We start from the raw sequence: 105,272 nt of genomic DNA, 5'->3' as shown, positions 1-105,272 counted from the left end.
AGAACACCCTGACCTTTATTGCCAGACAACAGAAAGGAAATCTCTCATGTGAAAGGTACCCTCCCTGTACCAGGAGGTAAAACAACACCCTTATCACCAGAGATAGGGAATTCAGAGCCAAGAAGGCTGTCTAAACAAACTCAGTTACTTTCACTAATTTTCTACCCCCGCCCAAAACCTGTTGAGGATTCCTTATTAACTGATTCTCCCAAACGTAAGTTTTCTTTGTCCCGTCAATTTCTACCAAATTGATTGTTTCTTTGTTTAAAAAGCATAAAAACTGGGATGTCTGGCTGCCTCAGTTGGAAGATTGTGCTACTCTTGATCTCAGGGTCATGAGTTTGAGCCCCACATTGGGTGTAGCAATTACTTAAATAAACAAACCTTAAAAGAAGAAAGTATGAAAACCGCCTGCCTTGGTCATTCTTTTGAGGTCTCAATTTTATTATAGGTCCTCCATGGACGCATAATTAAACTTCATTTTTTTCTTCCTGTTACTCTATATTATGTCAATTTAATTCTTAGGCCAGCTAGAAGAAGCTTGAAGGGTAGAATAAAATTATTGCTCCCCTACACATGTTTACTATGAAAAGGAAATTCTGTGGTTCAGAAAAACCTCAAGACCGTCCAGGAAAGAAAGTGACTAAAACAGAAGCCATTGTTTATATGTCTTGAGGGTTTGGCCCTGTCTTCCCAAGAGCAAAGAAGATTCTCAGTGAATATATTTTCTAACCTGTATTAATCCATAAATCATTAACATTGGTGAGGAGGGGTTTAAATCTTGCCTCTGTCCAGACTCACTGTGCCACCTTAGTTCTCCAGGTTTGTTTACTTTTGTAGAATTATATTTAATTTAACAGATGTTTCTGGAGCACTTATGTCTTAAGAAGTTATACGTTGAAACCTGAAAGCACTAAGAAAAGATAGGATTCATTTTATTAACACAGAACATAAATATTTTTCGTTAATTTGCCTTCCCCATCTCAATCATGGTCTCGAGTGTTCCAACTACTTATTTCTTATACTCATTCATTCATGCTATATCAGTTTAGAATCTTTTGTTTGCAAGCAATAGAAAACTTACCTTCAACAGGCTTATGCAGAAAAGAAAATGTATTAGTTCATGTAACTGAATGGTATAGGGGATAGGGCTGGCATTTTTTTAAATTTTTAAAATTATTTTAAAGATTGTATTTATTTATTTATTTAGAGAGCAAGTGAGCATGACCAAGGGGAGGGGCAGAGGGAGAGGGAGAGAGAGAGAGTCTCAAGCAGACTCCACGCTGAGCACAGAGCCCAATGCCATGACTCTAAGATCACGATCTAAGCCAAAACCAAGAGTCAGATGCTCAGCCAGGTGAGCCACACAGGCGTCCCTGTGCTGGCTTTAAGTACAACAGGAGTTCAAATGATGTCCCCAAACCTACTTCCTTTTTCTCTCTCGCTCTCTTCATCTCTCAATTCATTTCCTTTGGGTTGTTACCATTCTTTTTTTTTTTAAGATTTTATTTATTTATTTGACAGAGAAAGACAGAGAGCACAAGCAGAGGGAGCAGGAGAGTGAGAAGAGATGTGGGGCTCGTTCCTAGGACCGTGGGATCATGACCTGTTCCAAAGGCAGACGTTTAATGGCTGAGCCACCCAGGGATCCCCGGGTTGTTACCATTCTTTAGACGAGTTCCCTCTGTAGTCATGAGATGGCTGTTGTAACCCCAGACTTCCATCCTCTAGAAAAAGTGAGAATGCCTTCCCTGGATGTCTCAGAAAAGTCTTACTGCATCTGAGTTGTTCTGCCTGAGTCACGTGCCCACCCCTGAACCAATTACTGTGGCTTAAGGATTATGAGGCTCTGAGTAGCCAGAACTGAATAATGTGATCACCTTGGGAGCTGGAGGTAGAGGAACTTCATTAGAGGCACATAAACTGAAAAAGGGGAGTAGTCTCTTCCATCCCTCACCAAGGGAAATCTGGGACGATTACTAGAAGGGTTGGTAGGTGCTAGACAACAAAACAACTCAGTGGAATATGCATAGGTTTACTATACAGAGGGCTTAGATGGGCTTCTCTGGAAAGAGATTTTGAGATGAATAACTGAGTGCAGGAGGTTTACTGAGAAATCCTCTTGGGAAATACACCAGGAAGGAAGGAAAACAAAATGGGAAAGAGGGAAACACTGACCCATGATGACAATGGAACCAGGAATTCAGCCTATCTCACATGGAGCTCTGAAGCTGGAGCGGTCCTTGAGAGTATCCCGAATTAATGAAAGGATGCCAAGTCTTTGTATTTCCACCTTAGCTAGTCATTGGCTGTGGGTCACCCACTGGGAAAGTGCATAACCTTCGTGAGGCAGATCCCTGAAGCAAAGACAATCCCAGTGAGTTACAGAGATGTCACCTGTCAGGAATCAATACCCCCAGTAACTTGGGGATAGATGCGTTGCTCTGAACAGGGGATCTCAGTGGATTACCGTGGTATCCCCTACAAATGCTCTCTACCATTGCTGTAGCCTTAGCAAGGTTGCTCCATAAGAACTTTTCCTAATTCACCTACCCACTCATTCTCTTCTACCTGCCTAGCCAAAATGGTGTTAACCTCTCCTGTCTTCCCCCGGCACTGTTATCCACCATCTCCGTGCAAATCTATACTGCTGGCTCATTACGGAAGAGATTTTTATTTATTTACTTACTTATTTTAAACTTTTTTTAAAAAAAGATTTTATTTATTCATTTATTTGACACACACAGAGAGAGAGAGAGAGTGTACAAGCAGGGGGAGTGTCAGGCAGAGGGAGAAGGAGAAGCAGGCTCCCCACTGAGCAGGGAGCCCGACACAGGGCTCGATCCCAGGACCCCGAGATCATGACCTGAGTTGAAGGCAGACACTTAACCGACTGAGCCACCCAGGAACCCCTAAACTATTTTTTTTTAAAGTAATCTCTCTGCCCAACACAGGGCTCGAACTCACAATCCCTGAGATGAAGAGTTGCATGCTCTACTGACTGAGCCATCCAGGCATCCCTAGAGAAGAGATTTTTAAAATAAATCTATTTTATGATTCTCTCAACTTGAGAGTTGAGGAAGGTGGGCAACTGGCAGCCTGTGCATTAGGATTCCCTCAGAGCATTGTTGAGCTTGTGTGGCATTAAGGAAGGATACAATGAGAGTCGCAGTGAATTTATTTAGAAGTAGATACTGAGCATGTTTTCTATTTGAAATGTACTTTTTTGGGGGGGAGAGGGATTAGAGATTACTTGGTACCGGTCAAGAGAACTGGAACCCTAAATGTTTTTATTCCGATTATTAATTAACCTTTGACTTTAAACAAGAAAAAGACATTGAACCAACTGTGATTAAGCTATATTAAGAGAGATAGTTTCCACTCCTGAGATGACAGCCTTGGTAGAGATGAACCAGCAGGGAGGTGACCACTGGATGGGGGCATTGGTGGTTAGGAATGCGGACTAGCAAGGAGAAGGAAGGATGTGAAAGGCGTGATCCTGGTCCGCAGCTGGAGTTGCTGAGATTGTTGTACTATACCCACCCAGTTCAGGTGATGGCCTGAGACCAATCCTATTTCTCTGGCTTGTTCTAAAAAGAGTGCTGGTGAGTATAGATGAGTCATGTTCCAGAAAGAGCACTATCCCATTATCCATCACCAGATCACAACTCCCAAGTCAGAGAATGCTGAAACATGAGACGATGAGCGTGTCCTGCCCTGGAACAGGGGGTGAAAAGGTGGTGGTGCTGGGCGACTGGCATCTTTACCTTCTTGGTCCTTTGCACTTAATTCATAACTTCATTTTTCTTCTTTAAATGTCTTGGTATAAAAGGGCTAAAATCCCATTGTTCCTTGTGGTTATGATAAGGACAATTAGAATTGGCTGCATTTACTACTTTCAGCAAGCTCAGAAGGCACTTTGACACACTCATTATTTAGGGTACTGGCCAGTATAGGGACAAGTGCTAAATGAAGGCAAGGAGGGAAGCAAAACAGGAGGTAGAACATAGGGAACAATTCAGGTAACGAGGAACCTCTTTCCCACTGAGAATACCAAAGCACAAGGTAAAAAACAGTCAAGGGGTCTACACAAAAGTGAACATTAACATAATTTAAAGAGTATTTTAGTACAAAGAGTACACTTGTCGAAAGTGATTCTGAGAAATTATGATGCTGGTTTGCAGGCAAAAATCTAACTGGAACCACAGAACTGCCTTTCTTCCAGAGGGATGGGTTGCACTCCAACCTAGCCTGCCATGGGACCCCCTCCTCTCACAAGAGGACTGCAACATCCCATCAGCTTCAAGGTCCCAGAAAATGCCTATAAACAGCAGGTACCCCAAATCCAGATTTCCTGGCACCAAGCAGGCCAAGTAGTCCATCACCAACAAGGTTCCTCATAGGCTTGCTCCATAAGAAGGGACCCTGCCAAGGGAAGCCAGGCTCACCCTTCAGGTCCAACAAGGGTTCCTTCTCGCTAAGGCTCAATTAGCTGCTACTGACCCAACCCACCACCTGCAGAAACCAACACCGAGCCACAGTATGGCACCATTTCTCAAGGAGACCAACCAGCCACTTGGGCAAAATGATTACTTTGGATCTCTTCCACATGGGGTGGGTGTGACTATGGGGCAGCAATTCATTCTTTCCAGGACTGAGTCATACTCTAATTATGAGTTTGCCTTTCCTATCCACAGGTTCCCCCAGCAGGACTACCATTCAAGAGTTTACAAAACTGTCATCCATTGACAAGGTATCCCATACAGTGTTGCCTAAAACCAACGGATTGTGTTACTGCAAAGGGGCTGCACGTGACCATGAGAACCAGTGGTTTCATTATATGCTCCGTCGCTCAGAAGCAGACGGCTTGATGAAATGGGCCCATTAAGGGCCCAGCTAACTTTTTAGCTCTTTGTGTACGTGCTGCCAAAGCGCGCACAACTTTTTAGCTTTTAGATCATACCGCGTGGAATTGGGGTGATTTGGCGAGAGGGGGCCCTTGTTAGTCCCATGAAGAGCCACTATTCTTGTCACCATGAGTTACCCTGGGTGAGATAAGAAGAGCAGCCCACCTGAGGCCAATGTAAATTGCTGACCAACTGGGGTACCTGGCTGACTCAGTTGGTGGAGTGTGCAACCTTTGACCTCCGGGTTGTAAATTCAAGGCCCATGTTTTGTGTAGNATTAAAAAAAAAAAAAAAAAAAAAAAAAAGTAAATAAAAAATCCTTAAATTGCTGACCTACTGTATAATGAACAAATAAAATGGTTATTAGTTTAGACTATTGTGTTTTGCAATGGTTTGTTACGTGGCAATAGATTATTGACACAAATGAGGCCAAAAATATCTGAAATGGTACATAGATGGATCTGATACAGCGGAAGAAAATACATGCTATGTTCTATCACATTCCAAAGAGAGCTCCAGGCCCTTCCCTAAACGCTCACCAAGAGGCAGCAAAACTGGGTCTAGAACTACAACCCAAACACTTCCTCCAGCTGAAACAAGAAGACTAAAAGGGAGATTTTGACTAGTTATTATCACTCAGGGACTACTGTAGATTTTCTCTTCCACTGGAGAAGGCAAAGCCAAAGTGAGAGGAGGACCTCTGAGAGCTGAGTTAGGAGCGTCTTAAAGACGTATCACACTCTAGCTGCTTGCTTGAACTGTGCTACTTGAGGATTTCAGGGGAGACAGAATTTCAGGGAGAGCGGGTCACATGTCCTTGGAGTTTGGAGACCAGAATCAGCACAGACACTGCTGCCTGCCTTTTGCCAGAGGGATTCTGTACACAGGAAGCTTGCTGGAGCAGCAATGACAGGGCAGCCTATCTGTTACTCAGCATGGCAAGCATATGTGTGTTTCCTATGATCGAGTGATGGTCACAGAAAACAAAAAAGCTTGAGCCTCTTGCTTGTGCCCTGCCAAAGGCCCTGCCGATGGGTACGGGGATCCTAGCAGTAAGAAGCTGTGGGCATTCCACAAGGGCAGTCTGTAGCAAAGAACTATGCCACAAGGAGGGTGTTGAAGAATCACACTCGCCTCATTGAGAGCCAGCATTTGGATGCCAGTCACCTAGAAGACATGGACAACCAAGAGAGGACTTTTAGCAACATCAGGAAGTAAAAGAGACCAGGGGTTGGGGGGAGAGAGGGCCGGCAGGGGAAAGAGCATCATATGTGTCCTAGGATGTGCATCCAATCTTCCCAGTGGGAGCCTGAGAAGAACCCCCAAAAGCAACCCGCAGAGAAAGAGCCAATTTTAGGCATCTGCTGTGTCCGGAGACAACAAAACCATCTTAGGACTATAACCTGTAAAGCAGGAAATGATCTACCTCCATTCCCACCCTCTTCATCCTTGGAGGAGAAGAAACTGTGGTTAGAAAAAATGGGGAGGGAGAGGTGGAACCGTAAGGAACAGAAAGAGGATTATACTTGCTTCTTTGACTTTAAGCCCCTCACTGGTGGCAGAACCCAACTCGGAGAGAGGACAAGAAATAACTATAAACCAAGTTCTGAGTTTTGATTATTTTATCAGGCTGCTGGTTCCCCATCAACACCTCCCAACACCTCCTACCCCTCCACACCCTTTTTTCGGAAATCATGGAATTTTTAGCTAGGTATGAGACTGCTGAGAATAAGAATACATTTCTCAGTCTCCCTTGCAGGTAAATACATTAACGTGAATAAGTTCTGGCTAACGGGTTTTGAACATAAATGATGTTAACCACTTCTGGGTTGTACCCCTAAAGGAAGTGGGTACATCTTCCCCTTCCTGATGACTGGAATGTGCTGTGGTACTGAGCCATTCTGGACCAAATATGCTAGGACAGTACTCTAGGGATGGTGGAGCAAGAAGACAGAAGACAAACTCCAGCTCACTCTGTGGAACAGAGCTGCTGTTATCAGTCCGCTTTGCCCATCTAATAAGTGAAAGTCTCAGGGGCATACTACGATGCACATTTATTTCTCACTCAGGGCCTTGGGCAGTTCTGTTGGGTATGAAACCCTCAACTCAAAACAGGTTTTTTAGCAGTGTTTTAACATGGCGGTGCCAGCTATGTGGGGTGGATGACAGGAGTGGAAGGCCCCCCTTCTGACCACATCCAGCTTCCAAAATGAGTGGCTCTGAACACCAGAGCTGCTCTGCTGGTGGGTGTGGGTCCAGTTCAGCTCCACTCTAGTGTCTCTTTCTCATTTGCATCTTTCAGGACGGTGCAAGTTCCTTCCCATCACGGCAGGTGGGACGCGGTTTGCAGTTTTTCCCACACCTGCAGACACAGCATCTTGAGCCCTGATCCATCAGAGACATGAGCAGCAGTAGGGGCTGTTCCTCCTCAGAGGTCTGAGTTTCAGCTCCACACAGCTCCTCTTCTAGATCTCTAAATTTTAATAATCCTAACCCCTTCCCTTGGTCCCCCTAGCTCTGGGCATAGTAGCTGCTATGCCACTAGAGCACAATGGCTATATCTGCCACATATTGAGTCCTCTTCTTGCATTTTCAGTTATCTAATTATCATTTCTTTGTATTAAATTCTGTTACAGCAATCAGGTGGTTTGTTTCCCTCCATTCCACTGACTGATTCAATGGACTAAATCCTATGCCTGTGAGACTACCCTCAAGAATTTGCTCTTTGACATATTTCATGATAGTCTGCTCCCACTACCTGCCACTCCTCTCTGCACTTATTTTCGTTATAGAATTTACTCTGCTTAACTGTCATCATTGTTTTTTTTTCTCATCCATCGCCATGCCAGGCCAATAGCTCCTTGAGGACAGAGCACATGTCCCTTTCCTCAGTACCTGGCACACAGGAAACTCTCAACAACACACGTTTGAATGAATGAATAAATTCATTTATCCAGTAAGGAAAATAAAACAGGAACGGAAGCAGTTAATAGTATGCGATTTGGAAGGCTCACGCTGCGCCAAAATGAAAGAGAAAGTTAAATGGTGATGTGAGAAACAGGAGGGCTGTGGCTTCCAGCAACGAGCCCAGCTCCGAGAACCCAGCGAGCTCTCAATAAAAAACGCGAATCGACAACAGGATGAAAGGGCAGCTGAGACTTTGCAAAGAATATTCGGTAACCGGGAGAACGAGGAGTAGAAAAGGGTTAGAGGACTCCCGGGGACGCCAAATCGGCCGTTCGGGCTCTAGAGGGATGATCCAGCCTTAGGCGACGCCCCTCTGTTCTCAACCAGTCCTGCCCAACCCTTTCCCGGGTTTCAGTTCTGGTTCCTCCGCCCACTCCTTCTCCGCCCCGCGCCTCTAGAAGGAAACAGGTAAAACACGGAGAACTGGGTCTTACTTCAGGAGCCGTTCTGGGCATGCGTCAATCCCCGCCCCCGCGCAGGCGCAATAACTTCCGCTGTAGCTGGTACCGCCCATTTTCGCTTTGCGGGAGCGTTTGCTCTCAGGCCAGCTCACGCTGCCCTAATTGACCACTTTTCCTGTGGGCCCCCTCCCCGCCTTCTAGTTACTGTGGGGTTGTGTGTAGGGGGAGCGGGGGAGAGGGGAAGTCTCGCGGAATCGCCTTCGGCCGTCTCCGGCGGCGCCATCTTTGTGCCTGGCGAGCGACGGCGCCCGACGGGAGTCCCGAAGTCCGCGGTTCGCTTGCCAAGCTCTAGCCGAGACCGGATCCAGGAAATACGAGGCGGGCCTCGGTGGGAGGGACGAACTGAGGGAAGGGAGGGAAGGAAAGGGGGCGGCGGCGGCGGCGGTAGCGGCGGCGGCTCCTCTCACCGGATCCGGTCCCCGCGCGGCGCGCACCCGAGGGGGGTCGGGCGGGGAAGCGGCGCCGGCCCGGACCCCCTCGCGGGAGCAAGCGGCAGGCGAGAAGGTGAGGCAGCGGCAGCCAAGGAGCAGCGGCTGCCGGGTGAGTGCCCCCGAGGAGGGCCCGGCACCTGCCCGAGCCTGAGCGTCGGGGGTGGCCCCGGGGTCGTCTCGGTGACCCAGCGCCCGGGCGGTGGGTGTGCGCGCGACCGCGGGGGTCCTGGGGTTCGGCTTGGCCTCGGGTTGCGGCGGACACTAGGAACTGCGGGGCTGCCGGAGGTCTGCGCAGGGCCTGGCGCGCCCGCCCCAGACGCCCCGGGAGGCCGAGGAGAGAGGGAGTGGCCGGGGGCCTCGGTTGGCTCTCGCCCCCCGAACCGGCGCGGGGGGAGGTGGGTGGGAATGATGTCCTTCCTCGCCGCACCCTGGATATTGCGGAGAGTGAACCTCGGTGGACGGGCTTCAAGCCCCAGCAAGGCGTTTGGGGATGAGGACTAACCAGCATCAAGGTTGGGTCTGTTGAGGGTGTTGAGAGATGTGGGGGAAGGTTAGTAGTAATAGTAGTTGTTCTGTACGGGGTTTGTAAATGGGTGGCAGGTGTGGAGTAAGGCGAAAACATTGTCTCCGTTCTTTTAACAAAGATCACACAAGCAGTCCTCTGAGGTCCAGTGACAGATTAGAGTTATTCCCAGTTGGAGTTGTGTAGTTTAGTACTGTATGCCAGCTCATTAAAGTGCATAAAAACAAGATTTGGGGGGATGGGAGGGGAGGACAAGGTACTATAAAGTAGGGTGCATATAAAGTCAAAAGCTCATAGTGTTGATAGAAAGCATTTTTGTCCTTACTGAAACGTAATTTATTTAAATTGCTTAAGGACACTTGTCACCTTTGGTCTAGACAGGGTTTGTCAATTCCATGTGTTCTTCAGTGACATTTGTCAATCCGACAATAATTTCGGCATCTGATGTATTTATTTCTGGTTTGTAAAAGAACAAAAATGAATGGGAAAGAAGAACAATTTGACAAACGTAGCTTTTGCTCACTTTTTCATTTTGGAAGAATGAAGGGATTTGTTTTTTTTCTTAGCCTTGTGAATGTTTTGCAGTCGTGTATCAGAACATTTTAAGAAGGAAGAAATATTTCGATCAAGAATAGGTTTTTGAGACGAGAGTTTAGTTTTTCACGGTGTTTTAAAGGGCATCATCGCGCATGGTAAATTTTGTGATGGTGTCAGGAGTGCAAGCAAATACACATACATATTTTAAGGCATTTTGTCATATGAAGTTTTTCAGCTTTAGCCTCCCCCCCCCCAGTTTTGCCCGTGACTGGTTTAATCAAAGGAAAGACTTTAGTGAAGATAAATATTAAATATATGACTTTTATCTTTACATTGGACAGAACCTGTGTTCTGTCAATCTGAATTTTCTTCCACGTGTGGATTTGACACAACCTCCTCAATTATATAGATTTTTCATTAGTAGGTTTTGTACAGTTTGTGTTGGAGTGAAGGGAGGTAACATTGGGTGTGTTCAGGCACTGGTTTTGGTGGGTTATGTACGTTTACATTTAATCCTCATAGCTACCCTGTGCAGGTAATTTTATTCCTGCTGTACAGATAACCACACTAACCTCCAGTATTCCTAAGTAATTTTCCTGAGGAGGTTATATAGCTGGTAAATTGCAGAGCTAGAACCCAAACTCATGTGTGTCTGATTTTAAAATATGTGCTTTTTCTACTATATTCTGCATAAGTGTGTGTGCTGCTAAAAATTTCATGAAAATGGAAATTTTTGTTACAAAGAAACCTTTCCGTTCTTTTGGTAATCTTGAAAGATTTTGGTGTTCTTGGTTGAAGATAATCTTAAGGTTTTTATTTTTTTTCTTTCTTTCTCATGTGTTCATTTTCTAGCCAGAGGTAACATTTTAACAGAAGTCTGCTGATTAGTAAGGATTCCTAGTAGCTGGTAGTGACCTATGTGAAATTCAGATGTTTTCAGTAACTTTGCCTCCAGTTTCAGCATGCCCAGGGTAATTCAAAGATCAAGTATTTTGTTTATTTTGGTCCTGAATAGTTTTTCAAATTATATTACTAAAATAAAATACCAGCTATTTCTAGGGGTCTGAATTTGCTTTATCATAGCTTGGAGGTCTATACACATACCCACCCACCTACTCACCCACCCACCTACTTTCTCCAACAAGTGGAGTACTTGATAACAGACACTGTTTTTCTTCTCTTTAATTTAGTACAGAGGTTTTGGATCCACTTTGTCGTTTGCAGAAAATACGGCAGCTGTTCTGGGATCCAGCATAATCTTCTGTGGGGCTGGGGAGTGAAAGATCTTCCAGGTTCCCAGGCAGTGTTGGATATATCAGTGAAACAACAGGAACATCTTGCCCGTTTGTGGCTGATAGTCACTTTTGTCCCCCAATGGTCTTTGCTCTTGCATCTTTGATGTGCTGCTGAGCTTGCCTCCTGGCCATTATTTCTGCTCAGGAGAGAGTTCAACTGGAAGAGTAGCAGCTTAAATAATAGGGAAAAAAACGGATGCTAAGTGTCTGGCACTCATCCTCCAGCTGGTCATTTGGTTAGTTTTACCTGTTGAATTACTTATCCCTGGCTGGGAGTTCGGGAAATGTTACTATGGAATTTGGGATTTACTGCGCCATCTTTTAAGATGTAAATTGTTNGGAGGAGCCTGATGGGGCTCAATCCCATAACGCCGGGATCACGCCCTGAGCCGAAGGCAGATGCTTAACCACTGTGCCACCCAGGCGCCCCTAAGTAGCCATCTCTTACAGAAACATGGACATTAAAGGCTGGATGTAAAAGATGCCCTGTGCTCCTCAGGATGCATTTGTGTATGTATGAGTTTGGAGCTTTGCTTGAAATACTACCTTGGAGTCCTGACAGGCAGTGTTTGGTCTCAGTGAGCAAGTTTTTCATTATAGTTATACTCCCAAGAAAGAGTTAAATATCCTTCCTTATTTGTGAAGGTAATTACTCAGGATATTTGGGCTATTGGGGTGAAAAAATTGACAAATGATAATGCAACTGAGTGCTCATTCTGTAAATAGAAAATTTGGGCTATTGGGGTGAAAAAATTGACAAATGATAATGCAACTGAGTGCTCATTCTGTAAATAGAAAAACCTTTCTGAAATGATTTATATTGCCACTGTGTAAAGAAAAGGCACCAGAAAATTATCTCACATGTATTTACATGTATATTTTCATATCTTCCACATAATAAACCTCAATATATTACCATGGCCACAAATACTTGTTTGTTTAAAAGTGAAATGGACTTGAGGAAATACTGGAAACTGTCAAGATGAATTAATCCTAAATATTTAAGAACAGTTGTTATTGTTTAATTTGCTGGTAGTTCTGTTAACTTATTTGGCCTTCCACCATCCCACTTCCTGCTTCAAATTTCCTTAGGTTCCTACCTGTCTGTCTTGTACTAGTTGTTCCAGCTAGTACTTGGAGCCCTAATTTCCATTATTTCTAATTGACACTGAAGTCTTTGGCAGAGTGGGTGCTGATGGCGGGGCGTGGGGGTGGGGGGGGAGCAAAACTCCACTTAAGTCCATTCCTGTTCTCCGAGTCCCTGTGCTCTAGGAGATCAAGAAGGATCCGGACAAGACCTCTTAACCCACTCCTTTCTTTGTTGAAAAGGAGAATGAGAGTAGCCAGAATGAGAGAGACAGCGTCAAGATCCTTGCCATGGTTTCTTTTTCTTTTCCTCCCCTCTCCTAAATATTCAGGAGGAAAGTCTGTAAAAGCTCATCTGCTCCAGGAGCAGGTCCTGCTCCCTTGTCCTCTTCTGCAGCCCACCCTGACCCCACACTTTCCCTTGTTCGTTTCAGCTGCCATCCTGCCCCTCATCCTTCTCTCCCAAGCAGGTCTTGCCTTCCTTATCCCAGGATCTCCTCCCACTGCAGCTCTGCCTTTTTGTCCTAGCTCGGAAGCCTCATGCAGTGCCAACTGCCGTCTTTCCTGCCTTTTCTCCTGCTCTGCCTCTATCATGGAAGCCTAGGCCCGTGGTCTTAGGGGAGGGAATATTTCTACTCGAGGGCTGAGTGGGGCAGGGGTACGTGAGTTTTCCCATAGAAATGTTGCCCGTGCAGGTTTGGTATTTTATTATACTTCTGTAACCTTATGGGTGTTTTAGCTTTTGTGGACTCATTTGGAATCCTGCCACACAGACTTTTGTTTGCTGGGAAGGCAAGTTCTGAGATTCAAATAGATGGTTTAAAAAAATCAGTGTGGGCTCCAGAAGTTGTTGGGGGTTGCATGCTTTTTGTTAATTACTCAGTGGGATGGTATGGAGCACACCTTTAGGCTGTCCAAAATTCGATGTTATGTGGATCAGGTGGCTCTTCTGGGAGATAAACTGATAGCCTTTTTAGATTGTCAGTGAAGGATTTCTGAATTTAGGCACATGTTTTGAAATGTAGTTGTTCATTCCATCCCAGGTTAATATTTGTTCTTAAAGCAGTTGTTACAGTGTTGTGGAAAGAACAGAGTTTTGCTTTGTCATAAAAAGAATTTCTCGTTCCCACTATTTTTTGTTGCTGTTTTGAAACTTTTCGAGGGTATTTGGACTAGCAGTTATTTTATCCTGGTTTACTTAATGGTAAAGAGACAATGTGTTCGTTTTTATGTTGAAGATTTTAAAATAAAGTTTTATTAGTCTGTTGTTGAAGCTGCATGCCTTTACCACTGTTTGTAGTGTTCAAACAAGTGAGGGATTTCAAGCAAAATATATTTTAAATTTGTTCTCTGTAGATGTGTTCAGTCTTTGCTTGGTGGAAAGACAGATTCCTAATAAAAGGCAAGATGGATCTCTCTCTCTCTCTCTCTCTCTTTTTTTCCAAACCACTCTTGTTTTAAAAATGGAATAAACACCCTTTATTTATTTTAAGAGTTTGCCAGATTATTTAATAACACACAGTGCAGTGGTTAAAAACATTTCTCGGGGTAAAATGCTTAAATGTTCAAATCTTACTTTTGACACTAGCTCTGTGATCTTGGGCAAGTTGCTTAATCACTGACCTGTTTCCTCATTTTTGAAATTGGGGTAGTGTAATACTTACCTCACAGGATTTTTGTGAGGATTAAATGAGCCAGAGGATGTATAGTATATTTTTAGAACACAACTAGTGATGGTAAATACTCAAGAAGAGTTAGTTCTTTTATTACGTTCTCATCATTATTGTTACTGCTGCTATTACTACATTCTGAGATGACACCCCTTCTGTTGCGGGTGTGTATGTGTATGTGTTGAGAGACTGTGACTGAAAGATAACATTTGTTTATTTGATAGTAATTTTTCATGCAAAGCTTATGAGGGGCCAGGGAGAGCAGTATATTAACTGCTGGATAAATCCAAAATTGGCTATCGTGCAGGAAATGCATAAAATATTAAGCTAATTTTTTTTTCGGTGACACCATTCCTATTATGTTCAGTATAAGAAACTGTGCCACTTTGATATATGAGCAAAACTGGATTATGTGAGTAACTGGTGTCTTTTATTAAAATTTGTGTAATTATCTTGGCGTCTATAAGGCCAAATTCTGTGTAGAGGGAGCCTCAATTTTTAAATGGTCCATTTATTAAGACTTCTTTTTGGAATTCACCACCATTTTCCCATAGAAATAATGTCACATATGGCCTACAGATTCCCAGGCCAGTCCCACATACCTGAATTTGAAGACCAATGGTGCTATAAAAACTGACTTGTATGTACAACAGTGTCTCAACAAGAATATATAATAGGTGCCTCAGGTACTGCAAGATTATGAACACAGTCTTGAAGATGGGATGGGGGAGTCACATTACTTCACAGTCCTAGCAAGGACTTCCAGGTCTTGGGTAGAGGGCTTGCTTCTCTAATGGACGCTGAGGACAGGGTGAGTAGTGGGACCTGGTCTCTAGAAGGCAGAAGTTTTTTCCTGGTGTGGCTCCTCAAAAGGCTGGGTAGTATGGTGGTTGCCCTCAATTCTCTGTTCCATCACTTACAGAACTTCTCATCTATAAAATATAGATACTAGTACTGTACTGCCTACCTTATAGGTTCTTGGGAGGGTTCAATGTGTTAATATATATAAGGCATTTAAAATGCAGCTAGCCCATAGGCAAGTGCTTAAGTAACATTATACACATATTTATAATTGTTATTGTTTTAGGACGTCTAGAATACCCCCCCCCCGGAACGCCTGGATGGCTTATTTGGTTAAGCCCCGCAGTCCCCCATCAGGCTCCCTGGTCAGCGGGCAGTTTGCTTGTCCCTCTCCCTCTGCCGCTCCCCACTGTTCGTGCTCTCTCTCTCTCTCTGCTCCTCTCGAATGAGTAAAATCTGAAAGACAGGCAGAAAGAAAGAAAGAAAAGAAAAGAGAGTTCTGTGATAGCGGAAAGAATGCTACGGGGATGGAGTGGAGTGTAAAGCATTTTTATATTTTATTTTATTTTTTATTTATTTATTTTTTAAAGATTTTATTTATTTATTCATTCAACAGAGATAGAGACAGCCAGCGAGAGAGGAGGGAACACAAGCAGGGGGAGTGGGAGAGGAAGAAGCAGGCTCATAGCGGAAGAGCCTGATGTGGGGCTCGATCCCATAATGCCGGGATCACGCCCTGAGCCGAAGGCAGATGCTTGACCGCTGTGCCACCCAGGCGCCCCAGTATTTTTATATTTTAAAAATATGTTTCACAGGACTAAGTGGGTTTTTTTTTTAAAAAAGATTTTATTTATTTATTCAACAGAGATAGAGACAGCCAGCGAGAGAGGGAACACAAGCAGGGGGAGTGGGAGAGGAAGAGAAGAAGCAGGCTCATAGCAGAGGAGCCTGATGTGGGGCTCGATCCCATAACGCCAGGATCACGCCCTGAGCTGAAGGCAGACGCTTAACCACTGTGCCACCCAGGTGCCCCTAAATGGGTTGTTTTATGTAGTGTACACTTTTGATGGAGTTAACTTCAGAATGACAAGTCATTTTTCCTTTTAAAGATGTTGAAGTTGGGGTGCTTGTGTGGCTCAGTCGGTTAAGTGTCTGCCTTCAGTTCAGGTCATGATGTCAGAGTCCTGGGATCAAGCCCCGCATCAGGCTCCCAGCTCAGCTGGGAGCTGCTTCTCTCTCTCCCTCTGTCCCTCTTACCTGCTCATGCTCACACGTGCTCGCTCGCTCTCTCTCTCTCAAATAAGACCTTAAAAAATAAATAAAAATGTTAAAGTTACATAGAAAGCACACTTTCTTCATATTAGATGGAGAAGCTAACTGGAATGAATTGGTGAAATTAATTTTTTTGAACTTACTGATTTAATTAAGTTAGTATAATAATTGTCACTAATTGAGCAATATTTATTTATTTATTTATGTATTTTTTACTACGTACTGATTTCAGGTTGTGGTCATGATTGGTTTTTTTGGTCTTTTTCAGGGGTACCATATGCTATAGGTGGCATTGTCATTCTAAATTACCACACAAGCTTTAAGTTTGATGTCAGAGTCGTCATTTAGTGTAAACAGAAAGTTATCTGTTAGGTTGCACATCATGAGCTTTACTTTTAGAAAGTCTTATCTTTTCTGCTCCAGAAGTAGCTTTTGGCTGTTAGTCATGGATGGCAAAGAAATTATTTTTGAGTTGGTAACATTTGGATGAAAACGTTTGAATTGAAAATAGCATGTATTGAGGGACACTGTCAGTAGACAAATTCTCTTGCTGGGTGGGAATCCTCTAGAACTTAAAGAAAATTGGGAAAGTGATGAACTTAATTAAATAACTGTTTTTACTTATGGAGAGCTGCTTATGACTTTGGACAAATGAGCCTATTCAGAGGACCTTGGTTTCGTTATAAAATTAGGAGATTTGACTAGATATGTGAACCTATTAGTTCACTTCTTAGATTTGAAAGACCCTCTTATTTAATAAAAATGTAAGATCAAGTGGCTTGTGTTAGAGCTTTATGAATCAATACTAGTCACTAAATCTAGATATTTAACCAGTTTACCTTTTTGGGTTTGAATAGTTTCAAACCAATTTTACTGTGAGTTTGAGAGTTTCTTGTTGGTTTGGCACTTCTATGAATATTTTTTTTTGGGAGTTAGCATGTTGTCTAATACTGACTTTTTAAGTTTTTGTTAGTTATTTGATTTCTGTGATTTGACCTGAACCAGTCAAGCTTTTTTGCTCTCTTATCCCCTAACAACTTTTGAAAAACAAGTACTCCTTCATACTTAAACAATTTATTAAAAGTTTATTGAATATGCAGAAAGCATATATCAGTAGTAAACAGCTCAGTTAATTTTCACCAGCTGAGCACACTTTTGTACCAGCACGCAGATCAAGAAAGTGAACATTATTAGCCACTTAAAAGCCCCTTTGTGTGCCCTTCTGATCATTTACTACCCTACTCATCCCCTCACCATTTCCGACTTTTTTTTTTTTGATAACTGGAAATTTGTACCTCTTCATGTCCTTCACCATTTCCCTGACGTTTATCGTCACATAGTTTTGCCTACTTTTGTGCTTTATGTAAATGGAATCCTCGTGTGCTCTTAGGGGACATTATGAATGTGAGATTTATGTATATACTGTGTATAGTTGTAGACTGTTTCTTCTCATTAGGGTATATTCCTTGGTGTGGCTATATCACTATTATTCTGTTGTTGATGGATATGTAGATAGGTCTCAGTTTTTGGAGAATGTCTTTGTGACCTTGGAGTAGGCAAAGATTTCTTAAACAAGACTTTTTCAATAGTAAGTATTTCTTTTGGAGTTGCCACTGGAGAAAGAAGAGAGAACTGGTTTATTTTAATATGGACATCTGAAACATTTTTTTAAATGTTAATAAATAGTAAAATCTTTGAATCTCAGGGAAAGTGTCAGTATTTACAACTAAATTTTCTAGGTGACTGAGGTTTGTGCTTTTATAACTATTTTGGGCTGAGTTCCTTCAAGAATGTGTCATGTACTTCGTTGACTATTTTGACTTGCTGATTTGTAGAAGTTCTTTATTATGTGCTAGAAATGAGCCCTTGCTGGTTGCATGAGCATGTATTTTTTCATATTCAATGTGTTTTTTGATAAACCAAAATTCTTTAATATCATCTGATTTAGAAGTGTTTTCTTTTGTATTTAAAATAGATATCAGGTTTAGTTTAAAATATCCTTCCCTATCTCAAGGTCTTGAAGATACTCTCTTTCATCTTCCAGAAGCTTTATTATTTTGGCTTTCACGTATGGGTCTAGCACGTACCTGAAATTGACTTTTGTGCATTGTGTGAGAAAGGGGACAATATTGTTGTTTTCTACATGGCTAGTTAATTGTCCTAGCACAGTCTTTTTCCTACTTTTTTCAGAAATCAAATATTCCTATGTTTGTGGTTCTGTTTCATAGCTGTCTATTCTGTTCCATTGCTCACTGCACTGATACCACACTGTGTTCGTCACTAAGACTTGATCGTAAGTCTTGCTGGTCAGTAGAACAGGTTCTTCCACTTGCTTGTCCTTTCAGAGCATCTTGGGTATTCTTGGCCCTTTGTACGTTTATAATGCGTTTTAATATCATTATGTCACTTTCCACACACCACATGTACACACACACACAACCTGTTGGAATTTTGATTGGATTTCTGTGAAATCTATAGAGCAATTGATAATTGACATCTTTATCATTTTATTTTCTAATTCATGATCATGATCTGCTCCGTTTACTTAGGTCCTCTTCAATTTCTCTCAATATTGTTTATAATTTTCTTCAGAGAAACGTTCTAACATTTAAGATTTTTATTCCTAGATATTTGGTATTTTTTGATATTGTAGTTTTTAAAGAGATCATTTTGTTTATCAAAATACAATTGACTTTTTTATATCGACCTTATATATAACAGTTGTGCTAAATGCTTATTACTTTAGTAATTTATCTTCAGGCTTTTGTTTCCTTTCGAATTGCTGTACTTTTGGTTCTTAGTGCTGACTAGTACTAAGATTATATTATTGAATAGAAGTGGAAATACAGGGCACCATTGTCTTGTTCCCTTTTGCAAATGGGAAACTTTCAATATTTTTTCATTAAATATGTATTTGCTTTAATTTTTTCCCAGTTACCCTATCAAATTAAGGAAGTTTTATTCTGTTCTTAGTTTGCTAAGGGCTTATCTCATGAATGATACTGGATTTTTACCAAATATTTATTGTTAAAAAGGAATTAGATTTTGCTCCTTGAATCAGATTATATCTATTGATTTTCTAATGCTAAATCAACTTTGCATTCCAGGAATAAACCCAGTTAGTTCCAGTTAGTATCACATTTTCCTTAGGAATTTTGAATCTTTGTTCTTGAGTGAGATTGGCATCTAATTTTGTTTCCTTGTAGTGCCCTTGTCAGGTTTTAGTAGCCTTTTAAAATGAGTTAAGGAATATACCTGTTGTTTCTATTCCCTGGAAGAGAGTGTGTTAAGATTGGTTTTATTTCTTCTTTAAAGGTGTGAGAGAACTGAGCCCTGATGTCCTTTAGGCCTTAGAGTTTTCTTTGTAGGAAATCTTTTTTTTTTTAAGAGTTTTTTTTTTTAAGATTTTATTTATTTATTCGACAGAGATAGAGACAGCCAGCGAGAGAGGGAACACAAGCAGGGGGAGTGGGAGAGGAAGAAGCAGGCTCATAGCGGAGGAGCCTGATGCGGGGCTCGATCCCATAACGCCAGGATCACGCCCTGAGCTGAAGGCAGACGCTTAATGACTGAGCCACCCAGGCGCCCCGAGATTTTATTTATTTATTTGACAGAGAGAGAGACAGCCAGCGAGAGAGGGAACACAAGCAGGGGGAGTGGGAGAGGAAGAAGCAGGCTCCCAGTGGAGGAGCCCGATGCGGGGCTCGATCCAAGAACGCTGGGATCATGCCCTGAGCTGAAAGCAGAGGCTTAACGACTGAGCCAGCCAGGCGCCCCTGTAGGAAATCTTTTAATTACAGATTCAAGTTTTAAAATACTAGTAGTACACTTCAGATTTCTTCCTTTCTTTCTCTTTCTTTCTTTTTCTTTCTTTCTTTCTTTCTTTCTTTCTTTCTTTCTTTCTTTCTTTCTTTCTGAGGTACAAACATCATAACATATAATGTTGTATCAGGCCTACAACACAATGATTCCATATTTGTCTATATTACAAAATGATCACCACAATAGGTCTAGCTAACATCTGTCACCGTACATAGTTATTACCCCAGTTTTGTTTTTTTTTTGATGAAGACTTTTAAGATTACTCTCTTAGCATCTTTCAAGGGTGCAATACTGTATTATTAACTGTAGTCACCATGATGTACATTACATCCCCAGGACTTATTTATTTTATAACTGGAAGTTGGTACCTTTTGACCTCCTTCATCCATTTTGCCCACCCTCACTTGCTGCCTCTGGCAGCCACTAATCTCATCTGTTCTCTGTATCTATGAGCTCCCCCCCCCCAAGATTCTACATATAAGTGAGATCATATAGTATTTGTCTTTCTTTTTTATTATAAATAATGCTGCAATGAATATGGGAGTTAGTGGTTTTTTTTTTTTTTTAAATTTATTTATTCGACAGAGATAGAGACAGCCAGTGAGAGAGGTAACACAAGCAGGGGGAGTGGGAGAGGAAGAAGCCGGCTCACAGAGGAAGAGCCTGATGTGGGGCTCGATCCCATAACGCCGGGATCACGCCCTGAGCCGAAGGCAGACGCTTAACCGCTGTACCACCCAGGCGCCCCAAAGGAGTTAGTGTTTTTTGAGTTAGTGTTTTGGGGTTTTTTTTGGGTGAATACCCAGAAGTGGAATTGCTGGATCATATGGTAGTTCTGTTTTTAATCTATTGAGAAACCTCCATACTGTTTTCCATGGAGGTGGCTCCATTTTCATTCCTACCAGCAGTGGACAAAGGGTTCGCTTTGCTTCACATCCTCACCAGCACTTTGCTATTTCTTGTTTTTTGATATTAACCATTCTGACAGGTGTGAGATAATAGTTCATTGTGGGTTTTTTCCCCACCTTTTTTTTTTTGGGTTTTTTCCCCCCCTTTTTTTTTTTTTTTTTTTTTGGTAAGTAAGCTCTACACCCAGTGTTGGTCTCGAACTCACGACCTGAGATCAAGAGTTGTATGCTCTTGGGGCGCCTGGGTGGCGCAGGCGTTAAGCATCTGCCTTTGGCTCAGGGCGTGATCCGGGTGCTCTGGGATCAAGCTCCACATCAGGCTCCTCCGCTGGGAGCCTGCTTCGTCCTCTCCCTCTCCCCCTGCTTGTGTTCCCTCTCTCTCGCTGGCTGTCTCTCTCTGCCAAATAAATAAATAAAATCTTAAAGAAAAAAAAAGTTGCATGCTCTAGCAGCTGAGCCAACCTGGAGCCTCTTGTTGTGCTTTTTTTTGTTTTTTTTTTAAGATTTTATTTGACAGAGAGCATTCACACGGGCAAGTGCACAAGCAGGGTGAGAGGGAGAGGGAGAAGCAGGCTCCCTGCTGAGCAGGGTCTCAGTCCCAGGACGCTGGGATCTTGACCTGAGCCTGAGGCAGATGCTTAAGGGCCTGAGCCACCCAGAGCTACCCAGGCGCCCCCTCGTTGTGCTTTTGATTGCATTTCCCTGGTCATTAATGGTGTTGAGCATCTTTTCATGTAGCTGTTGGCCTTCCGCATGCCTTGTTCAGAAAAGTGACTATTCAGAACTTCTGACCATTTATAAATCGGGTTGTTTGGGTTTTTTTTTTTTCTGTTGAGTTGTATGAATTCTTTATATATTTTGGTTATTAACTACTTACCAGAGATATGATTTGCAGATACTTTCTCCCATTCAGTAGGTTGCCTTTTCATTTTTGTTGACGATTTCCTTTGCTCTGCAGAGCCTTTTAGTTTGATGTAGTCGGATTTGTTTGTTTTGCTTTCATTGCCTTTGCTTTTGGAGTTAGATCCAAAAAAATCTTCACCAAGGCTAATGTCAAGCTTATTATAGCCCGTGTTCTCTTCTAGAAGTTTTATGGTTTCACGTCTTATATGTTCAAGTGTTTAGTCCGTTTTGAGTTAATTTTTGGGTATGGGGTAACATAGTGATCCGGTTTCATTCTTTTCGAAGTGGCTGTCCAGTTTTCCTGACAGACTTTATTGAAGAGATCTCTTTTCCTCACTGTGTGTTTTTGGCTCCTTTGTCATAAATTGATTGACCATATATGCCGGAATGTATTTCTGGGCTAATCTGTTCTGTTGGTCTGTGTGTTTGTTTCTATGCCAATTCCATACTCTTTGATGACTATAGCTTTGTAAGATAGCCTGAAATCAGCGAGTGTGATGCCTCCAGCCTTGTTCTTTTTTCTCAAGATTGCTCTGGCCATTTTTGGGGTCTTGGAGGTCAGTCCTACACATTTTAGTATTTGTTCGAAATACCAAACTGCCATTGGTATTTTGATAGGGATTGCGTTGATTCTGCAGATTGCTTTGGGTGGTTATGGACATTTTAACAGTATTAGTTCTTCCAATCCAGGAGCATGGGATATCTTGCCAGTTATTTGTGTCTTCAATTTCTTTCATCAGTGTCTTACAATTTTCACTGTACAGACAAACCTTTCACCTCTTTGGTTAAATTTTTTCCTACTTATTTTATTCTTTTTGATGTAATTGTAAATGGTATTGTTTTCTTAATTTCTCTGATAGAAATGCAACAGATTTCCGTGTTTTGATTTTGTTTCTGCAACTACTGAATTCATTTACTAGCTCTAAAAGTTTTTTGGTGGAATTTTTAGGGTTTTCTCTATATAATATCATGTCGTCTGCAAATAGTAACAGTTTTACTTTTCCCTTACTAATTTGAATGCTTATTTCTTTTTCTTGCCTAAGGTCTGCTAAGATTTCCAATACTGTGTTGAATCAAAGTGGTGAGAGTGGGCATCCTTGTGTTGTTCTTGATCTGTTCTTGTTCTGTTGGAGTATGTTACATGAGAGCTTGTTATATATGGCTTTTTTTTTTTAAAGATTTTATTTATTTATTCGACAGAGAGAGAGACAGCCAGCGAGAGAGGGAACACAAGCAGGGGGAGTGGGAGAGGAAGAGAAGAAGCAGGCTCATAGCAGAGGAGCCTGATGTGGGGCTCGATCCCATAACGCTGGGATCACGCCCTGAGCCGAAGGCAGACGCTTAACCGCTGTGCCACCCAGGCGCCCCTATATATGGCTTTTATTATATTGAGGTGTGTTCCCTCTAACCCACTTTGTTCAGACTTTTTATCATAAAAAGATGTTGAATTTTTTTGCGTCTATTGAGAGGATCATATGATTTTTATCCTTTATTTTGTTAATGTGGTGTGTAACATTGATTTGCATGCTTGTATCCCTGGGATAGATCTCACTTGATTCCGGTGTATGATCCTTTTAATGTATTGTTGAGCTTGGTTTGTTAATATTTTGTTGAGGATTTTGCATCTATGTTCATCAATGATACTGGCCTATAATTTTCTTCAATTGTGATGCCCTTGTCTAGTTTTGGTATCAGAGTAATGCTGGCCTTGTAAAATGAGTTTGGAAGTGTTCCCTTCACTTCTGTTTTTTTGGAAGAGTTTGAGAATGATTGGTATTTTTCTTTGAATGTTTGGTAGAATTCATTAGTGTTACTGTCTGTCCTGGTGTTTTGCTCATTGGGAGGTATTTGATTATTGACACAATCTCCTTACTAGTAGTTGTTCTATTCACATATTCTGTTCTGCCATAATTCAGTCTTGGAAGGTTGTATGTTTCTAGGAATTCATCCATTTCTTCCAGATTTTTCAGTTTGTTTGCATATAATTGTTTATTGTGGTCTCTTATGATCCTTTGTATTTATGTGGTATCTGTTGTATCCTCTTTGATTTCTGTTTTTTATGTATTTGAGCCCTCTTTTTTTCTTGTTGAGTGTAGCTAAAGGTTCTCAATTTTGTTATCTTTTCAAAGAACTAGCTCTTAGTTTTATTGATCTTTTCTGTTGTCTTTTTCATCTTTATTTCACTTATTTCTGCTCTGTTCTTTGTTATTTCCTTCATTCTACTAACTCTGTGCTTCCCCCCTGCCCCCAGTCCCTTGAGGTCTAATGTTAAGTTGTTTGAGATCTTTCTTGTCTTGATATATTTGCTGCATTGCATGAATCTTGGCATATTGTATTTACATTTTCATTTGACTTGGTATTTCTTGAAAGTTTTTATTTAAATTCCAGTTAGTTAACCTACAGTGTAGTATTAGTTTCAGGTGTACAGTATAGTCATTTAGCACTTCCAGACATCACTTGGTGCTCATCATAAGTGCACTTCTCAATCCTCTCCACCTGTTTCACCCATCCCCCACCCCACACCCCTCCCCTCTGGTAACCATCAGTTTGTTCTCTATAGTTAAGAGTCTGTTTCTTGGTTTGCCCCCCTCCCTTTTTTGCCTTTGCTCATTTGTTTTGTTTCTTAAATTCCACATGAGTGAAATCATATCGTATTTGTCTTTCTCTGACTTATTTTGCTTAGCATAATATTCTCTAGTTTCGTCCACATCATTGTAAATGGCAATATTTCATTCTTTTTTATGGATGAGTAATATTTCCTTATATATTCCAGGAACCTCCATACTGTTTTCCAGAGTGGTGCATCAGTTTGCATTCCCACCAACAGTGCAAGACAGTTGCCCTTTCTTTACAGCCTTGCCAACATCTGTTGTTTCCTGTGTTGTTGATTTTAGCCATTCTGACAGGTGTGAGGTGATAGCTTATTGTAGTTTTGATTTGCATTTCTGTGATGGTAAGTGATGTTGAGCATCTTTTCATGTGTCTCTTGGCCATTTGTATGTCTTCTTTGGAGAATTGTCTATTCATGTCTTCTGCCCATTTTTTAACTGGATTATGTTTTGGGGATTGAGTTTTTTTTTTTTTTTTAAAGACTTTATTTATTTATTTGACAGAGATAGAGACAGCCAGCGAGAGAGGGAACACAAGCAGCAGGAGTGGGAGAGGAAGAAGCAGGCTCATAGCGGAGGAGCCTGATGTGGGGCTCGATCCCATAACGCCAGGATCACGCCCTGAGCCGAAGGCAGACGCTTAACGACTGCGCCACCCAGGCACCCCTTGGGGATTGAGTTTGATAAGTTCTTTATATATTTTGGATACTAACCTTTTATCAGATGTCATTTGCAAATGTCTTTTCCCATTTCGTAGGTCGCCTTTTTGTTTTGTTGATTGTTTCCTTCGCTGTGCACAAGCTTTTTATTTTGATGTAGTCCCAGTAGTTTATTTTTGCTTATGTTTCCTTTGCCTCTGGTGACATACCTAGAAAGAAGTTGTTATGGCCGATGTCAAAGAAGTTACTGCCTGTGTTCTCTTTTAGGATTTTTATGGTTTCAGGTCTTACATTTAGGTCTTTCATCCATTTTAAATTTATTTTTGTGTATGGCATAAGAAAGTGGTCCAGTTTCCTTCTTTTGGGTGTTGCTGTCCAGTTTTCCCAATACCATTTGTTGAAGAGACTGTCTTTTTCCCATCAGATATTCTTTCTTGCTTCGTTGAAGTTTAATTGACCATATAATTGTGAGTTCATTTCTGGGTTTTCTGTTCTGTTCCATGGATCTATATGTCTGTTTTTATGCCAGTACCATATGATTTTGACTACCGTAGCTTTGTAATATAACTTGAAGTCTGGAATTTTGATGTCTCCAGCTTTGCTTTTCTCTTTCAAGATTGCTTTGGCTATTCGAGGTCCTTCGTGGTTCTATACAAATTTTAGGATTTGTCTAGCTCTGTGAAAAAACCTGTTGGTATTTTGGAGGGATTGCATTAAATGTGTAGATTCCTGTCTCAATGTGTTTTTTGATTTCTCTTTTTGATTTTTTTTTGACCCATTAGTTCAGTAGTTTCATCTCCACATATTTGTGAATTTTCTGTTTTTCTTGTAATTGATTTTAGTTTCATACCATTGTAGTTGGGAAAAGATGCTTAATATGGCTTTATTTCTTCTTATAACCATTTGGTAAACCATATAATTATAAAAATTTGTTTCATCTGAAGTTTCAAATGTATTGGCATTACAGTTACACTTTTTTGTCATTTAATGTATACAGATTCCTTAGTGATAGTCCTCTCTTCTCTTTTTTTTAATAGCTTTGAGTGTACAATTTAGTGGTTTTTAATACGTTCACAGACTTCTCCACCATCATCATAATCAATTTTAGAACATTTTCATCATCCAAAAAGAAATCCTGCTCCCATTAGTAGTCACTCCCCATTATCTCCTAACCCCTTCCCTCTTCATCAGCCCTAGGTAATCACAAGTCTTTTTTCTTCTTATAGATTTATTTATTCTGAAGTTTTCATATAAAATAGAGTCATATGATATTTGGTCTTTTGTGAATGGTTTCTTTCACTTACCATAATGTTAAGGTTTACCTATAGTGTAACACATCAGTTTTATATTTTTATTACCAGAAAATATTACATTTTATGGATATATCATTTTATTTATTCATTCATCAGTTAATGGACATTTGGGTGATTTTTACTTTGTTGCTATCATGAATAATGGTGCCATAAACTATTTCTTGTACAAGTTTTCATGCAAATGTATATTTTCATTTGTTTTGGGCCTTTTTCATTCATTACTGGGTATATGTATCTTTTTTCCCCCCCTCCCTTTAAAAATAATTTCCAGGGCGCCTGGGTGGCTCAGTTGGTTAAGCGTCTGCCTTTGGCTTGGATCATGATTTTGGGGTCCTGGGATCGAGCCCCGTGCTCAGCGGGGAGTCTGCTTCTCCCTCTGTCCGCCCCCCCCATGCTTGCGCGTGCTCTCGCTCTCAAAGAAATAAAAACTTAAAAAAAATAATTGCCGTGGAGGTTTAGTAATTAAAATAATTTCTCCAAAAAAGCATTTTGGGTGTTTTCCTATTTTGTTAATATCTGTTTTTATGTTCATTATTTCCTTTTACTTAGAGTTTACGTTTGCTTATTCTAACTTCTTAACATGGGTAGTTAGGTATGAATTTGCGACCTTATTTCCTTCCTAACACATGGATTTAAAACTGTCATTTCAGGGGAGACAAACCATGAGAGACTCTGGACTCCGGGAAACAAACTGAGGGTTACAGAAAGGGGGGGGCGGGATGGGGTAGCTGGGTGATGGCTGTTAAGGAGGGCACGTGTTTTGATGAGCACTGGGTCTTATGTGCAACTAATGAATTGTTTTTTTTTTTTTTTTTTTTTTTTTAAAGATTTTATTTATTTATTCGACAGAGATAGAGACAGCCAGCGAGAGAGGGAACACAAGCAGGGGGAATGGGAGAGGAAGAAGCAGGCTCACAGCAGAGGAGCCTGATGTGGGGCTCGATCCCACAACGCCGGGATCACGCCCTGAGCCGAAGGCAGGCGCTTAACCGCTGTGCCACCCAGGCGCCCCGCAACTAATGAATTGTTGAACACTACATCAAAAACTAATGATGTACTATATGGTGGCTAACTGAACATAATAAAAAAAAAACCTTGAAAAACAAAATAAAACAAAATTATATCACTTTCAAGTATTGCTTTACCCGAATCCCATAATTTTGGGGGGGGTAATATTTTCATTATTTCACATCATTTTCTAATTTCCATTGTTATGTCTTCTTTGATCAGGGGGTTATTTAAAATTGTGTTTCTTAAGTTTTAGTAATAAGAGAATTTTCTAAGTATGTGTATTTTGTAATTGGTTACTGTCTTTATTACATTTTCCTTAGAGAACTTCGAGTGACTTTAAGATTTCTTCAGATTTACTTTATGGTCAACCTGTGGTCATTTTCTGTAGTGTAAATGCTTGCTTCACAAGTATGTATTCTGTAGCTCTTGGATTCAGTGTTCCATGTATGCCTATTGGTGAAATTTGTTAATTGTGTTGCATCTCTATCATTACAGATTTTTTGTCTTCTTATTCTTTTAACTACTGGGAGAGGTCTTTAAATCTGCCACTGTGATACTGACCTATGTCTGTTTCTCCTAGTAATTCTATCTACCTATGTATATAATTTGAGGCCATGTTACCAATTGCATACAAATTTAATTATATTCTGGTGAATTAAGCATTTCATTGTTTTTGAAGTGACTTTTTTAAGTCTAGTGTTGATTTTTCTTTAATATCTGTTTTATCTGAAACTCATTTAGCTATTCTATATTTTGGCTGATATTTGCATGATGTATTTTTCTATCCTTTTGCTTTAATCTTTTTTTTAAGAGATTTTATTTATCCATTTGACAGAGAGAGAGCACACGCATGGGGAGCGGCAGAGAGAGAGGGAGAAGCAGGCTCCCTGCTGAGCAGGGAGTCTGATGTGGGGCTGAATCCCAGGACCCTGGGATCATGACCTGAGCTGAAGGCACATGCCCAACGAACTGAGCCACCCAGGCGCCTCTCCTTTTAATCTTTTTGTATTATGTTTTAGATGTGTCTCTTGAAAGCAACATCTATTTGTAGTTTTTTGGATTTTTTTAAATCCAGTCTATAATCTTTAATTTTTTGGAGAACATTTAATTGATTCACATTTAATATGATTAGTGGTTTTTTGACTTTACTTCCAGCATCACATTTCTGTTTCACCTGATATGTATTTTCTTTGTCTCCTTTAGTTTGATTATTTTTTGTATCAGTTTTTCCATTATTGATTCAAATACCACATATTCACTTTCTTTTTGTGATCACCCCAGTACTTACAGCATGTATATTTCACTTATCTAAGTCTAGTGTTAAGTGATACTTTTACTTTCCTCTTGGTTGAAGCAAGAATATTAAAACTCTGTAGTTCATTTAACCACCTCCTGACATAACATGCTATTGTCCTGTAATTTCATTTTCTGTATATATTTTTTTATAAAAGGTATACATATTTAATATATATAACTTAATGAGTTCAGAAGTAAGTTTCTGTACGTACCTTAAACTCCAGAAGACATTATTTTATACAGTGTTCTGTTAGTTTTTAAACCAATTACTTACACTTTCATGGTTCTTCATTCTTTTCTGCATCTCTGCCCTTCCATTTGGATCAGTTTTCTTTTGCTTTATGACTTTTTGGGGTTTGCTGGAAGTGAATTCTGTTTTTATTTGTCTGAAAATACATTTCATTTCTGTTCTTGATGGATATTTTCTCTGCAGTGGAATACTAGGTTGGCAGTTGTTTTTCTTCCTGCTCCTTAGAGATTGTTTTAGCTTCCATGTTTGTTGTTGCAAATTAAGCTATCTGAAGTGTTGCTTCTTTGAAAGTAATCGCCTCCCCCCTCTTGCTTTTAAATTTTTCTTTGTTGATTGTGAGCTTGGAATTCATTGAGAATCTTTTTTTTTTTTAAAGATTTTATTTATTTATGTGTGAGAGACAGAGAGCACACGAGCAGGGGGAGGTACAGAGGGAGAGGGAGAAGGAGACTCCTTGCCTAACAGGGAGCCTGACTTGGGGCTTGATCCCAGGACCCCAGGATCATGGCCTGAGCATGGAAGGCAGACGCTTAGTCGACTGAACCACCCAGGTGCTCCACTGAGAATCTTATATTTGTGGTTTGACATCATACATCATTTTTGGAAAATTTTAGCTACTCAAATATATTGCTTCTGCCCCCTACTGTCTTTTCTCCTGGGATTCCAATTAACTGTATTGTATGGTAGACCTTCTACTGTACTCTAAGCTTTTTTTCTTCTTGATCTGTCTTTTGATTTACTGTCTCAACTGTTGCTCTGATTTACTCTCTCACTGGCTGTTAAACCTGAACCTGTTTATTGAATTCTTTTTTTTTTTTTTTTAAGATTTTATTTATTTACTTGAGAGAGAGAGAGAGCCAGAGAGAGGGAACACAAGCAGGGGTAGTGGGAGAGGAAGAAGCAGGCTCCCAGCAGAGGAGCCTGATGTGGGGCTCGATCCCATAACGCCAGGATCACGCCCTGAGCCGAAGGCAGACGCTCAACGACTGAGCCACCCAGGTGCCCCTATTTATTGAATTCTTAATTTCGGTTTTTGTATTTTTCAGTAACAATTACTTTTTGTTTGTTTTAAAAATCTGCTGTGTCACTTTTTATGGTTTTTTAGTTCATTGCTGAGATTGAGTTGTAATTTAAAAATCTCTGCCTGGTAATTGCAGTATTTGGAGTCCCTGTGAGTCAGTTTTTGTTGTTTTGTTGGCTGTTTCTATGGCTTTTGATCTTCTTCTCTTGTCTCCTCAAGTGCCCAGCTCTCTTTAATTGTATGCTGGGCATTGGGTTTGAAAAATTATTTTACAAATTATTTGAGACCAAGGATATTTCCCAGAAAGGATTTATTTTTGTGGCATCTGCTGTTTTTTTTTTTTTTTTTTTTTTTGAGAGAGAGAGAGAGAGAGAACGAGGAGGGGCAGAGGGAGACAATCTTAAGCAGGCTCCATGCACAGTGCAGAGCCCAACGGAGGGCTTGATCTCACAACCTGAGATTGTGACCTGAGCCAAAATCAAGAGTTGGACGCTTAACTGCTTGAGCCACCCAGGCGCGCCATATTTTTATGGCATCTGCTTAAGAGAATCCAGGATTGCTTAGTCTCATCTCAACTTTTAAGATGTTTCTGGGCTGACCAGATGACTCCAGGCCAAATTGCGTTCAGTGTATGGACTGATTCATTTCTGGTTCACCCTTACTAATAAGGTACTGCTCTTCAGGTTCCTAACCTGAAGGTGGGAGAAGGGGATTTTCTTTTTGTCCTTCTTAGCCTGTCAGGCTGTCAGATTTAGTTTAACCTCAGTTTCTTCTGGATCGTTGGGGTAACCTCTCAGAATTTTCCGGTCCTTTAGTCAGTCCAAAAGCACTGTCCTGTCGGTTCTTCAGTCCTTTAAAAAAGTCATTTCTTATATTTTGTGCAGCTCTATTTACATGGCTTCAGCAGGAAGATTGGTTCAAATTACCTAATGTGCCATAACCAAGAGAGGAGGTCCTCCTGTTGGCTCTTTAATGGCAGAATATGATTTTGTCATGTTTCTCTTAAGAGTTCAGACTCAGCCCCTACTTCTGTTTGTTTTGTTTTATGTAGTTGTACTCACTTGGATAATTTTGTACATTTGTATTAAAAGGTTATATTCTGTGTGTGTGTAAATATAAATAAAATTTTACCAGAATACTCAGTATTTGAAGTCTCTTCAATGTTGGGCAGTTTCTAGACCTTGACAATGGACACATTTGTTGTATTTAAGTTTCAGCTAAAAATAGTGTCTGGAATGAGTCTCAGAACATGGAATCCCTCTTAATTGCTATTGAAATTGGGATGTGCAATATCAGCTGATTTTTTTTTTTTATGTCGTGGAAAAGAGTGCTTTCCTAGCTACACTTTTACCATCATTACATCTGTCTTAGTTTATCTGTTTGTAGGTATAATATATATCTGTACTTTTGAAGTAGGAAGAAGGATGCCGTTGTGCAGATTTGATTTTGCTGTCCTTTGAGAGCTCTCAAACAGCCTCATAAATTAATAAAGTTCTTTACAAGTGAGAACCGTTTTCCTTTTTTGTGTAGTTTCCATAATAGCCTTGTGAGGTGGTGTGATAGTTATGTGGTATTATACAAAGAATTAGGAAACCGGGCCTAAGACTCGTTAAGTGACTTGTCTGTGGCCCTACACCTGGTTAAAGGCATATGTCCTTTGTCTATGACCACTAAAGCATTTTTTCATCTCTTGTGACCCATTAAAGCTTGCCTGTAGATACTCACTGATTTCTCAGTTCTGTCATGTTATGCTTTTTTCTTTCTGTGTTCCCTAACTAAATGATAGAATGACTTCATGACTCATGTCCTAAGGATTGAGACAATTGGGAGATTACTCCTTCCTATCTGATCCTCACTGACTCCCCCCAACCCTCTGCCATTTCTAGAACATGGTTCCACTGGCTCTGGAATTTGCCAACTCCTCTGCCCTGTTGGAAGGCTTGCTTTGTTACCAGTTCTTTCTCATCCCCACATGTACAGTCAGCCCGTTTCCCTCTCTTTAGACCTGCTTCAGTTTTTCCAGTTCTGAAAGATACCTTTTTTTTTTTTCCCCTAACACATTTGCCATCCTTGTCATCTTATGGTTAAAATCAAACTCTCTAACTCCCCTACTGGGTATCTTCTGTAAGCCTTCTTTTCTTGCTTCTTTAACCACTCCTGATTAAGATCCCAGTCAAAATCTTGTTTGCTCAGATCATTTGAATCTTAGGGAGAACAAAAAGCTTTTCTGCCTTGGACCCTTTTTGCAGCAGTAGAGTCAGTACCTCAGCAGAAATACGGTGGTGCTTCTGCTGCTACATGGTGCTCACATCTCATTTTCAGTGTCCTTGTTATAGTAACTTTGAACAGTTATGTTAGGTCTGTGAATGTCACATGTCCTTGTTTACTTGGAGTATATTCAGTCACATAGTGTTCGTTTATCACATATTTAAGGGTATGAGGAAGTGGCCTCAAATTCAGTATTACTCCATTTTCTTCCAATAACTATTTTTTTTTTAACCCCTAAGGATTCTTTTCTTGGAAGTTCATTTACTAGTTTTGCCTCCTGTCCCACTGACAAATCTGTCATGCTTTGAAATGTTAATAAAGGGGCGCCTGGGTGGCTCAGTTGGTTAGGCATCTGACTTTCGATTTCAGCTCAGGTCATGGTCTCAGGGTCATGAGGTTGAGCCCTGTGTGGGGCTCTGCACTCTGTGGGGAGTCTCCTCCTCTCCCTCACCCTCTGCCCTTCTGTCCCTGTTCGGGCACACGTGCGCGTGTGCGCTCTCTCTCAAATCTTTAAAAAAAAATGTTGATAGGACTGTGACTGGTGCCATTATCTTTTGAATATCCTCATCAGAACATTTGCATTTTCCCTCCCTTTTTAAAAATCCTGTATCTATTCTGTTCTCTACTTTGATTATTTTTCTTCAGTAAACTTGCTTTGCTTGAACGCATCTCCCTTCTCTGAACTGTGTGTTATTAGGGTGCGGAGTATGTTCTTTTTCACCAGCTCAAGTGGAAGCTTTAAAACAGGGCATGGGCTTCACCATCTTGCTTTATCGCTTATTGCAGAGTCCTGCATATAATATCTTTTCAATAAATACTTAATGTGTAATCAGTTATAAATGATAATGTGATAATTATGATTACTGATAGGATTACTAATTTTAATATTAATATTAAATTGATAGTTAAATTTAAAGATTTTGTCTCTGGACTGCCTTAGGAACCCTTGCAGTAGTTTTATATCCCCAGCTTCTTTTTCTGCAGTCTCTGTTCAAAATAATGAAAACGATCAACTTTTAAATGTTAATTTGATTTCATTGATGTTTTCTCCTTAAAGGACTCTGCAGGGACTCCTAGTTGATTGCTTTTATTTTTACCTTTTTTATTTGTGAACATTTCGAAATGTACACAAATTAAGTTTAGTGAACCTCTGTGCTGTGATCATCAACATTTCACCATACTTGTTTCCTCTTCCCCCACCCCACTATTTTGCTGAGAATTTATAACGTATCTAAGACATTATTTTATTCCTAAATAATACGTCTCTAAAATAGCACATTTTCTTGCATTACTGCAATGCGATATCATGTACAACACACCTGATAATGATTTCTTAATAGCTTATGTGATATTTAGTCCATGTTCAAGTTTCCCTGGTTCTCTAAAAAAATTTTTTTATATAGTTTGATTTGTCAGAGGGCTCAGGTGATAACATCCTGATCCCTTCATGAAACCCCACTTTTTACCTGATTCTTTTACCATCCATAGATTACCAATGCATGGATTAGTTATTTAATTAAAAGTTAGAAAATTGAGGTGCACCTGGCTCCCTGAGTTGTTACAGTATGTGACTTTTTTTTTTTTTAAAGATTCTATTTATTTATTTGACAGACAGCCAGTGAGAGAGGGAACACAAGCAGAGGGAGTGGGAGCACAAGCAGAGGGAGTGGGAGCACAAGCAGGGGGAGTGGGAGAGGAAGAAGCAGGCTCCCAGTGGAGGAGCCTGATGTGGGGCTCGATCCCAGGACTCTGGGATCATGCCCTGAGCTGAAGGCAGATGCTTAACGACTGAGCCACCCAGGCGCCCCAGACAGTATGCAACTCTTGATCTTGGGATTATGTGTTCAAGCCCCACATTGGGGGTAGTGTTTACTCAAATAAATAAATAAATAAATAAATAAAAGTGATTGTTCTAATTTGGTCACTTCTGCCATTATTACCTGTAATATTTCTCTGAGGAGGAATTTTCCTTGTTCACTAGGGCTACTTGGTTAACCTGAAATATCTAGTCAGTTCTTGAGTTGTTAATGTTGCCTCTTGGGGAATGGAAGACTGCTTTTTTCTTTTTTAAATTGATGTATAAGTAGTGTACAGTGTTATGTTAGTTTCAGGTGTACAATGCACGGATTCAACAATTCTATATATTACTCAGTGCTTACCACAGTGTAGTCACCATCTGTCACCAAACATTATTACAGTATTACTGACTATATTCCCGTGTTTTCATTCAATGATTTATTTTATAATTAGAAGTTTGCACATCTTACTCCCCTTTGCTTCACCCATTTACCCACCCACCACCCCTGTGGCAACCATAGGTTTGTTCTCTACATTTAAGAGTCTGTTTTATTGTTTGTTTTGCTTTTTAGATTCTACATGTAAGTGAAATCATATGGTATTTGTCTTTCTCTGACTTATTTCACTTAGCACAATACCTTCTAGGTCCCCATCCATGTTGTCTCAAATGGCAAAATACCATTTTTTATGGTTGAGTAGTACTCCATTACACACACACACACACACACACACACACACGCTGTATCTTCTTCATTTGTTCATCCGTCTGTGGATGGACACTTGGGGTTGCTTCCATATCTTGGCTATTGTAAATAATGCTGCAGTGAAACATAAGAGTGCATATATTTTTTCGAATTAATGTTTTCATTTTCTTTGGGTAAGTACCCAGTAGTGGAATTACTGTATTGTATAGTATTTTTATTTTTAATTTTTTGGGGAACCTCCATACTGTTTTCCACAGTGGTTCTACCCTTTTATATTTCCACCAACAGTGAATGAAGATTCCCTTTTCTCTACATCCTTTCCAACACTTGTTATTTCTTATCTTTTTGATAATAGCCATTCTGACAGGTTTAAGGTGGTATCTCATTGTGATTTGCATTTCCCTGATGACTGAGCATCTTTTTATGTGTCTTTTGGCCATTTGTATGTCTTTTTTGGAAAAATGCCCATTCAGGTCTTCTCATTTTTTAATCAGATTATTTGGGATTTTTTTGGCCTTGAGTTGTTAGAAGCTCTTTTTTTATTTTGGATATTAGCCCCTTATCAGTTAATATCATTTGCAAGTATCTTTTCCCATTCAGTAGGTTGCCTTTTCATTTTGTTGATGCTTTTCTTTGTTGTGTAAAACCTTTTTATTTTGGTGTAGTTCCAATAATTTTGCTTTTGTTTCCCTTGCCTGGAGGACGTATCTAGAAAAATGTTGCTAAGGCTGATGTCAAAGAAATTACTTGCTATGTTTTCTTCTAGGAGTTTTGTATTTTCAGGTTTTATATTTAGGTCTTCAATCCATTTTGAGTTTATTTTTGTGTGTGGTGTAGGAAAGTGGTCCATTTTCGTTGTTTAGCATGTAGCTGTTCAGTTTTCCCAGCACCATTTATTAAAGAGACTCCTTTCCCCATTGTATACTCTTGCCTCCTTTGTCATAAATTAATTGACTAAGTGTGGGTTTATTTCTGTGCTCTCTATTCTGTTTCTTTGATCTATGTGTCTGTTTTTGTGCCAGTACCATAGTGTTAATTATTACAGCTTTATAGTATGTCCTGGTATCTGGGATTGTAGTACCTCCAGCTTTGTTCTTTCTCAAGATTGCTTTGGCTGTTCAAGGTCTTTTGTTGTTCCATATAGATTTTAGTATAATTTGTTCTAGTTCTGTGAATAAACGCTCTTGGTGTTCCAATAGAGATTACACTGAATGCATAGATTTTTTTTGGGTATTATGGATATTTAAAAATATTAATTATTCGAACGCATGAACACAAAGTATTCTTCCATTTGTGTCCCTTCGGTTTCTTTCAGTGGTGTTTTATAGAATATAGGTCTTTCACCTCCTTGGTTAAGTTTATTCATAGGTATTTTATTCACTTTGGTGCAATTGTAAATGGAATTGTTTTAATTTCTGTTTCTACTACTTCATTATTAATGTATAGAAAGGCAACAGATTTCTGTATATTAATTTTATATCCTGCAGTTTTCTGAATTCATTTATCAATTCTAATGATGTTTTGGTGGAACCTTTAGGGGTTTCTCTATATAGTATCATGTCATCAGCAAATAATGAGTTTTACTTTATCCCTACCAATTTGGTGCCTTTTATTTTATTTTATTTTATTTATTTATTTATTTTTTTAAAAGATTTTATTCATTTGACAGAGATAGAGACAGCCAGCGAGAGAGGGAACACAAGCAGGGGGAGAGGAAGAAGCAGGCTCATAGCAGAGGAGCCTGATGTGGGGCTCGATCCCACAACGCCGGGATCACGCCCTGAGCCGAAGGCAGACGCTTAACCGCTGTGCCACCCAGGCGCCCCTTATTTTATTTTTTTTTTCTTTTTCTTTTTCTTGTCTGATAGCTCTGAGTAGGACTTCCAGGTCTATGTTGAGCAAAAGTGGTAAGCTTGGAAATCCTCGTCTTGTTCTTGATCTTAAAGGAAAAGCTCTCACCTGTTCGTCATTGAGTGTGCTGTTAGCTGTGGGTTTTTATATGTGGCTTTTATTGTGTTGCTGATGTTCTCTCTCATCCTACTTTGTTGGAAGTTTTTATCGTGAGTGGATGTTGTACTATGTCAAGTGCTTTTTCTGCATCTGTTGAGATGATGATAAGGTTTTTATCCTTTCTCTTGATTATTTGGTGTATCTCATTGATTTGTGAATATTGTACCACCTTTGCATCCCTGGAATAAATTCTGTTTGATCACAGTGAATGATTCTTTTAATGTAATAATGATTTTGGTTTGCTCATATTTTGTTGAAGATTTTTGCATCTATGTTCACCAGGGATATTACTCTGTAATCATCTTTTATTGTTTTATCTTTGTCTGGTTTTGGTATCAGGACAATGCTAGTGTCATAGAACGATTATGGAAGTTTTCCTTCTGTTTTTTGAAATACTTTGCGCAGGTATTAGCTCTTTAAATGTTTGGTAGAATTCATCTGTGAAGCTTTCTGGTCCTAGACTTTTGTTTTTTTTGTAAGTTTTTTGATTACTGATTCAATTTTATTGCTACTATAGTAATCATTCTGTTCAGATATTCTATTTCTTCCTGATTCAGTTTTGGAAGATTGTATGTTTCTAGAAATTCAGCCATCTCTTCTAGGTTGTCCATTTTCATGGTGCATAATTTTTGGTAGTAGTCTCTTACAATCCTTTGTGTTTTTGTGGTGTCGTTACTTCTCTTTCATATCTGATTTTATTTATTTCAGCTCTCTTTTTCTTGAGGAATCTGGCTAAAGATTCATCAATTTTATCTTTTTCAAGAACCAGTTCCTGGTTTCATTGGTCTTTTTTTAATTATATTTTTAGTCTCTATGTTACTTATTTTTCCTGTAGTCTTTACTATTTCCTTCTTTGTACTAGTTTTGGGCCTTGTTTTTTCTAGCTTCCTTAAGAGTAAGGTTAGGTTGTTTATCTGACATTTTTCTCATTTCTTGAGGAAGGCCTGTATTGCTATAAACGTCCCTCTTAGAAGCGCTTTTGCTGCATCCCAACGATTTTGGACCAGCATATTTTCATTTTCATATGTCTCCATGTATTTTTTGATTTCCCATATGATTTATTGGTTCACCCAATTTTAGTAGCATGTTGTTTAGCCTACATGTATTTGTTTTCCCAGCTTTTTCTTGTAATTGATTTGTAGGTTCATACTCTTTTGGTCAGAAAAGATGGTTGATGTGTTTTCAGTCTTCTTGAAATTATTGAAACTTGTTTTGTGGCCTTACGTGATCTGTTCTGGAGACTGTTCCATGTGCACTTGAAAAGAATGTGTATTCTCTTGTTTTTGGATGGAATAATCTGTGTATCTCTTTAGGTCCATCTGGGCTAATGTGCCATTGAAAGCCATTCTTTCCTTTTCATTTTCTGTCTGAATGATCTATCTGTTCATGTAAGTGGGCTGTTAAAGTCTGCTACTATTATTTTATTACTGTTTGTTTTTCCCTTTCTGTCTGTTAATAACTGGTTTACGTATTTTGGTGCTCCAGTGTTGGGTGCATAGATATGTACAATTGTTATATCCTCTAATTGCATTGTTTCCTTTATCATTATGTGGTGCCTTTCTTTGTCTTTTGTTACAGTCTTTGTTTTAAAGTCTATCTTGTTTGATACAGGTATTCCTACCCTGCCTTTTGTACACAGTAAGCTTTTTTTTTTTTTTTTTTTTTTTTTTTTTTTTTTTTTTTTGGGCCTGAACCTGTGGCCCGAGATCAAGACCTGAGCTGAGATCAGGAAGTCAGATGCTTAACCGACTGAGTCACCCAGGTGCCCTGCTACCCTGGCTCCACCCCCCCAACTTGATTTGTATGATAAATGCTTTTCCATCCCTTCATTTTCAGTCTGCATGTGTCATTAGTTCTAAAGTGAGTCTCTTGTAGATCGTGTATAGATGGATCCTGTTTTTTTAATTCATTGAGTGACCCTGTATCTTTTTTTTTTTAATTAAGTAGGCTCCACACCCAACATGAGGCTTGAACTCATGACCCTGAGACCAAGAGTTGCATGCTGTACTGACTGAGGCAGGCAGCCAGCCACCCCTTACCCTATATCTTTTTATTGGAGCTTTAGTCCATTTAAAGTAATTATTGATAGGTGTGTACTTATTTCTGTTTTCCTTTTTATGTAAGACTATTGTTTCACAGAGGCTTATGATCAAGTATTTTTCTTTTTTCATATTTTTGAGTGATAGATGAGTGATTTTGTGAGTTGGGTTATGGGGAGGGTCTCCCAGTCTTTAGTGAGCAGCTGTAATTCTATTGAGAAGGTATATCAGGTGACAAAGAACCATATCCCCTCTTTGCTCCTAGGCTTTGCAGTGAGGGTGTGGTTCTCATTTGGGGTGTGGAAATCTAAAAAAATTCCTTTACTTTACCAGAGAATAACTTAGACTTGGTATGGAGTCATTTAAATTTTAAGACCTATGGCTCTTAAGGAGCCTGAAACCCATTAAATTTTAATGGCTAGTATAAATGGGGAGCTGCAGGGACCCCGGATGGTTTGCCAGGGCTGCTGCAGTTGAAGTTCTTCTTGCTAGCTTTCTGTGAAGGCGAAACCTCAGAAAAGCTTTGCCCTAACCCTCTCTGCTGTTGCTAGCTCTCCCTTAGGTACTGGAAGTGACTTAGTGGGAAGGGGAGCAAAGTGACTAATACAGTCTGGTGAACTTTCTGTTAGTATTGATGGAACATCAACTTTATTCACTGAAATTTTGGGTAGTAAAGGTGTACAAACAGCTGCTTTCTGTTTCATGACTTTGTATTTATTTGTTGTATAACTTGCTTACGCTGTTTTCTTTACACCTTTTATAATTGAAATCTTACCTGCTTGGTCTTTCATTTTTTTAGGGTAGTGTCTGCAGCCTTTTCTCAAGTTTTTCACCGTGAATTGCTGTGTGTCAGACTGGACAAGGTATCTTAGTTGAAGCTTCATCATTTGAAAAATTGGAGGTAAGGAGCGTATATATATGTCTTTATTTCTGTAGTTATTAGAGCAAAAACCTTTTTTGAATTCTAATCTGTGTTGCCGTTAACATGTTTATCTTATCCCCTCACTTCCATCCCTGTTGTGCATTGAAGAGCAAGGATGAAAAAATGAAAGATGTCCAGTTAACTTCAGATGTCCAGGCCCTTATTCAGGATCCTAAGAAGGTCTTTGTACATTTCATTTTTTTTTTTTTTTTATTAGAAACCTCACCAGCCAATGGAAGGGTAACTTAGCATTTGATTTTGAACTAAAGGGGCAAATCCCACCCAGGTTCCTGGTTTTGGCTGGAGCTGGTAGAGCTTCAAAGACCTGCCCTCAGGAATAACTGAGTGTGGTGTGTGCATATGCTGATCTTCCAACTTCCTGGTTTTTATTGTAATTTTCTTACAGGTCCATGTTCAATAACCAAGTTGCGTAGATGATACATCTAGTATTATAAACAAATACGGGTATAATTTTTTAAATGGTACTGTAGCATCGTTCTTGCTCTGAGCCATTGATAGATCTGTTCCAAGAAAGACTGTATAATACTATCACCTTTGATTTCTATCTAGTTTGTTTTTCCACCTTATGCAAATGTTCCCACTCTTTTGAAACATCGGTTTCCTAGCATAATGACATGTGTAGGTGTGTGTTGTGAATTAAACACTGGACAAGATGTTATGAGGCCAGTTTTATAAACTTAGCTTTTTTAGCAAGTTTTTAAAATCCCTGTGGCCTTCAGTTACCTTCTTTTGTAAAACAGGGGGATTGTACTGAGGTTGGATTCAGGGTTTCTCAACCTTGGCACTAATGACATTTGAGGCCAGATAATTCTTTGTTGTCAGGGGATGTCCTGTGTCTTTAGGGTGTTGAGCAGTGTCCTTGGCCTCAGCCTACCAAATGCCAGTAGCATCCCTCTCCAGTATGACAACTGAAATTGTCTCCAGACATTTCTAAATGTGCCTTTTTGGGTAAAATCATCCCCATTTGGGAGCCACTTGGTTACATGATGTGTAGAGTTCCTTCCAACTTTGTTTTAATTTCAAAAAATCCTGTTCTTTGCAACCTAGCTTAAACGTCATTTCTTTGATGAAGCTTTCCTTCATGCTCTTTTTCCTTGTCTTACTTTAATTGTTTCTGCATCTGACAACTGATTTTAGGACTTAACCCCACTCTACTGTAACTGTCAGTGTATTTCTTTGAGGGCATGGGTCTTCTGTACCTCTAAGCTGTGTGCTCAGATTTTGTTAAATGAATGAGCAGGGGATTTGGGAGGGTTGTCAGGTTTGTCATTGTTAAATAAATGATTATAAATGATCTTTTTGTTCATCATACCTTCCTAGCAGGAAATTCCCACGGTTTGTGATCTTGAATTTCTGAGTTTAGGAAACTGATTACTTAAAAAAAAAAAAAATTGTTTTAGAAGGTAGGAACCTCCGGTAGTATGTGAGGGAGCCACACAGAACACATTGAGCCTACATTTGAGAAAGACAGTCACACAAAATTCATAACATAAAGAGTTGTGTCAGCTTTTATATCCAGATGTTTCTCAAATAACTCCATTTGGTTAATTAGAAAACTGCCATCTATTCCGATAAAAGTAAAATGGGAAGGTAGTAAATATTCTTTCTTACATAACCTCACCATATTCTAAGTCAGTATTTCTCATAGCAACCCACAGTAAAAAAAAAAAAAAAACCCCAGAAAACCCCATATTTTAATCATGATTTAATACATATCCACACCTCAAACCAGTTTTTTTAATCACTGTTTACCATTACTATGTATAAAGCACTCTGATACTTTCTATAACATTTCTTTTTTTTTCTTAAATACTTATCACCATCCAATAAATTTATTACACAATTCTAATAGGCCACAACTTAGCATTTGAAAAACACTGTTCTAAGTAATCTTTAATAAAATGTGGAAATGATCTGCTTCTAGAATGTGTTACCAGTCAGTTGTCCTGTCTTTCTTTTTAAATAATGCCATTTAAGAATTGGCCTAATAGGGGCGCCTGGGTGGCTCAGTCGTTAAGTGTCTGCCTTCAGCTCATGGCGTGATCCCGACATTCCAGGATTGATCCTCACATCAGGCTCCTCCCCTGGGAGCCTGCTTCTTCCTCTCCCACTCCCTCTGATGTGTTCCCTCTCTCGCTGGCTGTCTCTCTCTGTCAAATAAATAAATTAAATCTTAAAAAAAAAAAAGAATTGGCCTAATAAAGACCTTGGAGGGAGGGCCGTCAGGCCAAGAGAGCGGCACCCAGGTCTGGTGCCGAGCCTGAGGCCGCTGGATGGGAGGCAGCCCAGCCGCAGCTTCGACCTTGGGCTTGCCAGCATGGCTGGCTGGACCATGTAGACTGAGTAGGGATGATATCAAGAAAGTGATGCAACCATCGAGAAGGTCTGGAGATGGGGAGAAGTGCTGAGTGATTGTGGGTGACACTTCCCTTCATATCTTCAGGTGAGTGCTAGTGGTGGACCCCCAGGAGAAAGAACGAGGGCAGGTGGGGGCGCAGAGAAAGCCTTAGGCCTACAGTGGCAGGGTAGGGGCACCGGTCCCCAGGGGTGCGGTGGCCTTCTCATCCTGCTGGATCTCCATGAGAACCATAGTCAGTTTCCATTTGGAAGGCTTCCTGCAAAAGGGCACCGAGCTCAGCCCTGGGGGCATTTGCCAGCCCACCTGCCCTTTGTCACCTGCCAGACCACCAGAAGGGGTCCCAGAGGATGCTTCGCCCCCATGGCTGGGCTAAAGAGAGCAATCCTGGGAGCATTACTGCAGGCAGCACTGATGAACCCCAGTGCTGACCAAGGAGGACCCTGTTCCAGAATTGCTGGAGGTTGAGGCCTTTGAAGTTTACCTTGTCTTTGAGCTAGTGCTGCCTGTCCCCAAGGCAGCCCAGGGTGATTCAGAGGGCACCCCCTCCCCCTACTCAAGCACATCTGTCCACATGTCCCTGACTCCTGAGAAGCCGGCCTGCCTGTCCTGTCGCCTGAGGAGCCCCTCTGGCTTTTTACAAATAAAGACCCTTTTGTTTAGGGGGAAAAAAAAAAAGACCTTGAAGCACCTTGATTTCCAATTAATGTAAAATCCTATATTTTGTCATTTATACTAAGTATTTAGTGTGCACAAGGCACTGTTGGTTTTTTCAAGATTTACAGTGATAATACCTAGAAGAGAATAAAAAGTTAAAAAACGTTATTTCAAGTGCTCATAGTGGTAATAAACGCATGACATTTTGGGCGTTTAGGAAGGCGAGAAAGCTGTGGTGATTTAGGTCACTGGAGAAAGTTAACATGAATGTGGGGTGGATTTTGCATTGTCATATCAGAGATTTGAAAAAGCTATTACACATGGTAGAAAACAGCATTTGTGTAGGTGCCGGACTTTTGCTCATTTTTTGTGTACTTGAGAAATTAAAAAAATAAGAAAAAATATGGTAAAGTGCTGAAAATATACAGTATAAACAGGGTATGTTAACTCTCCTGTGGTTATAAAATGAGGTTCGTTCAGGAGATTAATTAGAGACCTTGTGTCTGTGGTCCCTCTGATACAAGGCGTTCTTTGCCCCCAGATGATAAAGTTAACATTGGATTATTAGGCTTACTGAAGTGAAGATATGGTAGTTCCCCCTTTATCCACAGGGAATATGTTCGAAGACACCCAGTAGATCCCCCAAACTGCAGATAGTACCAAACCCTATATATACTATGTTTTTTTCTGTATATAGAAACCTGTGATAAGTTTGTAAAGTAGGGACAGGAAGAGATTAATAATAATAGAACATTTATGACAGTGTACTGTAATGAAAGTTATATGAATGTGGTCTCTTAAAATAGCTTATTTTACTGTACTCACCCTCTTATGATAATGTGAGGTGATAACATGCCTACACGATCTACAGGGAGGTAAATGGCATAGGCATTGTGACACAGTGTTAGGCTGCTATTGACCTGATGATATGTTGGAAGGTGGCTCTTCTGCTTCCGGACTACAGCTGACCATGGGTAACTGAAATTGCAGGAGGCGAAACTGTGTGTAAGAGGGGACTGTCGGAATTTCTGAGTGATGGGGAGAGAGAATGCTCATCTGTCAAATTAAGCCAGTGAGGTTACTGTTCTTTATATAAACTCTTCGTGGAACAGAAATGGGTTATATTATAGTCAGCATTTTTTAAAAAGATGCTTATTATTTTGGCCATACAATTTAAAGTTTCCTGCATGCTTGTGGGGCCTGGGCTTCATCCTTCTTCTATAAATAGATGTGGGGCTCAGGATGCTACATCACAACCAGGTGTGCTACCAAAGCCTTAAGAAAAATGGTGGGTTATTTTTTTATTTTTCTGGGCTGCTGCTCTCTTCTTGGGATAATGTAGAATTTAATTACTGTAGAAAATATCTATGACCTGAAAGATGATGATTCAGCTTGTGATGGTACTTGGGAAAGAACCACCTGCCCTAAAAGTGTGGTCTAGCATCCTGTGTGCTGTTACTTAAAAGCACTAGAAGTCTGAGTTTTATCATGTTTCCATACTGAATTAGCAAAAGGATAACTAACTCCTCATTTTGTCACATTTCTAGACTACTGAAAAGAAGGTGCTTTTAGAGCTGGAGATGTGAATAAGACTCCTGTGCCAGAGATCATAAATCATCTGGAGGTAAATTTTTTTAAATTAAATAGATTGTTTTTTACAGTTTTAATTTTACAGAAAAATTGAGAGGATAATACAGAGAGTTCCTATATGGCAAGCACCCAGTTTCTTCTATTGTTAATAGATGACCTTGGCGTGGTATGTTTGTTACAGTTAATGAACCAATATTGAAACCCTGTTATTAACTAAAGCCCGAAGTTCACTCATATTTCCTTTTTAACTACTGTATTTTTTCTGTTTCAGGATCCCACCGGGATGACGTTTAGTTGTCATGTTTCCTTAGGCTGCTCTTGCTGTGACAATTTCTCAGACTTTCATTGGTTTGATGACCTTGTCAGTTGTGAGGAGAACTGATCAGGTATTTTGTAGAATGTCCCTCAGTCAGGATTTGTCTGATGTTTTTCTCATTGTTAGACTGGTGTTCTGGGTTTTGGGGAGGAAGACCACAGAGGTAAAGTGCCATTCCTGTATTTTTGCCACATCACGTCGGGAGTACCTACTGTCAACATGATTTATCACTGTTTATGTTGGCTTTGGTTACTTTGCTGAGAAGGTTTATGTCCGCTTTCTCCATTCTCCATTCTAATGTTACTTTTCTTTTTTTTAATTCTCTTTTGTACTGTGTTGTTTGGAATGAAGGCACTGTGTAGTCACCACTTAAGGAATGGGAAATTATGCTCCATCTCCTTTAGGGTGTTCTACATAAATCATTGGAATTTTTCTGAATGGGAGTTTGTCTCTTCTCCCCCATTTGCTTATTTATTTAGTCATTTCTTTGTATCATTATGGGTTCATGGATAATTATTTTATACTTTGGGTCATAATCCGTTACTACTATATTTATTTTGTTGCTTAAATTTTTCTAGCCTTGGCCATTGATGAACTCTTTTGGTTGACCCATCATCATGGGGGTGGGGTTCCTTTTGAGCACTTCCTCAGTTTTGAGCATTGTAAGATACTCCAGACTTAACTGTGTATGCCCTGTTTTAGTTCTATAATCAGCCATTTCTCCACAAACCCCTAGTTCCTTTTATTAGAGAATGCTAATGCTATTAGAAATCAAGATCTGCGTACTAGATAGGCTCATTGCTACTTTGGGGTGGTGGTGTTTCTAGGCTCTGTTACCTGAAATCCCATGTACATGCTATCTGTATATTTACGCATGTCTATAAATGTTTCTCTGTATGTTTTTATATATTTATATCAATATTAAGCTAAACATGAGTTTTTACTGATGTCTCCAACCTAATGCATTACCACATGGATCATTCTAGCCTTCTCCCCTTGCTTGTCTGTAATCTTTCCCAACAGTGAGAAATCTGGCTCTCACCATTCACCATCCATGTACTTAATTGTTCACTCCTAGTATACATATAATATATAGATGTATGTCAGTTTTGTTAACTTCTACCCCCATGAGAAACGACTTTATCAACTAGAATACAGTGCTTATGTTCATTTTCTTTTACCTTTACTTTAGTCTTACAGATGCCACTCATTTTCAAAGTTATGTAGGTCAGCACCTTTTCCCCCCACCCTCTGGAATGACATTGTTTCATACATTTGTTAATACAGTTAGATTATATCGTATGGTGTGTATTCCTTCCTGGGATCCCCTGACCTACTAAATGATCTTAAATTTGCATACTTCAAGGTTCACTCTTGGAGCACCTGGGTGGCTCAGTCTGTTAACTCTTGATTTCGGCTCAGGTCATGATCTCCAGGTCATGAGATTGAGCCCTGCGTCAGGCTCCAGGCTGGGCGTGGAGCTTTCTTAAGATCCTCTCTCTCCCTCGCTCCTCCCCTTGTCAAAAAGAAAAAGGGTTCACTCTTTGTGTTATAAAGTTCTATGGGTTTTGATAAGTGCATGATGTCATGTATCTACTATTAGAGTATTATACAGAATAATTTCACCACCCTTAAAATTGCCTATGCTTCATCTGTGAACCGCCCCCCCCACAAACCCCTGGCAACCACTGATCTTTTTACTGTCTCTGTAGTTTTGCCTTTTCCAGAATGTTCTTGAGATATTTTTAAAGTCACTTTACAAAGGAAACCTTTGATTTTTCTAACCTAGATACCATTTTTTCCTACCACCAATTCAGTATCCCTAAATGAACAAAGTATTTCTAATCAGAATCAAGGCTTTCCCATTTCTTTTTTCATATACTACTCTATAAGGTCATTTTGCTTTATTTTTTAATATCCTACTTCTTTGGGGCACCTGGTTGGTTCATTCAGTGGAGGATGTGGCTCCTGATCTTGGGGTCATGAGTTTGAGCCCTATGTTGGGTGTAGAGCTGACTTAAAAGCTAATAATTGGGGCACCTGGGTGGCTCAGTCGGTTGGGTGACTGACTCTTGGTCTTGGCTCAGGTTGTGATCTCCTAGGTCGTGGGATCGAGCCCCATATCGGGCTCCCCACTGCATTGGGAGAAGCTTCAGGTTGCTGTACGTCTGCCCCTCCCCCTGAAGGCTCCCTCCCTCCCTCTCTCTCTTTCTCTCCAATAAATAAAATTTAAAGATTAAAAAATAAAAAAAATAATATCCAGCTTTTTTGTTACCATACTCAGAATTGGGAGACGATCCCAAGTATCTTCATTTTTATTTTTGTTGGGGACGTTGGTGGGTGGGGCGACAGGAGTGGCACATATCATGGTTTCTGTAGAGATGGCAGCTGTCAAGCAGATACTTGGGAGGACGGATGCTCATCTTAAATTTATTTTTTTATTTTTATTTTTTTAAACGACTTTATTTATTTATTTGACAGAGAGAGTACAAGCAGGGGGAGCAGCGGGCAGAGGGAGAGGGAGAAGCAGGCTCCCTGCTGAGCAGGGAGCCCGATGTGGGGCTCGATCCCAGGACCCCAGGATCATGACCTGAGCCAAAGGCAGACGCCACCCGGGCGCCCCTCATTTTAAATTTATTTTTTTATTTTTTTAAAGATTTTATTATTTATTCTACAGAGATAGAGACAGCCAGCGAGAGAGGGAACACAAGCAGGGGGAGTGGGAGAGGAAGAGAAGAAGCAGGCTCATAGCAGAGGAGCCTGATGTGGGGCTCGATCCCATAACGCCGGGATCACGCCCTGAGCCGAAGGCAGACGCTTAACCGCTGTGCCACCCAGGCGCCCCTCATTTTAAATTTAAACTGAATATGCTTCTATTTGTTTCTGGGGGAGTATATTTAACATGAAAATGCTTTTGATTCCTTTAATATAAATATTTTATTGATCTGTAGTGTATCTCCTTTGAGAATACAGTAGAATATGAGATAGATGTAACGAATATGTGACTGTTTCAGAATGGTTTCCATTATAATCAAAATCCTGTGGGACGATTGTCTTAGAAATTACTTGGCTCATTTAGGTGAAATAACAAGTATCGTATTCCTATCCTTTCCTTGTTATTTAGTTGCACCTTTACATATATGCATGAAAAATCTTGAAATTGGAACCCTTACCTGTACCAGTAAAAGATCATTTGTTCTGCTCCACTACTGGCCACTTCTTGTTGCTGCTTACCTCGAAGAATTTACTATGTAGTACAAAAAACGCTTCTATTTTATAATCAGGTTTTGATTTAAACTCTCTTTAACATCAGAGTCTTACCATGTAGCCAGAGGTATAGGAGAAAAATGTTTGTTTGCTAGCTTTGCTGCTCGTTGGCTCTGTGACTACAGGCAAATTATTTACCCTCTCTGAGTCTCACATTTCCTCGTTTGTAAAATGTGGATCATATTATTGCCTCTCCTGTGGGGTAAGGGAGATTAAATGAGACAGAGCACTTAGCCCAGTGCCTGGTATGTACATATGGTTCAGTAAATATCATCTAAAACCAAAACTTCCAAAGCAGCAAGAAAATGGGTGAAAACTCCAAAGGTTTATATGCATATACATATTTTTGTTCAACGGTTATTGGCTGGGCCAGACTAATCAGAAAAATGAATGATTCCTTTACTTAAAAGTCCTCTCAAGGCGAGGCTAACTTTTCTTCAAACCTCAGCAGTTTTCACCTCACCAAACTTAAGATGCTAGCAGTGGCTGTCAGCCTGAGATACTGTTGTCTCTGTAGGGGCCACCTGGGGGTGCTTCTGGCATTTTAGAGGAGGGGCCAGGAAGCAAACCACCTTGGGATGTGTGGGACAGGCTTGCATGATGAAGAATTATTGTACCCACATTACCGTGTGAGTAGCCTGCTGTGGAGATGCACTAGCCTAGACGGATACGGTACTGGCTTTAAACCTTCTATGGAACATATTGCAGGTGCCACAGACCCCGCTGGTATGCAGTGAGTGAGGCGACTGCAGGCCTCTGTGTCTGGGACGCCCTAGGGAGGGTGGAAAGTAGGCAAGCTGGAAAGTACGTGGCCCTTCTAAACGGCACAGTTTTAGCCAGTTGCCTGCTGTTGCTCCAGCTTCTGATTTTTTCAGAGAAAAGTTGGGTATCCAGATTGTCATGTAAAATTTGTGTATTCTAAAGTGTGGATTGGGCCACCTGGCTGGCTGGGTTAGTGGAGCACGTGACTCTTGATCTCCGGGTTGTGTGAGTTCGAGCCTCACTTTGGGTGTAGAGATGACTTAAAGAATCTTCAGAAAAAAGTGTGGCTCAACTTTTTTCTTTAACACTATTGAGGTCAAACCAAGCAGATCAGTGGGCTGGATTTGGCCTACAGACCATTGGTTTGTAACCTCTGCTATAATTATTTTAGGAAGTGAGCTAAAATGTGGCAGAAGTAAACACTCAGGCCCATAACCGCAGTACCTTGCATATTTGCTGATCTCAGAAAAGGCTGTGGAAACAAAGCACTAGGTGTGAGGTCATTTTCTAGAGTGTGGAGAATGGCAGCATCAGACCAGAGCTCTGGGGAAGCTTTCTGTCTGTTTGGGGGGAGGAATTCTGTTGGGAGAAACCCCAGTAGCTGCTTTTTGAGGAACGGAACCCGCTGCGCCTTGTGATGCTGGCACTCCTGAACGGGGGTGGGGTAGCTGCACTGCTAGAAGAAGCCTCAGAGTGATTCCACTGCTAAGCGTAGCATCTGGGCCCCCCACTGTCCATCCTGCCCTCAGAAATTGGGAGTGGCCCGCAAAGGTGACAGACAACAAAGGTTCCACCCTGAAGAACTTCTTGGTTTATGTGGCTTTGGATCCTATGACGATCGTGGGGTTTATGCCTTTAGTATTTCTTCTTTTTTTGATCTAGGCTTACTGCCTGCACAGCTCCACAATCCACAGCTGTGACCATCTGTGCTTTAGTGGGGGTGTTTCAAGGGTATCCCAGGAGTTAGGTCACAGCCTAGCCTCGCCAGTGCAGTGCAGATACTGTTCAAGTCCTCTGGTTGCTTTCAGATCATCACTCGTCACGTTAGAGTTGTATGAAAAGTAGCAGCCTGTTAAAATGTTAAGAAGCAAAGTCCATATCTATTTTGCATAGTTGTTGCGTACGTTGATAATATCTGGACAAGAATAGATGGTGTGTTTCGATGTGCATCATATCAAAATCAGTAGTATAAGATACTATAGGGCAGTGTTTCATTTTAGTTGTATTCTGTAGGATTAAATGCAAAAGTGTAGTGTAGTACTTTATTTTAAAACTTCGTTTTTTAGGGAAACAGGCTCATCTTATTGGCTAGAATACTTTGTAAGCTATCTGCTGTTTTAACCTCTCAGCAGAAAGGAAATTGCTTTTTTTAAAGAAGAATTTTAACATTTTTTTAATCATCAGGAAATTGAGTGTGTTATGTATTGTGAAATACTTAATGATTATCCATGTCAGTTAGTGCTTACGTGAATAACTGTTTGGTATAGGGCAGAGTGTTCAGATTATGTACATAATCCTTTAAAGAGAAGACATTTTCATATTTGATGTGAAAAGTAGGTCTTCTGTTAATCATCTTTTCAGGAGCACCTGGGTGGCTCAGTTGGTTAAGCATCTGCCTTCAGCTCAGGTCATGATCCCAGGGTCCTGGGATCGAGCCCCGCATGGGGCTCCTTGCTCAGTGGGGAGCCTGCTTCTCCCTCTTCCTCTGACTGCTGCTCCCCCTGCTTGTACTCTCTCTGTCAAATAAACAAATAGAATTTAAAAAATCATCTTTTCAGATGGTAGCCATCTTTGTGGGTATGTAAGTTGTTGGCTTTGATTTTAAAGATGCTTTTTAGTATGTGTTTTCAAAGGCAAGTATTTGTAACTCTTAAGAAAAGGGCATTTTTTTTCCTTTTAGCTCTGCCTCTTTTATGTCCTAAAACAGCTTATTTATACGAAGATTCTTTGCTCCCCTCTTAGCCCTTCACCTCCTACCCCTGTAATCCCTTTTTGGATGATAAGCTGACGGGGGTTTCTTCTCTTTTTTTCCCAAAGAAGGGCATTCCTCCTCACCCTACTGGCAGTGTCCTTGATACCTACCAGTGACATAGTGGAAAGAACACGGCCTTTGGAGAAGACAGGCTTGGATTTGAGGCATGATTCTGCCATATGCCCATTCTTTGAGGTTGTTTTCTTACTTGTAAACTAGAGATAATCACAGCTACCTTTCAGGGCGCAGTTTTTCGGTAAATGGTATCTGATAGCAGTAGTGGTGAAATTAAGGGTGACTTTGGCGTTGGTGGCACCTGAGGTTTTAAAGGTGGACAGAGCTGGCAGAGAGCGAGCAGCTCCTAAGAGCTCAGAACTGGACAGAACCCAAGCTCTTGCTTGATAACTAAGGCATCTTTCTTTTTGTTTAACCTTGTCGCCTTTTCTTCTTTTTTGTAAAAAGGCAACTGCATTATCCTTATATTTTAAAGGCTTGAAATTAGGGTTGAGAAATGAATGAAACAGTTCTTTGGAGCACTAGGGAAGCTTGAGTTAAGCTTTTGGGTGCTTCAGAAGCTCTTTGTTGACAACAGTTAAATAGCTATCAAGTGTTCTGGATATGGTTAGTCCCTCAAGTATTGAAGTACCCTTTCCTGGTGGGAAAGTTGTCATCATTTCTGCAAATAAAAGCAGATTTGATGACTAAGTTCATTCTTTTTTTTTTTTTTTTAAGATTTTATTTATTTATTTGACAGAGATAGAGACAGCCAGCGAGAGAGGGAACACAAGCAGGGGGAGTGGGAGAGGAAGAAACAGGCCCACAGCAGAGGAGCCTGATGCGGGGCTCGATCCCACAATGCCAGGATCACGCCCTGAGCTGAAGGCAGACGCTTAACCGCTGTGCCACCCAGGCGCCCCATGACTAAGGTCATTCTTAACATTAAATTCAGTGAATTCCATTTTTCTTTTCTATTTCACCTAACAAATATTCTTTGAACACCTTGTCTGTGCCTGGCCCTGTGCCTAATCAGTTGTATACCCTGAAAGGAGGTATTGAATTACAGAATCTAAGAGTTGTCGGTCTTAGCCTTTTAGCTGAATGAAAATCCTAAAGCCTTAGAGCTGTGCTGTCCGGTAAGGTAGCCCCTGCTAACTGCTGGTGGCTGCTGACGACTTGAAATGTGGCCAATCTGAATTGTGATGTGCTGTTAGTATAAAATGCACACTGGATTTCAAGGACCTAGTTGGTGAGAAATATGTAAAATGGCTCATCAGTGATTTTTATGTTGATCATATATTAAAACACTACTGTTTTCGATATATCAGATTATATAAAATATATTAAAATTTCACCTGTTGCTTTTTTCTTCATGTGGCTACTGGAACATTTAAAAGGACTTGCATTACATTTTTATTAGACAGTGCTGTCTTAGACCTTCAGTGACTTGGCAGGGTTACTCATCTAGTTAGGACTCCTGTGGCTAGGGCAAATTACAGATCACATTACTGTGAAAATGGCAGATAATGTTTGTTTTGATGAAAATGGTGGGTAATTCAAACACGTTTAAAGATTTTATTTATTTATTTGAGAGAGCGAGCAAGCAAGCTGAAGGGAGAGGGAGAGAGAATTTGAAGCAGACTATCCTTTGAGCACAGAGCCCGGTGCAGGTCCCGATCTCAAGACCACGAGATCATGACCTGAGCCGAAACCCAGAGTTGGCCACTTAGCTACCCAGGCGCCCTGAACAGGTTTCAGTTGACCCTAAGGACTAAAGTTAACACTAAGGACTTTGAAATAACGTACATTTTAAATTAAGCCTGGATTGTTAATCTGGTAGAATATTTTAGCTTTTCAGATTTGGGATATTTTAAGAGTGAAAAAATGAAAAACATACTCACAGTTTGAGTAGCTTTAACCTATTTTTCCTTTTCCCTCAGCATTCACCAATTGTTTCACGTAGGTGATCCCTCATCCCCCAATATTTTATTGGAAATATTGGGGGTGTGTATAGGAGGTAGGGGGCAGGGTTCGTCTATATATATTTTTTTATCTTATTTAGGTAGATTGGTTTGGTATAGTAAAAGTGACTCTTCATTATTATTAAAAAAATTTTTTTTTCATTATGTTATGTTAGTCACCATACAGTACAACATTAGTTTTTGATGTAATGTTCCATGATTCATTGTTTGCGTGTAACACCCAGTGCACCATGCAATATGTGCCCTCCTTAATACCCATCACCGGCCTATCCCAATCCCCCACCCCCTCCCCTCTGAAGCCCTCAGTTTGTTTCCCAGAGTNAGTCCATAGTCTCTCATGTTTCATTCCCCCTTCTGATTACCCCCCTTTTCTTTATCCCTTTCTTCCCCTACCGATCCTCCTAGTTCTTATGTTCCATAGATGAGAGAAATCATATGATAATTGTCTTTCTCTGCTTGACTTATTTCACTTAGCATTATCTCCTCCAGTGCCGTCCATGTTGCAGCAAATGTTGAGAATTCGTTCTTTCTGATAGCTGAGTAATATTCCATTGTATATATGGACCACAGCTTCTTAATCCAGTCATCTGTTGAAGGGCATCTCGGCTCCTTCCATGATTTGGCTATTGTGGACAATGCAGCTATGAACATTGGGGTGCACTTGGCCCTTCTCTTCACTACGTCTGTATCTTTGAAGTAAATACCCAGTAGTGCAATTGCTGGGTCATAGGGTAGCTCTATTTTTAACTTTTTGAGGGACCGCCACACTGTTTTCCAAATTGGCTGTACCAACTTGGATTCCCACTNACCAACTTGCATTCCCACCAACAATGTAGGAGGGATCCCCTTTCTCCACATCCTCTCCAACAATTGTTGTTTCTTGCCTTGTCTATCTTTGCCATTCTAACTGGCGTAAGGTGGTATCTCAGTGTGGTTTTGATTTGAATTTCCCTGATGGCTAATGATTTTGAACATTTTTTCATGTGTCTGTTAGCCATTTGTATGTCTTCATTGGAAAAGTGTCTGTTCATATCTTCTGCCCATTTTATGATTTGTTTATTTGTTTCTCGTGTATTGAGTTTGAGAAGTTCTTTATAGATCTTGGATACCAGCCTTTTATCTGTAGTTTCATTTGGAAATATCTTCTCCCATTCTGTGGGTTTNCTCTTAGTTTTGATGACTGTTTCCTTTGCTGTGCAGAAACTTCTTATCTTGATGAAGTCCCACAAGTTCATTTTTTGTTTCTTCTCTTTCCTTTGGTGATGTGTCATGAAAGAAGTTGCTGTGGCCGATGTCAAAGAGGTTACAGTGAATTCCTGTCTCACATCGAGGTCTTTCATCCATTTGGTNAGAATTTTGATGGATTCCTGTCTCACATTGAGGTCTTTCATCCATTTGGAGTTTATCTTTGTGTATGGTGTGAGAGAGTTGTCAAGTTTCATTCTTTTGCATGTAGCTGTCCAATTTTCCCAGCAGCATTTATTGAAGAGACTTTTTTCCCACTGGATGTTTTTTCCTGCTTTGTCAAAGATTAGTTGACCAGAGAGCCAGNGCAGAAGCTCTTTATCCTGATAAAGTCCCATAAGTTCATTTTATCTTTTATTTCTCTTGCCTTTGGAGATGTGTCGTGAAAAAGGTTGCTCTGGCCGATGTCATAGAAGTTGTTGCCTATGTTCTCCTCTAGAATTTTGATGGATTCCTGTCTCACATTGAGGTCTTTCATCCATTTGGAGTTTATTTTTGTGTATGGTGTGAGAGAGTGGTCAAGTTTCATTCTTTTGCATGTAGCTGTCCAATTTTCCCAGCACCATTTATTGAAGAGACTGTCTTTTTTCCACCGGATGTTTTTTCCTGCTTTATCAAAGATTAGTTGCCCAAAGAGCCGAGGGTCCATTTCTGGGTTCTCTATTCTGTTCCATTGGTCGATGTGTCTGTTTTTGTGCCAGTACCATGCTGTCTTGGTGATCACAGCTTTGTAGTATAGCTTGAAATCAGGCAACGTGACACCCCCAGCTTTGTTTTTCCTTTTCAACATTTCCTTGGCGATTTGGCGTCTTTTCTGGTTCCACACAAATTTTAGGCTTGTTTGTTCTAGCTCTTTGAAAAATGTCCTCGGTATTTTGATCGGGATAGCATTGAAAGTGTAGATTGCTCTGGGTAGCATAGACATTTTAACTATGTTAATTCTTCCGATCCATGAGCATGGAATGTTTTTCTGTCTTTTTATGTCTTCCTCAATATCTTTCAAAAGTGATCTATAGTTTCTAGGATATAGGTCCTTTACGTCTCTGGTTAAGTTAATTCCAAGGTAACGCATGGTTTTTGGTGTTATTGTAAATGGGATGGATTCCCTAATTTCTCTTTCTTCAGTCTCGTTATTCGTGTATAGAAATGCAACTGATTTCTGGGCATTGATTTTGTATCCTGCCACCTTACTGAATTGTTCTATAACTTCTAATAGTTTGGGAGTGGATTCTTTTGGGTTTTCCATATAGAGTATCATGTCATCTGTGAAGAGAGAGAGTTTGACTTCTTCTTTGCCGATTTGAATACCTTTTATTTCTTTTCGTTGTCTGATTGCTGTTGCAAGGACTTCTAGTACTATTTTGAACAATAGTGGCGAGAGTGGGCATCCTTGTCGTGTTCCTGATCTTAAGGGAAAGGCTTCCAGCTTTTCCCCATTGAGAATAATGCTTGCAGTAGGCTTTTCATAGATGGCTTTTATGAGATTGAGAAATGTACCCTCTATTCCTACACTCTGAAGGGTTTTAATCAGGAAAGGATGCTGTATTTTGTCAAATGCTTTTTCTGCATCAATTGAGAGGATCATATGGTTCTTGAGTCTTTTCTTGTTGATATGATGTATCACATTGATTGATTTGCGAGTGTTGAACCATGCTTGCATCCCAGGTATGAATCCCACTTGGTCATGATGGATAATCCTTTTAATGTACTGTTGGATTCTATTAGCAAGGATCTTGTTGAGGATTTTGGCATCCATATTCATTAGAGAAATCGGTCTGTAATTCTCCTTTTTGATGGGGTCTTTGCCTGGTTTGGGGATCAAGGTAATATTGGCCTCATAGAATGAGTTTGGTAGTTTTCCTTCTGTTTCTATTTTTTGAAACAGCTTCAGGAGAATAGGTATTATTTCTTCTTTGAATGTTTGGTAGAATTCCCCGGGGAATCCGTCAGGCCCTGGACTCTTGTTTTTGGGGAGGTTTCTGATCACTGCTTCAATCTCTTCATAATTAATTGGTCTGTTTAAAAAATCAGTTTCCTCCTGTTTCAGTCTTGGTAGTTTATAGGTTTCCAGGAAGGCATCCATTTTTTCCAGGTTATTTAATTTATTGGCATAAAGCTGTTGATAAAAGTTTCTAATGATCCTTCCTATTTCATTGGTGTTGGTTGTGATCTCTCCCCTTTCATTCATAATTTTATTAATCTGGGTCCTTTGTCTATTCTTTTGAATAAGTCTGGCCAGTGGCTTATCGATCTTATTTGTTCTTTCAAAGAACCAGCTTCTAGTTCTGTTGATCTGCTCTACTGTGCTCCTGGTTTCTAATTCATTGATCATTGCTCTAATCTATCACCTGCCTTCTTGTGCGTGGGTTAGGCCTGTTCTTCTGTTCCAGCTCCAGCTTCTTGAGGTGAGAATATAAAAACTACATTTTAGATTTTTGACATTGGCGTTTTTAAGATGACATTCTTACCCTGTACCAACCCTCCTTTTTTTTTTTTTTTTAAATAGAACATTTATCATTTTGGCTTTGTCTTCTTCCTCATAAGTTTCAGGTTCTGCGTTCCTTTTTTTTTTTTTTTTTAAGATTTTATTTATTTATTTATTTACTTGAGAGAGAGAGCGCACAGGCAAGGGGAGCAGCAGGGAGAGGGAGAAGCAGGCTTCCAGCTGATCAGGGAGCCTGACGTGGGGCTCGATCCTAGGACCCTGGGATCATGACCTGAGCTGAAGGCGGGTGTTTAACTGCCTGAGCCCCCCAGGCGCCCCTCAGGTTCTGCATTCCTGAATGGAATACTGTAAAGTAATACATTTTCTCAGGGTGTCCCATCTGGAGGTGTACATCATCTGTCTTTCCCTCACCGATGTAAATTTTGATTAGGTAATCATGGTATCGTTCGATTTACCTATGGTGTAATTTCCCCCCTTGCAACTAGTAAGCAGTTCTTTGGGGAGGTACCTGAAGACCATTCATATATGCTATTCATCCAAATCTACTTCTAGATTTAGCATCCATTGACGATTTTTTCTTAAAGCAGTGTGTACTGTGATACCTGCGAAATGATGATTTCTCAGGCTTCGGCACTCCTTGCTTGTTTACCAGTTGGATTTTACTATAAATAAAAGTCTTCCCTTCTCCATTTATGTACATGTGTATTTGTTTAATACTGATAGCCACTCGTGGGTTCCTGTTTTCTACAGGCCTGTAATTCATTACGTCCTTAATTATTTTGGTACTCAAATTGTCACAGATTTGGCCAGTGGGAGCCTCTTTAAGCTGGCTCCCAGGTCCTTAGGACAAGATCCCATCGTTTTTGAGTACTTGCTCCGCTCTGTGGTATAGCAGCATGTTCTAGGTAGAGCTACAGTTTATATGAGACCTTTAGCTAGTCTGGTGGCTTCAGTGTCGTGTGTTTGGTGCACCTCTGAGGATAAGCACCACCTGCAGTGACAGCACTGGAGGGTCCTCCAGCACAGCCTGGGTGGAGGAGAGGCGTGGCAGTAGGACTCAGGGAATGCATTTTTCCGCGGAAGACTCCATAGAGGAAGTGCCCTGCCGTCAGCTGCAGTGTATACAGGATCGATGTGGCTTAGAGAAGCAGTGGCGAGGGAGGGAGCAAAGCGTCTCAGGCAGATGGACGACCATGGCCTCATGCCCCTAGGAGGAGGTAGCACTGGACAGCCATCCACAGGATCACACCTGGCTCTGTTCTGTTGGGATGTGGAGCGGAGGAGACATGATCAGATCTGCCTCTTAGAACATAAATACTCTGGCTGTGATGTGGGAGGAAGGCAAGACGAGAGGTGAGAGAGCAGCAGGAAGTTGGAGCCATAATGTTGATGACAACAATATTCAAAAATGCCCCAAATAATAGTAACTAATGCTTTTTGACTTACTAACGTTTGATGTTTAAATTTTCCTGCAGCCCTACTATTATTTCCATTTTATAGGTGAAATTTCAAAGGCATAGAATTGAGTATATTTCTTAGACACTAACAAATAGCAGAATGGGGGTGGAAACCATGACCACTTCATTTCACCCTCTAGTTGGTTGTACACGAATGGGAAGTCAGGGATCACACCCTCTTTTCTAGTATTGTTACTGAGTGAATAGTGGTAACATTCATGGAGAGAACAGAGAGCATTTGGGGAAGGGTTGTGGTGAGGATTTCCTTTTAAACATTTTGACAGTTATCTTTGGGCATATCCAGATGGTGCTCTGTAGTAGGCAGGTGGCTATATGTGTCTGGAGTCTTAGAGCATGATGTTCAAGATACCAATTTGGGAATCCTCAGCCTTTAAATGTTAGTGAATGCCTACTAGTGGATACGATCACTGGTTAAAAGGATGTAGAATGAAAAGAGGAAGCAGCTTCGGGCAAAAACCCGACAGACGTTAATGGGACAAAAGAGGTGGGAAGAAACCGGCTGGTATGTTGTCAGAGAGGCTAAAAAGAGAAGTAGCGATCAGTATTGTTAGATGCTTCAGAGATCAAGGGGGCATGGGGACCAGAAAATATATCCTCTGGATTTAGCAGCAGAGAGATGGTGGTATTTCAGTGGAACAGTGATAAGAGCCCGATTAAAGCAGACTAAGGAATGAATTGTAGGGAGAAGAGTACAGGGTGGACAGAAAGCCCAGATGTATGCCAGTCATATTCCCCCACATTTTAATTTTTCTTCATTAGACAGCTTTCGTGTGGTGGCTGGAAGTCTTTAAAACAGTCACTAATAACTCTTTTTACCAGTGGTTAGGCAGAGTCTCATAGGCATGGGCTTTGTGGCCATTGGTAGACAAAAAGAGAGTACATAACTTGAGAGTCTTAGCTTGAAAGGAAGGGGAGAGCAAGCCAGATGCCCAGTCAAAGCCAGCAGTTTGTATGCAAAATGAAATGCCCTGCCTACAATCAACATCAAGTTTGAGATTACATGATGATTGTTTTTTAAGTATCTACTTAATTATAAACCAGCAAAAGTAATTCAGTATTTTCCTTAAACATTTTTATTTCTTCATTTGTTTTTCAAAGATTAGTTTTTTAAAAAAAATTTAATTCAAGGATAGTAGACTTAAAATGTCATATTAGAGATGTACAACAGGCAACAGAGTGACTCAACAATTCTATACATTAGGAGTGCTCACTACAATAAGCATAGCCACCATTGTCACGATACATCATTATTACAATATTATTGACTGTATATTTCCTATGTTGTACTTTTTATCCCTGTGACCTATTTATTTTATAACTGGATGTTGGTACCTCTTAATCCCCTTCATGTATTTTGCCAATTCCCTCCTCCCCTCTGGCAACCACCAGTTTGTTCTCTGTGTTTATGAGTCTGTTTCTGTTTTCTTGCTTGCTTGTTCATTTTTTTGTTTTGTTTTTTTAGATTCCACATGTAACTGAAATCATATAGTATAGGTCTTTCTATCATTGGTTTATTTCACTTAGCATAATACCCTGGAGGTTAATGTTGTTGTGAATGACAAGATGTTATTTTTTTGTGGCTGAGTAATACCCCATTGTGTATATATACCACATGTTCTTTACAATTCAGCTATCATTGAACACTTGGGGTGTTTCTATAAGTTGGCTATTGTAAATAATGCTGCAGTAAAAATGGGAGTGCATGTATCTTTTCAAATTAGGGTTTTCATTTTCTTCAGGTAAATACCCAGCAGTGGAATCATGGATTGTATGGTAGTTCTCTTTTTAATTTTTGGGGGAACCTCCATACTGTTTTCTATAGCGGCTGCACCAATTTACATTCTCATCATTAGTGCATGAGAGTTTCTTTTTCTTCACATCCTTGCCAACACTTAATTTTGTCTTTTTGATATTAGACATTTTGACAAGAGTGAAGTGCTGATTCATTGTGATTTTGATTTGCATTTTTCTGATGATGAGTGATGTTGAGTGATTTCTCATGTGTCTGTTGCCCATCTGGATGTGTTCTTTGGAAAAAATGCCTCTTCAGGTCTTCTGCCCATGTTTTCTTCAGAATGTTTGGTGTTTTGTTTTGTTTTTGGTGTTGTATGCATTCTTTATATATTTTCTCCCCTTCAATAGGAAATATCTTTTCCCCTTCGATAGGTTGTCTTTTTGGTTTGTTGATGGCATCTTTTGCTGTATAAGAGCTTTTTAGTTTGATGTAGTCCCCGTAGTTTTCCTTTTGTTTTCCTAAAGAGACATCAAGAAAAATGTCACTAAGGCCGACTGACTGCCTATGTTTTCTTTTAGGACTTTTATGCTTTCAGGTCTCACATTTAGGTCTTTAATCCACTTTGAGTTTATTTTTGTGTAGGGTGTAAGAAAGTGGCACAGTTTCATTCTTTGGCATGTAGCTCTCCAGTTTGTTTGTTTGTTTTTTTTTTAGCACCATTTATTGAAGAGACTGTTTTTCCCCCATTGTATATGCTTGCTTCCTTTATTGTAGATTAATTGACCATGTAAGCCTGGGTTTCTTTCTGGGCTCTATGTTCTGCTTCATTGATCTTATGTGTCTATTGTTTTACATTCCCATACTGTTTTTATTACTGTACCTTTGTAGTATAGCTTGAAATCTGGGATTGTGATATCTCCAGCTTTGTTCTTCTTTCTCAAGAGTGCTTTGGCTATTTGGGGTCTTTTGTGGTTCCATACAAATTTTGGGATTATTTGTTCTAGTTCTGTGAAAAATGCTGTGGGTATTTTGATAGGGATTGCATTGAATCTGTAGATTACTTTGGGTAGTGTGGACATTTTAATGATACTAATTATACCACTCCGTGCGCCTGATGTATCTTTCCATTTGTTTGTGTCATCTTCAGTTTCTTTCATCAGTGTCTTACAGTTTTCAGAGTATAGGTCTTTCATCTCCTTGGTTAAGTTTATTTCTACATATTTTATTCTGTTTTGATACACTTGTAAATGGGATTTTCTCACTTTGTTGTTAGTGTATAGAAATGCAACAGACTTATGTATATTTTATATCCTGTAACTTTACTGAATTCATTTATTCTAATAGTTTTTTGGTGGCATCTTTGAGTTTTTTTCTATATAGTGTCATGTCATCTGTGAATAGTGACAGTTTCATTTCTTCCTCACCACTTTGGATGCCTTTTATTTCTATTGTCTGATTGCTGTGCCTAGGACTTCAGTACTATGTTGAGAGTGGACATCCTTATCTTGTTCCTGATCTTATGGGAAAAACTCTCTTATTCTGCACTGAATGTACTGTTTTTCATCTATGGCCTATATTATGTTGAGTTACCTTTCTTCTGAACCCACTTTGTTGAGACTTTTTTTATTATAGATGCATGTCAGATTTTTTTTTCCTCCATCTGTTGAGATGATCATGTACTTTTTATCCTTTTGTTAGTGTGGTGTATCATGTTCATTGATTTTTAGATATTGAACCATCCTCACATCCTTGGAATAAACCCCACTTGATTGTGGTGAATGACTTTTTCAGTGTATAGAATTTGGTTTGCTCATATTTTGTGGGTGAGTTTTGTATCTTTGTTTATCAGGGACACTGTCATTTTTAAATTTTTTTTTAAAGAGATTGTGCGAGCAGAGGTGGCAGAGAGAGAGGGAGAGAATCTTAAGTGGACTCCATGTGGAACCTGATGTGGGGCTCGATGTCACGAACCTGAGATTGTGACCTGAGTTGAAATCAAGAGTCGGATTCTTAACCAAGTGAGCCATCCACGCACCCCTGTAATTTCCTTTTATTGTAGTGTCTTTATCTAGTTTTGATATCGGGGTAATGCTTGTCTTATAGAATGAATGTGGAAGTTTTCCTTCTATTTTTTTGAATACTTTGAGAAAGTTAGGTGTTAACTCTTTAAATGTTTGGTAGAATTTACTTGTGTAGCCATATGGCCCTGGACTTTTTTCGAGGGGGGTAGTTTTTTTAAATTATAAATTCAGTTTCATTACTAGAACTAATCACTCTGTTCAAATACTCTATTCTTCCTGATCCAGTCTTGGAAGATTGTGTATTTCTAGGAATTTACCCATCTTTTTTACGATGCCCAATGTTTTGGCACATATATTTTTCGTAGTAGTCTCTTATAATCCTTTGTATTTTTGTGGCATCAGTTGTTACTTCTCCTCTTCCATTTTTCTTTTCTTTCTTTCTTTCTTTCTTTCTTTCTTTCTTTCTTTCTTTCTTTCGAGAGAGCACACAAGGAGAGGTGGGTGGATGGGCAGAGGGGAAGGGAGAGAGAATCTTAAATAGGCTCCATGCCTAGTGTGTGCTTGATCTCATAATCCTGAGATCATGACCTGAGCCGAAATCAAGACTCGGATACTTAACTGACTGAGCCACCTAGGTCCCCCTTCCTCTTTAATTTTTGATTCTTATTTATTTGAGTCTTCTTTTTTTCTTGATGAGCCTGTCTAAACGTCTGCCAGGGTTTTTATCTTTTTTATCTTTTCAAAGAACCAGCTGTTCACTGATCTTTTCTATTGTGTTTGTCTCGTTTTATTTCCACTCAGATTTTTACTTTTTTTTTTTTTTAAAGATTTTATTTATTTATTCGACAGAGAGACAGCCAGCGAGAGTGGGAACACAAGCAGGGGGAGTGGGAGAGGAAGAAGCAGGCTCATAGCAGAAGAGCCTGATGTGGGGCTCGATCCCATAACGCCGGGATCACGCCCTGAGCCGAAGGCAGACGCTTAACCTCTGTGCCACCCAGGCGCCCCTCAGATTTTTACTCTTATCTTCCTTCTAGTAACTCTGGGCTTTGTTCTTACTTTTTCTAGTTCCTTCAGGTATAGAGCTTTTTCTTGGTTTTTGAGATGGGCCTGTATCACTATAAACTTCCCTCTTAGAATAGTGCTTCTGTTGTATTGCAAAGATTTTGAACTGTTGTGTTTTCATTTTCATTAGTCTCCAGGTATTTTTAAATTTCCTCTTTCATGTCCTTGTTGACAACATTGGTTGGTTATTAGCATATTTGTTAGCTTCTGCCTGGTGGTATTTTTCCAGTTTTTGTTGTTGGCTGTGGTTACTGATGTCTAGTTCCATATCATTGTCATTAGACAGCATGTTTGATATGATTTCAATCTTAAATTGAGACTTGATTTGTGGCCTAACATGTGATTTATCTTGGAGAATGTTCCATGTGCGCTTGAAATGAATTATGTTTTCTCCTTTTTTGGGATGGGATATTCTGTATATATTTGGTCCATCTCGTCTAATGTGTCATTCAAAGCCAGTGCATCTTGATGTATTTTCTGTGTCAGTGATTTATCCATTGATGTAAGTGGAATGTTAAAGTGTCTTACAATTACTGTATTATTCTGTTTCTCCCCTTTTGTTTGTTAACATTTGTTTTATATATTTAGGTGCCCTAATGTTGGGTGTGTATTTACAATTGTAATATTCTCTTGTTGCATTGATCCTTTTATCGTTACATAATGCCCTTTGTCTTTTGTTGCGGTCTTTGTTTTATTTTATTTTTTAAATATTTTATTTATCTGAGAGAGCGTGCCGGAGAGCGAGCCCAAGCACGGAGGTGGGGAGAGGGGCAGAGGGAGAGGGCAGAAGTGGACTCACTGCTGAGCAGGGAGCCCGATGTGGGGCTTGATCCCAGGACCCTGGGATCATGACCTGAGCCAAAGGCAGACACTTAACTGACTGAGCCACCCAGGCGCCCTGCGGTTAAAGTCTATTTTGTCTGATGGAGGTATTGCTACCCAGGCTTTNGGTTTTTTTTTTTTTTTTTTTTTTTTTTGCTTTCATTTGCATGGAATGTTTTTCCTTCTCTTCATTTTTAGTCTGTATGTGTCTTTTTGTCTGAAGTTAAGTCTCTTATAGGCAGCCTGTAGATGGATCTTGGGTTTTTTTTTTTTTATGCATTCAGTCACCCTGTGGCTTTTGATCAGAAGATTTAGACCATTCACATTTAAAGTAATTATTGATAGGTATGTACTTACTGTCATTTTGTTAATTTTTTCTGATAGCTTTTGTGGTTATCTGTTTCTTTATTCTCTTGCTCTCTTCCCTCATAATTGGTGACTTTTAGTTTTATGCTTGGATTCCTTTCTTTTTATTTTTTTTGGTGTATCTCTTACATGTTTTTGTGTTGTATTACCTTGAGATTCATATATAACATCCTAAGTTTATAGCAGTCTGTATTAAGTTGATGATTGCTAAAGTGCTAACATATTCTAAGAGGACTGCATTTTTACTTTCCCATCCATCTTTTATGTATGTTTTACATCTTTTTATTTTGTGACTCCCTTAATTTTTTAGATAAAAATGATTTTACTGCTGTTGCCTTTTAACCTTCATACTAGCAGTGTAAGTGATTGATGTATTATGTTTGCCTTTACTCTTGAAATTTTTTCCTTTCATTGTTTTCTTACCTCTTGTCATGGCTTTTTCTTTTCCACTTAAAGAGTCCCTTTAGCATTTCTTGTAAGGCTGGTTCAGTGGTGATGAACTCCTTTAACTTGTTTGTCTGGGAAACTCTGTCTCTCCTTTGATTTTACATGTAGTGCAAAGGATTGTTGGTTGTCAGTTTTTTCCTTTTAGCACTTTGAGTACATCTTGCCACTCTCTTTTGGCCTGCAGAGTTTCTGCTGAAAAATCAGCTGATATCCTCATGGGTTTTTTTGTTGTGCATAACCGTTTGGTTTCCTCTTGCTGCTTGTAAGATTTTCTCATTATCTTTAATCTTTGACCTTTTAATTAGTACGTGTTTTGGTATGGGCCTTTTTGGGTTCATCTTATTTGGGGCTCTCTGCTTCTTGAACCTGGATGTCGCTTTCATTCCCAAGGTTAGGGAAGTGTTCAGCTCTTATTTCTTCATACAAGTTTTCTGCCCCTTTCTATCTTCGCTCCTTCTGAGATCCGTATTATAAGAATGTTAATTTGCTTGATGTCGTCACAGAGGTCCCTTAACTGTCTTCAGTTTTTAAAATCGCTTTTAGACGCTCAGCATGCGTGTTTTGGTTCCCCTGTTTTCTGGATTGCTCCTCCGTTCTTCTGCATCCTCTAATCTCTTGTTAATTACCTCTAGTATGTTTTTTATTTCAGTTCTTTTAGTCTTTAGCTCAGAGTTTTGTTAAAAAAATAGTGTCTTTTTGTTGAAGTTCTTCGTTCATCTACTCTTCTCTCAAGTCTGGCGGGTGACTTTATGATCATTACTTTGAAATCTTTTTCAGGTAGATGGCTTATCTCATTTTGGTTTAGTTTCTTGAAATTTTGTCTTACTTTGTTCGTAGCGTATTCGTCTGCCCCTTTTTTAAATTTGATTTTCTGTATTTGTTTCTATGAATGAGGTGAAAGAGCTGCCTCTCCCAGTCTTAGAGGAGTGGCCTTGTGTAGACACATCCCCTGTGCAGACTGTGTATTCCTCGCACGTTTGGGTAGCTAGCTTCCTGGAGCTGTAATCCGTGTGGTCTCTGGGTCCCGGGGCACTCTGCAGTGGGGCTACCCTAATGGGAAACTGAAGCAGAACCTGGCATGCGTGGAGGTTTCTCAGGGGGCTTTGCACTGAGCCCCCTTGGTGAGATTACTGGAGCTGTATTGAATGTAGGCTAGGTGGGTCCTGGTGTGCGCCCCACTGGGACTACCCTGCTTGGATGGCTGGAGCTGGTGTGTGCTTGGGGCCCAGGACTAGCTGAAGTAACAGGCTGTCTAGAACACCTGGTCCCTGCATCTGTGTGGACTATCAGGGTGGGAGGGGGAAGGTAAACAGTAGCACTCACCAGCACCTCTGGCCCCAGGGAGACTTCCAGTAGTTACCCCACAGTTTGGTGGATGTTCTGGGGTTAATGGTTTTCCTTCACTTACAGTCTAGTTACCCTTTAAGTTGCAGCATATTTTCTGTGCCCTGGGCAGGTGAATCTGCACGTGCGTCTGTCAGCGATATCTTCCCCTATTGTAGTTTGTGGTGTCAAGGTGGGGTTGCCCTTGTTACCCTGCATCTCTTTCTCTTGCTGTTCTGATTGAGGTCCCTCTAGCCTTGTATTGTGCAGAAGGTGTTCCGTCAGCCCCCCGTTCTTCGGGAGGAATTGATCTATATGTAGGCGTAAATGTGGTGTGTCCATGGGAGGGGATGAGTTCAGAGCCTTCCTATGCTGCCTTCTTAGACCCATCCGAACATTTTTTAAATATTGATTGTAGTTCTCTACATTGCCCCCAAGTAATGTTATGATTTAAAGTTTCAAGGCTTTTTTGCAAGATAAAGAAGATTTGGTGTGCAGTGACCCTTATGTGTGTGGTTTAGACCATGTAGCTTACAATTATGGTTTCCATGCCTCTTAAGATGATGCAGGTGTTTACTTCTCAGACTTAAAAACATTTGACCATCTAATGGTGAACACAGCACAAATTATGAGATTGTATGGTGTACACTACGTTTTTCCCTTAAAAAAATGGGAAATATGTGCAGTTGAACCCTTGAACAGCATAGGTTGGAACTCTGTGGGCCCACTTACATGCAGATTTTTAAAAATAAATACAGTACAGTGCTATAAATGTTTTTTCTTCCTTATGATTTTCTTACTATTTTTTCTCTAGTTTATTGTTAAGAGTACAGTATATAATACATCATTTAACATACAAAATACATATTAATCAACTGTTTATGTTATCAGTCAGGTCAACAGTAGGCTGTTAGTAGTTAAGTTTTGGGAGAATCAAAACTTAAATACAGATTTTCGACTGCACTGGGGTTGGTGCCTGTAACCCCTATGTCATTCAGAGGTCAACTGTATTAAAATGTGTATCAGTTCATTGATCCTTGATGCTGCCAGTTAATTTATGATTTCATTATTTCACTAGTTGCCTTATTTATATGTGGGTGCTCAACTTGAGTAGTGCCGGTGAGATTGGATGTTAATTTTCTGCACTCAAACTGTACCCTCAAATCCTGCCATCTTAGCACTTCTGCCGGTGGCATCAGAAATAGGTGAAAGCCTCACTGTTTAGGTCTGGCTAATGATGGGCCAGCAGCATCATCTTTTTAATTAATTAATTTTTCTTCCCAGATTTTATTTAAATTCAAGTTAGTTAACATACAGTATAGTATTGGCTTCAGGAGTAGAATTTAGTGATCCATCACTTGTGTACAACACCAGTGCTCATCACCACAGGCGCCCTCCGTAGCACCCCATTACTCAGTGGCCCGTCCCCCCACCCACCTCCCCTCCAGCAAAGCATCATCATTAAAAACAAAGGATTCTACATTTCCATTTTTGTTTGCTAAGTTATTTCCTTTAGACTTTGGGTTTCCTTTACTCATAATTCAAATTCAAACCTTTTGGCCTCAAAGTGCAAGTAGCATGTCAGACAGGACAGGTAATGCTCTGTGGTGTTATCATNAAGGTCTTTTTTTTTTTTTTTTTTTTTTTTGGCTTCTTTTGTTTCTAAACCAGTGATTGGCTATATTATATCAGAAAAGTCTGGCTAAATTGAATTTGTCAATTTTACAACTTTGGAATTGACTATACTTATCTTCCGTATCTCCATTTTAACACAGTGATCATTTCTATTTGAATAAAGTGAAATATGTAATTAGGTGCAACCGTACTTTATTGGAGTATGTTGACACACAATGTTTCATAAGTTTTAGGTGTATAACACAGTGATTAACTTTCATTTCTTTTAATAGAAAATGAATGTGGTGTTGGAAGATCATTACTATTGGAAGGCCGGTTAGCATCAATTTCCTAACAGATACTTGACCACCATTTGTTCTGGCATGGCGCAGAGCAGCCCACAGCTTGATATGCAGGTTCTCCATGACCTCCGACAACGTTTCCCGGAGATTCCAGAGGGTGTTGTGTCTCAGTGCATGTTACAGGTAGATTACCCAGCAATGACAGTGATATTAAGCTGCATTTCTCCTTGAGTTTTCTTGTCTATGGGGAGGGTAATGGGAGATATTTAGAGCAGGATTTCTCAGCCTTGGTGCTGTTGACATTTAGGGCTGGGTAATCCTTTTTGTGGGGCCCTGCCTTGTACATTGTAGGCTGTTTAGCAGTATTCCTGGTCTCTACCACTAGATGCCAATAGTACTTTCGCAGTTGTGACAACCAAAAATGTCTCCACACATTGCTACATGTCTTATGGGAGGCACAGCCTACCCCACTGAGAACAACTGATTAAGGGACAAAAAGGCATGTAGCAAAACAAAAACTGATTATGTTCACATCTCACTTTTTACATTTTTGGAGTTGTTCGATCAGTCCCCAAATCCTTGAATTTGAATTTTGAATCTCAAATTTATCATTATAACTTTTTAGGCTATATACTTTTGAGCCAATTTTTTAAAGCCTATAGCGTCCAGTCCCTTTCTTACTGGTTTTGTAGTTGATAAACGCTTACTAATATGTAATTTTAAGTATAAGGCCACTTTCTCTAGTTTAATGATATTCCTTTGGTTTTGTTGTCTTGTAGTGAAATATATCTTTAATATTGGATAGAATGTTTTTTCCCATTCAAGGGACAACAGACAAACTGGCCTAATGCTTCCCTTGTTGAATTTTGCATCATCCTCCACAGGATCTCAGTGTGTTCTGGGTTATAGCATTTCCCTGTTTGGTTCACTTTTGGGTACAGTACTTTTGTCTTGGCCACTGGACTTCCTCACACATAGTCAGTTCAAATTCTACCTTACTGCATCATATGCAGAGTATACCTTACTGCAGGATATCACCTAAGCATATATACAGTGGAAGTTAGTTACAAATGGAGACTCACAGAACAATTACGGTAAAAAGAGGTGCTTTCTAGCCCTTCTGCTAGGTCTAGACCTTTGGGCTTATGGTTTTTCTATTATAGCTTGTTTTTGTTTTTTTTCTAGCACACATTCCCAGTCTGAATTTCTGTTCTTTACTTTAGCCCCATTTTGGTCTCTGGTAGAGCAAAGGTGCTTCCCACTGGAGTAAAACCAAGCATGAGTGAGGCTTCTAGTTAAAACCATTTCCTAGCAATCACCTTCCTTACCTATCCTCACCACCTATCCCCCAGCTCTGACTTTGTTTTTTCAAATTTATCCCTTTATCATCTGTATTTTTTCATGGCTTAGTGTCTTTATATAACACACTTACTAAAGTGAAGGAATGAACTTTAATTTCAGCTTAATGAGCATTTATTGCTAATTTACATTGACCCAAGTCTTTCTCTTCTCTGTTCCTTCGGGATTAACAGAGTTTATTGCTATGGAGACTTACCACCTAGTGGCTCTGAAGGTTTTTCTGTTTGCATTTAAAGACTCAGTAGTTTACATTTAATATACAAGTCTTAAAGCTTCTCTCTCTCTCTCTTTCAGCCATCATCTCTCAGTTTAGGGTCACTTTTTAGGAGTGTAATGCTTTTTTGCCTTGGTCTTTTCAAGAGTTTATATATGTGGGGGGTTTTTTTGTTTGTTTTGTTTTGTTTTTATTTCTGACCTCTTGGGGCACCTGGCTGTCTCATTCTGTAGAACATCCAGCTCTTGATCTCAGGGTTGTAAGTTCAAGCCCCACATTGGGCATGGAGCCTACTGAAAAAAAAATCAAAAAAAGAAAGAAAAGACAATCTGACCTCTTTATCCAACTAAATAATTTTTTTTAAAGATTTTATTTATTCGACAGAGATAGAGACAGCCAGTGAGAGAGGGAACACAAGCAGGGGGAGTGGGAGAGGAAGAAGCAGGCTCATAGTGGAGGAGCCTGATGTGGGCTCGATCCCATAATGCCGGGATCACGCCCTGAGCCAAAGGCAGCCACTTAACCGCTGTGCCACCCAGGCGCCCCCCAACTAAATAATTTTGATTTCTTTATTTATATTTACTGTTTGATAAATTTTGTATGCATTTTTTTCTTTTGAAGGCATTTAGCAAGTTAAAGATGACATTTGAATCTGTTTTGGTGGTAGTCTTTAAAAAATGCTTTCTTAAAGATAATACTTAAATATCTTGCATTGCTGGTTTAAATTTTTTCTTCATAGGAAAAATTTACTTACCTTGTCACCGTAGACATGCGTTTGAATAGGGTGACAAACCAACTTTGTATCATTGTGAATTTGGGTCCTCTCTTGAGGATACTTTTTAGGCTCCCTGATTCACTGTAGAACACATGAAATTTCAGCAGCATTAATACAAATGTCAAATAGTGAAGTATCCACGACTGCTGTAGGTTTCATATAAAATGGGCTAATTTTTGTTCTCCTTTCAGTCCAGTTGCAGAGATACTTTATTTTCACTTTTCATATTCTTTTCTTTCAGATATCTGTCAGTGACATTTTCTAGTAGGCAATCAGTTTGAATCCTTTGGATCCAAATTTGCTTAATACCTAGCTTCTTTTCCTTGATCACAGTGATTTTTAAAGCAGGATTTTTAAAAAGGCCAAACTTTGAGTTTCAATAATTTTCTCCTTAAATTTCAACAATTACTTTTCTCTGTGGCTCAGAATTTTAGTATCAAAGCTTTATATAAGGAAACAGATACAAGTTATGTATGGAGTTTTGATGAAGCCAATTCTTTGAAAATTTCTGAGAATTCATTTTGCAAAGGTTTGCTTAACTGAATCTGTTTACTTCCTAAAGCTTTAGTATAGTCATTTCCTTTTGGCCTAACATCCTCTCCCTTGTAAATTACTGTGTTATAGTCGAAACAGCAGTGGGAATGAGGAGACAGAGAATCTAGAACTGGCCCTCTCAGCGGAAGTAAAAGTGTTTCCTTTCATTTTTATATAAAATGTGCTTTTCCTAAAATAAATATACAGTAGTAGGTATGTATGTGCATATCTTCGTATTTATGAACTACAGAGAAAGTCACAGAAATTGAGAAGTTTTATTATTCCGAAGGCAATGGATAGTAGTGCTTTAGGCTAATAAAATAGTTCAGAATTTTGTATTTTAATGGAAAACTACCTTATAATATTTTCAAATTTAAAAGAGAGGAACCTCCTTCATTAGATTATTGTTGGAGTGTCTAAAATGTCACTTTGGTATCACTATCTTTGCATAGTGACTCAAAAATTCAAATCCTACAATGTGAGGGTAAAAAATTTTGAGACTGTGGGAGTGTGAATGAATTTCATTAAGGCAGTTGAGACCTGGTTTTCTGTTAAATAGCCTTAACTTTGGCAAAGTTGTGGAACCGTAATTCAAAAAATATACTTGTTTTTACTGATTTCTTTGTTTAGCTTAATCTCTCCTAATGGTAGTTGAAGTTATATAGGGATAAAAATTTGGTTAAAAGAAAAGGCTGCTTTAGAATTTTTATTGTTTTGACTCGAGGAATTTTATTATAACTTTTCTCCTTTTGTGGTTTCAGTGCCTTTCGAGAACTAAAGCATGGTTATTTTCATGTTTTTCAGTTTAAATATTAATGATGAATATTGCTTTAACTTGTATGTTAGAGCAGTTGTGGTGAATCCAAGATTGGCCCAACACTTTAATTTGTTGAGATGCAACAGACCTAAAATGAGTCCTGGATTTGGACTCAAAACTTGGAGTTGAGTCACAGTGTTCATTAGTGGGTGCTTTCCATTTCTGTAGCAGTAGCAGTAGCAGTAGTACTAGTCATAGGAACTAAATGTCTGTGAAACAATATGAATTGTTTGGGATTTCCACGTCAGGGTAGGTGACTATGAAGCTGTTTGTGCTTAAAATGCCGTTCTCGACTTATTTTATGACAGTCGTGTTTGTGTAACCTGCAAAGCTTGACTTCTATTAGGATTTGTTCATTTTGTCAGTATTAATCTTATCATTTTTCTCCCCTAGAACAACAACAATCTTGAAGCCTGTTGCCGAGCCCTTTCCCAGGAGAGTAGCAAATACTTATACATGGAATACCATAGTCCAGATGACAACAGGATGAATAGAAATCGCCTTTTGCATATTAATCTGGGTATCCATTCTCCTAGTAGCTACCACCCAGGAGATGGAGCGCAGCTTAATGGGGGTCGAACACTGGTACATAGCTCAAGTGATGGACACATAGATCCACAGCATGCAGCAAGTAAACAGCTGATATGTTTAGTTCAGGAACCACACTCTGCCCCAGCCGTTGTGGCTGCTACTCCGAACTACAATCCATTTTTTATGAATGAACAGAACAGAAGTGCAGCTACTCCTCCTTCACAGCCACCTCAGCAGCCAGCTTCCATGCCAACAGGACTGAACCCGTCTGCTATGCAAGGGCCTTCACCACCACCGCCGCCACCTCCCTCATACATGCACATACCTCGGTATAGTACCAATCCGATTACTGTTACAGTATCCCCAAACCTCCCTTCTGGACAGACTGTACCAAGAGCTTTACAAATTCTTCCACAAATTCCAAGCAATCTCTATGGGTCTCCTGGTTCTATTTATATTAGACAGACATCTCAGAGCTCATCAGGAAGACAAACTCCTCAGACTACACCATGGCAGTCCTCACCACAGGGCCCAGTGCCTCATTACAGCCAACGTCCTTTACCTGTTTATCCACATCAACAGAACTATCAGCCTTCTCAGTATTCTCCCAAACAACAGCAGATTCCTCAGCCTGCTTACCATTCACCACCGCCTTCTCAGTGTCCTTCACCCTTTAGCTCTCCACAGCATCAAGTGCAACCTTCCCAGCTGGGCCACCCAAGTTCCCACGTCTTTATGCCACCTAGTCCTTCAACTACTCCACCCCACCCATATCAACAAGGACCTCCTAGCTATCAGAAACAGGGAAGCCATTCAGTAGCCTATCTCCCATATACAACATCTAGCTTGCCCAAAGGATCCATGAAGAAGATAGAAATTACAGTTGAACCCTCTCAAAGACCTGGGACAGCAATGAACAGGAGTCCTTCACCTATCAGCAATCAGCCGTCTCCACGGAATCAGCACTCATTGTACACAGCCACCACACCACCGTCAAGCTCTCCTTCAAGAGGAATAGCCAGTCAACCAAAACCTCCATTTAGTGTTAATCCCGTGTATATTACGTATACACAGCCAACTGGACCTTCGTGTGCTCCATCACCATCTCCTCGAGTGATACCAAACCCAACTACAGTTTTTAAAATTACCGTAGGTCGAGCAACGACTGAAAATCTTTTAAACTTAGTGGACCAAGAAGAACGTTCTGCAGCCCCAGAACCTATCCAGCCCATTTCAGTGGTACCAGGCTCTGGGGGAGAAAAGGGAAGCCATAAATACCAGAGGAGTTCTAGTTCTGGATCAGATGACTATGCCTATACGCAAGGTAACTTGAGCCCTTTTATGAAATTTAATCTTTGTGGTGAGGTGGACTGTTGAGAATAAATTTATATTAGCTGTTTAGTTTTAATTAAATGGTTAGTATTTATTAACTATTGGGCAGTAGCATTGCTACCAAGAGAATAGGGTTAGAAAGAAACAGGGTCAGTGCGTCAGAGTTCTGTACAGGCTTTGTTTTAAAGTATGAAAATATAGGCATGATAATAGTGACCTAATAAGGCTGTTTTTAGGAAGAACATTCATTGGGACAAAAACATAGACGAGTGAAATTGATACTGATCAAAAACAAACTACAGAGTGGGAAAAGGAGATTCATAGCAGGTGGGCTAAAGTTGATCAGGGTTAAGGAATTTGAATCTTTTCTAACGAGTTTGGCCTGGAGGGTGTAATATCTATAAGTGGTGTATATTTGTAAAGTGGGATTGGTGATGACGACGAATGTTGGATTAGTTAATAGTGGACCTAACTAAAAGGAGGCCAGAATTTTTTAAAACTCCATTGAGATTTCAGGGTATCTGAGAATCGAATATTCTTTGATTAAATAAGAGGAGTATTAATTACGATTGTAGTTTGATATGCCTGGTATTGAACCTGGTTAAATCCCACAGAGGTATAGTTAAAAAGACAATCTTAGGGAAACGAAGGTCAACAGAGCAAGAGGCACTATAGATGATGTCATTTTGGCAGCGGTTAAAAGAGCCAAAGTAAAGCAAAATAGCGTTAGCAACACATGAGAGTAAATGCCAACTCAAAATGGAGGACAGGGTTTCTTTTGAGTGTTTTATGCATTAGCAATGCATATAGAAGTTTCCCAGTCACTTGTTCAATGTTATCCTCTGCAATGACTCTATCTGTAACACTATAGCCTTGCTGTTACATCAGCGAGCAAGGATGGAGAGGTTAGCAAAGCAGTTGAAACTTGAGAAAGAGGAGCTAGAGCGGTTGAAGGCTGAAGTGAACAGTATGGAGCATGACCTGATGCAGAGACGGCTCAGACGGGTCAGCTGCACGACGGCGATCCCCACGGTAAGTCCTCTGCTGGCCTGTGCGGACAGGAAGCTGGGGGTGATGGATGTCCGGGCAGCTGTTTCTCTTGTAGGTTCTGTTCCTGGCAGGGCCTTCTCGTTTTTTAAACAATGGATGAGAGGCTTTTGCCTTCAGTTGTTCTCATCAGAATAATTCGATGCTTTAAATATACTTCCCACATGTATGAATTCCATAGGCCCATCAGTCATTTCAAATAACTGACAGTTGTGACAAAGGTATGGCGTCTCATGTACTACGAATTGCTTTCTGTCAAAATAGAAAAGTGCGCCCTGCCCAAGCATTTTATATTTTTTCTCATGTATTCATTTTTTTCTTTTAAGCATAATATACATATAAATTCCAAAGATTTAAAAGTTATTTTCTTAAGTATGTTGATGGAAATGAGTTAGAACAATATCAGTACGAATCTGGGAAAGCGTGCGCTACAGAGTAGTTTAAGGCAGAGCAGTGTTGTTAAATATAAGTAATTGTAGGAACTAAGGTAACGGTATTGACAGCGGTCCTAATAGAAACTGCCCTAAAGACAAGATTTGGATAATATATTCTTAACATGTTAAGTACTGTTTATGAGTTCTAAAAAAATGTTAAACAATTCAGAACATTTTGAAACCAGTCTCCTAAAATCTTGTGACAATACAAGCTTTCGGTGATCCGACCTATCACTTCACCTTCTGACGTTCGTTCGTGCAACAGCCCTTGTTGAGTTTATGAGTGTGGTCCTGCGCTAGGTGCTTAGTGCATACCTGCTAGCGAGAGAAGTAGGCCCCTGGACAGATAATTAGAATTCAGCGTGGTAAGTGCTGGTAATGCTCATGGGTAGGAAGAGAATGCATACGTCAGCTCATCTGTGTATGTACTCAGTGCCCTTCTTCTGCTGGAATGTCCTTCTGAAGCTTTTCCTGGGTAAGTCCTGTGTATTCTTCAGGGCTTCACCTTACCCTTTACTTTGCCCTTGGAGCCGTTCCTTATTTTCTTGACCTCTGTAAATGGAGGGTAATTTCTCAGCATTTACAGGATGAGAGAAGTGAGCATCTGTGTCAGGCCTCTTACAGACGGCATGTCTGCAGCTCTGCCTTCATAGATAAATTTTTAATGGAGGGTCATGGCTTCAAAGGAAATCTGTGAACTCCTGAAATTATGTGCAGTATGGAAGCATGTCTACAGTTTTCATGTGATTTTCGTAAGGTTAATAGAGTGAAGGGGAAAAGGGTGAGGACTCACTGCTCTAAACAATATAGTCTTGCTGTATAGGCAGAGACGAAAGGGGAGGGCATTTTCGAAGGGAAAGGAAAAGCGAAAAAGAAGGGAAAAGAACATTGAGGTAACAAAGGTGTGACGTTAAGACAGACTTTCAGGAGGCAGCAAATACAGGTCTTACACTTCAGCTGAGATTTCTCGTGTCTTAACACGTTAATGTGCATCTGTTGATGGAGGTTTAGACCTTGAGGGTGAGGTGTTTGAACTTCGCTCTGCTGGTAATGGGGAACCAGTGGAATTTTTTCAGAAGGAAATTATTGATAAACAGGCATATGTAATAATTTAATGAAATTTTCTCTAATATTGATGAAATTCCTAAGTATAGTCAGTATTAGAAGTAAGAAGGGAGGGCTTTACTTAAAACACTTAGAAAATTACAAAGCTGTCTGTAACTGAAAAGTAATAAATTTCTGTCTCATTGTTTTCTCCACTTGAAATCTTCGTTGAATTCTCTGATTGGGAGGTATTGGTAGGAAGTCTACCCTGGTGGTTGGGCACTTAGGGGTCTTTTAGGTACTTACGGAGCGTCAACAGAGTTTGTTAGTATAAAGGTCATTTCCCCTAACTTAACCAAGTAAGGTTTGTTCAGTAACCTCTTGCTGTGTGATAATTCCTACTAAAATGAGCCCTATTGATTTTTCTTGTTGTGTTGGAAAGTAGAGAAATGTCCAAGGTAACATAGGTTAGTGCTTCAAGAAAATCCAGATTTTAGATGAGCACTTATATTGAGGAGTTACTTAAAAACAGAAAAAAAGCCGAAGAGTAGATTGAAGCCCCTGTGTAGCCATCACGCAGCTTCAGAAACTGGTAGCTCATAATGAGTGACAATATTTGAGAGATGAGAAATTGAAGTGTTTGATTTCCTTGTGTTTCTGCTGCCAGGCCTAGAGTAAAATGAAGGACTAGTAGCAATGCACGGCTGAGGGACAGTTCTACATGGAGGTTCAAGCAGCGCCTCTCTATTCAGGTGTGAGTGTGAATCTTCCTCCTGCTACTTAGCTGTCACTCATCTATCCTTGGAGACGTAACTTTCTCTGCTTGTTTGTTTTAGCTGTAATATCTGATAATATAATCAGTTTATGCAGTTCCCAACAAATATTAAGTATTCTTACCGACGTTGGTTGGACAACACTGCAAAAACCTGCTTTGAGATACACCCGTGCACGCACACGCACACCCCTGAACCATTTTGTAAAATTTCGATTTAACTTTAGGAATATGCATAACATAAGGACTATTATGTAGGAAATTCATCCAGAAATAGAGCATTTTGTCAGAATTCCCTTTTGTTGATAGAGGCTCATTCGAGGCACTGTGACATCGTTTTAAAGAATGCCCACATCACAGGCGCCTGGGTGGCTCAGTCAGTTAAGCAGCCGACTCTTCATTTCTGTTCACGTCATGATCTCACGGTTGTGGGATTGAGCCCCACGTCGGGCTCCGTGCTCAGTGGGGAGTCTGCTGGAGATTATCTCTCTTCCTCTCCCTCTGTCCCTCTCCCCCAATCTCTCTCACTTGCTGTCTCTAAAATAAAATCTTAAAAAAAAAATGCCCACATAGGCTCTGGAGGCAGAATAGTTCTGGCAATCACTGACTGTATCTAACTTCTCTGCATTTGATTTTCCCTATCTGTAAAAGGGAATTATAGTAAGTATATTTTAATATTGTTGTCACGATAAAGACCATATATGTAAAGTGCCTGGTATGGAGTTAGGTGCTCAGGAAAATGGCTGTTTTTATCTTTGTCCCATTCACATGTAGGATTACATAATAGAGAAATGGACTGTTTTTTTTGCTATTAAGCATATATTTCTACCTTCGAGTTTTCACATTTCTTATCAAGCAGTGTATTAAAAAAATGTGTGTGCTTCATGAGACTGAAAATGCACATTTGTTACCAGCTGTAGAGGCTTAGAGCACCAGTGAAATAATCTGAGGAGGGCAGAAGTGCAAGATGGTTGTAATCTGCTGTTCGCAAAGCACTATTAAGTGCTGTCGAAGAGGTCAGCTCATAAAGAGATCTGTATGTGAAAGGATAGATGTGTTCCTATGAACCTGTACATATTTGTGTGTGAGAGGGAAAAGATCATGGAAACTGACATTATATCAGAAGTGTGGGCCAGCTTAAATGGTAAGGACATTAAGAACTTTCAGAGTTTTGAGAAAGAAATGTTAGCTTTTTGCTAATAGGGTTCAAAGATGAGACAGTTTCATGGCAGAGGGGGAAATTTAAGTTAAACCTTGAAAGATAAATATGGTTGGATTAAGCGAAAGATGCCAGTTACCCCCTCAGCCAAGTTTTTCCTGTCATTCATCTTGTTCTAAGTGGGTTTTTGGAAAAACCCACGTTTGTTAGTCTCAGATGCGTAATTAGGGCCAAGCCACCAACCAACAGTGGTCTTCGACTGGGTCGCTGTGATACAACTTCTTAAACTGCTGAGTTGACTTAAGGTAGTTTTGCCACCTTTTGAAAACTTAGAATTTTTCACTTTGAAACGTCAGATCTTTTACAAACAACTCTAAATTACACACAGTCAACCTTGAAACCCCTCCTCCCTGAAAAGACAGTGTACTTTTTGGTAAATGGTACTGACTTCACAGAGTTTTTTTTCCCCTTGGTTTAATTAGAAACTATGAAAAAGGACCTATGAATTTTACAGGTAAACTATTCCTTTAGTGAATTCAGTGGTTCTCCTGTCTTTGGAAATGATCCTGTTGACTAGATCTCTTGTTACAAGCAAATGTGCTGTAGCCTCTAAAGTGTGTTATAGTACTTCCGTGCTTACAGAGCTTCACTATTTAGGACCATTGTGGCTAAAACAATGCCCCCCCCCCCACATAGGAAGAAATTAACTCCTTTAGGTACTTAATTTTCCCGTTATGATTCTATAGAGAATGGGTTCTTTTACATAGTCCTAGGAAGATAATATCAGTCTTTAAAACACCCAGACAAGTGCTTTATTTTTAGTATAAATGCTCAGGTATATTTTAAACCCTTTTAATATTGCCTGGTAGACAAGGTGTAAGCATTTTACATGGTAATGTCTCATATTTTTGCAGATAAGGAAAAAGAAAAGCAATCCCTAATAGATATTGCTAAATGACTTTTGTGTTCCCATAGCATTCTAAGGGATTGTAGCTCTATCACTTATTTTAAATGTTTCATACTTGCTAATGTAAGGGGCAGTCCCAGTTATTCTGATAACATGTCCTACCAGCATAAGAGCTTGCATTATTGTGAATTAAGAACCTTTTTGCTACTTTTTCTTTGCTCTTGTATTAACATAGTTTGTAGAAAAATACACATTTTTAACAGAATAAGATTTTATTCTGTCATAGCAGATATTTATCTTTCTGTAGTTGAAAGCACATTGGTAACTGAGTTAATATCTAGGCTGTACTGAAAGCTTCAGGACCCATGCCTCTGGAATTTAAACTCTAATTTTGTTTGTTACTGTATACATATTTATATAAATAGTAAAGAAATCTAGAAGGTCAGGGGATGTAAAGGCTTCCAAAAAAAAAACTTTATTTAATTGAAGAGTAGACATTCTTTACACTTCGATGTCTCATTTATGCCCCTAAAAGGCCTAAGGATAGGTAGACTGGGCTTGAAGTCAAGGAAGAAGGAAACAAAGTTGAAGGAAGAATGGGATCCATTTGTTTGTGAAGTTTTCATGTAATAGATTGATCTAAATTCTGGTTCTACCACTCACTATGTTTTATAACCTTGGGAACGTTATATGCACTCTGGGTGCCTCAGCTTCCTCATGTATAAATTAGCACTTGCCTTGAAAGATGTTTTGAGCAAAGAATGCGACCTCTGTTAAACACAGTGCCTGACACTTAGTATTGCATTTTTTTCAAGCCTGGACAACGCTAAAATCATGGACATTGCTTGTTTTACAGATTGATTCTCAGAGTTTCCCTTACTGTGATAACATAGAAGTAAAATATTTTTAGTGCTCTGTGATTAAAATGGTATTTTATATGATAAATCATAGTCTAGTAGCTTGCCACGTTTTATGCAGATTTTGTGTTTATGTGACCATACTGATGTCCCCATTTTACCTGACTGTTCCTGTAAACGTTTAGGACTTCTTAAACATGCCCTCTTACGGACTAAGGCCATATTGTTGGTAATAACCAATCAGAACTTATTAACATGAGTAGCAGTTCTTAAATGTTGGGCTTGATAATGACTTTCCCACAATTGCTATTTTGGGTCCTTTCTTACTAGCCTGAGGAAATGACAAGATTGAGAAGCATGAACAGACAACTCCAGATAAATGTTGACTGTACACTGAAAGAAGTTGACCTCCTTCAATCTAGAGGTATAGACTTGATTATTTGGTAAACCATAAGTAATAGTGTGGTGTTTTAAGCTGCTTAAATAGCAATCATTTTGGTTTTACAGATTTAAGATAGTTTTTCTCTATTATAATCCTGCTCAAGAGATCCCTCCACCCCATGGTCATAGATTTGGGGGATCAAAAATAGTTTTACTTTGGCAATTCCATCATTAAGTTCTCGTCATTTTAACTGCTCTGTATTAGTACTCTACATTTATCTTGTTCTAGTCATTTGCTATGAATATTTTGTATTGATGGGTCTTAATTATAAAACTTCCTAGATTGATGTTGTGATAATCATCAGAAGTATCTGTAAAAATAGGGAATCACATATCAGAATATCAGATTTCTCACTTTTAAAATAAATTCCATATGCCATTTTTATATATCACATGAAAACATCCAACTATATCTCAGACTTTTCAGAGTATGGGGTTTTTGTTTTGCTTTGTTTTTTGCTTTCTTATAGAATTGTACTATGGTAGAAGCTCCCTTAACTTTCATTTACCCAGCTCACTAGGTGAGAAATATTCTTTTCTGCTATCAGATAGTCTCACCCTGTCTGCAGCCACTGCACTGGCGTGTTCAAGTACTGTTGCTCCTAGCAATTGAATTGTCTGCTCAGTGACAGTGAGTTGCACCTATTCCCTAACCCGTATATACCAGTTACTTTACTTCTGTAATTTCATGTTTATTAAGCTGACGAGAATGCAGGGGGAGCTGCATTAAAAAAACAAAACAAAGGCAAATCACTTAGAAAAGGCGTGGTTGGGGGGTGGTCTGTGAATTAATTAGATACGGGTGAAAACAGAGGGCTAAGGAGATAAATTCTAAAAATCTAAGAGGATTCTGTTTTCAAAATAAAACAAAATTGTAGGGTTCTGCGAACTAGCCTCCTGGTTCTTTTCGTAATTTTAGTCGAATATAGTTGTCTGGGGCTGCTTTTGTGCTTCACCAGCACCGTTGAGGGCTTGCAACAAAGTATAAAATGTTGATTTTTCTGAATCTTACATAAGAATAAGTTTGGGGGGAAATGTTTGCCCGCTCCTCCTGTAGCTCATCACAGGTGTAGTTTATATAAGAAACAGTATAAACTTCAGTGGACACATGTTAAAAAAAAGTCTTGGTCCAACACTGAAGTTGACAAGTAATTTTTCTTAAAAGGTCTGTTTCAGTCAGCCTCTCCCATCACTCAATTATGGCAGCTAAGAGAGCTTCTGCTCTATTTTGAGAGTATATAATAAATCTCGACTAAAAATGGCAATGGGCTAACGTTAACAGTAGAATCAGGGGAACCCAAAAGATACCCAACAATCAGAATATTAGCAAATTCGAATGTGAAAGTTGAGCAGTCTGGTCATTTGAGAAGGTAGTCCCTCCAGGGACCGCTCGTAGCTTGAAGCAGTGGAGCTCTGCACCCTGTGGGGTGCTACAGGTTATTGTTAGTGTGTTGGAAGACTGCGGCAGTCTTTGCTTGGGTGTTTTTTTTAAAGCCAGACACACACTCAAACGTTTGGTTAGGGTATTTATAGTAAGCCTTACGAGATCTAGAAATTAAAAATCAGCTGTAACTTAAGTAATTGAAGAAATACATATGCAACGTCTTAAAGCACTGTGGCTTTATTTACCTTCCAAAGGGATAAAAGCATTTGTAATAGGACCTGCAAGGGAAACCACCGTTAACGTTTTATAAGCAAAGAGCTGCGTTTTTGGTCTCCATTGGGCAACAAAGTGTTCCTTTTGGTGCTTAAGTATTTCTAAATCTCCTTTCACACTCTGGAAAAATTTTGTACTGAATTCCAATGTAAACTTTGAAGCGACAGACCTGGGTCTAGATGCAGATCATTATTTGGATTGCTGAAGAGCAGCTTTATGGTTGGTTTCAGTGAGGAAAACTTTGTAGGGGAAAAAATCATAAACTGTTGGTGCCTTTAAGTAAGTGTGCGTAGTTACAACGCTTAATTGGAATTGCGCAGAACAAGCCGATTACAGTGATAGCTTCACAGAAGTGAAGGTAGGACCTAATGCTGCCGCTGTATCAGAACCCACGTTGGAGGAGTCATGGCAGCAGCTGGGACTGAAATCGACACGAGGCCGGGGCGTGAACTTTTTAAGAGAGTTGAAAATTTTGTGGCAAGACAGAATTCTCAGGGATCGTTGTATTTATTATTCTGAAATTGGCACCTTATCATCTTGGTTAAATCTGTAGACAACATTCAATATTCTCCATTTCTTGATGATAGGAATCTGTGAGCTGCTGCTATTATAACTTGATTCATCTTTGTAAATTTGTATGTTTGACTTCTCCCACCTTTGAATTTATAATGGATAACTTTTTAAGGTGAATTGTGCATGAAAGAAATACTAGAAAGTAGTTCAGCCATGCTTTAATTTCTCTTCATTTACCTCCCTAAGTGTGCCACGTACATAATTCTGCTGAAAGAGACTAGCCTTGCAGTTAGAAAAATATTCGTTCAAGTGATAGTTCATAGATCAACACTGATGTGGTAGTTTCCTTGCATCTTTTCTCATAGTGATAAAGAAAAACATTTTCAATGATAGAATAGGAATTCTGACACCCTGGAAAACAGTTTCCTGTTTCAGATATTTTATTTCTATATATTCTGTACCAAAAAAGTCAAATAGGAGAAAGAGCCTTAAATGCATGGTGATTTTATTTTCTTTATAGGAAACTTTGATCCAAAAGCCATGAATAATTTTTATGACAACATAGAACCTGGCCCAGTCGTACCACCCAAGCCATCTAAAAAAGGTGAGTAGGGAAATGCCATAAACATCATAGAAATAAATATCAGAATTCTTTGAGAGTTCACCTCTGTAGCTGAAGAAATTTCCATTAGAGATGTTAATCAGCATAAAAAAAGTTAACCATATTGATCCTACTGTGCCAAATGTCCCCCATACTTTAAAAAGCACTTAAATTAGTAACTCCTGGAATTATTGTCAAAGGTAATTAAATGGAATGTACAGTTTAATTTTTTAAAAACTTAAAATATATAGCTAACATTGCAATTTACTTACCTTTATAATAACTATAATCCTAAAAGAGAATTCTTAGAAAATAATGAGAACTTTAAAGGTCTTATGTTAGAATGTTAAGTTTGATCGGCAGTAGATCTGAGACTATTAAATTAGGTTGCAGAAGAATCCTTGTGTGCCCAACAGGTGAACATAATTAGATAGGGACTAGATGTTTTTTCATGAAGGACAAAGTAAATCCTCTGTAACCAAGTATTTGGAGGAATCACTTTTGGATCTGTTTATTTTTATGTACCAGTGTTTAATTGGCATTTCAGTGTTGTAAAAAATTAATTTGAATTAAATTGAATTCAGATAAATTTTTTCTGCCCTGTTCTCACTGAAGGCTCATATAGTTCTCAAGACTGAGCTGAAGTATGCATTTCATATCTTAATATATTTTGCTTTAAGCAGCTTAAGGGTGAAACATGTTAAAATCTTGTCAGAGTTACTGCTCCTCCGGTAATGTATAAATTCGGTCACCTAAATTTTAATTGAACAGTTTTCTATGTATTTTAAGTATTTGGTTTATGGGTTGCAGTGCAGTACTACTGCCACCATAGATGTTTCATCTAATCTGCATTTAAAATAGGATTCCTAAAAATAAGAATCTTAGTGGATGACTTCCAAGTATTAGATTTGGCACTATGGCAACATTATATACCTTTTCAAGCTGAAAGTCACGGAGTTATGTATTATTAAAGTGATCGGTGATACATGAGTCTTTCTTTAAACTTGATGTTGCCTGAGTGTCTACTAAAGAAGCATTACCTCTTAACGATCCAACAGATAACTGATTCAAGGGCTGTTATAAAAGCATCACCCTATTTAAGGGAAGATGTTGAAAAGTTGTTAACCTGGGGATAGAGGACCAAGTTGATGAGCAGACAGTGTGTCCACCGTGAGCCATCGCATTAGCGTAAAACACTCAGGTATGGTCCAAAGGGCCCACCGTAAAGACACTCCAATTACTTGGGAAATTTCAAGATTTTAGTGGTTATCTCCCAAGAGCTAGGAGTTAAAGCTACACCTGGCTTTAGGCAAAGTCGAGTTCTTTACTTACACATAGTTTATACAGTGGGTACAAAGAAATTTGTGAATATATACGACCTGAAGATTAATAATCAGTGACCTAAAATTCCACCTTAAGCTAGGAAAGAACAACAAAGTCAAGGAGATTGAAAGATAAGTAAAACTTACGAATTTATTATCAAAATCAGAAAGAAAAGATGGGTTACCCGTTAAAATAGTAAGAGAATGTCATGAACATCTTTATGCCAATAAACTCAGCACTTTGTGAAATGGACGCATCTACTTAAATTGAAAACGAGATGATATAGGACCTAATAAGAGCTGTATATGTATTAAAGAAATTGAATCCATTATGTTAAAAATTTTCCCACAAAGAAAACTCCAAACCCAGATGATCGCACTGGTGGGTGAATTCTGTAACACATTTAAGGAAGAGATCCTACCAATCTTACACAAATTCTTTGAGAAAATAGGGGAGGAAGGCTTACAGAGTCAGCAGAGCCCTGATTTCAAAACCTGATAAAGGATTACTTACTCTCCTGCCAAGAAAACAGAATTACAGATCAATAATCCTCCTGCACTTAAAGCAAAAAATCATTAATATTCACAAGATAAATAGAAAGGATATTATATCATGACCAAGTTTGTTGATAGAACATTCCCGAGCTAAAACAAAGGAGAAAAAGCTCATGATCATTTTACTAGGTGTAGGGAAAGCATCTGACTAAAGTCGGCAGCCATTCCAACTAACATGGTTATTTGCAAAGACAACCTAAGGATACTAAAAAACTGTCAGAGCTAATCAGTGAATTTAACAAGGTCTTGGGATGGAAGGTCAGTATACAAGAACTGTATTTCTATATAGTAGCAAACAATTGAACAAAATTAAAAAAAGAATTACAAAACCATCGGGAATAAATCTAGCCAGCAGTATATGCTGAAAACTATAAAACATTGCCAAATTAGAGTAATACACCATGGTTGCGATTAAATCAAAAGTGGGAAACTTATTTTTCCCCTGATTTGTACATAGAATATCCAGAATCATCTGTAGAAAGAAGGGAGTTGGAAGTCTTAGCCCTAACTCACCTTAGGACTTAGTATAAAGCTACAGTCATCACAGTGCGTTATTGGCATACGGATAAAAAGCAGGTAGAGAAATGACTCTAGGTTTCTAAATAGCCCAGATGTAGACCCTCACTTACGCTGCCAACTTCTTGACACCACCACCAAAGCAACCAATGGAGAAAGGAGAGTCATCTGAGCAATCAGTGCTGGAGGAACTAGATAATCACATGGAACAAGTTTTGATTCTTACCTCCTACTCTACACGAAAATCTGAGATAGGTCATACACACCTAAGTGTTGAACTAAATTATTGAGCTTCCAGAGCAAAACATAACATAAAAGCAACTTGGGTTTAGCTTAGAATTTTTAGGACCCAGAACAGTTGGTACATTAGCTTTCATTAAAATTCAACACTTCTGCTCATCAAGAGACACTATTAAGAAAGTGAAAAGGCTGGGGCGCCTGGGTGGCACAGCGGTTAAGCATCTGCCTTCGGCTCAGGGCGTGATCCCAGCGTTCTGGGATCGAGCCCCACATCAGGCTCCTCTGCTATGAGCCTGCTTCTTCCTCTCCCACTCCCCCTGCTTGTGTTCCCTCTCTCGCTGGCTGTCTCTATCTCTGTCAAATACATAAATAAAATCTTTAAAAAAAAAAAAAAAGAAAGTGAAAAGGCAAGCCAGGGACTGGGAGAAGATATTCGAAAACATATCCGGTAAAAAAACAAAACTGGTATCTAGAATATATAAAGAACTTCCATAACACAGTAATAAAAGGACAATCCAATTTTACAAAGGTCAAAACATTTGAGTTGACAAAGAAATATATATAAATGGCCAAGAAGCACATGAAAGTGCTCAACTTGATTAGACATTAGAAAATGCAAATTAAAATCCTGAGATTCCTGAATAGCAGTGGTATGAAACATTAATGAGGATATAGAACAATCAGAGCTCTTACACATTTCTGGTAAAAGTTTAAGATGGTATGACCGTTTCTTTAAAAACCATTCATTCACCTGCCCTGTTGCTCATCAATTCTACTTCAAAAGATTTATCCAAAAGAATTTAAAGCCTATGTCCACAAAATGGCTTGTATTAAAAGATTCATGGGAACAAACCAAGAGGCCATCAGCAGATGAATGGATAAACTGACATATTCAAATCATGGAATACTACTCAGCAGTACACATCAACTGTTGTTAAACACAACATGAACCAACCCCAAGGACATAATGCTGAAAGAAATAAAATACGAAAGAATGCATACTGTATGATTGTATATGTGGATTTCATAAGCTGTATTAATTTGTGTAAAAAAAAAAACAAAACAACCCAGAACAGCTGTTACCTTTGGGAGCAGAGGTTGGGGAATAACTGGGAAAGGGCATGGGAGGATTTTATGGGCTGGTGATAATGTCTTGATTCGAATTTGGATTATTCAGGTGTATAAGCATTCGTCAAAACTCCTCAGATGGCTCGTCTATTTCATCGTGTAAGTTTTACCTTGAAAACTCACAAAGAAATAAAAGGAAGATTTCTTGAGCTGGTGTGATAAGTCAGCTGCCAGGAGCCCATATACTCAGTGTTCTAGCGGTGGTGATATTAGTGTGGCAGGCGGTCATACTGCCTGCGGTCTTTGAGACCAACACCATGTGTTTGAGGTGGGGAGCTCGTGTTTGGCTCAGCTAGGAATGGTGCAGGGCTTGCATTATGAGGTTTCTCTAATAGCAAGCTTCATTGGGCTCTCTACAAATACTTACATACAAAAAAAAAAAACCTCTATTCTGTGGCACTTTGAAATCAAATTTTGCTAAAGCTGATAATTGGATGGTCCCTCAGAGTTAGCTGTAATTAAGTTCCAATTGCAATCAGCTTCTACATTATGTAGCAGATGCTCAGTATTTAGATGGCTTATGTAGATAGACGCTTGATGCCACAAAGTTAAGACATGTCTCCTCCCCCAAGCAGCTTCTCTGCTATGTATACAGTTTTGAGTAGATGAGAGAACTAACAGCTTTGCTATAAATGAATCTCTACTATAGAAATCCAGTTGAGCTTTCATTATATGTACTGTTGGTTAGAGTATAAAATAGTATTATTATGTACCCCTTATAATTTTTACACCTTTCACCTCTCAAAATTTATGAATAGAACTTAATGCTACAATTCCTTAAGAAGGCTTTTCATTACATTTCTAAAAGCTATTTGATTTTATCTATGAAGTCAAATTTGTTTTCTTCTAAGCATTTGCAGATTTTTAAACTAAAGTGGCCTCTTCTAAAAAAAAAGTTTATGTGGTTTAATGTAGATTTCCTTGTAGTATCATCTAATTTAAGATAAAGTATAAATAACTGGTAAAATTGATTTGTGGGTTAGAATAAATGTCTTGGAGTTATTACAGACACATACTGTAAATCCAAGTGGAATGTGGATCTTTGTCTGATGTACGGTAATAAAAAGGAGAGGGTAGGAAAAAGAGGGAGACCCAGAAGCCTTTTTGGACTGAACCTGGTATTGAAGCAGTGCCGTGTACATGTAAGCGCCCCGGCTGACTCAGCAAGTCCCCCCCCAGCTGTCCTTGTAACACAGTGGTGAGAGCATCGACCTTGGTGTCCCACTACTGGAGCGTGTGTCTGGGTTGTCTTGGCCACCGGGCCTTGTTCAGATCTACTCTGTGCACCAGAAAGGTGATCAGTCCAGATGCTTCATAGTTTATGTATTTTACAGGGCTGTTTTCAGAGTCTGTGAGAGTAAGTATGTGACACTATGAAAGTGCTTTACAAATTTAATAGAACTGGACACTATTCTCTGGAGCCTAAGGAGACCATTTTCTCCGCTTTTGTGTACTCTGATAAGGGAGTGTTTAAGTACCTAGGCACCATGCTTAGAATTCTGGAGCACTGATTTCCAAAGGTGGATTGTACTAGGGGATTGTTTATATGGGCTCTGAACTAATCAGAAAATACAAGATCTTTCTTTGGTTCTTAAGGGCAAATGATACCAAGTCTTAATACAAAGAAAGAACTACTTACTAATAATGCATAAATTACTAGAGACAAAATTCTAGCAAGAAATTGGGATACCTGCAATCCGTATTATTTTGAGTTCTGATTTTTTTCAGTTGTTGCTACTCCTTCCTACTCTTTAATTATGAAGTACTATAGTTTTATATTATTTTAATAGATTCTTTGGCTAGCCTTACACATCCTGTACTTTCAACCCATGGTTTTCTAGTAACTGCTGCTTACTAAGGCAATTGCTCGAGTATCATCTTCCACATTTTGCCCTTATATTGACATTTAATTACTTTCATTGAGTTTGCACTAGGAAAATTAGGCATTGATTCCAAGTAATTGTAGATGGTGGAAAAAGTTCTAAGAGCACTGTTCTGTATAGGTTGTAAAAGCAATATTAAATACGGCACTTACCCTCACAGGAGAACTTAAGGGTATCATGAAGTAATAGAAAGGGTAAACACGCAACCATGCATGTCCCATGGGAGATCCTTGGGAGCCTGTCCACTCTTCTCATGGATGGCTTTAATCCCTTTTCTCCTGGCTTTGCTTCTTTTCATGCAGATTCGTCAGACCCTTGCACAATTGAGAGGAAAGCCCGAAGAATTAGCGTGACGTCCAAAGTACAGGCAGACGTCCATGACACCCAGGCAGCAGCTGCTGAGGGTTCGTACTTGTGTGTCCGGATTTTGTGCACAAAGTCCCNCTCCCTCCAAGCGCCTGGCTGGTTCAGTTGGTAGAGCTCACAAGCTTATCTCGGGATTTTGAGTTTGAGCCCCACATTGGGTGTAGAGATTACTTTAAAAAAATCATTCTCTCTGCTGAGTTTCTAAGGCTGTGCTGTCCAATAGAAATATAACACAAGGCAGATACATGAAATATTTAATGTAGTGGATGCAAAGTATTATTTCAATATGAAGTCAATATAAAGTAGCGAGGTATTTTACATTCTTGATTTCATACAACATCTTTGAAATCTGGTGTACATTTTACACTTAGAGCACATCTCAGTTCACAGTGGTCACATTTCAAGTGGCCAGTAGTCACTATATTGGACAGATTGCTCTAATGATAGCATCTAGAAAACAAGGCCAAGTAATTAAATAATTTGCAGTGAGAAGTTATAAAATCCAGAACTTTCACTTTTCTAATGCTTCCTGAATTTTACCCTGGGATTCAGTTGAAATAAGGGTCCTAAAAATACTGTCTGAGTTTATGCAAGTAGGACTATGTAATATAAACAATATTGGTGAAACTGTTGATTTTTGATATTTTTGAGGACGGTTATTTTTATGGAAATCTGGCCTATTAACCCATTTAAAAAGTCTTTTTTTTTTTTAAGTTTATTTTTTTAGTTATCTCTACATCCAGCGTGGGGCTTTGACTCATGACCCTAAGATCAAGAGTCACATGCTCTTCTCACTGAGCCAGCCAGGTGCCCCTAAAAATAATTAGTCTTAAAGGAAAAACGTACTGACTTCAGTTTTCATTTGTGTATAAATATGCGTCTTTTAAGGTTTGTTTTTTTTTTTTTCTATGCGGCCTGAAATATTTTGCTTTTTAAACAGTCCATAAAAAGACAAGATTTTACAACTGTAAATCAAATGAAAACGGACATCCAAAATGTCTTTCGGGTTTTAGATGCTTCTATTTAAACAGTACTTCCCTGTGATGAGCAGTGTCTTACAAACAATAATTCTAAATTAGGTGCCTTTAAAATTTTTTTGGATAAGTTACTTCAGAGTGACTTTATTCCAGATTACATCATTACGGTCCTGAGGGGGAAACTGTGCCACAGCCAGACATGCCTCTTTGGCATAAAGGCAGGAGAAGCTCTGACCACAGAGTAGAAGTTACCCTTTTGTAAGGAACACCTACATCGCTAAAGGCAGTCTCCATCTAGAAGTGTCTCCCTGCCCCTCCCAGAGAGCCTTGGGACTCAGCAGCAGAGAAGGGCACTGACTGAAATCTAGGTAGCAGTCAGGTAACCTCCCCTCCTCACTGGCTTCCCCTGCCCTCCCCCAGCGTCCTTCTTTTGTCTTTAGCTGCAGATGGTATTTTAAGCGGCAGCTTGGTCCCCTTTGGGGGGTTTGTTTGCCTAGGTCTCTGCCCTGTCTGTGTGAGGTACACATGCTAATGAACTTAGTTTCTTCTCTGTTAGTTTGTCTTTTATTACGGGGGGGGGGGCTCAGGCAAGAATTCAGAAGGACGGAGGGGGAAGTTATTTCTACTTTGTGTACGGTAGTAGACAATGATGAGGGGCCCCTAGTATCCTGGGTTAGTTCGGTTAAAAGAGGTTGTGCAGTTACTTATGGAGTTTAGAAAATAAAATTTAAGGCTAGGTTTGGAGTTCCACTTCATGAAGTAAAAAGTCGCCTGTTCCAGAGAAGTATAAAAGTGAGTTTTTAGAGCCTATTTATTAAAAACCAACAGCAGTACGGTTTAAATGTTCACCTTTTAGGAGAACAAAATGCCCTGAAAACCAGAGAGTGTTGTAGGAGAGAGGAGCTTTCTGGAAACGGCATGCAGAACACTTTTCCTCTAACAGAAGGCTATAACAGTTAAATGTGCTTTTTATTCTTCCATATTGTACAAAAAAGAAAGCTATCAAGTCTCTGTGTTTTGGAGTCATGAGCCAAAAGATACAAGGTGGGTGATAATGGTCACTCAGATTGCCAGTGGAGGCCAGAGAAACAAACCCATTTTCCTTTTTATAGTTCTAGGAATAGGTTGATGAACCCAGTGGTTTTCTATTCTGTTGTAAAGCTAACATGTCCTTCCTGTTTCCACCTGAGCCTTATTACCTCTTGTAAGGTTCGAGGTCTAAAACTCAGTTCTCTCTACCTCTTGGGGAATGTTCACACCAGCCACTGATCATGAAATACAAATGGCTAAGCACAAGCCAGCTCATTAATTTCCAATGGAAGATAGACTGAACCCCAGATGGTAACTGATTAAAGTTTTGCATCTTAGTTTCTTCTGTGATCCACTTAGGTAGGCTACCTACCTTAGATCTTAATCTCATTTGCATTTCACAGTGATGATCCGTTGTTTTATAGGTAGATTTTCCCAGCCTCCTGGCCACACTCCAGGTTCCAGGGGGAATTCCACCCAGATATCATTAGCCTCCTAGGCACTGTCGCCACTTTCAGTAGGGACTGCTCCTAAAAAGCAGGATTTATAAATTAACTACCAAAGCAAAGAGCCTTTTTTGAGCTCAGGGCCAGAGGGATGAGAATTTAGGAGGAATCTAAGTTTCAAGTATTTTTTGTTAAAGATTTTATTTATTTATTTGACAGCACAAGCAGGGGGAGCAGCAGGCAGTGGGAGAAGGAGGCTTCCTGCTGAGCAGAGAGCCCGACATGGGGGGCTCGATCCCAGGACCCTGGGATCATGACCCAAGCTGAAGGCAGACACTTAACCCACTGAGCCACCCAGGCGCCCTAAGTTTAAAGGATTTTTAAAGAAAATCCTGAGGACCAAGGCACCTGGGTGGCTCAGTCAGTTAAGCCCCTGCCTTCCACTCAGGTCATGATCCCAGCATCCTGGGATCTTGTGAGGCTCAGGCTCCCTGCTCGTCCTCTCCTTCTGCCCCCACCCCCACCCCCCGCTCGTGCTTTTCCAAATAAACAAAATCTTTAAAAAAAAGAAATCCCGAGGACCCACTTAAGGTTGCGAGCATTTTATATTGCTAGATATAGACATGTTTAAAAAACTGAAAGACCTCTTAATGACAAAAGGGTAGGAAAAAATTGAGAATAAAAAACAATCACACTGAATGAATTTAGCTTTCATGAATAACTGTAGAGTGTCTCTCTCTTTTAACCATTCTGGGAGCAACTTAGGAACTGTTGCTGTCGCTGTGAACATTATTAAACAACACATGCACACTTGATGCTGCGGGTCTCCTGGAAGGAGGCCGACATCCCAGCGGATGTTGAATACAGTGTGGCCACGACTCCGAGGGGGCGTGTCTTAGGACGCTGAAGTCGTGGGGGGCACAGAATTTCACATGCTGGGTGACATTTCTCCTTCTGTTCATTTGGCTAGAATACAGCATAACCACTGTCTGTGGGTAATGAATGAGGAAGGTGATCTATCTAGGACCTCTGTTTATCTTCTTCAACCAAGTACAGTTTGTATCGTAAACTTCCTGTTCTAGTAGCTATGGACGACGTTCATTGGCTTTCACCTTAGGTCAAGTAGGAAACTTTTTTTTTTTGGTAATTTTTCAGTTTTGATTATATTTGGAAGAATTCAGTCTCTTTTTCTCTCTTGATCCTCACTTCCCTCAGAGCATCTAGCTGGCTCCACACAGAGTCCCCGGACACAAGCCCGCGATGAAGACTATGAGGGGGCCCCGTGGAATTGTGATAGCTGCACCTTCCTGAACCACCCTGCGCTGAACCGCTGTGAGCAGTGTGAGATGCCGCGGTACACTTGAACTCCCAAGAGTCCACGTCGACCCGCCGGAGAAACCAGGAGCACCCACTAGAAGAAAAGGAAACCTTGGGAGTCTGTTCTGCCGGGGGAGGAGCAGCACCCCGGAGGGCTTGTGCTCACTCAAGAAAAACAGGGAGTTCTCTTTGTTTCGTGCTTTCGTTTTTTCCTTTCTTAACTCATTGCAGAGTGCGATAGAAAGGGATACTTGAAACTGGGAAAGGATTCACTCCTGAAAGAATGTACACAGAGAAGTCAAGAGCTCTTCTGTGGAATCCCAGTTGTTAAAGTTCCTGCTGAGTGGCCCTTACTTTATAAACTAGAACTTTAAATCGTGTGTTACAGTGTATGCAGACAAACTGTGAATTCCCAGAGCAGACTTACCTGGTCACAGCTCTCTGGAAAACCAAGGTTCCCCATGCTTCTTCCCGTTGTTTCCTACTGAAGAGAAGGACAGGAAAAAGCACCCAGAATATGACTTTTTTTTTTTTTTTGGGCAAAATAATAAGGGTATTTGTAATTGCTGCTTTTTTCAGAGGTAATTTCAAACACACAAACACAGTGGCTTAAAATGTGATTTGTAGCAGTCAGGAATGAGGCATATTGTGCCCTTCATTCAGCAGTACAAGCAGAGGTGATAAGATGCCTTTTAGCTGCACGATAATTCATCAAGCTAAAGCAGCACTGGTAACTGAGACCTAACTACGCCGCACAATCAATTAGTTTTCATGTTGCTGCATGCTCTTATGAGGCCATTGGCTTTAAAAATAACAAGTCCTTACCGAGTACGGTTTTATGAATGACCTCCTCGTAAAACTGCGCTTTGCCAATAGCACAGTGAATGTATGCCCAATGTAAATCCATTCCAGAATCCATTTGGAAATTTTGAGCTCAGTTGTGGTTCTGTAAGAAATGTTTGCAGTCCATAGGGCCTTTTTTTTTTTTTCCTCCTTCCAATTTTGTGATGCATTCACGATGTTTACAGCACAGTGTTTTGTGCCAGATCCTTCCTTAGCTGAAAAAAAAAAGAAAATCAACATTAGCTGTTCAGTACAGATTGATCTGTGCATGTTAATAAACCAGTGTGAAGGAAACTGCAGTTGGCCAAGGTCATAAAGTTGTACACTGCGTTACTGGGGAGGAAGAGAAGGCTGGTCAAGAAACAGGATTCAGAGAAAGGTGAACACAAAGGACTTTAAAACTAAGAACTGTTTCAACTTAACATACTGTATTCAGAGACAATACTGAGTTTGTTCACGTAGTTCAGGTGATACTAAAGCACTCCTTGTTTATGCAACCCCAGCTTTAGGGTATGAAGAACTGAAGAGATATAAAATCTTGTGACTCACTAGGGCGCACCACTGGAAAATTATTAATAGGACATTTAATTAAGGTCTCTATCACTGTTGAATTTCCTTTCTAGCTCAGAATTGGATTTTGGAATCTTCCCGTTATTTGGGTGAATATAAACAGCAATAAAATCAGTAGGGCTTCTAATCCTAAAGGATTTTACCAGAGGTTTTAACTTGAGGAATATCCACTCTCCCATACTGCGTGCCCTGCTGCGCGCGCGTGCACACACACTCACACTCACACAAACTCTTGAAGCCGTCATTGTATTCTACTTTAGAAGTGATATCTGGCAGATCTGGAAAAACAAGCTGCACTTAATAGTATAATGAAACCAAAGGCTTAATAACCCATCATTTTCCATCAAAATCATCTAATTTCACACTCGACGTACAGCTTTGAAAAGGTGGTTTTTTCCCCCTAGGTGGAAAATCCCCCCACCCCCAAAACATCCACTTGTCTCGCAAAAGTAGGCATGGCTATGTGATGACACTGTTAAAACATCTCTCATAAAACTGTGGCAAAACTGTGAAAATAATGGTGAGAAAACAGATGGGCTTAAAAGCATTGACCTGAAAACTGCATTCTTTAAAGGTTTCTGTGACGCTGGTATCTGTCAGTCTCCAGTCGCCATCTCTCAGTCCTGCTATTCTGTAATACGCCAATGCCTTCACCTTTGTATGGTTTCGTATCTCTTTAGTGATGACCAACCCCACTTGGTGTTAAATAACAATTTAGGGGCAAAATATATATACTGCTTGGTGTTCTAGCTAAAGGTTTACCAGTATTCTTAGATCTGCTGAAGTGGCAGCAGTTAACTTGGCACTTGTTGGTTGAGAATGAAAGTAGCATGTATGGAAACAGTCAGATGCTTTATTAAAACCATGTAGATGACTTTACAACTATTGCATGAACACACATCCAGGTTAATAAGCTGTTCTCATACAGTAGATGCATGGTTCCAGTCCTTTGGTGATCTATCTAGTAAATCATTGTTTTCACCTGCCAGGAAAAAGCAACCAGTCTGATAGGTGTAGAGGGTGGGGTAGGAGACATCAGAGCTGGATTTTAAAGACGTTTCGTCTGTGTTCATTTCTGGTTGTGCAGAAGTTTCATATGCCAGCATAGGCTGTATTAAGTTTTTAAAGTAAGCAAAATTGTTTTACATGGACAAATTTGGTGTGCTTAACTGTGTCCCCTGTATATACTTCTTGCCCGTGGCCGCTTTAAGGCTTCCGTCCGCTTTCAAGGTGCCCTTTCAAAAGGATCTCCTAGTCAGATGGACGTGCGTGTGCGGCCGGCCTCGCAGTGGGGGACAGGAGGCGGGGGGTGCCCGTCTGCTGCGGTACTCCGGCTCTTCGGGTCCGTTGGTGCACTTCGTGTTTCTAGTAAAAAGTATCTTTTCTTAAAACATGACTAGTTTGATTATCTGGTAACACATAGGCCTGACGATACATGTTACACTATTTCATGGTTTTGTAAACTGGGTTTTTAGAAAGCACATTCGTTGTTTTGTTAAAAGTACATCGCCCCTTAACTTTTGGACTAGGTCTGAAGAGTTTCAAGTGGGAGTGGAGGAGCCAGAAACTTTCTAAGCATTGTCAGATGTTTGGAATTGATAATGACCTTGTACCCGAGAGCAAAAGGCAGGGGGTTTTAAAGAAACAAAAGAACTGCCTTGTAGAAAAGGTAGTTTTAGAGAAGACAAAGGATGATGGGGAAAGTGTTGCTAATTTGTTTATTTCCCTGAACGAAATGGGAAGTGTGATGAGCAGTTTAGTTTTTAAGGAGCTGGTCTCGATTTTAGTACTTTCTAATTATTAAAAAAAATATTGTTTCTGTAAATTTTGTCATTGTTTTGTCCCCGTTATTGAGGGTTCATATCCAACTTTCTGTGGCAACTCCGTTTTATATAGTATTTTAAAAGGTAACTGTAATGTCTTTGACAATATAAACAAAAAGCAAGGATATAAGGCATAGAAAATTTGTCCTTTGAAATTATCAGTGATGTATCCTGGAATGTGAAGAAGATGTTCCTTCATAGTTAAATTTGATTTAATATTGTAACCACTGTTCAGACTTTGAATGAATCCATGTTACAGTGTGTGTGTGTGTATATTGGTTGAGCAAGAAAAATGACCATTGAAATGTTACTATAAAAAATCAGAATAAATTGGGCACTGTCTGTTGCACCACTACTGTATCTTTTTGAAAGAATTAACAGTATTTTCTTATTGTAAAAGTTAATTCTGATGATGTTTTCACATTCACTAGACCTGCATTTCTTTTCTTTATTATTTGCATCCCCAAATATTTAATACAATTAGATTTTGCATGGCTTGGGCATTCAGAGATTAATAGGATGATGACTCAATCTTAGTTTCTAAAGCCATGAAAAGTTGCTTTGAGACTGAACAATTCTGAATTTTTATTTATAATGACACCCAATGTCCATGTTTCCCTACTGTAAAAGAATTGATCAGTTTCTTCATTAAAACAGCAAGAACTTATTAAATCTTGTAAATACCATGTTTCTTTTAGATTTCTGTGTATGCTGTGAATCATTATTTTGAGGTGAAATTGTACAAAGGCATTTTAAAAGGCTATGCATGCATCGTACTTCCAAACAGTACATATTCGGAAAGTCAAAGATTCCTGCAAAATAAATTAATAAACTAAAAGCAAACACTACATTCTGCATCTTTTCTGTGTAGTTAGAAATGATTTATAGCATCAAACTAGTCCACCACATAATTTTCTAGACTGAAATACGCTGTCTCAAAAATGTAATCTTCCATCATATTTCTGTTCCCCTATTAGAACACATTGTAATGTTAGATTTGGGGTATTAAGTGTACATGAACTTTAAAAATCGGGTAGAAGGATATATAAGCAAATTTTATGAAAACAGTGGAATACGTGAGGAACTTAAGTAATTTTCTTAATTTTTTTTTATCATTTGTAGCTACAGTTGACCCTTGAACAATATGGGTTTGGACTGCATAGGTCCACTTATGTGTGGGTTGTGATCAATGCAGTATAGTACTACAGGTGTGTTTTGTCTTATGATTTTCCTTATACTTCTTTTCTCTAGCGTGCTTTAGTGTAGCAATACAGTATATGATACATAAAACATAAAATATGTGGTGAATGACTGTCTGTAAGGTTTCCAGTCAACATCAGACTCTTTAAGTTTTGGGGACCCAAAAGTTACATGCAGATTTACAACCGTGCACTGCTTCAGTGCCCGCTAACCCCCATGTTGTTCAAGGGTCACCTGTCGTTCTTCCAAGGCAAATTGTCCAAGGCCTTGACCCTCATATATTGCTAGAGTCTGTAGTCAGCCTTCCAACATTTGCACAGCAATCAGCACAGATGAATTCTAGTAGCTAGCCTTTTCAGGGAGTAGGCATATTTGAAGTCAAAACAATTTCTGTGTTTTTTTAATCTATGAAAATTCATACACCCAAATACAAAAAGAATTGTAGAATGATCCTTCATTTGCTCATTACCCGGCTTCCAGAATTATCCCTATATAAGCAATTGTATCTCATCTGCATTCTCATTTCCCCCACCTCCTGATTATTTTGAAACAAATCCCAGGCATCATAGCAATTCATCTATAAACTTTTTTTTTTAAAGATTTTATTTATTTATTCAACAGAGACAGAGACAGCCAGCGAGAGAGGGAACACAAGCAGGGGGAGTGGGAGAGGAAGAAGCAGGCTCACAGCGGAGGAGCCTGATGTGGGGCTCGATCCCATAACGCCGGGAACACGCCCTGAGCCGAAGGCAGGCGCTTAACCGCTGTGCCACCCAGGCGCCCCTATAAACTTTTTTTTTTAACCTAAGCACCATATACTCCTGTCGCACCTTACAGAACATTATCATATATCCTGTGTTAAATTTTCCAAGTAGCTTTTTTTTTTTCATAGGTCTCAATTAGGGTCTGAGGCGAATACTTGAAATTGTGCCTTACATCTTGAAGCTACACAAGTGTTTTCTCTTCATATCTAAAATCATAAACTTTCCCTCATTAATATTTGGTTACCTCCCCACCACATCTTACAGTAAGTAAAGTAATGCATAGAGAGAAAATCCAAGATAACTTTAAAAACAGTAGGTGGACTATTTTTCTTATTCCCCTGCTCCCTTTCTTTTATGAGGCATCTTTGAGACCTACATGATCGCCCTATAATCCCATAATCTTTATCATTATTTCTCTATAGGAATTGGGTCGCTCAGTTTTCCATACAGGAATCTGGGGCGCTGTTGGGTGCAGGGTGTTTGTCTCCCACCTGCATTCCCCCAGACTTCCTATTTAACTTTGTTGGCCTTTTCCTAGGATGCTGTCCTGGCCATGTTTTGTGATGGGGTTTCAAAGGTTTTAATGGGATAGAGAGTATGTGGGTGATATTATGGTTCACCGGTTCCAGGTTCTGCTATCAGGCAAACCACCTCCCTTTTTCCTGCCTCTTGGAATTTGATGGGTATGCTTCTGACTGCCCTTTCTTGACATTCCAGTGGTTAAATATAGAGTGCGGGGAAAATCAGGTCCTTTTCACACAGCCTTGCTTCCTCAAGTTTTGCATTGTGGTTTGGGAACAAAGTGCTCATTATTCTAGATTACTTTGCTTGGTTTTGACTTACTTGTGCCTTAATTCTCTTGGGGACCCAGGTAGTTCAGGGAGTACGATTGCAGTGGTCAAGAACCACTTACATTTATAGCCTTTTAAAAATCCCATCTTCCAATTTTGATTTCTTTTAAATCACTAAGAATAAATAGTCTGCCCTGGGTAGGTTAGGTTTAATTAAAAAAATAAAAGATCTTTGGGTTAAGCCTAATTGAAATTGCTTGCATTCCCTTTACACTTAGGCAAGGAATCAAACAGTCACACATGGCAGGGGAACTCCTATTTTAAGATTATGATTAAAGTTTCTCTTTCCAAGTTCTAAAATAACTAATGAAAACATCTTTAATGGTTGGAGAACAGGAAATGATGTTCTGGGGGTCAGAAATGACAAGGTACAGTTGGGGACATACTGAAGGCAGTAGCAACCAGGATCAGCAAGGCCACAGTTCCCGTCACCAATGAAGGTCATCAAGGAAATCTACAGAGCACATCTATGGGACTCCCCAAGAGAGCCTGTGAAGACCCCCCAGCTCTGGGCAGCAGAAAAATGCAAGAATAAGTGTGCTGGACAAGAAGCACTGAGACTGTGGCTTTTCTCTTTGTCTCACTCGCACCATGGTTTCATTAAATAAGCAAGGCCGTTAAGGGAGTAGTTTGGCCAGGTAACTTCCAGCTACCACAAGGAACACGGAGGAAAAATGTGCTTCGCCTACCTGAGGATTCCAAGGAACAATTTTCAACTTCCCAGGAGGTACGATACCTAAAGCAGTGCCCGCTGGTTCTTGCTTACCGAATGGCTACAAAGGCTCAGCAGAACATGCAACTTCCCTGTCTTTCCTACGCTCCGTCATCAAGCATTTTCTCATCGAGGAAAATCCACAGGAAAAAGTACAAAGCTTTAGCTTTCTTTTTCATTAAGGATTAAAAGATCTGAGCACTGGGATCCACATAATCTTTTTATTTTTTTATTTTATTTTTTTTTAAAGATTTTATTTATTTATTCGACAGAGATAGAGACAGCCAGTGAGAGAGGGAACACAAGTAGGGGGAGTGGGAGAGGAAGAAGCAGGCTCATAGTGGAGGAGCCTGATGTGGGGCCCGATCCTGCAACGCCGGGATCACACCCTGAGCCGAAGGCAGATGCTTAACTGCTGTGCCACCCAGGCGCCCCCACATAATCTTTTTAAAGATTCCTTAAGAATCAGTCAATGCGTGAAAAGATTTAGCATTCTAAAAGACCTCATCCTACAGAATCAGAGCAAAAAACTTTAATTTCTAATTTTAATTCCAAACAAGATTTACAGGGATGTGATACACTCTCAGAAAGTATCAATCAGATCAAAAAAATGGTTTCCTTCAAATGAAAACTGGTTTTTACAAAATCCTGAACTACAAATGCAGGTAGTGAAACTTAAGAAACGTGAGTCAATAGAAAATTATTCTAGAATTCAGAAGAAAGATGAAGAGCTAACACCACAAATGTGAAATCCAGATCTAGGAGGATTAAAAAAGCAAGAAGAAATGACACAACAAATAGGAGAGAAGCAACAAATACAACAGAAACATGGTGGGAGCGTTAAAAAAAAAAATAGTACCTACAAAGATAAACAAAAGTGACATCAGAATTCTCCTGCATTTCTGTTAAACTTGAACAGAACTCTGAGTGAGAATGCAAAGCAAATAGTATTAGAATCAGCTTAGTGAAACCTCCATGTAATAAATTTATCCCATATGAACTAAATGTTCTTTCAAATGTTTACCAAGCATTTACCAAAAAAACAAGAAAAATCCAGAAAACTGCCGGTTTGGGGTTTTTGTTTTTATTTTTTAAGATTTTATTTATTTATTTATTTGACAGAGAGAGACAGTGAGAGAGGGAACACAGGCAGGGGGAGCGGGAAAGGAAGAAGCAGGTTCCCAGCAGAGCAGGGAGCCCGATGCAGGGCTCGATCCCAGGACCCTGGGATCACGCCCTGAGTGGAAGGCAGATGCTTAACAACTGAGCCACCCAGGTGCCCCAGAACTGCAGTTTTTAAAGCAATTATACAGGCCACATTTTTCTGACTGCAGAACATTAAATCTAAAAACAAATCAAGCCGCCAGAAAGAAAACTAAAAAACTCTTTGAAATAACTTTTGACTAAAAATTGGAAATAAGAATAAAATCAGATTTAGTTCAGGCAAATCCTTAACAAGGGGCATTAGCAAAGGTATTACCTGACACTAAAAAGAAGGCTTTCAACTCCCAGAAAACAGGACAGAATAAAACAGTACAGTATCTCTGTGTTTTAGAGAGTGTATCTTTTAAAAAATTTCTACATGCAGATAAATTGTCTACACCCGTAAGAGAACAAGTTGCACAAAGAAATGATAATTCAGAACTCCATGAAATACATTTCTGGTACAGGAGGTCTTTGTGCCAACTCAAACAGTGAAAGAGAAATGTGGAAAATCGCAGCTCAACTATACTCTGAAAGAACATGCTGTATCTAATACGGCTAGTGTCAAGAATCCTGATGAGGGAGAGAGCGCCAGGAAAAAGCTGAATCAGAGAGCGAGGTTTCCCGGCTATCCAGAAGTACAGTGTCCCTATAAAAGCTTCTATAAGCTGAAATGGCATAAAGGGAAAGAGCAGTCACCATTAATTTATATGAGACCGTTTTTGAGCACTCCCAGACCCAAAAATAACCTCTTTTAAGGTTTTTCTGATACCTTAGGACACATCTTGCTAATAGATACACACACACACGTATATGTATATGTGTATGTATATGTGTATGTGTGTGTATATGTATATATGTATATGTGTATGTATATGTGTATGTATGTATATGTGTATGTGTGTGTATATGTATATATATGTGTATGTATGTATATGTGTATGTATATGTGTGTATATGTATATATGTATATGTTCATGTGTATATGTGTATGTATGTATATGTGTATGTATATGTGTATGTGTGTATAGGTATATATGTATATGTACATGTGTATGTACATGTGTATGTATATGTATATGTGTATGTGTGTATATGTATATATGTATATGTACATGTGTATGTACATGTGTATGTATGTATATGTGTATGTGTGTGTATATGTGTATGTGTATATGTATATGTGTATGTATATGTGTATGTATGTATATGTGTATGTATATGTATATGTATGTATCAGGATCAAGCACAGAGGCTCACAGAGTTCAAAGCTATGGCAGCTTGATGCTGAGACGCTCAGTGCAGTTCCCAGGGAGGACGCTTGGTGGGGGCCCCTCTCACCACTCGGGTCGCGTGCTGCTCAACACCTTTCATTTTCTGCCTTTTTTGGTAAAAATTAGTCCTCTTCCGATTTCTTTTGGTTAGCAAAACCATGGATGAATGCAAGTCTTTTGTAAAAGCAAAGTGGTGTGTCACAAACTTTTGAGGGGCCAGAGATACCCATATCCCAAGGCCAGGCTGCTGTGGAACATACATGGGTAAGTGTTTCTACAAGCCAAGAGCTTGGGAAGGTATGTGAGTATCTAGGTAGGAGTCCAACTCTACTGCTGCCACGTGTGTGGGAAGATACTCACCCCTGTAGCCGGCTGAAGACTCATGTAATGAGCCATACAGGTGAGAAGCCATACCAAAGTGAAGTATGTGATAAAGGCTGTGCAAAAATGCCGGTCATTCATCCACAATCACAAGCATTCTGGTGAGAAAACCACTATCAATGTGATGCATGTGATTTACAATTTACAACTTCTTGTAGTCTCAAAATTCACACAGGGACCTATAGCAGAAAGAAGCCAGCATACTGACCTATCTGGTCATAGGAAAACTGGAGGAAAGTCTTACCTGTGTCATATCCATGAACAGGCACCTGTCTCTCATTTTCCCATCACACGCACTTAAGGAAACATATGGGAGAAACCCACAAATAGGTGGTTATCTGCAGAAGAACTTCAGCTCAACAGCAACTGCTGAGCTCGTCAGTAAGAAGAGCTGGACTGAGGGGAAGATGCACAGGAGGAGGGTCCTAAGCCCATCTCATCCCACGGACACAGTGAGGCAAACAGGAGCAACCATGCCACTAACTCTGAAAATGACCTCAAGACCGGCGGAACAGATCTTCTGGCTAATTGCAGAGAAGAGGCCACATCCAGAAAACAGGAAGGCAAAGATGCAGCTGGGAACCAAATCCCAGGTAAGACTGACCACAGACAGGAGAAACACTGCAAGCCCACAGAAACAGGAAGATGAGACCCCACCCCTGGCACCCCCGGCACTGGTGACTCACACTGGGAAGACGAGTCCCCTTGCTTTGAAAACCTGTTGGGTTTAATTTGGGGAGCTTTGAACACCAGTGGGCTCACCTCCAGGAGAGCAGGGAGGCAGTAGGAAACGGAGTCCCCACCCTTCAAGAGTCAGAATAAGTCTACCCAAGACACAGCACCTAAGCAGCAGTGTGAAACTGCCTGGGGTACTTGTGAAGGAGATTTATTGACTAATCGTAGAACATATGCTGGAGGGGCAGGGATCTTCAGGTGTCTCCAGGAAGAAAAAAGCTGGTAGGCACCATTTCTTGTCCACTCCCCCAGCCTAGAGAGCTCTCCCATCTCTCTTGCTAGTAGCACATGTCCTGCCCCAGGATTCCCTCGCAGACTCACTCTATCCAACCCACCTGCCAGAGCGACTGTCACCCCAAAACACCTCCTGCCCTGCCACACCCCACAGGCAGCCTAAGCAGGGACCAGTGCCACTCTAAAGTGACTCCTGCCCTGGGGAGAGGTGGGGATAACCCCACACACAAGTTTCAGCAACACTGCCTCTTAGCTGGCTGCGCAGGAAGTAAACCTTGACCTTGGGTGCACCTGCAGCTATGGCCCAGAGGCTAATTACAGACATCTCGGCTGACTGCCAGCCCTGCCCACCAAAGAGCTCACAGTGGCCTCAGACCTCTCAACAATGCAGAGACCAAACCCAGCCCCATGCACCCATAGCAGGTAAAGGAGCTCATTGCAGCTGGCTCAGCTAAAGATAACCCATGGCTCAGCTCCAACAGTAGTGCTTATGTAGCCCACAGAGTGCATACCCCTTGGAGTACCTAATTCTGGCGACCTGGGGGGTGGGGTGGGGGACTGTGCTACAGGTTGCCACAGGACCTCTACTACACAAGGCCACTACTTTCAAGAAACCAACAAAGAAACTAAGACAACATAGAGGAATCTCGGCAAAATTAAAGAACAAGACAAAATCAGAGTGGAAGAGCAAAATGAAATGGAGATAAACAATATGCTGGATAAAATTCAGAGTAATAGTCATCAAGATACTCAGTGGACTTGAGAAAAGGGTGGGAAATATCAGTGAGAATTTCAATCAGGAGATAGAAAGTATAAAGAACCAGTCAGAGATGAAGAATTCAATAAATGAAATAAAAATACATTGAAAGGAATTATTAACAAATTAGAGGCAGAAAAACAGATCAGCAATTGGAAGACAGAGTAATAGAAATCAACCAAGCTAAAGAGCAAATGGGAAAAGAAGAATAAAAAATGGCAGTAGGTTGAATGAACTCAGCAAATCATCAAGCATGTAACCTTTGCATTATAGAGGTCCCAGAAAGAGGAGAGAGAAGAGGGCAGAAAACTTATTTGAAGAAAAAATAGCTGAAAACTTTACTAATCACTGGGGAAGGAAAAGCACAACCAGATCCAAGAGGCAGGGAGAGCCCTCAACAGCATCAATCCAAGGAGTTCCACACCAAGACACGTAATAATTAAAATGGCAAAAAGTAATGATGAAGAGAGAACTTCACGAGTAGTAAGAGAAAAGGAAAACTTAGTTACATACAAGGGAAATCCCATAAGGCTATAAGCTGATTTTTCAGCAAAAACTTCGCAGGCCAGAAGGGTATTGCAGGATATATTCAAAGTGCTGAAGGGAAAATACCTACAACCAAGAATACTCTTCCCAGGAAGGTTATCATTCCCAATTGAAGGGGAGAGAAAAAGTTTCCCAAACAAAAGTTGAAGGAGTGTATCTCCGCTAATCCAGCCTTTCAAGAAATATTAAAGGAAATTCTTTAAGTGTAAAGAAAAGTCCATAATGAGAAGAAAATTGGGAAAGGAAAGAATTTCATAGGTAAAAGCACAGACATAGTAAAAGTAGTAATCACTTATAAAGCTAATATGGAGGATAAAACACCAAAATAGCAAAACCAATGATATCTACAAAATATAGTCAAGGAATACACAAAAGAAAAAGAAATAAAATATGACATCATCCATGGAAAATGAGGAGGGGGGAGTAAAAATGTAGTATTTTTAGAACATGTTCAAACTTAAGTGATTGGCAACTTAGTATAGGGTGCTATACATATAAGATGTTACACGTGAACCTAATGGTAACCACAATAAAAAACCTGTAATACATACAAAAAAAGAGAAAGGAATCCAAACATAACAATAAAGAAAGCTATCTAACTACAAGGAAAAATAACAAGAGAAGAAAAAACTAAAAGAGAAGAACTACAAAAACAACCAGAAAGGGGTGTCTGACTGGCTCAGTCAATAGAACATAGGAGTCTGGATCTTGGGGTCATGAGTTCAAGCCCCACATTGGGTGTAGACCTCACTCACTCACACACACACACACACACACACACACACACACACACACACACACCCCAGAAAAAATTAACAAAATGGCAATAAGTAAAAATATTTTTCTTAAGTCTACATTTATTTTTTTTGAGGCACAAAGAGAGCAAGTGAGTGGGAGGGAGGGACAGAGGGAGAAGGAGAGAAAGAATTTTTTTTTTTTAAGATTTTTTTAATTTATTTATTTGACAGAGATAGAGACAGCCAGCGAGAGAGGGAACACAAGGCAGGGGGAGTGGGAGAGAAAGAAGCAGGCTCATAACGGAGGAGCCTGATGTGGGGCTCGATCCCATAATGCCGGGATCACGCCCTGAGCCGAAGGCAGACGCTTAACCGCTGTGCCAACCAGGCGCCCCGAGAAAGAATNACGGAGGAGCCTGATGTGGGGCTCGATCCCATAATGCCGGGATCACGCCCTGAGCCGAAGGCAGACGCTTAACCGCTGTGCCAACCAGGCGCCCCGAGAAAGAATTTTTTTTTTTTAAATTTACTGATTTTTTTTTTTTAAAGATTTTATCTATTTATTCGACAGAGATAGAGACAGCCAGCAAGAGAGGGAACACA

General features: G+C 39.8%; 1 protein-coding gene and 1 long non-coding RNA gene across 7 annotated transcripts; one reads left to right on the top strand and one right to left on the bottom strand.

The window, feature by feature from the left end:
- The first annotated feature begins 8,395 nt into the window (after positions 1-8,395).
- Positions 8,396-96,118, top strand: TAB3 (TGF-beta activated kinase 1 (MAP3K7) binding protein 3). Of its 6 annotated transcripts, XM_034648795.1 has the most exons (12): positions 8,397-8,839; positions 39,360-39,461; positions 39,591-39,662; positions 44,064-44,140; positions 44,378-44,492; positions 67,258-67,449; positions 71,359-72,820; positions 73,700-73,860; positions 79,379-79,472; positions 82,180-82,263; positions 88,207-88,308; positions 91,938-96,118. In XM_034648795.1, exons 6-12 carry the CDS (start codon positions 67,348-67,350, stop codon positions 92,084-92,086), a joined length of 2,154 nt encoding a protein of 717 aa, XP_034504686.1. In that variant the 5' UTR covers positions 8,397-8,839; positions 39,360-39,461; positions 39,591-39,662; positions 44,064-44,140; positions 44,378-44,492; positions 67,258-67,347; the 3' UTR covers positions 92,087-96,118. The 6 variants fall into 6 exon arrangements, with proteins under 6 accessions (XP_034504687.1, XP_034504688.1, XP_034504686.1 ...); XM_034648792.1 differs by lacking the exon at positions 39,591-39,662; XM_034648793.1 differs by lacking the exon at positions 39,591-39,662 and having other exon boundaries at positions 8,397-8,875.
- LOC117797357 lies at positions 67,381-88,196 on the bottom strand. Its single transcript, XR_004622284.1, has 3 exons — positions 88,057-88,196; positions 69,594-69,695; positions 67,381-67,507 (listed from the first exon to the last, which is right to left on the bottom strand). It is a non-coding gene; the product is annotated as an uncharacterized LOC117797357 (long non-coding RNA).
- Positions 96,119-105,272: the final 9,154 nt, after the last annotated feature.

Source organism: Ailuropoda melanoleuca, chromosome X (assembly GCF_002007445.2).
Source record: "Ailuropoda melanoleuca isolate Jingjing chromosome X, ASM200744v2, whole genome shotgun sequence".
NCBI lineage: Eukaryota > Metazoa > Chordata > Mammalia > Carnivora > Ursidae > Ailuropoda > Ailuropoda melanoleuca.
This window is presented reverse-complemented; position numbering and strand designations above follow the sequence as displayed.

What these genes read in the sequence shown, in the direction of transcription:
- TAB3 (XM_034648792.1), top strand. Translation starts at nt 67,348, where the DNA reads ATGGCGCAGAGCAGCCCACAGCTTGATATGCAGGTTCTCCATGACCTC. An exon ending in TGTCTCAGTGCATGTTACAG is followed by an intron (nt 67,450 to 71,358) that starts GTAGATTACCCA and finishes TTTCTCCCCTAG; the next exon opens with AACAACAACAATCTTGAAGC. An exon ending in GCACGACGGCGATCCCCACG is followed by an intron (nt 73,861 to 79,378) that starts GTAAGTCCTCTG and finishes CTTTCTTACTAG; the next exon opens with CCTGAGGAAATGACAAGATT.